This window comes from Struthio camelus, chromosome 5, assembly GCF_040807025.1.
Source record: "Struthio camelus isolate bStrCam1 chromosome 5, bStrCam1.hap1, whole genome shotgun sequence".
NCBI classification, from domain to species: domain Eukaryota; kingdom Metazoa; phylum Chordata; class Aves; order Struthioniformes; family Struthionidae; genus Struthio; species Struthio camelus.
The window spans coordinates 74745511-74889689 of NC_090946.1; the positions used below are offsets into that span (position 1 = coordinate 74745511).

Genomic DNA, 144179 nt, shown 5'->3' on the forward strand with positions numbered 1-144179 from the left:
ATGCCTTGAGAATAAGAAAGCCAATTGCTTAGTTAAGGGTACATAAACTTTGGACCAAGACAGTTTGCTCAGTTCTGGTATGTCTTTGCTTGCTATCAAAGCACCTTCAGTTTTTCGGGTTTTTTTTTTTTTTAATGTTATGGCCTAATAAGATTCTTTGGAAAAAACACAACAATGTAATCAATGGGCGAGAAAATCCTGTTTCTCCAAGGCATTCCTTATCTTGGCTGGATTATTTTTTGTAAGGCTTTAAACAAGGAAATGCATCTACTCTCTGAAGCTCACAAACAGTTACGTATTTCCTTGATGATGCAAGAGAAGATGACATCTAAAAGCAGAGGCGTTTTTGCTAGGTTACCCTTCAGCGCTCTGATCATCTCCTGATATTTCCATTAGTTCTGTTATTAGAGATACGATAAAATTGGTGTTAGAAGGTGTATCAGGTCAGAGCAAAGGTTTGCCATCCCTCCAGATCTGTTATTAAACCAGCCCTTCATCAGCAGCCTGTTTATTCAGCTTTCACTCTTGCTTTTGACTGGAGACCTGTAGGAAACCAGGGTGAAGCCTCCTAAGTTGCAATATTGCAGTAAGTTGTATATGCCCCTTTAGTCCGGCCTGACTCCGTGGGAGTTACTAAGCTAGGCTCCACTAAGATGTTTCTAATTGAATTGATTTGCAGGAGGAACGCACCTTTTTCACTAAAGCCTTTGGCTTTAGTCTCTTTTGCTGCTTGCCCTCACTTCTCCCAGTCCCCTTGCTCTGGGAGAGAGGCAGAGTGCCAGGGTCAATAGCTGCCTACATGTCCCCCTGCCCCTGCTGTCCTGCAGCTCCCTGACCCATGGAAGTACCCAGCAAGTGGAGGAAGAGCAGGGACAGTGTCCTCTGGCTCACCTCTCAGAGAGGAGGAATTTCCCTGATGGAGCAGCTAAGGAGGAGAAGAGAGAGGGAACTTTTTTTCCTTGAGTTTTAGCACACTGAGTGAAATGCCTTTTCTGGGAACAATCAGCTCAGCTGGGCAGAAAGGGGAAAAGGAGCCTTGTATTTTCCCTCAGTGTTACTGAATCTTGCCCAGCATGGGATTTTTCGCTGGTACTGACAGGAAAATTGTTTTGTGGAGCATCTTACAGCACATTCCCTTCGTTTGTACCCACGTGCCTCTTATGCCAATGTAAATCCAGAGCCTCTGCATTGACTTCAAAAGAATGACACCCTGGACTGTCAGCAGGTTTGCCAGAGAGCAGAATCCATTTTCGAAATGAATTTAAGGATGGGTGACGTCTGTGCGCGTTTAAAAGCTGCATCACAAAGGCTGGGCCAGATTATCTGCTTTTCCGCTCCGAAGGAAATGGGGAACAGCTTGATCCCTTCAGGCTGACTGAACCCCTCAGCATGAGGCTCACCACAGAGAGCGAGAAGTAGGTAACACCAGCTATTATGGCAGTCCCCAGAATAGAGTCTGTGGGGAGGGCACGTGGCCAGACCCTGCAGAGCCCTGCCTGTGCTCGGCTCAGAGTGCTGCAGCCAGTTGCTGTAGCCCAGAATAGAGCAGAAGCACTGGGGCTGCTTCAGAGCTGGCTTGGGAGGGAGAAAAGCACGCCCTTTCTGCCGTCATCGAGCCCTGCCGCAGGGAAAAAGGCGGAGAAAGGGGGTTCAGCTCTCTATGTGCTAGGCAGTAGGACCACAATGCTCAGAGTCTGGTAGAGACTAAACTGACCAAAGTCTGTGAAACAGGAGACAACAGGGTCACCTCAAATTTGGAAGCTTGCTCTGATTCATTCTTATAACGAAGCATTAATTTTACTAGATCCCAGAAGACTTCCCAGTAAGCCTGCTCTTCTTCCCCACACCAAACTGGACTCTTTACTAAGTAGCAGGGGGATACTAGCTGTGGGCTTGTGTGAGTAAAACATTTGCACATCTTACCTTCAGACTCTTCACAGGTAGGGGGTATCCCTAACAGTGGGTCATCCAGTTGTGCCATGCCTAGTTTGCCTCCTCAGGTTAACAGCACTTTGCCTTCTCTTTGGCCTTTTGTGACAATAAAAGCACTAAGGGAAATGGAGAGGTCCCAGACTTTTTGGGTTAGGACAGAGCATACCATGGGTTGTCTTAAAGGGGCTTATTAGGCTTTTCCTGTCTCTGCCCTGCCTGTGCGTTTAGCTTTTTTTAGCGTAAGGTTGCTTTATCTGTGAGACTGCCTTTATGTTCAAGCTAATTCAATGTTACTGAATTTTGCCACATTAATTTTTCTGCCTGTTCCCTTCTAATGCTGGAGTATGGGGTGACACTGATATCTGATTCTCTGCATTTACACCAATTTTTAAAACAAATAATTATGGACTTCCCCAGAAGCTGTTCCTCTCTATCACATGTAGTATCACAATGAACTGAGGCTCTGGTTATATAATCTCACTGTTTGGTAACTTTGCCAGAGAAGTTCTCTCTGGCTTGAAATGTGTGTGTACTTGGCCTAGGTCCAAAGAAGACAGTCCCAGCTCTATTGGTTCAGCTACCTTCTTCTCCTCAACTTGTACAAGCAAATTCCAGCTGGAATTTGAATACCTGCATAACTCAACAACACCTGCTGCCAGCCTGCAGCATCTTGTCCCACTGCCCTTCATGGACACCATGTTCGTACCTTGCTGCATGAGGACAAGTGTGGTCTCGCTAGTGGGTTGTTGGTAGAGGGAAGAGCAGGAACTGCCACTTCTGTGACTATGGATCCTGGAAGTAGGAGCTGATACATGATGAGAAAAAGAATTGGGGAGGGAACACAGGAATGGTTTTGGGAAGTTGTCCTTCTCTTTCTGTCAGTTGGATGAGAATCTTTCACTGTTGTTACTTGAACTGCTCCTGTAACTGAAAGTAGAATCAGCAATGGCATTTGTTTCTTAAGAAATGTAAGCTAATGGGCCTTTTTAAGTCATCAGCAGCTCAGTTTTATTATAGCTAGGCATGGTGGGCACGAACTGACTTTCTGACTGTGCAAGATGGTTCCAGGGTTTATTAGTCTGGATATCAAGGAGCGAAACATGGCTGTGGCTAGAAGTTTTTCTTTTTTTCATTCCAGTTTAAATGAGTTAAGGCTGCGGCAACATCATTTTCATTTAATCCTAGTTATTAGTCTCTGAGGTTTTCTTTAATTAAAGCCAGATCCTGATGCTGTTACTTCTGTTGAATCAACCTGAAGTCAGAGGGACAACCCGGGGAGTAGAGTAGAGGATGACACAGCTTGAATCTGGCCCTTAGATTATGAATTCCTTGGAGGCTGAGAGTCTCATATCATTTGCCTGTGAAGTGCCGTGGTGCTGTATAAACAAATAAATACAATTTTTCATTTTCCCTTTTAATTTTTTATTGTCTTGCAGACTTGAACAAAGCGGCATTTTCCTGTGTTGTAAGAGCAATAGTATCCTAGACTCTCTAGGAGTTATAAAGACAATATTATGTACCTGATTTAGATAATTAACAAAGGAGAAGCCATGTTGTGCACGCAGTGTTTGCTTCCCACTGGCTTCTTACATGCTGTGCCCATCAAAAGAGAACAGCAAACATATGTAGAGAAATGAAAGAAGCCTCTTTGACTGTGTGGACTTTCTAATAAGTGGCACTTTGCATTTTGTAGATCAAGGTCTGGAAATAACACTGGCAGTAATTATGCACATGTGGCATGTCACCTTGATGCACTGGTTTGGAATTGAAGGGGAGAACAAATTTACATAACTAATCTCTGACAAACAAGATAAAGTGATTGCTATTAGCAAGTTAACTTTTCTCTACAATTACCACCCTGTGCTATCTGAGATACCCCACCTCATATCTCTACAAAGAACAAGGGGGAGCCTGCTGTGCTTCAGATATCACCACAATACCTTTTTCATGGCAAATTATTGAATATCCTGTTAATTTACTCTTCATCCTTGGCTATGAAACTAAGAATCATCCCATGGGAAGAAGCAGAGAGAACAAGGCTCTTTCCCTCTGGCATGTGTGTGGGTGGAGATTATGCACAAATATGAATTTCAAAACTTGGTGGACAGTCTTAAAAACTAACTTGTTCAGAAAACAACACACGGTGACCCAAAATACAAGGTGATCACAAGATCTACATGACTTTTAAATCTGGGGTTTGGATGATTTCATTATTTTCAGGTTTCAAGGGGACACATTCTTATGCTCTCCTGTGCAGCTGCTAAGCCTGGAAACACTCTGTCTTAAGCCATGAGATTTTCCAGGTAGTACCTGGGATTCCTGCTACTGAAGTGTCGGCATTAAATACTGTGAATTTTGTCATTAAAACTAGGCATGCCTAGCAGAACTCTTTGTCAGTTGAAGGGCTCGTGTCTCTGGTAAACACACATTTCGTGATGGGAAGAAAGAGATATGAGGTGCCGTGTCTAGAAGAGGACATGAAATGTGGGACTCCTTAGGTCATGGGTGGGATTGTTGAGCTCTGTGCTGTTTTCCTGTAGATAATGACTCCCCTGCCCTCCTCCTCATGCTGCTTGGGGCACCTAACTTTTCCTATTTGCATTATGGAGGGAAATGTTTTTTTGCCTGCCAACCAGCTTCTCCACTTAAAAAGGATTCTGCTTAACTTTTGGTATGTTTACTCTCCTTGATTTGAGGGTTGGGAGCCAGAAGTGACTATTCAGCAGACTTAGAGCTGACAAAAGTTTAGTCTGAGGTCAGTGACACCCTCTTCTCAGGTTCACAGAAGGATCGATGGAGCTGTTTTCTGGAGTGAAACAACTAAAAACAGTAGAAGCCGCTGTCTAAGTCATTGGGCTTCATGGCAAGGTCTGAGAGACACATCTGCTTCAGGGGCTTTCCTAATTTGGACTCTAGGGTCTGGGACATTCTGCTCCACAAAATTTGTCTCATGTGAGGGTTAGAGGAGAAGCAGCTGTGAAGAAATGTTGGGGATAAACACAGGCAACTTCATGGAGTCTTTCTGAGTAAAGAAGTTTTTAAAATTTCCCTATTTTTGTTTATAACTCTGCTCAGAGAAATGGGATGTTCAAACCCATTCTTTAAAAATAAAGAGAATTAGGCCAAAACCATTCAATTAATTCCACCATCATTCTTTTTCCTGCTGTCTGGAACAGTCCTCAAAGAGAAGGAAGGCAAGTGAGCCCACAGACTACACCAGATAATTGTGAAAGCAAAAATAGAAAGAATAACAAGTGGGGATGTAGATAAGGTCCTGCTAACCACACAGAGCCATAGAGAGAAAGCAGAGGACATGGCTAGGGCAACACAGCTCCACTGTGCCTTCATTTAATAGCATCAAGGCCTGAGAAGCGCATTTGCCAGGCCTCCTTAGGCACCATTGCCAAGAGGGTGGCTGGTGCCTCACTAGTCTTTCCAAAAGTGGGAATTAACAAAAGCTCTGAAGGGGAAAAAACCCTGTCTTCTTCCACCTGTCCACACAAATTCTCATTCCTCAGGTTTGAAGTTACGGTAGCATTGTTTTTAATCAAGCCAAGAATGCAGTTTTATGCAAATACCACAATGGAGAAATTCCAACCGGAGAAACAGCCCTTGCCAGAAAGAGCCAAGCAGCTGGAAAGAGGAGCTGGGGAAGAAGTGCATCTACGTTCCTTCAGCTGTGATGGTCCCCAGAATCCCTGCTGTAGCATTGCTTCTTAGTCACTGCCGCCATTTCGTCTCAAGCTGCCAAAAGACATCTTTTACAAAATATGTCTATCAGGGTAGCCTTGCTCATCTTGCCTTCTTATCTACTCAGAGGTTTGTTCTCTAAGCTGGAATCATGTTGCTTGGAGTATGCAAAAAACATACCAGGGTAAAAGGCATTACTTTATGGTGAGCTAGGAAGTCTATCTTGTCCTGTATGCAGCAGTGTTGGATACTGACTGCAAGAACTTTCCCATGCTTGAGGTGACATTCTGTGCTGCATGAGAGGCAACCTGCCCAGGGAGCATGGTGGGCCTCCCTTTGAAAGGTTAGCTAGAAAAGATGTTGAGACAGTAATGGAGGGCCCAGCATACTCACATGTGATCCCACAGGATTAAAGATTTCCCTACGCTGATAGCTACTGTAGGCAAAAGGACAATTCCCACTGGTGCATTTTAAGCCCCTCAGTTTCAGCACGTGCTTCAGAGATGAGCTTCCTGTTTTAATTCACCCAGCACTGCCGAAAGGAGAGAGATGGGTGCCCAGTCTGAAACAGGCAGGGTTTGAGCAGACCACCAGGGTCACACAGGTGAGTCTGAGGTGCAGTATTACTCTTGGACCTCCTCTGGAGGTCAAAACAAAGATGTAGTCACCAGGCAATGTCTGTGCTAAGACTAATTCCAGCCAGGCAGTGCTGGAGGAAGCATCTAAGAAGCCCAGTTTGCCTGGAGATGACTGGAGCTCTGCTGGAGTGTGTGTGGAGTGATTGAGAAGGCTCCAGGGGTAGATGAGAAAGGCTGGAGGCCTCTCATGATTAGCTGTCCCTGCCTTGTGTCCTAGGACCCAGAAAGCAATCCGAGTCAGGGAATGTGTTCTAGCATTTAGAGATGGTGTCCTGACTGTCCGGTGTGGTTGAACTGGAGGCAAAGGGGATCCAGCAGTGCATATTCAGATGATGACCGTAAAGCAGGAGATACTGGGCTGGCTGAAACATCTTAACCTGGAAGAGGAGCGGAATGGTAAAGTGTTTTCTAACGCTAGGCAGTTCCCACCACATATACACACACACAGAAAGCAGAGGAAAGTTTTATTCAGTCATTTTCAGGAGTTCAGGATCAGGTTGTGTATGCTGATCACATTAAGCATTAATGAAATCGAAGGTTTTCTGAGGGCTGGACTTTTCCTGGGCTGGAGACAGTGGGTGTAAGAGTCAATGAAAATGAAGAGCTCTCATTTGGAAAGCTGTGGTCATCAGCAAATGTGTAGAGCAGGAATGCCATTTTCAGACATGGGGAAATTCTGGAGAATTAAGGAAAGATCATTAACTTTTGACGTGTCTTGTGGATCGCTGTTGTGGGAAGAAGCTCTATTTGTCTAGAGTAGTAAAGGGGTGACAGGTTTATATCACTTTCATGTCAGAAGAAATACTGTCTTCATCATATAGGGAAGAACAAGAATAGTGTCTAAGTAGAGGACATACACTGAGTGTGATTCAAGTGATTCCCTCGGGAACGACCCCACCCATCCTGGCTTCTCGCATGAGCCTCTTCTCAAAGCAGAAAAGAGGGCAGCAAGCAGAACAGAACAGAAAGTCAGTGTGGCATCTGTCTTGCGTATACGCTTATGTTTAGCTTTCTGATCTTCTGTGAGTTTTCCAGGCACAAAATGACTAAATTTCAACAAGTGCAAATCATGCCTCAGATCATGCTATACAGCAAGTTGTTTACCCACTATATTACAGGCAAGCAATTTCAATATTGACAGATTGGCTAAAGTCCAAATTTGATATGCTGCTATTAGCATATTTTTACTGTTTCTGTGCTTACAAAAGAACCAGAATGTTCCCTGGCAGTCAAGGCTAATAAGCATGCAAATCATGATCTGTGTGTGCTTATAGGCACGCTTTTTTTTTTGGTACATGAATCAGCATGCCAATTTGGCACTCCCCTTTCTGATCCGAGATAAACAGAGCTACAGGGATTAGGATGACAGATAATTTCTCCTGCAAACCATCTGGGTTTTGAAACATACAGAATTCTGTTTAATCCCCCTTACTTTGCACAGTGGATATACTAGAGGAGACACTACCTGCTGAAGGGCTAATCCAGAGATCTCTGCGCCAGAATACATGAACCCGCAAGGCTTTCTACTCTTTTAAGGTCATTGCCAAGCTTAAATCCTCAAGAGCGAAGAAATGATTTTGTATCTAATGATTTGGGGGACTGAAAAAAGATTTTTAGTACCAAGAGACCTATATGAACCAAGAGCATTTGAAATAAGACCTTAGCTCAAGCAGTGATCTTGGGTAATGTGCACATTATATAGCTCACATATTACCTCTCTTGTGTGCTCTCTTCAGTCACAACTGTCTCATTATGATATATTGCACTTCTTTAGTAACTCAGATCTCCTGAGTATCCCCTCCAGGCCTTGTATTGCTGGGCACTGCCACGTGGACCTATGTGGCTGGAGCATTGCTTTGTCCTGTAAGGGAAATGGCATCCCATTTCCTGTTCCTTCAGTGTCCCTTTTATGCTGTGGGACCACTGCTCCCCTCCTTCACAAGGATGCTGTGAGGATGGACATCTTAAAACCTGCAGAACATTTAGACATTACAGCAGCAGAGGTCACTGGAGCGCATAAACAGACAAAATTATACTGGAGGATACTACAGAAGATCAAACGGGAAACTTAAGACTCCTTTCATGTTGCAGACATTTCTTTCTCTCAGCCCGAGCCAGTCCATCATGTCTCACTATCCCTTTGTTATCTGCACTCAACTTCTCTCTACTTACAGTAATAGCTGCTGTTTAAGTCCCAGGGTATAAATCTTTTATCTCAACTAACACTCCTTCGAGAGCATCAGCAAAAGGGCTGCTAAGTATCATCTGTGCTGAATGTAAAAGGGATTTTCTCCTGTGTTTGATTATCGGTGTATTTGATCGTGAGTCAGGCCACGTAGTGGATGATTTGGGAGCTTCTTTTTGTGTGCTGTTACTGATAATTCCTTTTGTAATTCTTGTTATTGTCTTCTCACTTGGAGAGAGTGAATGTGCAGCTTGCTTTCTGTTGCCCATTCTTGCCTAGGGAAATGAAAATGAACTTACTTTGTTCTTTCCCCTGCTCTCCTCGGGTTAGATGCAAGCCTTCCTGGCCACCTTTGCAACCTCTCTGAACTCACTGGCAAAACTTACCCTACAGAACATCCTAGATGTAACATGATAATATATGAAGAAAAGCAAAAATAACCAGTGCCTGAAGTTGCCTGCACCTTAAAGGAATGCCAGCTCACATGATACATCTTTAAAAGACAGATATTTCCAGCTGCCAGGGTCTTGAATATCTGGCAGGAGCATATACCACATCAGGACCATGTGGGACCTAATAGGTGTGTTTTATTCAGTTGCTGGAAGTCTAATCTAGGATTTAGGTGTCTTGCTCTTAATTTTTTGCTTTGTGACAGATGTACTGGGGCTAATCATTTCGTGTCTCTAGGCCCCATTTTCCTTCTTTAAAATGGGTGGGTTCTCTACTTCCTCTGAGAATAGATACATTAAAAACAGCGAAGCATTCAGATGTGACTTGAGGCAAAAAGGTACCTTATACTGAAAAATATTTAAAGGGAAAAATAAAAGCTCTTGAAAAATGGGAAAGTAGAGTTCTCAGCAAAGAAATAAAAGGGAAGGTCAGTGAGATAAAATATAAAAGCAAAAGGGGGACTGAGGGAAACATAAAACATGTAAGACTGCCCACTGCTGCAGAAAAATTCTATAAGAATGAATTCCATTCATGAAACTGTGGGTTAATATTTGGATCTGTCTAATGTCTCTTCTTCAGTCACAGTACTAATAAATGGTGTTAAAACGGACTTTTTCTGCTCACCATGCTTTTAATGAACATACACAGGAAAGTTTACAGCAGACTTCTCTGAACACTTTCAAGACAAAACAGTCGTGTCTCAGCTGGTCTCAGGGTGTTAAGACTTGGTAGAAGGTAGCCAGTGGCATGGAGCCTAAATATGTTCTTGACTATGTGTCAGCCGCTCCAAAAAAGCCTGCAAAGGGCAGCGTTCAGAGCAGTCCTAAGCTGGGAGGCTTTTGCATTCATCCCTTTTTCCACCCAGCTGCCTGTACGAACATGGCTGTCTATGACTGTCCTCAGGTGCAGCCTGAGCTTTCTGGACACTGTGCTCTCCTCTGCTCACGCTTACAGGTTTGGCACACAGAAGGCAGGAGAGTCTAGTTTTGATGCCATTTTACCCGGTCGCATAGACAGTTCCTTGGCTGTAAGTCCTGTGAAAACTATTCTAGTGGACTTCGGTAGGTTTTGGATCAAATTGCTAATACACTCCATAGAGGTTTGCATAGCAAGCAGCAAGGAGGAGCACATCTATGTCTGTGATTTATTATACTTTATCTTGCACAGACAATGGGCAAGTGTAGAATCTGCACTGCTGAAGGGAAGAAGAAAGAGAAGATTAGACATCCATGCTAAGATTTAAACATGGAGACGATATACTTCCTGAAGAATCCTCACGTATCAAACATTCACCACACGAGGCCTTCAGGTTTACAAGGGATCACTCAAATCCTGAGGTAAGTGCTGAGGCTAGTGATGAGAAATTGTATTCAATATTTAAGGTGTTAACCACACTGAGTAATATTTAGTCAGAGTGGAGCTTCTGTTTCTGTACAAGGTCCAACCATACTGGACGATACATGGGCTCAATATCCATAACAAAATAACCCCTGTGCAAACTAATGGCTGAATTAGAATGTCCCACTCTATTGCTTTGGTTTTACGTACTCTCTCAAATGCAAAATAACATCTGAGACTCCCGCCTAGAAAACAACAGTACAATGGGAATATTCTCATTTTTCCTGCAGGATCTTGCAGTTTCTTCCCAAGGAAGGTAGAGAATGGAGAAAAGAACATTACTTTAAATGTTATACACAGAGTGGGAGTAGAGATATCTGGGAAGATGGTCTAGATGGCTTCCTTTTAATAAAGATGCACCTGATGTAGCAGTGAAGCTAAGATAATCTTCTTTCATGAGGATGTGGTGAGGTAGCAAAGTTTTACAAGAAAATCATTCCAGATAGATCTGCCATTCACCTGCACTCCTGCTGGGAGGAACATGATAGTCCTGCTCATTCTTCAGTATCAGTGTTCACAGATTCACAAATCAGCATTCAGTATTCACAAATGCAGAAGGTTTTTCACCAGACTCTTCAAAACAGGCGTTGTTATTTTGTCTGCTCGGATAGTACCTATTTTGTTTGCTTATACAGTAACCATAGCTTGACCTGGCCTGGCTATTTAAATTAATAAATTAGGCAGGAAAGGACACAAAAATATGCTAAGGTGCATAAGGCAGGTCGCTCTTTAAACAATGACTAATCAGTTAGCCTCATAGAAAAATGGCTGACTTTGCATCGTGTGTCAGGATCTATATTCCAACTGCTAGCTTAGCCTGTAAAAATAGTAGCATTTTATGGACGACAGGACAGCCTCATATAACTGCATGAATAGCTTGTGCTAATATGAAAAAACTCAAATGTTCTAAAACTCATACCACACTCTTTTAGATCCGTTCATTATTATAGCAAAAGGGAGAGTTTTGATCATCTAAACTGACCACTGTCCTAACAGAGGCCAAAGAATCATACTCAGTCACCTCCTTTGAAACTCCATCAGTCATTTGTGTTATCCATTTGAAGCATACAATTTCGGCTTAAATATATCAAATAGAAGAAGATATATCGCACCCTAGACAAAGTATTCCAACAGTTAGCCTGGCACTTAGTTTTTGGGTCTCATTAGTAGAGTGACCTTGTCCAGTTTCCGTTTCCAACAACGGGCTCCCAACGTGCTGTTCCCAGGGGCTGTCTGACATTTCTGCAGGTAGACCTTTGTAAACTGTGATGAAGCAACCTTTTAACTTCAGACAAAAGTGATTAAACTAAATATATCTTAGGTGTCTTGGAGGAATTAAATCTCTTGTGCTGAGGGATATTTCTGAGTTTTAAGTACCCTCAGAACTCTTTTTGGAGCCTTTTTCAAATTTTCAAAATATTTTGTGAAATGTGGACAATGGGATAGATACAAATATTCCAGAAAAGGACTTGGTAGAGGCATTGACAAAACTCAAGCTATCTCTTTGCCCTCCTGTGGCGTTCTGTTGCTTACCTGTAACAGGAGTATGCTTAAACTAATGGCCACAGTTTTGCACTTGGAGTACCCCCATCTATCAATACTGCTAAACTGGTGTGAGGCAATCCACATTCCATTACATATGACCCACTGCCGACAGAGTGGGTGGAAGGCAGGCAGAGTCATTGTATTAGCTTGATGGAAGTGGGCCCTAGTTATTTGCATGTTATTATTGGGTAGTACATGTTTTTTGAACTTATTGCACAAACATATTTCACAGTCCTTTTCAGCCCGTGGTAAGGAAAAGGTTCATCTCCCTCGAGTTAAGTCTTTGTGAGGATTATCGTTCTCTCCACTGTCTTTCTTCCCTGTTTTTGGTCGTCTGTGATGTGGAGGCCCTCATGGAGATTTTTTAGGAAGTTCTGTACTCTTCATCTGGACAAACCTGACATCCTCAGCACTAAGCATTTTTATCAGCCAATCTTATAACTAGGAAATACTGATATAACTAAGCTATCATTACAATATGCCTTACATGCTGACTTTCATCATGGCAACTTTATTTAGTAGTCAGCAAAGTAGTAGCTACAATAAATAATTAGTCTCTTGCCCAAAAGAAAATGGTTAATTTTTCATAGTAGGCCTGTCACAGTATCAAAGAATGTTCCCTATCCAAGTCTTCCATTTGTAAACTCACTGTAGGACATTAGTATGCAGTGAATTCCTGATTCAGCAAAATATTCCAACACATGCTCAGCTTTGAACATGCTTCATGAAGTACTTGCTGAAGCAACACAAAAAAGTATTAATTTATCGAAGCAAAAACAGGATGAAGGAGGATGAGATGTGTGCAGAAAAACAGTGAAATCAGACAAACATAAATATGTGCCTGTTTGAATGGGAGCCAAGACTTCTAAGATTGATATGTAGATACTGGTTTGGGCACTTGCTCCAGAAGAACCACGTGATAAGAGGTGAGTACTAACAGGTCTCAGATCTCTTCTGTCACTACCTCCTAACTTTATACAAAGAAAACACGTATTAGTAGCAACATATAGTCCCCTGAGGCTACATTGCTCCTCAGGGTTGCTGCTATTGCTGGGTGGACAGCACAGGTCAAGAAAGAGAAAATGTTCCTTAGAAAAGTTACTTCCAAGTGGCTGTCGCTTTTAAAAGGTGTTGTTTTGAGCCATACTGAAAACATGCTTAGGAAAAGCTTTTAGAAAGCATTTTCACAAAGCAAAGAATCTCTGTGTAAATATGTGGCACAATTTTACATCTCAGTTAAAGCTGGAAACAACACAGAAATGTAGCATATACATTTAAATTGCAAGGAAATTATGGCTTTTGATGACATTCTTCTCTAGTTTGCCTGTAAAAGGATCTTCTTCTTCATCTGTGGTATGAACAGCTGCTACCATTTCATCTTAAGGCCTCTCAGATCTTCAAAGTCCTGGAACATATTTTGTCGTACATCCATAACGACCCACAGCTTAGACAGAAAAAACACAGCCGCCTTTAGCCTAGTGGCCATAAAATCATTCTCTAGTGATTCTAATCTCTTGTGCCCTTGTTGAATTGCACAGGCCAAACCATTTATCAGACTTACCCATGAATAAAATTATTTTATGCTCTTGTCAAGTGTCATCCAGCTCTGACAGCAGCATTCAGTTTTCTGTGCTTCTCCAAACCAAAACTACAAAACAAAATGACCATTGCCACTATATATGGGGAATTAGAGCAGTGAACTCTACAAGTGCTAAAATGGACATGTGGTGAATTAAGTGTGCCCGGTGTTTCCTTTCAGTCACCTCTGCATCCAGATATCTAGATGAAGAACTTTTCATATATTATGTATAAGGGTCAGCTGCAGAAGGCTAACTTGGCCTTTTCCTAATTACATCTGCATCTGACTGTAAAAGATTTGAAGCTATGCCATCACTGTTTCTGTTTTCTCTATTTATTTCCTCCTTCATTTTCCACTTACTATCAGAAAGAGTGTTAACTACTTAGATACCAGAGCGTCTTTACTCATTGGTTAAAAACACTGAAAATTAGTATGTACTTTAAGGCATGAGACCAGTTGGATCTGAGATAGCTAACCATTGAACTAAATGGTGTCACTTTGTTGCCTGCTGAGCAATAAAACTTCTCTACTGATACTGCTCCTTCAGAAACAGCCTCCAGTTCTAGTACCAGAACAAACCATAATCAAGGAACAGCAGAGATCCCAAATGATTTCACATTAGGTATTGTCTAATACTTCATTTGGAAGCCTATTTCCCTCTTCTTTTCCCTTGTTGAGGGATGTCAGACCTTGCAGACTTGTGCACATTCTCAACTTTAAACAAGTCTCAATTAAAGAAAATGCGTCAGGTGAAACATCTGTGTAAGCCTTCCCAAGATGAAATGGTCGCCTTGTTGATATCAGTCTCCCATTGACTTCATTGGACATAGAACCTCAGCTGCGTGTGCAAATTCCAGGTTACAAACTTATTTAAAATGATATCTCAAAAGTTCCTTTGTCTGTAAAAAAAAGTAAATGGTAGAATGATAGTGAGCCTAAGTAAAACCCAAACGCCAGTGCAAGCACACACATATGCAGCAAATCTGTGTTACCCAGCAGCTGCGGTGGATGCGTGTGGCTACGCAGCGAGTCATGGGTAACAGCCTCTCTCCATATGCCGTGTTCCACAGCCACCACAACTTATCCGCGCAGCTTTCTAAAAAAAGCACAAGAAGCACAAATGAGTGAAAATAAGCTGAGCACATCTCTCTTCAGCTGCTGTGTCATGTCTTCCTGCCTTGAAATAGTTCTGCCCTATATTTACAAAGCATTTCCCAGCTGGTGTTCTCCAAGCAACTCAAAAGCACTCATGAATTCAGGACTGCAGAACTCTTTTGGTGCAGTTAAGCATAATTACTCCTGCCACTTTCTTTTCCTGTCTCTTTTCCAACTAGAGAAACAAAGGAAACAAATTAATCACCAAGTTCTGCCACCTTTATTTGAGTTGAAGAGCTCTTTTGTCCCTGAGTAGTCATCTGGATTTCTCCCAGCTGAATACAGTACTGCTTACTTTAGGAAAGAGGAGCAGATTCAGGCGCTAAATGATTTGCCTCAGGGCTTGATAAAGGAGAAGACAGATACAAAATCTCATGGCTATCCATTTGGTAGTCTGAAACACCCAACAGGACTTTTTTGCTGGGTGTAGGCTATGCTAGGCTAGACAGCATTTTACACCATCTTTAACAAACCCACCATGTTAACTCAATCCCAGAGCAACTTTAGGCTTTTTTGGTTGTCTGACATCTCTTTTTTAAACGCACAGTGATGAAAAGAAGCTCATGTGCAGTGGCTATGCACTTAAAGGAATAGCACTGTTGAATTCTGTGTTTTATCAGCTTTTCCAAAGCAGGAACTCGCTTTCTCCCATGTCATCTCCACCTTCCTAATCAGTGCTGAAAATGGTGCAAAGGAAAGCTAGCTTTTGCCGGTGATGAACTGTTTACATCCACACGGAAGTTAATGGTAGTTTGGTGGTTTTGAGGAATTTGTCCTCCTCAAAAATATAAGCCTTTATTCGTATTTTCTCTACAATTGTCTAACCCAGAGGTAACATTTTTCTACAGTAAAAAGTTCCCCTGGAAGAGCTACACTTTTTCATAGCTTTTCATGATTATGCATTCACCTTGATCAGCTTCCCCATTCCTCCCTCAAAATGCATTACAAAATAGGGGAAAAAATGTTCCCAGATAATTTGGCAGAAGTGCATTATACTTGCTCAGTGCTGCCTAACAATTAGTGTCACTTGGCATGTTACTGTCTTTTCCTTCTACAAGCAAATTCAATAGCTGTTTCAACAAAATGGGGGTGGTTTTGGCAGCTATGTGACCCAGATACAAGCCTCAGTTTGAGTATATTTTCAGCCCTGCTAGCTTGGCTTATCTCAGGGTTGGGAATCTGAAGCTCTCTGTAAGCATCCAGCTGCGGTGGAGTTAGGCAGCTGGAGTCCTGGCTGCTTGCTTAGGGCAAAACGTTAAGGGTCAAGCTGCATAGGAAATGCCCTTGGCAACTACTCAGTGGAGGGAGGAAAGGAGAGAAGGCAGTAACAGTGGGTTAAACGGATCCTGGAAATAAGAAAGAAACTAAAGCTTTGCTACACCTGAGATGGGGAGATGCTTCTATTATGGGAGCAGAAGTCTCTGAGTAAAAGGGTTTGGGTTTGGTTTCCATCTCAGTACAGCGGGGTGCAGGAGGACAGATGTAGCATAAAGTTCCTTTCTGCTTGCTCAGTCCTGGATCAGACAGGAGCTTTTTGCAAAACCTTGGAAGGATTAAGGGAGATGCTGTTGGGGGGTTCACACCATACTGCTTTTGTCACCTTTTAGCCTGGGGAAAGGCCGCGTCCCGTCAGAAGGTGATTTAGAGCAGGGCTGGGTGCTGCTCTGAATATCTGCGCCCTGTTATGCCCACAGAGGACTCCACAGGGATAAGAGCCAGCAAGTCAAGTGCCTCTGCTGGGGCAGCGTGTTCATTTTCCTGCTTCCAGCTGCTGCTTCTGCCAAAGATGTGCCAGCGTGCTACACAGCCTGTCTTATTCTCTCTCCGGCTCGCTCATTATATTGAATTTTGTAGGCTGGCAGAAAGGTGGCTGTGCCAGCTTGTTGTCACCTAAGAAAGCTCCCTTGTCATGGGCAGTCCTTGACAGCTTCATTTGGGCAGCTTTGTTTGTTCTTTGTGCTGTATCAGCAGCACAAATGGGTGGAAACTGAACCAGCTATCCAGCCTCCAACATATGATCTGGGATAAGCCAGTTATGCTAAAATTTTCCCTGCATTTTGTGACCACTGGAGGAGGTGGAGCTGGCATGGCTCAGTACCACCTGCATGTTCCTTATTGTGCTGTGAATCATGTCCAGGAAAGCTGGGGAGTAAACCTAGCAAGCGACTACAGTGCAAATATTGACAGAATGGCTGCAGGTATTTCCAAGTCCAGGCGCCTACACCTAAGCACATCCGTAACACTGACTGGACCAAGAAGGTCTGTTGACCGTGGCTGGTGGTTCTCAAAGGCTGTTCTCACCTTCCCTCTCGGGGTCACTTTGAGCAAACTTTACCATCCTTGCAGAGACTTTATAAGGAGGATGTACACAGCTTAAGAGCACAAAGCACGTATTCAATAACTTACGCACACAATTACTACCTATGAATAAAGAGCTGCTCTAGGTTAAGCACGCATATGGTCACCACCATACGGCACTTGATGACTATTTACTGGCCAGGTTGCTGTCAGTCAAGAAGGGTCAGTCTCCATTGCTCCTTGGAACAGGCTGATTGTTGATATTGCTGAATTGCCATCTTCCAACTGCCTGGTTTTTCCCTTTGCATTTTACACCTAATGTTTTCCTCCCTGAGCTGCAAACTATCACCATTTTGACGATTTCACCTTTGTCTGCATTTTCTTATGTCACATGGCTCTAGTCTGTGCACTTTCCTACAGCTTCTCTCTCACAACTGAGCAATTTTCTCAGCAGACCAGAGCCTAGGTCATACCTTTGTCAAGCACTATGCTTCGTCAAACTAGACCTGGGGTTACAGACAGCTGAAATACTTGGTCTGAGGCCCGCTATGCATCAGCACTGACTTGTGACAACTCTTCTGGTAGAACCTGAAGCTCATGGGTTACCTTCCTGAGCTACAGCTATACTCAAGCTTCTGCAAAACTAACGTTCCTGTAAGCAACTTGAGGTGCAAGCATGCACCTGAGCAAGCCTTCTGACAAGGTGATAAATGCAGTTGTGCCTGTGGGAAGGGTGGTATCACATTGGCCGCAGCATCCCTGCTGGCCAGCATGCCAGCGGCTGATTAGGGCTGCCATAGGAGAACTCAGCATGCTGAGCCTGTTCTTTGGCTCTCTTGTATTTTTTGATTTTATCCCTTGTCATGTGGGTTGCTTCCCTCCCCTCATGTTTCTTGCAGACCCTTATAATGGACATGCTTTATCAGGATTGTGGACAGCCAGTCCTTAGTCTGGACTAGAGCCCCAAACTGTAGGGCACAGCAGACTGATGACCTTGGTTTTTGTCTACTTTTGCAGACTCATAGTGGGCTACAGCGGCACTTGTCTTTCAGCTTCCTTGGAAGTCCCAATCAGAATATTTCTTGTGTTTGTTTCTTGCCTTTTTTTGATTAATTTGCCCCAAAGAATGGCCCAAAAAAGACTTCTGTGGATATATAATCTGACTAATCTTTGAAGGATTCCAAATGTTCCCAGTAAGCCACAGCACACCGTGTAGATTTTCCTGCTGGCCGTTCTGAGCATTGGTCCTGGAAAGAAAGATCAGTCTGTGTGTAAATGTTTGTGCTCTTTTCCAAGAAAGTGCTGTAAGATGAGAGCAGTCTTTTGTGGCTAAAGCCTTGCCAGCCACCCCTCTATTTGATACAATATAGTTTACTTGCATTCAACGGTAGAAAAAGGATTTGCATTGACAGCACAGTAAACATATATCTTCTCCGGCCTGAAAGCTTCCTAGGACCACTTCTAGCTCAGTCACTCAGGATACCCAAAGAAGGGCAAAGATTACAAGACTGGGAAATGGGGCTTGACTCTGGAGTCAGAGGAGCTGGAGGTGGGACACAGGAAATGGACAGTCGCAAGGTATGTGGGAGTCTTTAGGATCTGCGGGCTGTGTAGGGGAGCTGCGCCTCTTCTTCCTCTCTCCTCTACCCACCCTCAGTCATCAGGGAAAGAGCAGAAGCTACTCCAAGATGAATAGAAAGCCTCTGGATGGGCTGCGTATGTGAAGATGAGGACTTGCGAGCAAAGTACATCTTACCAAGCACGGACCTTTGAATAGAAAAGCCCTGCCCAAGGGGTGGCTGAAATTAGGTGCGCTGCCTCTGGATGGTGTTTTGCCAGGCATATTTTATAGGGGATGGAGGGAGTCTTGGTCCAACAGCAACCTAACAGAGCCAGGCTTCAACCTGCTAAACTTTTATTGCCTTGATTAGTGCAGTGCACATGGGATGAGAAGTTAGCAGTTTCCAAAATACTTAGGTAGAAATTTACTGTGCTTATTTTCTCACTTTTTCTTGTTTAAACAAATGGGGAAAAATAAGCCATAAAATGTCCAGTTCTGCTATGCCTGTTTTACAAGCTGAAGAACTGCTTAATCCCAGAATTGGAGGATATTTCACAGAGAGCATAGTCCTGCCACTTTAAAGACAATATCAGTTATTTATGTTGTTGATATAAATAAAATTTATTTATTTAAATGCAAACGTGGAACTCTTTCCCGGTTGCAGGTTCTTATTAGATTTCCCCAACCCTGTTACACCAGTTTGCATGCGCTTCCTTTTCTCCATCTGTTTCAAGCATATGAGGATATTTATTCACTTAAAGTGAATCATGCTTAAGATGCTTAAAGTGAAGCATATCCTTAAGGGTTTTGCTGGACAAAGGCCAAAGATGTGCAGTGTTGCTCATGTCTCCTCATATACATGAGACACTCACTAATAAGCAAATAAAACAAGTTCTGTCATGTACTAATGACTTTTTTTTTTTAATTTGCCAACCTACATGTTTTCCAGTGCAGATGTTTTTGAGTGCAAACAGGGAGAAAATAGCACTAAACTGGTCAACATTTTGGTGCTTGTTTCATTTCAAAATTACAATTTGAAGATTGTTTTCCCCTTACATCTCGTGTCTGTGTGTGCCTTGGCACCTAAAATGGCACCATTTCTGGATCCCTGAAAGAAACAGTACCTTCAAGAAGTGCTGACGCATACAGCTTCACTCCAGCTACAGGAAAGCACCATTATAATTAACTCCAGGGATTCTCTTCATTCCCATTAAAATTATGATTTATTTTTTCCCTGTAACCTGAAAAGAAGGCTCCAGGACTGAATTTTTGTCCCAGCCCTTACTTTTCATTTCACATGCATTAGAAAATAAATACACTTCTTGAACTTTGATCCTCTGCCAAAACTTGTATAAGCAGCAGTTCATGAAATAATATGTTTCTGTTAATTTATGTAAAAAATTGAAAAGCATTTACACTAACTCTACAGATGGCTATGTCCTGGCTGTAGCAGCCATGTAAACACATTAATGGAGATTTGAAACTTCTGCACTGTTACAACACACAGTTATAACACCTAACAGCTATATTAGTCAAAAAACTATAGGTCTGCCACCCTGAGAAAACCTGATGGGAAAGCTATTTCTTTTATGCTACAGTTATGTTTTCCAAAGCACTTGAGAAGTTAATCAAATGCGTGAGCCTTGGCTAACCCTGAGAAAAGCTGCTGAAAATTTAAACTGCTAGTATTTTGAACCACCCTATTTTCTGAATGTGCCTCCTAGACTGTCAGCGTCAGGCACATGCTGTGCTACAAAAGACTCCTAATATCAGCTCCTGTCCCTAATTAAAAGTATCTAGAAAAGAAGCTGTGTCCATGTTGGGGGGGAGGGGATGGCTCTGCAATCAATGGGAGCCTTTTCACTGTCGACAGCAAGCTTTGGGCAAGGTCTTGGGGTATCAAGAGTTCCCCATAGCCACCGGTAGCCTATCTGAAAGCTCGCAAGGTTCCCTCAAAGGCAGTCCAGTGGAGAGGACATTGGAGCAAGACTCAGAGGATCTTTGACCCATTCAAGTGTAGATACAAGGGGCTCACAACTTAGATAGTTAAACGATATGTGACAGTCACAGCACAAGAAAAGTCCAAAGTGCATTGTGCCACATCGGTGGTCGGGGAGCAGGTCAGACAACTCCTTTGTGAAATGCCTCTTGATGGTATTTATTCCTCTTCAGCAGCAGCTCTAACAGCTTTGCTTCTAGTACTTAAGCAGAAATGTAAAAAAAAAGAAGATCAATTGAAAATGGCCATTGCAGTTCCAGTGAGCTGAAAAGGGTACACTAATGTACAGTATTTGAACATACTTCTTCCACAGCTCTAAAGCCGTTGCGCTGAGTGTAATAGTATCTTGGGAGTGTATGTGTGTGTCTTTAGCAGGCTCAGTATCTAAGCAGCTTCTCTCATGAGCAGCTGATCGGCTGCAGGCTTGAGTGTGTTTCAGTGAATGACAAAGTACAGGATTGCATAAAACATCTGCAGAGCGTCTCTGTGTAAGTTACTGATAACCTGTGTTTCAGCCCATTCCTCCTGCTGTTTGGAGCGCACGTCTGCTGTGCACACTGTAAATAAGGAGCCTACTTATGCACAGAGAACAAGGGAGCTGATGAATGGCAAAGAGACACAATTTATAGGGAAGTAACCTGAGAAACTGCTCTGGAATCTTTTCTTCCATGAATAATGTTCCTTTTAATGTGATGTTGAACATCTAAGTCTTGTGCTGAAGCACGTTACAGTAAAATTCCTCACTGTGTTACCTTGGCTATGGACTTAGCACAACAGAGGCAGTCCAGGCTACGTAATGACTTTGGATGGAATTGCAGAACTGAAATACTGCAGAGCACCTCTTTGTTGAAAATCACTATTCAGGAAAGGGCTGAAAAAGCTTCGCCTAAAGCAGAAGTCCCTGTGGGGCTTTCTGCCTTGGGATGGCTTGATCTATGCATGAACTGCCTAGATCTCACACCCTCCCAAGCTCTTTCCACTACTATTTGTTAATCTTCTCTTGTAAGACTCCTCCTAGTTTTAAGCTCCAGCTCTGGCTTCCAGTAATTGCCACTTAAGAACATGACTGGTGTTGTTTGGACAATTAATAGCCTAATAAATGAAGGAGCCTTTCATCTCTGGGTTGGAAATTCAACTCCATCCCACAGCAGTAGCCTCAGAAAGTCATTAGCATCAGGCAACTCATCAGCAGCCAGCTGAAACACTATGGGTACTTGCATGCCTGTTTTTTCTGCACAAGGCAAGGTGTCACAAGCTAACACGTCCTCCAGCCGCAGAGGAGAGGATTGATTAGGCTCAGTGCCAGCATATCACCTAGGCGGTGGGGGTGACACCGGCTTGTTCCAGCCTGGGCTGTTTCTGTCCTAAGCTTGAGACGAACCCCATGAGGCCTGCAAGCACCTGCAGGTATGACAGACTCTGTCGTGGACTTCTGCACAGCGTGGACTATACTGAAGAAGGCTGGAAGAGGTCAAAGTTTCAGCTGTCCACCCAGCACTCTTCAGAAGTAAAAAAAACATTTGCCCAGCTCACTCATATTCAGACTGAAGTCTTATTTCTTATGCAGCTTAAATTACATCCTAGCTTGAAGTACTTATTCTCTGTGGCCCAAATTAATGTCTTTGCTTTAATTAATTGTGTCAGCCTGAGTGCAGAGAGAATTCAGCACTGGTAGAAGTGGTTGATTCACAGCAGTGGAAAAGGAGACCCCCCCCCCCGACTCACATAACAGCTGCTTCAAGGACCACTGCAGAGCCAAGCACCCTTCATTCTGCCCCCAGCCAGGGCGAGAGAGCCTGCTCGTGTCACTCCCACGATCCAGTTCATATACACACTGTCAATCTGCAGAGGCTGCCAACAATGGCTTGCAATTTCGTCCTCGTACCTATAATGTGGGACATGTGGGAATGCAGTGAAAAATTCAATCATCATCTCAAAGTTGAATTCATATTGAAAATGCATTTGCATTCTACTCTCTCTGCTCTGAACAACTAACTGCAGATGCCTGTGGAAAACCCCCACCTGTATTTCACAGGGAACTGTTCCCTGCAGTACTCAGGTCTGTTCACTGCAGAGTCACAGAAAGAAAACGGAAAGGTTCTTGTAAACAGTGTTTTACTCCTGTTCATTGTGTGGGCAACCCTGCACAGATGGGAATCAAACTGGCAGACTCCCAGCTGCCCTCTGCATCCCTTTGCCTGAATTCCTGGCCCAGCAGCAGAAAAAAATGCCGGTCCCTGCTTCAATTCACAGAGCAGTATTTTAGGACAAACCTGTCATCACCAGCGCCCTGAGCTGATATTGTGGACTGTGAAGAAGATAGGGAGGTTAAGATGAGGACATTTGTTTCATTCTATTCCTGATACAAGGGCAATAACCTCCGGTCAAGGGGGAGGGCAGAGAGTTCGGCATGGTAGCATCTCCAGGCACTGCAGCTAAATCCGACAGGGCTCATGAGTCAGATGTCTTTCTAGCACGGCATCAGACAAATATCTGAACTGCAGCCTACAAAGGGTCCTTTCTTTCTATTTTAAGAGCTATGTGAACAGAGCTAGAATACTGCAGCTATTTTCCGTTGCAATATATCCCTCCATACACGTAGTGTCTGCCCTGATCATGCAACAAAATGCCAGGCTTGGAAAAATTCCTAGGATCAGAGATTTTTGGTGAGAAAGCAAGAGCAAGGAGTGAGAAGAGAACAAAAGTTGGTGGTGTGGGCAGAAAGAAAGAAAAGAGAAAGCAGGCACAAAGAGCAATGCAGAAGAAGACAGGCCCAAATTAATCACTGGAAAGGAAAGAAGATATCCTGAAGTGCAATCATCAATGGAAGGATATGTGGGAAGAAAACAAGACATGGTAGGATCGCCATTACAGCTTGTTGAGAATGCACAGGGTGACAGCCACTACTGACATTTAAAAGAGATTGGGAGCAGATGACAACAAGACTTCAGAAAAACTCATGGTGCTCTTTAGATCAACTGAATCTGTCATGGCCCAATCTAAATAGCAGAGTGCCTCTGGTCTCCAAAGAGAAAGAAGCTCCGGATTAGATCCAAAATTCTCTTTGCTGAAACCTTCACTCAACTCCCTCAGTGTTAAATGTCTCCTGGCTCCACAGGCAAACGACCTGGTCTGCAAGAAGGGAGGTCTTCTCCACCAGCAGTGCGCACCTGACTTTAGAGCTGCTTCTCTAATTCTGTTTCAGAAGCAAATTCTTTCCTCTGGCCAGGCTAAAAACCTACAGGTCTCTTCCTAACCTTTGAATTTTATGAAGTCACCTAGAAAAGTCTGGAGTCTCTAGTGATGTTTCCCAAGGCAGGGCATTTAATTCAGTACTGTTTTGAAGAAGATACCATCTGCCAAAAAATGACCTGTTTTATTTCAAAGGCAGGAAATAAAACTTACTTCAGATGTCAAATCATGGTACCTTCATTCACTGAAAACAGCATGTTTCAAGTGATTCACAATAAAGTCACAAATAACTGTTTCTCAGAATTCCCCCATAATTGACTGAATTCCATCAGAGAAAAACGGATAACGAGACGCTGCTCATCTCCTGGCCCAGGCCAGCAGCAATGCTGTGGGCTGTATCTAGCTAGTAAATCACACCTGCTCTGTCCCTCCAGGGCTGGATTTTAACTGTAACACTCATGCAGCTCTGCCACTGCCAGAGAAAGCCCGTGGGGCCTTGTTCCAAATCTTTGCAGTGTGTCTTTTGCTCCCAAGAGAGTATTTCTTGTTTATGTGTCAGAGAAAAAGGTTTTATTTCTTCCAATCAATTCACTAGCATAAACGTCCTCAGTGCAGAATTTCTAACATCGACAATACTGTACATCTTTGCCTCTCCAGGGTATTGTGCTCTTCTTTGCAATAAAATAGGTCTGTTGTGGTGGGAAAATTCCCAACCTTAACTTATACGCAGCAGCTCTCTTTTTTCTTGGGAAGCAACTGAGAAATACGCTAGTAACTGTTCCCATTCTCTGTATTTATTTTATTATTCACACGAATGTGAATCACTAATCAGCATCCATCTTAAACCACCATAAACTTCCTGACTAGCTTGCTTTGTCTTTTCCTCTAGGCAGCCAGCCCAGCTGGTTCCCATAGGTACTAGCAAAATAAATCCCTGAGAGAGATCTAACATTTGATTCTTGCAAGGAAAAGCTTCTAGTATTACAGCCCGATAAAACATCAATCAGCACCTGGCAATGTTCCTTTCTTCTGCTGTATCAGCTCCAACCCCTCCCTGAACTGCATTCCCTTCAGCTGGCAGAAACCTAATTGAAATATTGACCAGAATAAAAGCCATTTCCATGAATATGTACAGTTACCATGAGCTATGATTTTGTTAATTTATTATTATTCATACTGACAGCCTAAGCCCAGTATGAGTAAGGGATGTGATCGCAGTGTTCAAGATGGCCTGTCCCTTTTGACAGGATTTCCGTACTCACACAGTGTGTAATGAGGGGGCCAGATCAGCTAGAAGAGATCCACTGACAGTAATGGCACTGCATTGATGTTTACCTACTGAGCTTCTAGTTCCTAATATTTAAAGGGATGATGTTTACCTCTCTGTTAACTGGAGCTTTCTTTGTTTTCCTGTTTAGGTTATACTTAGAGACAATATTTGCCCTAAATTCAGAAGATGATAGTGCATAAGCCTCTTAAATGCATTAACCTGAGTTCTGGTTCTTTGACGGCAAAGGATAGCTTTAAGGGCAGAAACTAAAAAGTGGCTGGAATCATAGAGCCCACCCCATCACACACATGCTTTCTATGTGAAGGAGAAAGAATCTGACCTGGGATAGTATTTTCTGGTAGAATGAGGTGTTTTTGATATTAATTATTCATCTTCTCTGGGACTGAACAGTCTTCAAGAGAAGAGACTGACCATGGGCCAAATTAGACACTAGCTGTTTCTTTTTCACCGCCTCTCAGGTTATCCGCTGAGCAGGCCAGAATACGGTGTCCAAAAAATGACTCATACCAAGGCTAGTAGGGAAACAGAAAATTTGGAGACAGAATAACCTGCTTCTGTATCTGACAGCCAGAGGGTCTTATGTCATGCTCTGTGTGTTGTGTCAACTCCCGATGAGAAGCTACACCTTAGTGAAAGGGCATTTTTTCACATGCATCCCATGACAAAAGGTATGAATGTCAATAAATGCAAGAAATAGCAGCCCCTCAGACTTCTGGCTGGAATCTGACAAGCCACTAAGTGTCAGGCCAGGTCTCCTTCTGCCCTTGGTCAGGTGGGAAGAACAGAGCACGTTAAGATGTCAAAGCTGGATGCATCAGGCTCAGTGTCACACCTGTTGGGACAGAGGTGGAGGCTTGGCTGTGCCTGGACACGGAGTAGGAGGTGGTGCAATAAAGAGGAGAGTTACTCCAGGACTACAGTGGGTTTTATTTATCTGGCCAACACCATCAGGTGGCTGCGGACTGAACCACTCACATGATGGAACCCCTCTGTGCATGGCAGAGCATATCAAGGTGGCAATCAACAAAAAATTGGAGGTTATCATCACTAATGTGAGTCTTTGATTTAAAAACATCAGGGGAAACAAAGGAGAGGGAGGGTGTCTGTGCAGTTAACACAGAACCGGCAGGCTAGCAAATCTAGATGACCCAGAATGGCACCACCAGGTTGCTGCATTTTAGTTCAAGCCCCAAAGGACCAGAAAACCTGAAAGGTGCAGCCTAGGTGGTCTGAAGAAGGATGTTGGCATCTACTGAGAGGGGTGTGTGTGGGTGTGTGTGGGTGTGTGTGTGTGTGTGGGTGTGTGTGTGTGTGGTCTCCCAAGAGATTTAGCTTGTGACGGAGCAGGCACTCCAAACTGCCTTACCACAGTTCATCCGTCTTGGTATGATTTCCACTTTCTACCACTTTAAAGTCAGGAACAGCTGAGAAGCCTAGCCCATCTGGCTCCTGTCCTATTTTCTTTACTTACATTCCAACAATGTCCGTATTCTGAATGTTCTGAATGTTTTCTGCAGTCTTTGTTTGTCCAGAATGTGCTATTAGTTATTTTTGCTACTATCTTAATGAAATGGGTTTTGTGAATCATTTTTAACTGTGAAGGATGAGTGCAGGATGAATGCAGGAAGAAAAAAATACAAATGGAAGAATAAAAGGGCAATCATATTCTTATGAATAGGAGTTCTGATGTTTTACAAATACTCTCAGAGACATGTATAATAAGTTTTAATTCACCAAGTCCAAATAATCGCGCTTTTGCATACAAAACAGGCTAAGTTAAGGCAAGGCTGTGGGTGTAGCAGATAGAGAGCTGAAGTAGTAATCAGGAGACTTGTCTTTCCTTTGCAGGGATGCCACTAACTTGCTGCATGAGCTTGGGCATGTCTCTTATAGCCTAGAGCTGCAATTGTATTTAAGCATTGCTGGGTTAGGCCCTGCAAAGCCAAAATGACCCAGTGCTCTAGCAGAGAAGCCCTGATGATTTTAGCAGTGGTAGATCCTCACTCTCAGTGTCTTTCCCCCACCTCTGCCAGCGGGGGCCAGCGCCTCTGTAGCAGGGCTGATGGAAATACATCTGCTTAAGAAGTTCCAAACAGAGGCAATCGAGGTGCAGATACATGCCCCATCCCACAATCCCAGCTTTGGGAACAACACAGCCAGCAGCCAGGGGATGCAAGTGGCAGGAGCCAGTAGTATCTCATATGGCTGCAACTTAATTTGCGAGAGCTAATCCATTAAAACCATAAGCAGGGGACATCAAAAGTGATAGACAGAGCCAAGACTCTCTCATCAGCCTACAGGACACAGGCCCTTGAGGACCAAGGTTTGAAAGGTATTTAAGATCCTAAATAATGGAATTTAGTTACTTCCAAAATATCTTTTTCTAAGTGTCTAAAATGCTCCTGAAATTGGATGAAGCTGTAAAACGTATAAAGTTTAAGCAGCGTGTGATATTACAAGGCATAAGCACCTTTCAAAAGATGGCTGCTGTTCATCTTTGCTGTGGCTGCTCTCAGAGTGAGTAATGTATTGCCATGAGCAGAGCTGGGCACAACAGTGCCCTGATCTCATTTGTGCACTACTTTAATAGTTAGTTTCACAGTATTAGCATGAAGGTCAGGGATTACCTCTTCCCATCCCTTCTCCCATCGCTAAAGTCTTATCAATAACATTTTAAAAACAATATGCAGGTATTTGGGCGCAGGACACTGAAAAAACAGTAAATTTTTTCAAGCCATATCATAGACAAATATTTTTCTTCTCATAATTGCTGAGCCATTTGGGAAAATACTTTACTACTTACCTTCTTCTAGAATGCCGTTGTCTGATCATCTATTTAATTTACAAGTCTATTTATTGTAATCTTATAAAAGATTTTTCAACAAGCAAAGGAGCAAAATCATTAATTGTTTCAGTAATCACTTCACTAGAGGAAAAAAATGTGACACAAAGTCTTTCTCCGTTGTTGAAGTAAAAAGATGTGAAAAAGAAAGGTTGGTAGATCTTGAAGAGGTGAGTAAATCTCCAGGAGTCTAATTAGCAGAAAAATATGCCTTTCCATTGACTTCTCAGTCAGAAAAAATGCAAAAACAAGGTCAATCTATTCAAGATCACAAATGGGACAGAAGTAATTTTATACATATTCCTTGGAGCATTCTGGATTATACATGGTTCTTCAAGACTTTACCAAATTTGCATATTTTTGGCCTCAAGCAAGATGAATCCTGAGATGGTGAAAACTGTACATTTTATCCTGAAGTACAATATCTAATATTCCTTTGAAGAATTACTTAATTTTTGACTGGAAATGAAGACTGCAGGTTCAATCAGGCCATATGGATTTTGTAGCTGAAACCCAATGCTGAAAGGATATTTACATTTCTCGTCTGATTGTGGAAAATACCTAGAAAGCTGCTCTTTGATAGCAATGTAAAGTTCCATCATAAACCATGACACAGTGATAAAAACTCCTGCTCACTAAGTTTTGCTGGCATGCACAATACAACGAATACTTTATAACGCAGACAAGCTGTGCAGAATTAACATGAAGCTAAAGAAGCCTTATTTGTTAGAGGAACAGGCACAGGATTGAGGGTGCAGAACTGGCAAATTTGACTTCTCCCCCATGATTAATTGTATTATCACTTTGTGTTATTATAGCAATTTGCAAGCGCTGGCTAATTGGCCCTTGCAAAGCTACTGTTATGTGGGTAAATACTGCCTTTCCCTGGCCCTGGACCTGCTTTTGCTGTGCATGCTGCACATCTGTGCACGGCTGTTTTAACCTGGTCCAAGTTTTGGAGGCCCCTGGAAAGAGCAGCTCCCCCTCACCGTCCCTGGTTACTCATTCCCGGCTGCTCTCTCGGGTAGGTGCAAACGTCGGTGCAGCTGCATGGTGGGAGCGGCGCCAGAGGAAAACTCGCTCTCACTTTCCGTGTGCATTCCCCTGCTCACCCCGCCATCCCCCAGGCGCTCGGGCCGGCAGACAAGGCGAGGGGCCATGTTGCACCTGTCCTTGACCCCTCAAGAACACAGAGGTTTATTCCTTTTCTTCCTATCATTTGGCTCGTTTTCAAGGTCACTAAAGACCTCAAGAAAGAAAAGAGACGTCGAGCTCTTGAAGGAGCCCAGGAGAAGGCTCTCTGCAGGTATGTGTCTGTGTTTGTGTGCTTTCCTGTCTTTCTGGTCCCCGGCAATAAATGTGCTTGCTCCCAGTAGCTGGCAATATCGACCCTAGCAGACTTGGAAATGAAACGGAAATTACCCTTAGATAAATTATTCAAATATTTGTTTCTATTTAAAGGTGCTTTATGGACTTTCAGTCCAGTAAAATATCAAAGTGGCATGATAAAGCAGGTGAACATCCTTACCTGAGCTGGGAGGGAGTGAGGAAAAAGGGCTGAGTTTAATATCCTCCCTTACTTACACTTACAGGCCAGATACCAAATCCTACACTCTTTCCCGAGGCAAAATGCTATGTTTTTTTGCCTGAGTAAAAGCTGCATCATGAGGGTCTTCTAAACAATAGCAGCAGCTACTTCCTGGTAGCTTTTGATTTGGGCTTTGTTGTAAAATTGTTCAAATATTGATAAAGGTGTCAGTGTACAGCAAGATGAAAATGATGGGGCACTTAACGCTCACCTTTCAATAAGGACAGTCCTGCTGGGAGCGAAACCAACGTTTGCCCTCTTTCCTTCGCTCCCTGAAACACGGGCACATAACAGAGCAGCATCTGGGCGGCGAGCACGTGCCTCTTTGCGCACAGTGCAGGGCTTGGCTGCAGAAACAGCAGAGCTTGAAAGCTACATTGCAATTTGAACTGAGCTTCTGCATCTTAGGAGTGATCAGTCCCTTGGCCTGAGCGCTCAGCAGCCCAGCAGGGAGAAGCGCAGGGATGAGGCCCCTTCATTAACCAGAGGGCCTGCTCCTGGTAACGGAGCTTGGGCAGCGCTGGGGCTCAGCCCCCCATGGCTATGCTGGGCATTTGAAGGGGCACAAGCAGGGGACTGAGGTGGCAGTGAGTTTGCAGTGTTGTTGATCAGCGGTAGATGATGACCTTTAAGGGACAGTGGGGCTCGGAGCACGAACCAGAGGGAAAATCTGAGTTATGGTATGTGAAATTAGAGCTTTCCTCTCAATGCTTTGCGTTTAAGTAATTACTGATGACAAACTTTGCTGCCCTGAGGATAGAGATTGAGAGCTCTTCGAGCTGGCTGTGGCTGGGAAAGACAGCCCCCATCCTCTCCAGCCTCACGTAGGTGCAACACGGTGCTGTCCCAGCTGCTTTTAGCTTCCTGGCTGTGCAGTCTGGCCTGTGCCAGGGAGCGCTCTCCCAGCCCATGCCCTGCTGCAATTCAGGGCTGCAAACTGAGAGACACCCCAGGCTCAAATACCCCCCGGAACCACATTTTGGAGAGAAAAAAATGTAACTGTATGTGCTTGAGCTGTGCCATTTTCTCAGACCTAGGGAAGGGACCTCATCCTGTTTTATTTCCTACTGTAGAAATAGCCATAAACTCTTTGCCCATCAATTCTTCACAAGTGAAAAAGGACTAAGAGTGTTTTTCATGCTCAGCTATGAGGAGGAGGGCAGCCTCATCTGGTCTCTTACCATGTGAAGATCCAGCATTTTGTACACCACCCAATTTTGCTTACAGCCTGTAGATATTTGTGCAATTTTATCAACAATGTATTTAACGCCACACAGCCCAGTTTTCATAAAAGTGGCTAGCTTGGCTCTTGTTCGTTCTTTGCACAACAGCATTAGCTAAACTGCTGGTTGTTTTCTTTCGCAGCCTGTTTATTCCTTTCTCTAACTAACTCTCTGAGTAGAGTGTTTTTTTCTTTCGGAGGAATTTATATCAACATCCCACCCTCCCATAAATATTTTTGTTATCTCTGATTAAGAGCATATGTCTCAGTCTGGTACATCCAATGCTATTGCAGAGTTGTTGCTTAATTGTTCCTTTCCAGTAGAGCAGAGAATAGGATTTTAAGTGTCAGATTTGTTTCATTGCTCATGGGGCAAACTTGGTTAGCAAATCTGGATAAACAAAATTAGGTTTTTTTTGTTGTTATTCTTTTGAATGAGGCAGATTTGTGCTGCTTCTTACTGCCCAGGTCTTTTATCTCCTCGAATGTATGGTTGCTTGGATCAGTGCTGTATATCAGCTCTTCTGTATAATTAAAGCTGGGCCCTTGCTCCTTAGTCACATAAGAATCGCAGCTATTTTTATATTGCATCATGCTGGAGTTTTATGTTCTACAACCTTTCCCCATCCAAACATTTTTAAAGCTGCAGGTTGAATCTCAATATTACTACCAGAAATCAAAACTGACAAATAGCTAATAAAAATGCAGTGGATGTTAAATCTCTCCCTAGGCAGAAGAAACCACAAAATCTCAGAGGCTGTGGCAATAGGAACTCATCTTGCCAAGTTCCGAGAGCCGTCACCTGCTATCACTGAGATAGCCACGAGAGCGAGGACAGCATCTCCTGGGGCTAAGCCAGAGACCTGTCCCCGGCTAGAAGGACAAGCTTGGCAATTTCTATTCAATTTTGCACTCTGGGCCACCCTCTGACAACTTGAAAAAATCCCCAATATCCAAACACCAAATTTCTGGCAGAAGGGGTAAGAGGCCAACCCTAGATATGAGACTGCAGTTTTTGCTCCCTGCTTTCGTTGTTTCCCCTTTTCTCTTGCCGCAAAACTGGGTCATAATTGAGAGCACCTCCTAAATCCTTATATAGCTGATGGAGGTGGGCATTTGACAGCAGTCAAGCCATGGCCATAACAGTTACCCAAAGCTGTGTGCACTCCCGTAAGACAGTAGTGTGTCCAAATAGAGACAACAATCAGGAGCAGAACTATATTCTTGATAGTTGGAGGCTCTAAGACATTGGTAGCTAGGGCTGCATGCTCTCTGCAACTAGAGGGTTAAAGGATGCAAGGGAGGAGGGATGAGTGATAATAAAACACCAGCTTCTTTTCTGCACATGGTGAGAAACAGTAGCTGAGCCGTTTCTTTTGAGTTTGCATGTTACGTTTGTTCCTTTCAAAAAGGACGGAGAGGGGCTAGTGAGGTTTCCGGAAGGAGGGAACAGGTTACTGCTTTGCCAGGGAGGACCTCACCAAGGGGATGAGGATGCTGGGGTGAGAGTCCGGAGACAGGAGGTAGGGAGGGAGAGGGAGAGGGAGGTGCAGAAAGGGAATGAGCAAATTTCTACTGCAAGCTCAGGTGAGAGATATGGGATGGGCAGCAAGTTGCCAGCTGGGCCTTGGAGCAAGGGAAAGCCTTTCTCAGGGGCCAGAAGGGATTTGGCTGAAAGCAAGCCTGGAAGCAAAGATGTGATGGGCAGAGAGAGAGATTGGGCTATAAATTCTCCTTATTTCTGTTTTGCTTTACCAAGTCTGTTTGCACTTTCTCTATTTCAGAAGTCAAGCATTAGTTTATGTTCAGTAAAACCTGGCTTTCCTGAGCTCAAAAGCCTTATGTCCTCCTGAGACCCCACAGAAGAGAAGGTCTGGGCATGTTCACCTTGGGACCTTGTCCAGTCTGGGATCCTGTCACACGCACAGGCCTTAATCACCCCAGACTTTGTTTTGGGGAGAGCAAGGCCTTGACTTTGCAATTACTGTTCCTGCAGAGCCTAAGCCAAACCTCCTAGGTATCTGCCTGCTGCCCTGCACAGGGGCAAATCTCCCTGCATGCTGGAGACTGCAGTCATAATGGGAGCTTTGCTTGTGGGAGGACTCAGGAGCAAACCTTAACCAATCAGTAAAGGTGCAAAGGAAAGAAAGCCACAGCCGTGGTGGCCCTGGGGTACAAAGACTTCAGCTGAAAGGGTGAAAACAGCTCAGGGCGAGGCTGGGAGTCTGGATGTCCCTTAGCAGGGAAAAAGGTGAGGATGTCTGGGAAACTGGAAGCTGGCAATAAGGTAGGGAGGAAGATGAGGAAGGGCTTCCTGTTCCCTGGAGCGGCTCCAGTATGAAGCCACCTTCTCTCTCCTGGGGCTGACAGGAAGGTGACTGGTAGCTGAAATAAAATCGGAGGAAGCTGCTATTTCAGGACACCTGAGGAAATGGGGAAAATACCCTGCCTGCTGTCTGTGTGGCAAGAGTGAGAGCACAACAGAGGGAAGGAATATGGCTATTGCCTGGGTGATTTATCCCTAATGTACCACTGAGCAGTTAGATTATCTGTCCCAGTGCCAAGAAAAAGAAATAATTTACATACTCCTGCCTTAGCTGCAAACATAATGAATCTACCTGTTATTCTTGCAGGGGACACCTCATTAAAGAAGACAGGGGAGAGAGGAAGCAGCACCAAAAACGTACAGCAGAAACTTGCAAATAACATTGAGTTCATTACGTGGCTGTGGACAGCCCTGCTACTTTGTGCAGGCTCATTAAGCTGTTGCCTATTTGCTTCTTCCCAAACTCTTTTTGAATGCCTCCCCCCGCCCCCAGCCCACAATCATCCCAAGCTCTCTAAGGAAATCAGTGAGCTCCACTTGATTACAGCCTGATGCTCGTTAAATCCACTCTGCTCCAGCCACACCCTGTGGGAAGAGGTCATGTGAAAGAAAAAGCAATCCAAGACGCTGCAAATGAGTTTAGAGTTGTCTGTCAGCTTGACTTTGATAGGTTTGTATTTTCTTTTCTCTTCTGTTCAAAAGCTTTTCTGGATTCTGCCAGTTATGCCCCATAGTAACAGCATTTTACCATTAATGACGATCATAAACAAAAGGCTTTGTATCAGGCTCTTCCCTAAAGCCTAAATCCCCCAAAACCTCAGATTAAGGCTTGCAGGGTTTGGCCCTAGCAAGAAAACAACTGCAGCTAAAACTCTGTCTATAGACTGCTATCACTATAAAGGGTAATTTCTGTGTTTCTTTTTCTTTTCCCTGCAAACACTCATAACTCAGCAGTGGTAGCTTATTTTTCATAGATCTTGCCTAAGTAGGGTGTCAAGCTTATTTTGTTACATTTTTGAAGACCAGGAAGACCAGAATGTGTAAATAAAAGAAGGGAAAAAAATTGATATATTTTTAGGCCGTTTCGCCTTTGGGGTTTTAAATAACTACTAGAGCAGTATCTGAAATTTTCTGCTGAGTACATCTTGTACATTATTTTAACCCCTAGGAATTCTCATTCCAGTCAGTCTTGTCAGGCAGGGACACATAGGAAAAATTTCTGGTCTGCTATATATATTTCAGCAAACCTGCATGAGAAACAGAGATAAGAAGGGAAGTCCAACCATAAATTAGTGGCTACTATAAACATTTTTTTTCTCCTGGTTCTCATCAGCAAATTGTGAAATTTTGCTAGCTCATTTAATACATTAAAAAGACCTTGTAAAACTTTTAAGTAGCTGAGATACTGTGATAACACTAAAAAACCTTACACAATAGTAGACAGAAAAATGGATAAGAGCTTTTAATATGGAATCATACAAAGCCAATGGACTGTATGCAAAAGGCATTTCAATATAAAGGCACTTCATCTAGCACTGGGTTGTTTGGCCCTCCAGCCATTGGCACTGATGACAGCTCTGGCAAAATCTAGGCTTTTGGGGAGTCTGCAACTTTCGCTATGGACTTCAGCTGAGCCAGGATTTAGCTGCTAAAATGCTGAGGCTAATGGGAATCAGAGGGGAGCAGCAAAAGCGGTAAGGTGTCAGGGCAGGTTAAACAAGCCAGAAGGAGCAGTTGAAGGCACCTGTCTCTAAGTACCTGAACAGTTCAGGATGGTGGATGCAGAGGGACTGTTCTGGGTGGTGCAGAGCAGACTGACCAGTGAGAGGAGATGAGGGTCCACAACATCTAATGGACCAGCAGACAGCCCTTCCTGGCTGTGACACAGCATCCCCCAGGGGCAAGGAGCCAACTTCATCTCCTGCTCTTTTAACAGACAAATGTTGGTGAATGTCATGTGAAGCAGCCTTACAGGGAGAGCATGGTGAGACATCTTCACAGGGATTTCTGTGTCCCGATTTTAATGCTGATTCCTTGAGTATACAAGACATACTAGATCTGCTCTCTTTCCAAGTGCAGTGCCTCAGAGTTTAGGCCATTTTAGGCAATTCCGTCCAAACCCTGATGGTATCCTATTCCCCTGCTAACACCCAGCATCAGCAGTGAACTTATCTTGCATGCTTATTCCTCAATTGTGGCTGATCTCACTCCTTTCATAGGACATTGCAATGACCTCTGTATCAGTACTGAGACTACACATATGCTTAAATGCTTTGCTAGAAGGGCTGTCATTATTTTATCAGAGTGAGATACGTATGAAGCTTTGAAAAGGCCAGAATTTCTCATTGCAGAGCCAGGCTCAGATCAGCTTTACTTATCTCATATTCTCTTTTATATAGAATTACCAGCTTATTCTGTTCTGAGCTCTGTGAACTTGCCACAAATAAGCCCGTGAACTTGCTTAGCCACGGCAGGAAAATAAGGCCTTTGGGTTAAGAGACAGAAGTGGCAAGTTCACAGAAGGCTGTGGTCATCAGATTCATGTAGTCAATCAAAAGCTGGACTTGGAAAGGCTTATGGGAATGATACTTTGATAAAAATGGGGGAGGGAGTAGGAGTGCAAGAGGAGAGGAAAGAATTGATTTATGATGAAGCCAATGCAGCTGATCTGAAAGAGATAATTATTCTTCTATAACTGGCCAGGGAATGGGGGATCCATTATGCGGATGAACGAAGACAGCAGAAGCAATTTGTCAGCCTGACTTGTTTGAGTGAGTAACTTCAATTCCTCCTTGTCTTCTTCTAAGTGATTTTTCTTTCATTGTCACACAGGAATGTGTTTTACATTTCAAACTCTTCTGATGATTGCCTGGGTGAGGGGAAAGGGAAAGGAGGACTTTTGCACTAATAGCAGCCATGGTTTTTTGCAGCACTGCCCACTGGCACTACTAAAATTACACATACACTATGTCAGCAGTTCCCAATTTCAGGGGATTTTGGACTTTGCTGGAAAAGATTCCTTCCAAGGATTCAAAAGACACAGCCTGAGAGCAGAGTATTTTCTCTCTCTTCTTGTGGATGTTATTTATTCTTATTTTTTGAATTGAAGTGAACAAAAGTTGTTTCTAAAGCTTTCATTTTAGAAAACAAAAGCTATACTGTATGTATGTGTTGAGTATTACTCTCATGCATTCCGGAATGGCTGGGTTTTTTTTGAAGTTTGTTTATGGGGACAGTTCATACGTATGCTATAGTGCTAAGTTCTTCCATTTTCTTTTAAGAAGTTAGTTCCACCTCCAGAGTCAGGAACTGATGCCAGAATTGGGGTGGAGGTGGAACACAGGAAGAAGTTCTCCTAGCTGTGAACCTAAACAGCTCTGTACCCCTGCTGCTAGCCCTGGCAACTAAGCCCCAAGGCGTCTTTTTTAAAACAAGCAAACAAACAAAAACAAGAACTTCAATGTGACTAAGGGTCCTGAAAACACTCCTTCAGGGAAGATCTTGACAGAACTCCTCAGCATGGTCTCTCATGCATGTCAAAGGCTCATGAGGATTGAAAAGCTTGGCAGTTTTTTCTTCAGGGCCCTGGAGCTGGTTGGCATTTGCTGGTCACGCCTAGGACAACCTGGGCTTCACCCAAACTACAGGGACTGTGACTACTGCCTTCCTGTAGTAGCCTAGTGGTTAGAGCACTTTGTAGGTGAGGGACTCTCCATTTAACTCCTGTTTTCCCGCAAGCAGGTACAGACCAAAATCTGGCTCACAAGTATACTTCAGCTGCAAGGTTGGAGGTTCACCCAGCTGCTCGCTGCCACTTTCTCAATGACACAGTTTCCTTCTCGCAAGCCTGCGTCTCTAGAGGATGGATGTTCCCCACATGACTAGGGGTCCTGCTGGGAAGGTGGAAAAGATGGCCTTGAACTGCCTCAGGCAAAGGGCAGAATTGTTTCTGGTTCTCCTATTTTGAGTTGAATTCTTGAAGACTATTATATAAAAGTCTAGACAGTGATACAGAACAAAAGCACCTTTTCCAGTTATGTTTTAGAAGAAAAGAGGGAACTCTGTCCAGCTTTTTTGAATGGAAGAAACTTCAGGAGATCTTTCTGGAGCCCAAGTGACCTCCTAGTAGCTCTGAACAAGGGGAAAGGGATTTAGGATTTGTTTGCCTCGCTATTTCCTTATTGTTCAAGGTAACTCCCTGCTTGGCATCTTGGGTGCTTTGAGTCTTACTCTTAGAGGCCTCACCATCCCCAGGGATGCACAGGGAACTGAGAAAGCAGCCCAGGGCTCTGCAATCTGGTGTGGACACTAAGCACGTAGAAGATAGTCACTGCAATGCTTAACTTTGCACTGCTTCAGTCTTGTATTGACTATGGGATTAGTGAGAACTTTAAGAACATCTGAAGTAATGGCTGCTTTTGAAGAAATCTCCCCTCTGATGTGATCCCAGCTTTAAGCAAGGAGAGTTCCTGTCCTGCTCCAGAGACTGCACATGGCCAGACTGCAAAGCCAGATTCAAATGAACTCAGAGAGGAACCGTAAGTACTTTCTTCCCATCATTCTTAATGCCTGCTCCTTGTTATATGCTTACATTAAATTTTGGCTTTAGTGGTTACTCAGAGTGTAATTATTCTGTACTCACATCAGTCTTGACGAGGAAACTCAAAATTGGGTGTCCTTATGGTTTCCTTATGAGGCTTTAGCCAATCTCATGAGCGCTGCCTTCTGACCCCAGACACCCTCAGCAGTTCCTTCAGAGGGCTCCTTCTCACTTAGATTTCATAGGGTCACTGCCTCGGAGCCACAGCCCTCTGGAGAGAAACAGGCACTTTTAGGGAGAATCATCTGACCTGCTTTGGGCATCTACCTTATGATTAAATAAATTGCATCCTCAAAATGCCTTTTTCTCTCCATTGGCTATAAAAGGCCCCAGGTGACAAGCTCGGATGCATCCAGATGAACTAGACATACCTCATGTAGCTTCCCTGAGACTGCCATTTTTCCCGCAGTAGTTTGGAGACTAGAATGATTCAGCAGAAGCGATACAAGAATCTGTCACTTTCTTTTTTCTAGGTACTGCACCCACAAGGCAGAGCAGAGAAAAGGCTTAAGGGTATATATGGTTTACTTGCTCCTCAGGCTGCCATTTAGGTAAGTCACATTGTTTTGTATCTTTTGTCTAGATGAGCTCATAAGTGCAAATACTTGCAACTTCGAATGTGTCCGTTAATTATTGAATAGGAAAGGGTAACAGAACATTTCTATCAGAGACTAGAAACTATAAAAGACACTATAAGTGATGCTAGTAAAAAACAAGCTGTTATTAGAGGAAGAGGGAGGGAGACGCAGAACCCCTTCATTTATTCCTCTGAGACACAATTAAAACCTTGAATGAAGATTTTTGGAGAGGACCACGTTACCCCCTCTGTTTCATGTACCACACTGAAAATGCATTATGAATTTGAAATAGAAGTCTTTCATCCCAGCTTCGCTACTTGATTTAAAGTTTAAGAATAATGAACCCTCAGGACCCTGTTCTCCTTTCACAACAGTACAAACTAGAAACATCTCAACTGATGTCAAAAGGGTTACTGTGGTGCAAAGCCTAATGTGAGGGGAAGAAAGTCAGATCGTCACAGCAAAATAGGGTATATATATGCTGATTCAGGCTCCATCATAGTTCAGAGTGAGACTAGCCATCTTGGGATTATCTGGTAACGTTCAGAGTTGTTGCTACTTGCCCAGAGGGAATGCCCTCTCTTTCAGAGAGCTAATTCATTTTTCATGTCAGTTTGGACTTGGCCATTTTTTTCCCCTAGAAACTCAGACATGCAGTGGAAACAAGCTCTTTGAGGCGACTCATGATTTATAAAGAATAAGCAGCTCTCTCAAGTTAGAATATGAAATAAGATACTTGGAAATTAAAAGCCAGCTTTATATGACAGATTTTTTTCATTCCTCTCTCTTAAATGTAAAAGAGAAAAATGTAGGCCCAAAGCTTGTAAAGATTCAGAAAGCTAATGAGAAGCAGAAAGTGCCTTTCTTCACTTGAAAGACTTCCTCTTTGTCAACTTAAATGCACTTTTATTTAATCTGTTTAACCAGATCAGCACCCAGGGCAGCTTACCAATGGAAAAAACAGCTAGGAAACTTAGGTCTAGAAACCCTAAGACCATTTTTTTTCTCCCTTTGTTTGATAAGGTCAACCCATCCAACACTTGGCCTAAAATAATTATCATTATATTTCTAAACAGTCAAGGGCTGGAGAGTATAAAATTCCCTGGATGGAGATGAAGCTTTCTGTTCACTGTAGGAGTTAATTTTTTATTATTAGGGAAGTTAATGTGATATTGATTTTATGTGGGGAAAAAAATATACTGCTGCATTGCAATAGCCGCAAAGGATGAAAAGGGTTGACAAAAGGAGATCAATTTTTTTTATTCATTTTGAGGAAATTCTCAACATCTCTCTAATTGCCCAACACAAAAAGCTTTTTCTGTGATTTTAAACATTTTGCATGATTCTTGCAGCTACAAGTCTCTTTCTTTCCATTTCTGAACACATACGTAAGAGAAGAGTAATGTTATTCCTTGCTATGGAGTGTTACAGTTAGGTAGCAGCTGTGATGATATCAGCCAATATGTTGCTTTTAATGATCTCACTCATACATTATGAATGAGGAATTTGAAAGGCAGGAAAACATAGCGTGCATAATCTTTAACTGTTCAGCTGCTAAAGAGCTTTCTACATGAAAGTTACAAATCCCTTCGACTTTCTCGCTTGCAAGAACAACTTGGCATCATGCTTGTCTTTAGATCAATGTCGAAAGGAGTTGTGGTCAAACCGCAAGCCATGTTAGTAGGTTTTCATAAGTTCAGAGAAAGTCTGCCCTTTAGATTCAATCTGAACTTGTTTAGATTCAATCAATTTATTTCACCAATAAAGTTAACCCATTAATTTCAAAACAGTGATTTTTCTAACAGATCTCAGTGTGACAGGAAGCGTGCCATGAGTTTTTATACATGTGTGAACCAAATGATGATTCTTAGGAGTGCATTTTCTAGTTCAAAGCCTCTTTTTGAGATGGCACCAGAAAAGATCTTGCTGAGAGCTCCTCTTCTCTCATTTCACAGCCTTTCTATCAGCTACTAGGTCTTCATTAATCACCAGTGGATTAACCACAGCAGGGATGTTGAAACATCCCGCCTGACTACCAACACCCCACCTCCATTAACAGGGAGCATGAGGTGGACACTGGATGGGGCACAGGCAGCCAGACCTGGAGACAGCCTGGCAGGGTCCATGTGGCCAAGGAGTGCGCTGCAAGGCGCTGGTAACACTGCGGGGGCTCATCACCATGCTCTCTGCTCACCCAGGGGCATATGACATATATATTTTTTCCTCTTATACCAAAAAGCCTAATATTTTAGCCCTGATACTCTGGAGACAGGAGGCTGCAAACTTCTCTAATGCTACAGGAAATCACTGCAACTTACGCCCTTTACTTCCTGCCTTATCTCTCATGGACGTGGAGAACAGATTACTGCTTTCTGCCTTACAACAACCTTCCACTGTTGTAGTTCACAAAATATATTGAAATATATTCCCTTTCCTTCATAGATGCTTGCAACACTCTCCTTACTCAATGAATGATTTGGAAATTTTTGTTTGTTTTCGTTTCTTAATAAGGGCATGTGTATGTTCACTGATTTGGGGGCTGACTGGGCCAGAGAACAGGGGACACAGAACTTGTTCCCACGCAGCTCTTGCAACGTTCAGCCAAGGACAGTGGAGGTGAACACAACAGAGGACAGAGAGAGAGAGAGAGAGAGAGAGGCTCTACTGAGGGAAGGAGATGCTTAGAAGATACTTCTGCAGTCTTAGATTTTAAATTTTCTATGTGTGAATTCACCTAAAATCAAAGCAGGAATCACAGGGAGAAACAGTGGAGCTAGTGCTTTACAGGAAGTGAAACTAGATCATAATTTCTCTTACTAATTTTAGAAATCCATGAATCTGAATGCATTTCTGGATTATATTGATATGTAAATATTTTAATATGGATGTTATACTGGGAGAGAAGTATTCACTCCCCTATTAAAAGGAGGGGAAAAAAAGAATGTTTACATCTGCTGCAGGAGACAATTCCTGTATGTAGGAGAGGCAAAAAGGAGAATCTCAGAAATGTTGATTTTATCCCTTATAGGCAGATATGCTGAGCTGCTCCTGTCTTCACAGCATGGCACATACGCAAGAAGAAAAAGAGAAAAATAATGCAATCACCTCACTGCAGGGTTTCCTTGTTCTTAGCACAAGGATTACTGAAGACAGGATGGGAAACACAATGTTCAAAGAAGAAGGAGGACAGAAAAGCAGCCCACTATTACTCCTGGGCACTGCACACACCTGCGAAGCATTCTCACGTATGTCAGTGTGAGAACCTAAAATAATTTACAGTATGGCTGTCTGCTTGCAGATGGCTGAGGAGACTGCTTCATCACTGAGTTGTGCCAGCTGCTCCAAGGCAGCCACCAGTTCCACTTCCATTTTCTCTCTGGCTTTATCCCCACGGAGAATATCTTGCTTCAGGCCACAGTCTCCTGTTCCACCAGCCATTTGTACAGATTCAGGCAGTGAGCTTGCAGGAATGTCGTTGCTGGCCCTTTACTCCTTTGGGCACCTTCAGCAATCTGCTGCTGCCAAACTTCACCAAGGCTGGACGAGAGTTAGAGCTTTTGCCCCTCTGTGGCCTTAGGTGCCCATCTGCCATGGGAGCTGTGCCTGTGTGAATGTGCGGTGCAATAGCAGCGGGTGTGCAGGGTCCCTGTCTGCTACCCCAGTCTCCTGCAGCCAATATCAGGTGGCTATGGTAGCCACAAGCTCATTCCTAGGAGGCCCCGATGTCATGCTGGCTGGTTTATGGGGAGCCTGAGCTGGGATATGGGGCACCTGAACTGGAGTTTTCCTTAGAAGAGCAGTTCAATGCTGTGCTGGGAGCTATGCAGTAGTGGAGCCAAGCCCGTCTAACTGCATGGACAGTCTCTATAACCATGAGGAAATTTCTTTATCTGAGCCTCTGTCAGTCTTTTGCTGCGGCTGGAATAATCCGAGCTGGATTCCTACACAGGGAATATCTGGCATTCAGAGTTGCTTTTGAGGTCGTCTCTGAAAGTCAGAGCATGTGAATTTAGGTCTATGCCTTAAAGAAATCCACTCTTGGCCATGGTACCCGCTCCATCCTCCTTAAGACTCCTTTTAGACAAGTTGCCTTCCAGTCAGTGGCTGTGATCCAAGACTAGACGTGACAAACTGTGACTGTCCTTCTTCCTATTTTTCTTCACTCTTCCTCCCTATTTTTCTTAATTCCTTCTGCCTCCCACTTGACAGTTTGAGTGATAAAATAATGTATTTGTTTATAAATTCATTTGCTCACACTTTGTTTTCCTCTTCTCCACTTCTGTATGTTTTATGTCTCTGCAACCTCCATGACTAAGCCCAACTTTAATTAACATGTTTCTTCTGCTAAACCTGACTTTTGGCATCTTAACATGCATTTTTTTGCTCCCTTTGCAATAAATTATTCTTGTTAGACCCCTTCAAAGAGAGGCAGTTGCCTACTTTTAGGCACCATGCTAATATTTACGTATCAGGAATACCGCAGTGTTTAATTCTCCTTGAGGGGAAAAAAGCATTTTAAGATCTTTAAAGATAAGACTAGTAAAGAAAACTTTGTAAACTGCTACATACCATCCCATGTACTGTCCCCCACGAGGCTATGCAGTGCAGGTCTCTTCACCCTGCTATGCAGACTCTCTGTAATATAATGACATAACAACTTGATCAAGAGGAGAAAAAAAGTGTCTGCTGAAGTTTTCTCATTGCCAATAGATATTTATGAGCCCTTTTGATGGCTACAGCACATTACAATTCATCTAACAGCACTCTCTCTGCCATTTACTTATGGCATTATCTTACATTAGCTTCTCCTTCACAGAGAAAATAAAATATTTTCTCAGGGCTGACAGAAGAGGATTCATGTTCTGTTCTTTCAGTAATTTGGAAAATGAAAATACACTGCTCATAAGTTTTTGGGGTTTTTTGTTTTTTTTTTGTTTTTTTTACCAGATCTATATTTTATCCTTTCATGTCAGAAGCGAGACAGATTAATGGCTTCTGGAATTTATTTCCAACACTGATTTTGTTTCCAAAGTTTGGAGAGTGACGAGACGGATATGCAGTCCTCTCTCCACTGGGAAAAGGAAGCGGCATCTGTTCCTGCTTTGTCCTCAGAGCTGCCAGAAAGGGTGTCTGGATCAACCATCCATCCTCTGCCAGTGCTTGTAGTCAGCTGGTAAAAAGGCCAGAGAGCCCTTTTCTGCTGGTGTAAATGAGAATTGGCCTGGAAGTGCTCTAATATGTGGTAAGAGCCAATAATTCCCTCAGTTTGCCGAAAGAACAAAAGGGTTTTAAATCATCTTTACCCTGCATGTCCTTGGATCTTGTGCTAAGCAAAGCTCAGCTGGACTTAAAGACTTAGCTTATTGCTCTGGCTATTATTCTAATTTCTGTTGTGCTGTCCATCCTGATGTAGAAATGCACAGCAGGTACGTACAGCTTGTTATTGTCTAACCTAAACAGTGTTGATATTCTAATCTTCTCACGTGGCCATACTTCCTTACAAGTCAACTGCTGCTCCTGCCTAGTCCTACTGTGAACCAGAAGATCTGGGCAGCAGTTACTCAGTCATCCTATGAACGTTTTGATGTTTTTGCCCACTGGTCCGCAGGAATCTGGATGGCATTTTACATGGCTTTCTGGACATTGCTAGTCTAGAATGGCGATGTTCCAGTTGCAGAGAGGACAAGGCAGTTATAAGCCAAAGAGACCCAGAGATATTGAGGATGCAGGGCATAGTAGCTTTCCCAGAGCCCACAGCCAGTTGAGACCTGAGCACTAGACTGTGCAGAGGGGTGAAGGCAGGGATCAAGCCCTGCTGTTGGCTGTGTCGGAGATGCCTTTTCACCCTTGGCTCCCTGCTGACTGCAGTCTGCCGCTGAAGCCAAATCAGATCAGCATGGTGTTTGCTTTAATGTGATTTTCTGTGTGAAATGAAACGGGAAGAATAACAGATCTGAACTCCAGAAGGAACCATTTACACTGACTTTCTGACATAACAGATGTCAAAGCCTCTCTCCTCCCACAACAATTTCTGTATCTATCCATACTCTGTAGATGAACCTGAGCATATTTTTTAATCCAAAATTGATTTAAACTTTTCAGGTGATGATGAAATCGCAACCTCCTGAACTAAATTGTTCTAATTTATTATGGCTAAGAATTTATGCCTTATCCTTTACCTCAACTTATTTGTCTTCAGCTTCCAGCTGCAAACTCTTATTATGCAATTGTCAACAAGACTAAGGTTTTCTCTCCCTGCAATACACAGGGTAGCATTAGTAAGTCCAGTGTTAGACACCTGCAGTGTACATCTATACCTGCATTAGTCATTGGTGATCCCTGTAGGGTCAGTGGACAGAAATGGAGTCAGGTATGGTTCCAGCATAAGAGACATCTCCCTTAAAGCTGATGTCTGACATAGATTAGATGAACCACTGTCTTGGAAATGACTTTCAGACTAGAAGACCAGCTCAGCTATAGACATCTCAATTTAAGGTAGGTGAGCCTTCACAGACTAGCATCTAGTCACCTCTTAATCTAATGAAGCTATTGGGAACTAGTTACTGCTCATCCTACTGAAAAAAAAAGAAAGAAAAGAAATTGATTGAAGTGCTAGGCTTCAAGCCTACTTTGCAGGAAGATTCACAGAATCACAGAATCGTTTAGGTTGGAAGGGACCTCTGGAGATCATCTAGTCCAACCTCCCTGCTCAAGCAGGGACCTCTAGAGCATATTGCCCAGCATCACATCCAGACGGGTTTATGAATATCTCCAGGGAAGGAGACTCCACTACCTCTCTGGGCAACCTGTTCCAATGCTCTGTCACCCTCACAGTCAAGAAGTTTTTTCTCAGGTTTAGGTGGAACTTCCTGTGGTTCAGTTTCTGCCCGTTGCCTCTTGTCCTGTTGCTGGGCACCACAGAGAAGAGACTGGCCTCATCCTCTTGACACTCCCCCTTCAGATACTTGTACACGTTGATGAGATCGCCTCCCAGTCTTCTCTTCTCAAGGCTGAACAGGCCCAGCTCTTGCAGTCTTTCTTCAGAGGAGAGGGGCTCCAGTCCCCTCATCCTCTTTGTAGCCCTCCGCTGGCCTCTCTCCAGTAGTGCCATGTCACTCTTGTGCTGGGGAGCCCAGAACTGGGCACAGTACTCCAGGTGAGGCCTCCCCAGGGCTGAGTAGAGGGGCAGGATCACCTCCCTCGACCTGCTGGCAACACTCTGCCTAATGCACCCCAGGAGACCATTGGCCTTCTTGGCCACAAGGGCACACTGCTGGCTCATGGTCAACTTGTTGTCCACCAGCACTCCCAGGTCCTTCTCTGCAGAGCTGCTTTCCAGCAGGTCAACCCCCAGCCTGTACTGGTGCCCGGGGTTCTTCCTCCCCAGGTGCAGGACCCTGCACTTGCCTTTGTTGAACTCCATGGGGTTCCTGTCTGCCCACCTCTCCAGCCTGGCCAGGTCCCTCTGAAAGGCAGCACAGCCTTCTGGTGTGTCAGCCCCTCCCCCCCAGTTTAGTACCATCAGCAAACTTGCTGAGGGTGCACTCTGTCCCTTCCTCCAGGTCATTGATGAATATATTGAACAAGACTGGAGCCAGGACTGACCCCTGGGGGACACCACTAGCCACAGGCCTCCATCTTGACTCTGCACCACTGACCACAACCCTCTGAGCTCTGCCATCTATAGCCAGTTCTCAATCCACCTCACCGTCCACTCATCTAGCTCACACTTCCTGAGCTTACCTAGGAGGATGTGATGGGAGACAGTGTCAAAAGCCTGGCTGAAGTCCAGGTAGACAACATCCACTGCTCTCCCCTCATCTGCCCAGCCAGTCATCCCATCAGAGAAGGCTATCAGATTGGTCAAGCATGATTTCCCTTTGGTGAATCCATGCTGACTACTCCTGCTCACCTTCTTGTCCTCCAGATGCTTAGTGATGACCTCCAGGAGGAGCTGTTCCATCACCTTTCCCGGGATGGAGGTGAGGCTGACAGGCCTGTAGTTTCCTGGCTCCTCCTTCTTGCCCTTTTGGAAGACTGGGGTGACATTGGCTTTCTTCCAGTCCTCAGGCACCTCTCCTGATCTCCAGGACCTTTCCAAGATGATGGAGAGTGGCCTAGCGATAACATCCGCCAGCTCCCTCAGCACTCGGGGGTGCATCCCATCGGGGTCCATGGATTTATGGATGTCAAGTGTGGACAAAAGATCTCTAACCTGATTCTCCTCCACCAAGGGAGAGTCTTCCTTTCTCCAGCCTTCCTCTCTTGTCCCCAGGGTCTGGAATTCCTGAGGACTGGCCTTAGCAGTGAAGACTGAAACAAAGGCAGCATTCAATAACTCTGCCTTCTCTGTATCCTTCGTCACCAGGGCACCCGCCCCATTCAGCAGCGGGCCCACGTTTTCCCTCGGCTTCCTTTTGCTATTGATGTATTTGAAGAAGGCCTTCTTGTTGTCCTTGACATCCCTTGCCAGATTTAATTCCAACTGGGCCTTAGCCTTCCTTGTCGCATCCCTGCACACTCTGACAATGTCCCTGTATTCCTCCCAAGTGGCCTGTCCCCTTTTCCACATTCTGTACACTTCCTTCTTCTGCTGGAGTTTGGTCAGGAGTTCCTTGCTCATCCATGCAGGTCTCCTGCCCGCTTTGCTGGACTTCTTCCTCAGAGGGATGCACCGATCTTGAGCCTGGAGGAGGTGATGCTTGAATATTAACCAGCTTTCTTGGACCCCTCTTCCTTCTAGGGCCCTGCCCCATGAGATTCCCCTAAGTAGGTCCCTGAAGAGGCCACAGTTAGCTCTCCTGAAGTCCAGTGTTGCAATCCTACTCATTGCCCTGCTCCCTCCTCATAGGTTCCTGAACTCCACCCTGATCTCATGGTCACTGCAGCCAAGGCTGCCCCCAACCTTCACCTCTCCAACTAGACCTTCTTTGTTTGTTAGTACAAGGTCTAGCATTGCACCTCTCCTCGTTGACGTCTTCACCACCTGAGTCAAGAAATTATCATCAATCCTCTACCGGAACCTCTTTGACTGTTTGTGCCTAGCTGTGCTGCCTTCTCAGCAGATGTCAGGGTGGTTGAAGTCTCTCATGAGAACCAGGGCCTGTGATCGTGAGGCTACTTCCAGCTGTCTGTAGAAGGCCTCATCGACGACTTCCTCCTGGTCAGGTGGCCTGTAGTAAACCCCCACAACAGTGTCACCCATGTTACCCTGCCCTTTAATCCTTACCCATAGGCTCTCAACTTGCTCTTCATCCACCCCGAGGCAGAGCTCCATACATTCTAGCTGCTCCCTCACATAAAGAGCAACTCCACCACCTTGCCTTCCTGGCCTGTCTTTCCTAAAAAGCACATAGCCATCCATGACAGCATTCCAGTCATGTGAACTATCCCACCATGTTTCTGTCACTGCAATGAGATCATGGCCCTGCGACCGCACACAGATCTCTAACTCTTCCTGCTTATTCCCCATGTTGCGTGCATTGGTATACAGGCATTTTAGAGAGCCAGTCAAGCACGCAGGCTTCCCAGGAGAGGTGCAAGAGGATCCTCCATAGCCATGTTCCATGCTGTCTCCCCTGGCTGTATGCACCCGCTGGAGGCATCCTGACTTGAGCGGTGTTTTACTGACTCCCCTGCCACTATACCACACCCCTTCCCCCATCTTTCCTAGTTTAAAAGCCCTCCTTACCAGGCTGGCCAATCTGTTGGCAAAGACGCACGTGCCCCGCTTGGTAAGGTGGATCCCATCGCTCCCCATCAGCTGTTGATCTTCAAACAGGGTCCCATGGTCCTAGAAACCAAAGCCCTGTTGCCAACACCAGCGGCGCAGCCAGTTGTTAACTTGGAAAACTCGTCTACTCCTCCTCCTGTCCTTTCCCCTCACAGGCAAGATTGAGGAGAAAACGACCTGGGCTCCCAGACCCTTCACCACCATTCCCAGAGCTCTGAAGTCCTGTTTGATGGTTTCCGGTTTGCCTTTTGTGTCGTTAGCACCCACATGGAAGAGCAGCAGAGGGTAGTAGTCTGATGCATGGACTAGCCTTGGCAGTCTTTCCATGACATTCAACCCTATTCTTCGCTCTGTATTTGCAAATGGTGGTTGTTGCCTGGAAATTACTTTCATCTCACTGCAGAGAGTCAGCACCGTGTCTGTTTGTCACTTCATACCAATTTCAGCTCTCAGGGTTTATGCATGTGCAAATTATACCTGTTTCCAGGCTTTCAGGGTTTCAGGGTTACCTGGCATTTATCTTCCTTCCCCTTGAGTAGATTACGCGAAAGTGACAGTGTTGATTTTTAAAACTGAAGAAACAATTAGGCTAGTATTTCCTTTCTTTCATCTGATCTTATTTAGAAATTATTTCTGCCTCAGCCGTGGAAGAGAATAGACTATCGGGGTTATAGCCAAAGAGAGTTCAAAGTCTGCTTTTTAACTGTATGGAAAAATGGGTTAAAGTCAATAAGATTCAACTTTAATTGATTTCCTATAGGGAAGAGTCTGCCCTATAATATCTGAAAGCCATTAGTCAATGTCTCTTCGAAGTATTAAATTTATTATGAAAACCCTGAAAATATTCTATTTTAGCTTGGAAGCTTATGTGCTTACTGGATTATAGCTGTGTATTAAATATAACACTCACCATCTAATGGGTCACAGCAGCATTTTCACGCCGCTATCATTATTCTGAATCTCATCTTGGTCCCGCACACTCACAAAAAATGATGCCTATAAAATACCTATCTGGCATTATGCCCACTTAATTATCATCTCAGGGATTATTATAATGGCAACACGGGGCTCTCCTTTGAGAGTACAAGGCATGTATAATAGTATCTCTTTATCCTGTAATGTTTAGAACCTTCCTTTGGATGCACCAGGTGTCTGGCAAAAGGTTCTGGGTTTTGGGGTATTTGTTAGCGGGTTTTTTTGTGCTTGTCCACATTTGTGCCTGGTCATGGGATTTTGCATCCCTGCATTATATTTGTATTTGCTGTGTCTCATGCAACAACTCTTTTGATAGCTCTTCTGCAGCATGTAGTTGGTTTCTAAGGAGAAAAACAGTGTCACCATGCCCAGACCTTAACAGGTGAAGACAATGCTCAGATCGCCACCCCCCACTTCCATGCTGCGAAGCTGCTGCAAACCAAAAGGCCAGCAAAAGTGTTACTTGGTTAATGATGTCCCTTACTTATGTTTTGTCATTGCACAAAGCAAGTAGCATCTGAGTTTGTGACTGCAGGCTACATCTAATGATTAAACTCCCTGAGTGTGCAGTTCATCCTGACAGCCCTATTGGTTGGGTTTTTTATGGGGCTTTGTCAACCTACTATACCAGATAACTGCTGTAATTTCTACCTGGTGTTTGTGCACCACTGCTGACCTGAGATCCTCATAGTTGGCATGTATGAGGGCATGTGTCAGAGGGTGGCATGGAGCCTGAAGGAGAGGGCAGGCTGAGTGGCAATGAAGGAACCTGAAAGAGGAAGAGTCTGATACTTGAGAGAGGGAGAGAGCAGAGGCAGCACATTGATGAGACCTGAGTCTACAGAAGAAGAAAGGGTAAGGAGTCAAGATAGCTTCCTCTCAGGGTGCATAATTCTGGGTGTCAACACCGCGGGGCCTTGGACAGTTGCAGGCCCTGGGTGCACACGTTGGCTGCATCCTGACTCTGTGACAAAGCCTGGGTGGGAAAAATCCTCCATTGTCCCATGGCAGAAAACCTGGAAAAATGATCTAATAACAACAGGGATCACATTATCTTCAGTCAGAATGCGTCCAGAAAGTAGAGAAGAAACTTTTGTAGCAAATAATGATACTATACTTAAAAAGCTCCTGCAGGGTAAATCTGAGAATATTTGTTCTGCTGCTGATTAAACATGCCCAGTTCCATTAACAGAGAAAATAATTTATTCCCAAGAAATAAAACTACTGAATGATGAAATATTAATTTAGATCATGGGCCCTGTGTTAAATAGATTGCCTTTATGTTTATGAACTAGAAGCAATGGGGTTCTCTGTTTACCCTTGTAAAACTTCATTCGCAATGTTCTGAACTGTTAAACTTAGAAACTTGACAATTATAATTTAAAAACCTGGGAATTAGTTTTTCATTCCTTGTCTCACCTTAATAAATCAGAGATTTGTCTCCTATCTAATTTATTTTTTTGGGAGTGGGGAGGTGAGTGGAGTTATACGAAGTGTTCATAGCTATGCAAGAGGAACCAGTCTAAACATGGAATGAGTGGGGCACACTGAGGCGTACCACCAGGGAATAAATTTACTGTCTTTCTAATAACTTTGCAATTTTTGCCCAGTGGAACGTTTGAGCTGGGACGAGCTGGGAAAGGCATCTGCCAAAGCATTAGAAATAGGGCATTTCCCAGGTGAGTGTAAACTCCTGAGCGCAATTCACTCCTCCTAGCCTCAGTGAGAGTGCAGCTTGCTCAGTGCCTGGGGGGACTGAGCCTGCCTAAGAGTGCATTGCAGCATTGCAAGAAGCTAGGGCTGTAAAGAACATGATGGAATGGAGTTTGGGCAGTTAAATGCAAAGATATTAGCTCTGGAGCTGCAAGACCCAGGCTGCAGAAGGCTGGAAGCTTGCACTGTACCCAGAGACACTCACTCTCTGCTTGCTCTGTCCTTAGGCTTTCCTAAGCATCCGCTGTTGCCGCCAGTGCAAACAGGATACTGGGCTGAATGAGCCCTTGGCATAAGCAGAAGAATTCCTCTAATGCCCAAGCATATTCTGGGAGACTTTTGCTGGTACCCCAGTCTTGGTACGCAAAGAGCTTTTTTGCCTCATGAATCTGAATATTGCTCACCTCTAGGTTTGCACTTTATTTGCAGGAGTATTTTCTGCTAAAGTTTTCGAACTAAGGTGGAATTGCAGGTAGCCCGATGCTATTCCAGTAACTGGAAAGGCAGAGTAGCTACATTAAGGACATAAGTTACACTGACTGGAATTGCCTAAAGATGAGGCTGAAAATTTGAATCCTCAGGGTCAGATGTAGAAAAATAAATCTCAGTGAAAGGATGCCCCCTTTCACTGGTGACCTGGAGAGCCAAGCTGCTTGGTACTGAAAAATTGTTCACAGCTATTTCTCCCGTCCCAAAGGCCTGTTCGGATTGGTTTCGCTCGTGTACCTTGTATTTGTTCTTAACGAACAGAGTACAGAAATGGCTGTTCTTCAGGAATAAAATCTGCCCACAGAGGGCCCAGAAAGCTTACACATTCCTTTACGATCCACTCCATCCTGTCTTGAGATCAGAAGTACCATGTAAGGAGTGTATAAGTTCCTGGGGAAGGGCAGGGGAGGGATGAGTAGAAATTTCATCCAAATAAGATGAGTTTGCTGTTCATTACCTGCTCTTTAAAAGGTTGCAGTTGCCCAGTCAGGACATAAGCAGCAGCACTTCCCAATTTAAAATCAAACCTCTTCCCCCAAGAGGTGTCTTTAACAATAACATCTTAGTGAAATGTGCTTACAAGACCTTAAAATGCAGAAAAAATGTGCACAAGTTCTAAAGTTTGGAGTGCTCACTCCTTTTCTCAGTTTGCTGTTTGAACTAAGACATGTTTTAGAGGTTATTTCAGATCAAGCACAGTGATAAGTTTCATTTTCGGAAACTTAAATTTTTAAGTTTTAAATTTTTAAAATTAAATCTAAGCAAATTTTGAACTGAATTATCACTTCAAATTGTAAAAGTCAACATGTTTCATTTTAAGCATATCAAAACAAACCATTATATGATTTCCCCCCAAAGTTCTCTTCTTTGGGGCAAGGGGACTGGTTCTTATACGGTAAAATGATTTTTCATATTGCAAACCAATGTACAAATTATTGGAGTGATACAAGAGATATTTTTAGCAATGCAGTATTTGCCTGAAAATTTTTCCCCACTGCTTAAATGAAGACTTTTTTAATAGTGAGTGGAAGATAGGGCACTTGTCTACAGCCTATACAGTTTTTGCATACAGATGCAGCCAGAGGCTGATTAGGCAAATAGCTAATTTTAATTTATGCTTCAGTTTCTTAGGGAAGAGCAATATAGACTTTTGAAGAAAACCATATAATAAACTTAACAGGTTTCACCCTCTTATATCAAGTATTTTAAAAATTGGTTTGCTGACTTCAGCAATTTTTTACCCTTCTTTGCTAACTGAACTAGGATATTTCCAGTAACTATTCAGATTGTGTAAAGGACATCTAAACATCATTAAGGATTTATGATTTTAGTGTGTGTAAAGGCTCTGCTGGGTAATAATGGAGAAGTCTGAGAGTGATACAATCTAGACCTCCCAACAGAAGTGAGGAGCGATGGAGATGAGGTCTTTAGTGGTGCTCAGCAAATGACAGACCCCATCGCTGGATAGGTATTTTTGACTCAAAAATGCAGAACTGTGAAAATGTAGATGCAAGTCCAGAAAGAAAAGAGGATCTCAGTGGGGCAGGGGGAACTGTAAATCTCTTCCATGAGAAAAATTAGTTTTCTCCATCCTCGGACGCCTTGGCAAGAAGGAATATAGAAATATAATGCAAGAAAATAATGTATTGATTTTGCCATTATATGTTCTGTTGTTCCAGGAAAGGTTAGTCATGTTGCCCAAAAGACAAACATGCTATCATGTTCTTATCTATTCCTGAAAGTAATGAAAGTACATTTAAAATATATTACCTTAAGCCACAACAGAGCATAGGAGAGGCTAACTATTAACTTAGCGTGCAGCATGACCAAAAACAGGTGTCAGTGCTTATTGGAGGGCCAGGCTTTGAGTGCTTATTTGTTAATGTGCCAAAGGCATCATCAGCCCCCTCACTTGTCACCTACCTCTGTTTTTCTTCATGCAAATAAGATTCCTTCATTTCTCAAACTCCTTGGAGCTGTAGTAGCAGTTATTGTGGACTGAAGTAGAGACATGCATAGAAGCCAGAGGAATTTCGCAATGCATCCTGCCATGGTGAATCAATGTTGCATGGCAATCTGTGCCCTCCATTCAATTACTTTTTGCTGAGCCCTATGTTTGGCTGGTGTCACCATCTACTAGGCATCTACTCTAGCCTAGTCAAATAAAGTCCTTATTTGTATCTCATGGAAAGAGACAAGCACTTGTAGAAGGCAATTCATCTGAGTTTAGATGCTGGTTTTAGGATCAGCTGATTCACTCTCCAGCATTATCTCTTCGTTGAAGTCTCAGCAGCAAGCATAGAACAAACACCCAATTTTTTAATGGCTCAAGGCAGGAGAGGTGAATCCCACATTTAGTTTGAGATTAAGATACCTAAACGTAGGTGTGTGTGTATGAACTACCTCCCTACCCTGCCATTACAGTCAAGTCAGCAGTGGTCAGTGCAGACCAGAGAGCTGGCCAGCTCAGCACTCACTGTGTCTACTTTGGGGTGGGTAGAATCCTTCTCCAGGCTTCACTGACTGTAAACACAACTGTTTCAAGGAAAAACTGTTCATACATTTCAAACCAAAATCAGGATCAGAATGGTTTATTGGTTTATTAATGATGCGTAATTAACCATCAATCAATGAATTATACATTCAGGATCAATATTAGCAATACGACAGATAAACCACAAGAGGAAACACTTACAGAATGTTAATATATAACTACAAATTTCTAAACACCCTTCTATAATTGATCCCCAAAGTGGTAATTACACACCCCCACCCCTACTGAGTTATATGCACTCCTCAGGCCACATGGGTTACAGAACCCTTGCAAATGTGGGTTCCCCTTCTTTCTTTCAAAAGTCCCTTTGTAGCACCCCACTAACTACTGAGTCTAGCTGATGGTCATTGTCCTCTTTAACATGACCAGTAGTGGGCAAGGAGCCTCTCAGGCAGTTCTGGGTGCCCCATTCCCACATGGTGTTTACTTGCGCATTCCTACCCTAGCGGCTGCTGTTATCCAGGCCATTTCACCAAGGGTGGACCATGCAAGGTCCCCAGAGACAAACTCTCCCTTGCCTGCAGTAGAAATAGAAATATGTAGCTCACGTGAAGATACCTACTTTCATACATGTGCCTTTAGAGACTTTTGTCTTGAGGTGAATCCCACCCTTAGGCCAGGACACTTAGGTGTCTCGTACCAGTTCACACGCCCTGGGGTATCCAAGACATGCTGGGAAGATTGCTGGGTATGACATGGGACCTACATGAGATCCACACCATTCTGGAAGAGCAGCCGGAAGCCAGATAGGATATCCTAAAACAACTCGAAAGACTTTGAACACCTACATCTAGGCAACTGAATCTAACCCTAAGTATCTATCCAAGCCATTTATCCTGTTCTCTTCATAGCTGCATCAGCAACTTCATCTAAACCTACTATGATCAACAGACCAGAATCCTAGAGGCTAAACTCCATGATCCCATGAAAATTCCAGAATTCATGCCTTATCCCTTGTGCCCTACAGGCTCTCAGATTACTTCCCTTGCAGATATTTATTGGCTTTTTTCCTTTTAGCTAGGGTTCCTTCTTCAATGAAATAAAACAATAACTCTATAGGCTCCATGCTGCCTGCTGTGCTTAACACTTTCTCAGTTCCTTCATCACCTTTACCACTAAGTAAAATTTTCCTAAAAGCTGAGGAGGGAGGGATGGAGAGAGGGAATACATATCCACGACTGCAGGATGCCTTTGAGTGCTGAGACATGCACTTTCTGCAAAACTGTCAGTATGTGAATTGATTTAGATTTCGAGGAGGTCTATGCTGGCTAGCAATTAACCATTTCCAGGAATTACTGGCTGACCCCTGCAGTGTAATGCATGTGGAAGATATTTGTGTTGCCAAGTTTGCTGTTTCATTTGGCATTTTGGGTCAGGAGTACTTACTAGCTAGAAGGAGTCAAAGGCTGGCCCCAGTACAATCAGTTTTACCATCACCTTCCCCTTTCGCTTGCGGCCTCTGTGAGGGAAATCAGGGTATGGGAAGGGGGAGTTACCAGGCTCTGCCTGGGTAGGAAGATGCAGTGCTCCAAAGTGCTCCTGCATGGGGCATTTCCACCTTGCCTCCCAGGGCTCTTGCATCAGAGACGTCTGCATGGAGTTGTGAGAAGGTAGCACGCCCTAACCTCTCCAAACCAAAACCCAGTGTGTCCTGATAGCCCCTTGCTGAGATGAGTATTTTGTAAGAGCATCGCGGTTGTGTGTTTACTCTTCCTATCCAAGGAACTTATCCTCTGCCTCCATCCCGTCAGCTCTCATTCCTCTGTCGCCTCAGAGACACCCATTTCTTCCAATTTTTTTCATCTATAATTCTTTAGGAATATTTACTCAATTATTTGGGGATTAGTGGCTGTCACTCCCAGCGGGAAAGTGCTCCCTGCAGCTCCCTACAGATATGGCTGGCAGAGGGACATTGCAGGTTTCTCAGCAGCAGATAGGAGGAGGTAAAATTTCCTGTCTAAACTGAGATGATCCAAAAATAAGAATTTGGACACGTTTGAGTCAGATACTGAATATGTGAAATGGCCAGATTAGGCTCTTTTTCCTGTCCTTTTTTAGGCTTTTTTTTTTTTTTTCTATAAGAATCCTATTCAAAAATCTTTTGAATCTTCTGAATTAAAAAAAAATGATTTTTTAGTGACATGGGAGTTTTGATGGAACTGTTTCCATTTTCATTACTTCCAAAAAAAGAGCTAAAGCAAACCTTTTAGATTTGTGAAAAGAAATTTAAATATACAACAAAAGCACAAATTTTCAATGACATTTTTCTTTACTTTCATGTAAAACGGATAAGTATATATATACATGAATATATATGGATGTGTAGATTTACGTCTTCCCAAAGCTGCTCTGACAAAGAAATACAGAAGAAGTGTTCAGAAACATTGGAGCAGGTTTTCCTTTTTCAAAGGTAAAATGAGACAGCGCTCATGGGGACAGCTGATGGCTGTCCTTCTCTTTCAAGGTCCCAACCTGGAGAGGAAGGATGGTTGTGAAGTTACTACATTAATATATAAGCTCCCCATGGAGCATATGTTGTTGCTTACTCCTGGAGTTCCACAGGAACTGAGGTATTCTGGCATGCCCTGGTAGTGAGTGGGTGTATTTTAGGAAGAAGTAAACCCATAAGGCAGCTCAAGGGCTGCAACAACTCATCCTTCAGTGCCTTGACACCCAGTGTCCTTCCATCCTCAAGGCAGGTGCCTTCCGCTGGGGCTGCGCAGAGGTGGGCACCATCCTGGGAACTGGTTGAGAGGGGAGTCACCAGAGCTCCCTAATCTGAAACAGTGAGGATGGGGCAGCACCCAAGCCTGGGGCTTACAGGGTGTTAGCAACTTGTGCACTAGCAGCTGTGGAACTGAGGATGTACCATGAACTGGCCTGGCTGGAGCTGCTTGTATTTCCTGGAGCTGCTTGTATCCTTCCTTCCCTTCCTCCCTCCCCCAAAACCATCTCCAGTGTACAGCCTTGCCTTTCTACTGCACAGCTTGGACTTTCAGCCACCATTGCCCCAGCTAAGCAACTGCAATATCCTTTTCTGTGCTCTTTATAAATTAAACCTAGTCTCTCAACTAGACACTCTGAATGCTGCTGCAAAACATGATTTTCCTGGCCCTCCACTTTGAGCTGGCTCTCTGTTCACCTCCCTCCACAGACTCCATCTTCCCTATTCCTGTAAACTTTTAAAGTTTTCTTGGTTTTATCTACTGCCTCTCATGCATTATTAAAATCAGCTGCTAACTGATTAGTCTCCTTTGCTCACTTGTTGCATCTTCAGTTGAGTATTTTTGTGTTTTTTTTTTTTTTTGCAGTTACCTCCTAATTCTGGGTTAACATCTGCAGAGCCACTGCACCCTCCCCCTCCAAAGTCCATCTTTTCTGAATGCCCACGGATGTTATAGACTCACAAATATTAAGCCTATGGGCAACCACCAAATCCTGTTATCTGCTCTCCATTAGTATCTCAGGGCATTATATTTCATCTGTTTAATCCACCCCTCTAGAGACTCACAGTTTCTCTCCAAGAGCATATTTATGTACTGCTATCAAGACACCCCCCCCCCCCGCCATGCTTCTTTCTAATAATCTAAATGGATCCAGTTTTTTACGACTCTGAGACAAAAGCATTTTCAGCAACCTCTCCATCGCTTCAGAGCTTTCTTCCACACCCTCCTCAAATTTTTGGCAGCTGTATCCTCAAAAGTGCATGCCACATTCCAGCATTGTACATTGCACCGCATCCTGCATTTCAGCACACTACGCAGAGAAAAACCACTTCCCTGCTCCTTCTCACTGCTCTCCTGGTTTTGCAGTCAAAGATTGAATTAGCCCTTATAGCCCTGGCATCTTCTGAAGTACAGGATGTGATTCCACTCATAACAGAGCTGCTTCCTCATTATGAATCCCAAATCCTTTCCAGAATGAATGCTTTAAAGCATAGAGATCCTACATGCTCTAGGTTTAATCTGCTTTCTACATTCCCAGATTTTGCACCTGTTTGTGTTAAAACTCAGTTTATTAGAGAAGGGTCAGGTTAACAAGCAAAGCAGATTGCTCTGATGGTTGGCCGGTCCTCTAATTTATCCCTTTAACAATCTATGTGATTCAAACATTCTTGGCATTTTTGTTATACTTAAATTTTGATCAGTGATCAGCCCGATGGATGTGGATTGTCTTGGAATGGAAGTACTTCATCAAGCTTGTATGATACAGGCACATCTTCCTGCTCCTCCTGCTAGCAGAACAGAATTGCTTATGGGACATTCATGCCAGTTCTGGATTATTATTACCCATCTCCAACCTCCTTCTGATTATTGGTCTATCTCAGTTCTTGGCTTTCTCTTCTTCCTAACACTTCTTCTTTAAAAACTCTTCACATTGTTCTTAGGGATGAATTTTTCTCTAGTGCCTTTATCTCCATTTATAATTTTGCATACCTCATTAACTTCTCATTTATATTGATCGCTAGCTGCTTTCCTCTTCTTCCATTTATTATGTAGTGCTATTTTATTTCTAATTGCTGCTTCCTTCCATTGCTGAATCAGGCTGGCCTTTTGCCAAAGTTTTCAACCTGACATCAGTTAGTCTGCTGATATGCTGAGACTATTAGCCACCATCCTGACCAATATTGTCTCCTTGTTTCCTACTTCCTCCTATTTCTTCTAGTCAGTCTGTCTGTCTCCAGCTACTGTCTCTTGCTTCCTATTTAGATGAAAAGTTCTTTAATCAGAGACTTTTGTCTTGCATGGTGTCTGCCAAGGCTTGACCTATGACAAGAACTCAATAACTCTAAGCTGTAGGTGGATGTTAAATGGAGGAAAAGCTGTAACCATTCCGGAAGGTACCGCACATCAGCTGTGTGTGAATGACCATGCGAGTGTGCCTAAGCAGCAGAGAAGAAGAGTAGCTGAAACCACTGCTAAAGCTGCTTTAAATAAACCTTTCACTTTGCACTGGAATGGATTAGGGGTGCTTACAGGCTCAGTTGTCTTGTGTCAGTCAAGCAGGGTGATAAAGAACATTTTCATGGACCTCAATTCATACAACTTTTTCAACTATTTTGTGAGCAAATGATTGCCTACGCAAAACACTGCTCCAACTAATAATAAAATTTGAATCAGGACGCAGGATACTGCTCTCTTTGACCCAAGCTTTCTTTGCTTGCTCTTCACAGGGAAGAAGTGGGAGAAAGGAGGTAAGAACTCCCTCACATTCAAACACATTGTGTTTCAAACACAACATGGTCGTGTTTGAAACCACCCCGGTGACGCAAATACCTGTTTCTCTTTCCCCAAATTACACACAGCAGCATGTCATGATCAGCGGCTTTGACTAATGTGATTATTAAATACTCAAAAGTTGTACTTGTGTTTGTCAAAACAGATGAAAATTATGCTTTTATTAGTCTCCAAGCAAGTGGTGTGGGTCTCATAATACATCAGTTAGTTACTACTTATTATTCAATGGGTGAGAATGGAAGGAAAGAAGAAAAAGAGAGGGTTTATGTGCGTGTAATGCTATTTTCAATTAGTTTGCTTGTGGTTCTCAGCATTAAATTGGATAAGTGAGAGATGGTGGATAGGACCCATCTGCCAGGAAATTGCTAGCATGTGGCCATCTGTTGCTATCCTGCATTTGATCAGAGGTACGGAGTGTGTGTTGATTAATTCATTCAAGTCCCTCTGAGGTGCACAGCCTGCCTAAGAATATAGATCCTAACAAATAAAAACTCAATCAATGAAAAGCAACTCATGCAAATATTGAATAATGCTGCTATTGCTTAGAACAAACATGAGGGACTCTTCCTCCCTTTCTCCCAACTCTCCCCTTGTCAGCACAGCTAAAATCTCATCTGAAAGAAGAACAGCTTACCTACCAGGAAGGAAATATTCCCACACGTATTGTATATCTTTGATGTCAAAGATCTAGCTAGGTGCCATGGAGTGGACGCATACCAACTTCTTGGCGGCTGTAAACTCGGTAATAGCAGGACATCTTTGCCAAGGCCCAGTCCATCAGCTCGTCCGAGCTGACCCAGGTTCCTGCTCTTCTCTCTTCATCGGGAGCCTGAAGGCTTCAAAAGGCATCTACTGGTTGAAAGCATACCCAGCAGACCAGGGGTAGTCCCAGAGACACAACTGAGGCTGGCTAAGAGACTGGACACCTACCTGATGGTCATCTGCATGGCAAGCTGTTGCAGAGTGTGCATATGCTGCCCCGAGCTTACACGAAGTATCAGCACTTGTTAAATGTCTTATCCCCAGACTTTCTAAAGGGAAAGGCCTATGTTTGGATGCCTTTTGAAATTTTAAAAGTAATGTATAGTAAAGATAATTTAAAAAAATGAAAAGGATAAAATGTTTCAGGTGCCTAAAGTCCATTTCCTCCTCAAGATTAAAATAGAGAAATTCTTTCTTTTAATCTTTTTCAGAATGGTTACAATTTTCAAAAACATATGAAAATTTTCCCTTCAGCCCTAATCCTCATCATATTCTCTGTAAATCATCTCCTTTGTTTCACCTCTGTTCTCACCTCCCAGAGCCTTCCCCAGTTCACGAGGACCTTTTCTGCACTTAGCAACGAGAGAAGTGGATAGCCAGTACGCCCTGACCCTGGTTCACAGCCCTTCTAGGGGCTCACACAGCTTGGGATTGCAACAGGGTGGACGAGGGTGAGTTTCAAGATGCCAAGTTGTAGGCAGAGGGAGAGGGTTAGCACTGGAGACGGATGCATTTGCAATGGCTAGCAGGCTCACTGGAATTAGTAGCAACTATTTTAACTACTTATGGTTCAGGCGTCAGATAAAAATATTAGCAGGGATTCAAATGCTAAGCATCGTTCCTCCATTCTCCAATAGCTTATCACGGCACAACATCCACTTACAAGATGATCAAGGCCAGAGTTCTAAATTCTTGGAGGGAGCAGCTAAAGCATTAACTATATCACAACATTTATTCTCTGGAATGCAGAGAATAAATATTTCCTCATACCAAATAACTATTTTAAATCATCTTTCTTATTTTGTGTTTGTTTTGTTAGCACATCACAGCTTGCTTCTCCGGGCTCATCATTGCTTTTATAGCCTTGATGAGACTTATGATTGTTTTAATACGCCAGATCCTTGGGTAAACCCAGTGGTACTATCTCAGGCTTTCATTAGGGATGTTGTAACTAAAAATAGCAGGCATGCTCAGAAGACATAGTGATCAAGTGCTTCCCTCTCTGCACTGAATAATCTTCTTGTTACTTTTTTTTTCTAACACACTTTAAATGTTTTTTATACCGGATTTTACACTAAAAGAAAGTTCCTAGCCTTTGTTCTTCCTTTTGTCATGCTTAAAATTAGGAGCAAGCAGAACTGCTGAGCAGCACTAACAGCTGAATTAAGAATGCCGTCTCCTACAAAGCAAAATCACGGATTAAGTTGCTTCCAGGGAGAGCGATTTACTATTCAGCCTACACATAAAAATGAGAATGAATAGTGTCCCTTAGCAACCCTGACAAAACTCTTGATTTATAGCAAGAAATAAACAGTTAAGTTTTATTAGCTACAATCATATAAATCCTCAAATCAGAGGTAATTCAAAGCTGGTAAATTCCAGAATGCTGTATTTTAGCCCTGCCTTCAGCCTGAAGATTCAGTATATCTTGTCTTCATGAAATTAGCTTTGTCAAAAATTGTAACATGTGACTCTGTCATTGAAGAAAGGGAGAAATCCACCCAAGGTGACAGCAGTCCTCTTCAGCAATCTGGCTCCTGGAAGTTGCTGGGACCTTCCCCTCTCTCCTGCTCTCCCCAGGCACTTGCAGGAGTTACACTGTTACAGAGGTGAAAATACCCAGTCAGAGCCATTTATGAGGGGGATTTCAGGAACGTGCCTGAAAGAGACGGCGACTCAGGGGTCTCACCCACGCCTCGGTTGCTATATCATGGCTCTGATCTAGGTCTTGAGAATATTTGGAGGTTTAGGGACGAAATACACAGCTTAGTCCCGATGCAGCTCAAATTCCAGCATGGGAGAACTGGGAAAAAAAAATCACACGTAGAAAATCACTGCACATCTGAGTCTCTGACCCTTTCTCCTGCAGATAGATTTTTGCCCCCAGGATATTCTCACCTGACATGCTTAACAGTAGAAAGAAATGATATTAATAGAAATTACTATTGTTACACATTTGCTTTCGCTTTCTCAGTGGTTATTATTCAGCTAGACATTTCAAAGGTGAGTAGCTGTCACTACAGAAGGTACTGTGAGAGTTAGTGAGAATATCCCTGTGAAACTATTGTGCTTATCTGTGATCACTGCCAAATTGTTTTCTATCAACACCTGCAGTACAAAATATTATATGGATAAAATGGAATTAATTAATTGAGTTTATTATTTTTGGTATTAAACAGGAAATCCTCCTGAGTGGAATCTGGAAGAAAAATATCAAGATTTAATTGCTTTCTGCATTTTTGCGTGGATACACACACACACACACACACACACACACACATACGCACACATATCCACAGAAACAGTTTGTCACAGATTTCCTTCACGCTTTCAGGGTTCAAATGCTCTTCCCATTCTCCTCCCACTTCTGGAAACCTTAGCTGGTGGCCTGTGGTCTTCACACACATCCCTGCATAGCAAGCTCTCAGACTAGTGTCACAGGGAACTGAACGAATGCCCTGTTACCTTTTAAATACCCAAGAGCAGGGCTTTGTGCCACTAAGCCAAAAGATTATTTATAGGTATTACTAAACCAGGAGGAATGGTTTGTTTGTATGTGTAGCAGTTACCGTGAAATCTCTCGTTAACAAAATATAGGCTAAGTTAAAAGCAAATGTAATAAGTAGTTAAAAATATCCAAAGTAGATAACATTTCTGCAAAGCGTTTAGAATCTTGGACCAGAAATAAGAGATTTTACACAGCTCCAGTCGTTGCTCTCACCCCGCTTATGTCCAGCCAACAAGCCCTTTGCTCCTTCCACGCTCTCTTGCCTGCTGCCAGACCGAGGAACTCCATATAGCCCTGACGTGTCCAGACGTACTGATTTTCATATTACCCCTGTACCCAATTAACATATGAAATGCTCACGAGTAACAAAATATTTTCTGTACCCATGACCCACGCAGTTTTATGAGCGTTTAGCAGGGACCAGCTCATGTCTATAATATAGGACTGTTTGCTTTCAGTACGGACTTACGCAGTTCCCTGAATGCCTGCTTATTACAGGATGTGAGAATGATGGGACACACAGACATCTGTGTTAACCTCACTGTGTTCCCTGTCTGAGTCTTGCCCTAATTAAATTTGGGAGCCTGGTAATTTCTCCATGGACCACTTTGCTACACAGACACCAAGTTCTCTGCTGAGATAATGAAACTGTTACAATCTGTAGGATATGTTTTCCTGGGCTGCAGAGTTTATACTTGGGGTTAAAGAAAGAGCAGAAAAAGTCAGAGTTTTTATCATTTTTCATTCTACGTGGTAGCTCATATTATTTCAGCTCCCTGGGAATTCCCCCCGCACCATTGGCAGCGTGGTGAATCACAGTGTTCTGCTACATAGCTGATGCTTGAACAGCTGAAGTTCACTTTAATTTGTAACAAACTGTACTGTGGAGCCCTTTAGAAGTCAACGTGATATATTTGTTATCAGTAGCCAGTGCTTTTGTTTTCTCAGTAAGCAGAACGAGAAGCCAGCAGACCTGCTGTGCTGAGATGGAGCTGGAGAATAGCAAGGCTCAGCCCCCGTCCGCGCAGCCCGGCGCGCAGAGCAGGCCAGCGCTGCTCTCAGCGTTCAGCTGGCGTTTGCCGGGAAGCGCTGAGGGATGCCTTATCTTTATTTATCGAGGCCTCCACAACGAATTGGATCACTCCTTAACAAGGTCGCCATAATCACACTGTAATCAGGCTGCCCTTTTCCTTCCCAGCCCTGTAATTAGTGTTTGCCCTTGCAACTGGAAGATTAACCGCATGACCTATTATTCACCTCTCTTCACCTATTATTGTCTCTTTAGTGTTCTTTTTTAATGCAGAAACTGTTGAAATAGGGGCTGTTTTAATTATATTGTATTAACATGGGAGAGGTTCTCAAACACGTAGGGAATGTGCTGATTATAGATTAAATAGTAACGATAAATATCAGAAAGTGTAAATGCTGTGTAATTACAGAGAAACTGCAGTGTAACAACACACGGTACTCACTACACGCTCATTACAATTTAAAGCGGCTCCAGTATACAAATTGTTGTACATACGTAGCTATACTCTCTGTCCTATAGAGTCCCATTTCAGGGCAGTTCAAGCCTGTATGATACTGACAGTCAAGTGCCAGATTTGGGACCTATGTAATGATATCCTGGGTGATTTTCAGCTCTCCGTGGGTGGGTCCCTCCATTGGGAGCCTTCACACATTGCCTCAGTGCTTGTTTTCATCTTCACCAAGGCATGGAGCCACCCAGGGGGCCACCTGGTCTGGCTGAAGGGAAGATGCAAGAGTAACGAAGTAGAAGAGGAAGGGCGGTGCTATCAGCAATAACATCACAGTTATTACAATCTGTTATTGGCTCTGAACCATGCTATCAAATCACAGCCTCCTGATATTACTTATCCTCTGAATCTCCTTGCACAGACCTGAATAACCATTGCAAACAGAACACTAGCAACCTACCAACCACATCACTATTTTGGGACTAAAGGCTCAGATCCTGCAGTTCTTTAGCACAGCTCTGAGTAGTCCCTTGCTTTCAGGGACTGCTAGTACAGTAATAAAGAGAAGTGCCTGTATAAATGCTTGTGAGACTGGAGTCCATCTCAAAAAATAATTGATGATAGAAACTCCATTCAAGTAAAATTGATCTGTTCACAGGAAATTTACTTGCAGGTAAAACAAGCAAAGTGAGTTGAGTAAACGATGCTCTGAATTATTCATCCGGTTTTGGATCATTGAGAACATGCTCTCATATCCTTCAGTAACCCACCAAAATGTCTGTTACCCTCTTTTAATGTTAAGGCCATGCCCCAAATCACTGCAGGTATGTCTGTGTGCACGTGTATGTCTCTCCTGGTCCTGTGCCATGTTCATCAAATCTTGCAATGCCTGGTCATCAGATCAGAACAGTGCTCATCTCAGAAACACTCTCAGTTTTACTGAAATGGCTAGAAAAGAACAGCTTGGACATGGAGTTTGGTGACCACACTAGCTGCTGGGCAAGTGGAGCATGAAGCTGGCAGCGGCATCGAATAGCTTATTATTAGCAGCCTGTGTTGGTTCTTCAACACAACTTCTACATTTACAAATTAAAGAAGTATTTTCTGTTCTTGGATTAACAGTAATCTGAGGCTGTATTTCCCCTCCTCATTCATGGCACCCCAAATAAATAGACTGTAGGTGGGACACTAGTCGCCTAGTCTATGGTTATGCCTGAACCGGTGGATGGAGAGCTCGTCCTAGCCCTGAGGTCAGTGAGGAAACCCTGTTGGGTCCTACCTTGCCTGTGTGCACTCCACCCAGTCTGGCAATCATGTGCCCACCAGCATCAGCTTGAATGCAGACCCTGATAACCCTGGGAGCAAACACATCTGACTGCTACTCTGCATTAGTGCAGAAAGCTAGGAAGGGAGTACAATTTCACCCTATAAAATTAATCAGGCACTACAGAGCTACTGGAGTTTCTTATTCTGCCTCTAAATCAGCAGTGGATAAAAAGTGACTCATGTATATGTCAGGTCCCATTCGCCTGTGTCTCTGTTTGCTGATCAGTCTTGAGCCTGTCTAGGACTCAGTTCAAACCCTACTGAAGTCAGGGAGAGCCTTTCCTTTTGGATGAGGGCCCAAGACCACAGGTGTTCAGTCTCATCCTCCATTAATTCCCTATGAGAGGCAGAGGCACAGACAGCAGAGCCACTTTGCATGTGGCAGGATCGTCTGCTGAAGCCATGGCCCTGGTGAAGCCAAAGGCCACACGACCGCTGATAGCGATGAGGCTGGGATGTTACCACCCTCGTGGAGCCCAGGAGGGACGCTACAAAGGAACAGACACAGGGAAGCCGCAGCCCCCATCAGTATGTCGCATGCAGCTCTTTCCCACAGAGCGTGGTCCCGATCTCCAGCGCCATAATTCAACAGCCATTGGCATCCACCAGCTTCTAGGGCTGCCACTCGCTTTGGATTTCAACACTGAAGGCTTCGTTCTGGGGGTGTTGTACCAGACACATCAGCTGAGGTTGGATTTGGAAGATATCCCACCCCAAAAAAGCAAAATGAAAAATGACAGTGACCTACTCAGTTGGATGCCATCTTTTCATTGCTGTTAGCACAAAGAAGTAATAATTTTAAGTGGCATTTAATCTAACAGCTTTATAGCAAGTAAAAAAACCCTAAATGACTTTGCATTTGTCATCAAAATTATCCCTATAAACCGATCTCATAAATCCAGGCCTCTAAAAAAAAGTACCTATAACACTTTATGTTTTATCTCTATTACAATTTGCTGTAATCACTAGAGAAAAATTTTAAAGCTGTCTAAAACTCCCAAACAAGTGCAAAGGAGCATTTTTATGATTTATGGTGTAATCTCCTTTCTTCAGCTTTTTGTGTTATCAAAAGCGATAGTTTAATCACACATCTATCTATGCCAGGAAATAAAGGAAAGACATGTGATATATAGAGAGAATTTAATCGCAGCAGCTATTCTGTGTGGTCTGGCGATGGAAAGAAAATCATCCGTGTTTGCAGTTAATTCCAATTCACTTACCATAGGATGCTTTTTAAAATATTTCATTTTTCTACTTAATTTGTCTTTGGTGAGTTTGAACCGCACTAAGTAATTCTCATTTTTCATCTGCACATAAATGTTCTGATTGCTGTCGTTTTCTGATCTGCAATGTCAAGAAAATACCTTCTACGGGGACTGAACACTGTTGTTGGGATCTCTTTGCAGGTACAGTTTTGCTGTCTAGTAAAATTCTGATGGTACCTTCCCAAATGTCCTGAAGGAGAAGCTGGGAGAACCATGCTGCCTTTTCATATGGAGAAAAGCTGTAAAGTCAGATTTCTTCTGTATCCGAAATGATGTGCTTTATGAATTTCCTTTATGTTGCTGGAGGAATAAAATGTCTGAGATTTGCAAGTCAACACTAAAATGATTTACCTGGGAATTTCTCAAGCCTGGCCGAGTAACCAAAAAAGATGTGATCAGGTGTTTAGCAGGCAAAGAGCTGAGGCTAGAAATACCAGTCTGGAGGCTGAATTAAATTAAGAATCATTAACATCCAAGTTTCTTTTGATATGGAGGAGAGAACCCACAATTAAATGAGAGATGAGGAAACCATATAGCTATACTCTTTGTGAAGGGCCAAAAAATGAACAGAACGTTTCATAGGGGTTCCATTAACCCTCTCTAAGGGGCAAGACCTCCTAGGAGATACAGTTTGGGGGCCTGAATCATGACTGTTTCCCTATCAGCTGCAGTGCTATGATTTTCCGTACTGCACATATCCGGGAGGACAGTAAATGGCACCTGGTGCTGGTGGGAGGGAGGGCAGTCTTCCTTTTTGCACAGGTTAACGGGTCTACCAGCTAATAACGGTGCTCCTAAATTATGCCTGTGAGAAGATCTAAGGGTAAAATAAGAGCCTGCCTTTTGGAGAAACAGGCCCCCATAGCAAGAATGAGATTCCTTCCACCATCCTTGGTTGCCTGGCATCCCTCTGCAGATAGTGGAGGCAGAGCAGCTACTCCAGGGGATGATCCATCACACCTTAAAACAGAGGGAGAAGGGACCAAGTGGCCTCCGGAGCTGCCTGTCCCTCTCCATTCATCAAAAAAATCCAGCTGGTCAGGAGACAGAAAATGACAGTTTGGGAACAGCCATTTAAGAGAAACCTATTCCACAGCTCTTAATACAGCAAGATGTCTTGCTTTTTAAAGTCATCCATGCACCAGCTTGACTGTAAGTAAAGCATTATGATTGCAGCAATTACTAGAGCTCTGCTGGTAGTAGGATACCGTAATTTTTTGCAGGCTTGTGGTTGGGGCTGTGGAAAATTAGTAACCTTCTTAAAGTCGTACAGCGAGCTATTCAGATGGAAGGATGCGTTAGGCTGTAACTTCATTCATTCCTGGCAGAACACAAAGAAAGGGAAAGTGGAGCTCTGTATCTGTAAGAATATTTACAGGAAACTTCTCCATGAAATAAAGAACAAAGCGTGGCCCTTTGCCACTGGACATTTCATTGTCGCTGCACTCAGTCTCTTTAAAGATAGGCCATCCTTAAAGTATAATGACAAAATTATCTTCACACACGTCCCTGCATACTTTTGACACCGTGCATTTCCAGGGCTGTCCCTTGGCAACCGTACGTCCCGGCCCAGAGCCCTTTCTCTGCTGAACATCCAAGCAAACTGTTATTCTTGCTCCCTTGCTCACCTCCACCACTTGGATTCCCTTCAGATTCACGGCATGAAACGTCCCTCTTACCTGCCAGTGAGAGCAAGCCATGAGCTGTACCCACTTCAAATAGCAAGAGAAAGCCACCTACTTTGGTCTTGGAGGATCAGAAGTGCTAATCTGAATGTGTTATTACTGCTTGCCATACTTTGAGGTGATTTTTATAAAGTTGTTGTGCTTATTCACCAGCCACGTGCTCACATCTTTTGCATGCAGTGGTTTACTTCTTCTGCTTAATGGGAGCTGATGCTTCACACAGAGAAAGGCCTTTTTTGTGAGTCATGCAGAGTATTCAAGACACAATTTGCCTGTAAGAAATCCTGGAGTTAATGTGACCTGACAACAGAAAGTTTGGTTCTTCATAACTAGTTCTGAAATATTTACCAACATGAAAGCTACAATTTATGACTAATGCAGCTGCAATACAGCTTTTGGAAGGAAAAGAGAAATCATTGATTTATGCAGAAAACTGAAATTCATGTATTATCAAAAGTACGATCTTTCTTTACTGGAAAAAGTTTGGTGGTGCACACAGCACTATCCAGACCTAAGGCGTTATTTCAATGACAAAAAAAGGGAGTTACACAAGCAGGCTGTAAATTCCCTGCAGAACTTTGTGTGGGAGTTGGGGCTGCGTGCGCACATGTGCGTGCGAGAAAGAGAAAGGGAGAGAGAGAGCGAGAGAGAGAAGGAAACTTGCTGCATTATGCATAATGTGCATATATGGAGGCAGAATACAAGCCAGCATTTTCTCTCTTGGGGGCCCAGAGTTAGGCCCTTAATTTCATATTGAGGTACTTATGTAGACGTGCTCTAAATGTGCAGAGCTGCCCACTACTTCAATTATGGTCATATTAAAAGCACAGTGATCACTTGCATTGCTTAGTACACTTATGGCTGTGACTGGCTTAGCATAATAGGAGCTCGTGTTGTAGTCTTTCACCCCAAGCTCAACTAAACCCTTTTTTCTGACTCTTCCTTTGCACTGTTACCAGAAAACTTGAGGTCTAGTAAAAACAAGTAAACAAACAAACAATCTTCTCCCCCCCAATTTAAAAGAAACTTTTGATTGACTTTGCACTAGGAGAAATTTTATAAGAGCATCAGTTCTCTCAATATTTCAAGCCTAGCTCCTTAACCATAGGGAGCAGAGAGGCCTGTGCTCAGTCACCACCTTCTCTTAATAAAAGAGCTAGTCCTGAGAAGTGCTGAACACAACCAGGTAGAGTGACAGAGAGGAAGCCTGCTTAACCATCCTTTGCCATTCACCTCTCCTTGCTATCAAAACCTGGAACAGTGAGAGGAAACCTGTGGAGAAATGAGACTCTGTTTTGATACCTGAAAAGCGCTCCTGGTGACTTCTGAGAAGGCTGAGTTCAGTACTCTACAAGATTAATGGGCTCCTACATCTACAGTGGTGGTGGGGTTTGCAAGAGTGCTCATGTGCTCCCCAAGGAGGCAGTGGGGTTTCCAGAGGTGACAGCACTTGGTGGGATCTGGCTTTGAAGGTGGGAGTGCAGAAATCCTGAGAGCTAGGCTTCTTTCACTGGAAAGCCCAGCTGCTGATTCGGAAACCAAACTTTGGAGCCTGGGGACTGCAGTCATTAGCCAAGCTCCCTGCTCCAAGAGCAGTCCTTCCACTGGGCAGTTCACGCTTCCACATGTCCCACAGCCAGCAGCTAGGGCTCCAGCTCTCCTATGTTGCTCAGACATGCTAATCACTTCCAAATCCTCATGCCAAGTTGCATTCAATTGTACAAGGGACTTGACTTTTATGAAAATTGTCATAATTATATCCATAAGCTCTGAACTGAAAAAAAAAAAAAAAGCCCCATCCAAAACTTTCAGCCTAACAGACAGCTTCTCCTGAAATGACAGATCTTCTGTGCGCCATGTATCTAACACCCGAGTTGTATCTTTATACATCTCTGTCATGTCCTGTCAGGCTCAGAAGACCCAGAGTCTGATAGTTTCAGGGTTATCATGTTGCCACCCCTCGTCTCTGAGGCTGTCTCTAACACAGGGCCACAATGATTTTATTTCTTTACTTCTGTAGCATGCTCAAAAACATTTGCTCTTTTCTTTCTTGCTATGTCTGGCAGGAGAGAACTAGCTTCAAGAAGAGTACTTAAAGTGTGTGCTTAAGACCAATCTGTATGTGGTGTCCTGAAAGATGATTTTCTTGATCTAGGTCATCTTCATCAAGGCTACTCTTAAACAGCCCAGTGTTTTGGAGGAGTGGGACACTTAAATGTTTATTCCTCTTCCTAACTGTTTCTCCAGGCCGCATTGTGATGGCGCAGTGTCTTGCACCGTGGAATTGAGAGCTTGGACGTACTGAACAAGGGAATGTCCCTCCTGAGGGAGGGGTGTTCCTGCACTGCTCTGCTGCTTGGGGTTTCCTCAGCCCTGGGGTTATGGCCTTCCCCAGGGGAGGCGACTGCCCAGCTTGTCCTTTTTGCCAGAATGTGGACACATGTGGATCTCTGTGCTGTCCAGGAGGTTTATTCATCAGTGCCTCCAGAAAAGACTATCAATGCTACATCTATTCCAGCTATTTATAGTGCTCTATTCCTGCTGTTTTTGGAGAGGCAAAAACCAAATGGAGCCAGAGATGAGTTTTCATATTTCTCAGAAATGTACACTTGCTATCATAGCCTTGCTTCATGTATACCAAGCAGCCCTGGCTCCTAGCCTGCATATCTTTTATTCTGGTTCATCTACTTCGGAGCCACCCCAAAATACTGTGCCTAGTATCTACTTGTATGGGTCTATACACAGGTGAAGGAGTTAAGCAGTGCAACACTTCAATTCTACTCTCCTGTACAAAGGAAAAAGTGAGGCAATGATTGTGAAGTAAATCTACAACAGACCTCAGACTGGAGGGTCATCCTCAACCTACCCTTTTACAATTACCCTGCTAGTCCACCCCTTACAGGTCTCTTTAGCGATGCTGAATATTTCATGATATCAACAAACAAAAATCTTCCATAGCACATTTTCTGCCTTTATTGCTTGTTTGTCATATCTTGCAGATATTCTCTTCTGTATCTTCTTCATAGAGATTGCTTTCGAAAAGGTGTCGGATGTTTCTTCCCCCTTAAAAGTCACCCCAAATGCAATCAAACCACAGCTCCAGACCACTGGCAGTTCTCAATTATTTCTCTAACTGAATAACACAGCGGTGGAAAGGAAGATGGAGTACTACTTTTTTTTTTTTTTAAGAACTAGTGTCAAAACAATTCTATCAGCCCATGGCACTAAATACTTTAATTATTATTTCTTAATTTCAAGAGACAAAACTTCAATTGTAATAACATAAACATCCATCAGAGAAGGCATCTTTGGTTATGTGTACCAGCTTTCCTGACAAAACTCAGAGTTTAACGTGTTTAACAGGACTATATTTTAAAAATATCATCTGAGGGAAATGAGCCTCAGTGAAGAGAGAGAGGAACAATTAGTAACTTCCCTGTTGCTGAAGGGCCAGTATGGAAATTAGGGACTCTTTCTGGCATGATAGCCCTTGCTGTTTATGGGATTATATCGACTGATTAGCCAGTATGATTCTTATAAGATTCTCTCAAATTCTGCCTCTAAAGCCACCATTTTATTCACTTGAAAATAATTATGGAAGCAGGCAGCGCTGATACAGATTGGCTGTTTGCTGACTAACTGAACAAAGTGTTATAAATGACAACACAAAGGCAAAGCTAATTTTGTACTGGAAGAGTTTCTAAGATCTGCACACACAGGAACAGACATTTTTATAAGATTATTTTTATTTTCTCCCCAAAAATTCTGTACACAGTCCTTGACCATTTTGTTACAAAATTAGTTTTGGGCAAAAATATCCCAGGAGGTTGAAGACAGACTCAGCTGCTACTGTGCTTCAAATTCTCCTTTTTTGCTTCTATTGCAATACAAATACTTTGGCAAAAGTCATCCTTGATTTTGCTAGGGATCACTGGCCAAGCTTTGTTTTAGTTATCAGTAATGCTGCTCTCTACAAGCAAGCCTTGAGTCTAGGTGCTGGCCTGCGTTATCCATAGCCAGCTACAATTTTGTATTCCCAGTCTGAAATATGCTAAGGGAGCACATGTCAAAAAGGTCTAAGCACTTCTCTCTAAGTGAGGCCCCTCTAGGAATGTTAGAAGAGACCCAGGATTGACAAGATCAGAGTTCAGTTATTCTTCATTCAAATGACGTTATCATACTTTTCTACTTCACAAAGACATTTTCAGTAACTGTTATTAATTGTTTGTAAAACATGCCTCCACAACACTGATGGGGATGTTTCAGATTGCTATCACATCTTTGGAAACGAATATCGTTCTTGCCAGTGCCATACTGAGTGGGGAGTTGAACAATTTTTCAATCCTCTTGATAAATTTCCAAGCAAAAAAATCAGTTATCATCAGTTACAGGCACATATATGAGACCAAAGCATTTCAATCTTTGCAGGAATTTGTAGTTAATATGCTCAGGCTGATTAAATGCAGGAAAGAAGGCCCAGACTAAACTCTCTGCAGCCAGGAAAGGGAATTGGAGGGATGTGAAGGATGGGAGTTTGCAATAATATGAGCAAAATTTTAATCAAAATCCTGTCTGAGTAGAAACCTACAATAACTTACATAGTCCTCTAACACAACACTATTTTAATACTGGAGAAGATATCCAGACCAATGCTGCAAACCATACTGTTGCTGTAGCCAGGTCCTGAGGCAAGGGGTGAACCAGGGCTCCAATCTGCTCAGCTGATAGTGCTCTCGCCTATCTCCTCCTCTTGGCCCATGGGCCCTGTTTTGGTTATGCTTCCCATACATGATAGTTTTGGACCTTCTCACGACTGGACAATGCCTCACTGTTGCAAGCGAAGCCTTAACAGTCGTTGTCTCTGTACAGGATATAGGGTTCATAGAGCACACCAGCAAGCTGCCGAGACTCACCTGCGATGTGATGAAGGGGACGTGAGAAGGATCCAGGAACGGAGCCCCAGTTTGAACATGCTGTGTCATGAGAGCTATCCACATCTTATCAGCAAGGTATCATCTTTGCAAGCAAGTGAATGAAACTCCCCGGCACAGCTATTTGGAATCAGCTGTGGGGCAGTTCTGGTGACAGCCTAGATGTTTGGCACCAAGGCAGTAGCAGTAATAGCTCTGCAAGGGGAACAAAAGGCTTTTACCAGTATGAAGGTGCTAGGGGGAACCCATGCACAAAACGTCCGTAGTCTGATTAGGCATGGGAGGGACCAGGCCACGAAAACCAAGGGTGGTTGTCCTCACTGAATAGATGGGATAGAGGCACTGGCATTTTGTCCACATTGCACCATCTGAGGCATCTGCTCCCCTGAGTCCAACTGAACTGAGCTGCATTGCAGCTCCATGTAGCCCGTGGCCCTGAGTTTCCTCCTGGCACCAGCCAGGGTGAAGAAATGAAGGGTGCTGAGCTTGGCCCAGCTGTGGCAGGGAGCCGGAGTGCAGCTGGGCAGGCCCGCTGGGAAGTGCTCCTGAATCTTGCAGTTCAGACCCGACTGGAGAGAGCTGATAGCTGCCTGCAGTCGGTGCAAGTTCTAGGGACCAAACACAGCTCTTCATTTCCATTAAGACAAGATATCTTTCTGGAAAATAAGCTGTAGATATAGCTGAAGCTATAGCCTTGCTGAAGAGGGACAGGGGAGTTTCTTTGGTCTCTGCCATGCAGGAAGTTAGATGGGGTGATTAGAAAGATGACTTCAAGCATTAAACATCTGCAAAGCTCTGGCGTCTCAGGAAAATGGCTGAACCCCGGGACCTTGCTCCCTCTCTGGAAGCTAGGGAGCTAAGTGTGTGTTGATCATTTGTGGCTGTAAAAATCCTTTCGTTGCTGAAAGCTGGAAGCCTTTCCTCTCTCACAGTTTCATTAGAGTTTAAAAATCAAACCACTAGCTGTAAAGGTGGCTGGTGAGAACTGCAAATTTGCGAGCTTCCCATTTACCCCCCTCTTTGGGCCTCTGTTACATAAGGTTAGGATAAGTCTTTTTTTTCTAACAGTGACACGATTTTTAGCCCCTGCAGGCTGCTGTTTCAGAATAGGCATATTTCATGTAGGTCCTCATGCAACCTTTCCCATCACAATCACAACTCAGGATCAGCTTCCTAGGAGGAAACTGGGCAATGACTTAGATATATCACATATAGCTGTAACCCTGTTGTTTTTTTTTTTTTTTGGTTAAGGGAGATGGACAAGTGAAACAAATGGAGGAGTCTCCAGGATACTACAGGCTTAGGATACTACATGCTTCCCTGCTCCGGGCTAAGTTTTGCACCCACTGACGTGCATGGCAACTCCTGACTGAATCCAGTGGGAAGAGAAGCACTTTTCCAGTGTCTACAATGATCAATGAGGAACCGATGCACAGCACCAGCAGCTCCTGTAGCGGAAAGCAGAGCAGATGCTGGTGAAGTGGGTTGCCTTGCACATAGCTATCTAACGAATCTCCTGCTACATGGGCTTGTGCAAGGTCGTTCATCACCGCAGCAGATGCTGAGTGCTCTCAGCAGCATGGAAAAGAAATTAAAGTAGGTAAAAAAGACTTTTTTTTTCAGTTGGAGGATAAGTAATAGATGAAAATGTTTAAAGTATTAGCATGTTGCTGCAGCTCAGACACACAGGTGTGTCCCTGCAGTTTAATGCGTTACAGTGCTGTCACCTGAGCTGTGGTAACTGAGTGTGTTTGTGGACAGTTGACAAAAGAAAAGCATGGTCCCAAGGCTAATTACTCTGGCTGATCTGCAGTAGCTTGTTCCCTTATCCATGTGTCAGACTCTTGGCTGAGCTTGAGAGCTGACTGGGAAGTGTTTAAAGTGTTCAAGCGCGGAGCAGCCACCACAGCCATGCAACAGCATGACGTGGCTGGACAGAGTATTGCCAAATTGCCTGTCTCCACCAGCCTCAGTCAGGAGTTTGGCCTTGGAGAGATGGAGCTGTTTCCCAGGGCTAGTTCAGTTTGGATTTTTTTAAGCTGGTTACAGTGTAGATACTGTTTCTCTGGCTTATTAATATTAAAATTTCTTTTCAGTGTTGAGGCATTGCAGAGGGTACCTGTATATTGAAGAGGACTGCAATATGCCCAATGCCGTACAGAAAAAAAAAAGGGAGCAAGAAGCAATCCCTGTGTGCTATAGCTAATTGTTATTCATTGTCCTTGAAATCTTAGCTGCCTCACTTATTTTCCTTATAAGCAAACAGAGTTTTATGTTCGGTCAACAACTGCGGAGATGAAGGTCAGGTCAGAAAAACTAATGGAGACAAACCAATTGCCAGACACGCTCTCCAGCCAAGACACACTTGCTTGCTGAATGGCAAGTCCTTGGTGTCACCTCAGCAGGCTTTCTGGCTTTCCAAAAGGGGCTGCTGCCCATACCCTTGACTCCAGAGACAGGGGTGCTGAGGGAACCGCCAGTGGGGAAGGCAGATCTTCCCATGTGGACTCACTCTGATGTTCTCCAGCTTCTTGTCTTACTGGGATAGAGCAGAGCAAGGCCCCTCCTTGAAAAATCACACATAGTTTTCTCTCTTTTTGCTTTTTTTTAAATTATAGATCTTAAAATACGAGCAGCTCCATGCAGGTAACTGGAGCTGCTAGGAAGAAAAGGGCAACACTTGGGTGACATATTTCTCTGACGGAACCACTTGTGTTAGTGGAGCAGTCAGAGGCCTCCTTGCACCAGGCGCTGTACAGGCACACACCAAGGGGAGACCTTCCCCAGCAAATGAGGCATATCCATCGTACCTATTTCCCTATGACAAAAGGGATAAGTGCCACAGAGGGAGCCTGAACTCCATTACCTAGAGCCGCAGTCTATTACCCTTGCTAGAAAAATCTTTCTCCCCCTCCAAAGAAAAATGTCCTGTTCACATGCTACATGGTGGTTCCTGACCTCAAGGCTAAACTCCCTCCGTTTGAGAGGCCGTCTAGATAAAAGATTTGCTAACAAAACCATGAACTTCCCTCACCCAGCGCTTCATATCTGCATGCATTTTTTACGTGTGTGCGTGGCTACATGCGTAAAAGCCCACGAGACACCAGATAGCCAAAGTTTTCAAATGCAGATCACCTCTGTAAATCCGTTTCTTGCAGACCAGGAGCATGAGGAGGCCTCTGACTCCTAGTGACACACTTGCTTGCGCTAATTCTAACCCACTGCTGTAACAGCCCAGAGCTGAGCATGGGTTAATTGCTGACACATTTCCCCAGCTTTCTGGGTACATCGTCACCACACTCCCGCCTGCCACAGTCCCACTGATTGGTGTATTTGAGTTCACGCACTTCATTCGAGCTTGGATGTATTCACATGAATAGCAGTCACAGCACTAACTGCCTGGCAGATCTTTCCTTTGTCAGCTGAGCACTAACCGGCAAAATTTTCCAAAATAAATAATATTTATACATAGTATGTGCAACTATGAAGAAAGCAAGCTGTCTGGTGAATGCAGGTTTTGAAGTTTACCTGGGAGCAGAGTCATGACTCAGAAGGCACATACAAACCTTGCAAAATTTTCTGTCCCATAAGCACATCAAAGTGGTGCAAGAATGAAAAAAGTCGTGCATGTTTTTTTCTCTCCGCCTCTCTCTTTGGGACTAAGCCTATAAAATAATAATGTGCCTTTCTAGTATTACCATTTGTCTTTGATTTTCTGTATAGAATTGCATAACAGCAACAGTCCTATTAGCATTCAGCGCTCAGTTTTTGCTTCATGTTTTCTGCCTTACTCCTTTTGCTTAATAAAAGCATGAATTTTGCATTTGTTAGACGACTGACGGCGCAGGAGACTAGGCTGTCCTCTGTTTAGCCATTAACAAGCAAAACAAGGAGATGGCATATGAAGTATTCCCTTCACAATATGCCAGCGCTATCCATACATTTGGAAGCAGGGAAATTCAAAACACATGAGCCTAGTGATCCCGGCAAGAAGCTAAAAGAGCAACAGGGACTGAAAGCTGCCACTAGCAGTGTGCAGTTAGTTAGTGCGTGTTCACATTTGCAAGTCCTGTGATGCGAATAGAAGACGGCTGTGTGCAAGGGCTGCTTTTCTAGCCTGTGTTTGCTCAGAGCCCTGTGTAACCGAGCTGTACCTGGAGTCGCAGCGTATCCCTACGGTTAAAGTAAATCATAATATTTCCTTACCTGCTTCTCCGATCATCTCTTTCCTGTTCCCCGAGGGCAGAAAAGCCCACGGGGGTCTGGAAGGTCCCCACGCAGAGGAAAGCATGGGCATCCTCAGCGAGCACGGAAGGGGGAGCTGCTGCAATGCCTTGCTCTTCTCCCATTTCATGAGTCTGCAGGCAAAGCGGGTAAAGCAGGGCAGATGGAGCCAGAGGAGTAAAATATAGTTTAGCCCTTGCTTTCCCTCCCTGTCCCTGGCCCACAGGGGTGTGGAGTCCACCTCCGGTGGGCTGGCTGCACCCCAGGCTGCAGCTAAGGGCTGCACGTGGCTGATGATCAATAAATGCAGTATGCGGTTAGTGCTAGCTATGGGGATCTCAGGCTGGGCGCTGAAATCACGCACAGCGACAGCCCTAGCAGTGCACAGATGGTGCAGAAGAGTCAAAGATTGCGAGCTGTCAGCCTTGAAAACCTCTGCTAATACCTTCTCCCTTCAAACGCTGACTGAGACACCTCAGTCAGGAAGGAGAGGCATAACGTTTCCCCGAAGATGAATCTGCACTGGGTTTTGATCCCACTGCTGCAGGTCTAGTTCTCCGGGCCAGCAGCTGCAGCTGAAATCAGCCTTGGCTTCACTTAATCTAGTCAACCTACTACAGAGCTTCACAGCCAGGCCAGAAATTATGCTCCCGAGAGCTTGAAAATGTAGTAAGGATTTGTAATTCCTCCTCCTCCTTTGCGTTACTAGAGAATAAAATGTTTTTTATTTCTCGAGCTGAGAGAGGAACTAGGCAGATTCTCTGAGATTTTCGAGGGAATGATGAAGTTTATTGGAATATCTGATCCAACCACTAGATGCCCCTGTTTTCTGAGCAGCGTTTCAGAAGGAGGCGTGCACCGGAGTGGTGAGGGCAGGACATGAAGTTGGGAATGAAACTGTAGAAATCCTGATTGCTCTACCCTCTTCTTTCCTAATAGCCTTCTAATTAAGTGGGGCTGTCATTGCACATGTTGTAGCAATTAGGAGAGACGACGCTGCTCAGAAGTGGGAACGGTTTTGACTGCAATGTTGTCCGAGCGGCAGCCAGCAGAACTGGCTCCTTTGCCTGCCTTTTCTGCCCTAGTTTCAGGAATGAATCTATCTGCACCAGAAAAGTCACTCTCTGGGCAAAGTCATTAGCCCCAGCAGAAAGATTTCCCTAATACTGAAGTGTTTCCTTGCAAATGTTTTGTGCAGGTCTAGAAAGGAGACTGATACCTTTCAAATGAGAATCTGGCACTCGGTCAGCACGAGGGAGCTTTCACGGTCACTGGAGTAGCTGTGCCTCTAAAAAGATGAGTACTTGCATGCTATCTTTCCAGCCCTGGAAAAGATAGTCAGGAATGATCACTGTCGGTACAGAAGATCACATACAACATTTGCTTCTTCTGAACTGATCCCCCCTCCCCACATTTATCCTGGCCTAAAAAATGATTTATTTGAGGGTCTCTTAATTTAGAGAAAGCAAATGTTATTGTTCTGGTGGAGTCAGTTCCCTGGCCAGGTTTGGTGGAACTTGCACCAGCACTTTTTAATCTTACCAAAGCCCACACTAGGCCCTAAGTTAACTGTGCACGGTAAATATTACAGTCAGATTCCCAGCCCAGAAATCTTGTAAGATACAGAGCAGCTATTACTGATATGATGCAAAAAAGACCTTGCTTGTACCTAAGTACTCAGTCTCTCAAGGGAAATGACAGAACTCTCATTGCCTGAGTTTTCTTCTTAATGAGCCGAATAAAGTGCCGGGAAACATTTGGAAAGGAACAAAAGTGGGCTCTCAAGAAAAGAACACCTATAAAGGTCTTCTACTGCCTTACTCTCCCTGATTTCAGGAGCAACGTGCCTAATTAGGCTAGTGAGCAGGGGTTCAGAGCTCTGAGTGATCTAGTAAGATGTGATTTTTTTCAGTTGACACTGCTGGAGGAACAGCTCAGAGGAAGAGGCACTAAATATTTCTAGTGACCTTGTACCGCAAAAAATACTAAGATCTGAAATACCTTTACAGATGCTTATAAACTAATAGTTACTGCACTCGTCAGCCACTGCTGTTAAAAGGATCCCTTCTCTTCTCTTCAGAAACTCTGGATCGAGATGAAAAGCTCTAGATGCCACTCCTTTCAGCATCCCCCTGCTAGTAACTGTGTTTTATTTTGTACGATCCTCGGGTTTTCAGCTATGATACATGAGAGGTTAGTAACCATCATTAAGATCATCAAGGTACCACCATAACAGTGTCTGAGGCAGGTTATGGGGATGAGTAACACAGCATGTGACACAGGCAGCCGTAAGTCTGATCATCTGCCCTTAGCCTTACACTGTGTAGGCCAGCCATTTCTATAGAAGCCACACGTTGCTTGCCATTTTTCTGAACTAAAAATAAGCTCAAATGTACAATGAAGCCTGGATTAGCTGATATCTCTCTTCTCTCAGTGATTTCCTTGAGTTTTCCCTCGAGCCTGTGCTGTTCTGTAGGATTATGGCATTCCAGAGTCATTGGCATAATGATAATACGACTAAGAAAAATGGAGACTCCCCTCTCTAAGCTAATCCATGCCAAGAGAATACTGAATGCAGTAGATAAAGGAGTCACTAACACGGAGCTACACTTTGCTTCTAAGAACTGCCTCCCAGAGGCTGTAGCCATTTTGCAACCTCTTTAATTTTCATAGAAAATGCCTCCTGTGCCCATAATTAAGAGTTTAATATGCTACAGGGTCCTGTTCATCAGAATAACTTATTTTGCAAGAGAACAGACTGGAAGACGCTACTTGGTAGGTCTTTTGAATATCTTTCAGCCAGTCCATTAGATGGGGCTGTGATACTGGGGATTTTAATCACTGATATTTATTATTCATTTATTTTAATAAAGAAGCTGCATATTTCTTCTGTTTCACAGATAGCAAGATCTGGTGAGGGATTTCACATCACTGACCAGTTTGCTTCTCTCCACCACTGACTAATACCTTCACAAGTTTGTGGGGTGAACACCAGACTTTGAGCTTTCTCTTCTCCCAGCAGCTGCCAGAAGGTCTGAGGATTCAAGGCAGAGACACCTGTAAACGCAGCAAGCATCAGAAGACATATGGAAGCAGTCTTTTGACTCCTGTGATTATTAGTTGCACATTCCCAGCTGGAATACAGTTTGTGAGATATGTGCCATTCTTCAGTAGGAAAAAGAGATCTGTGCAATCATTCGAACAAGTATGTACAGAGGCCCTGGAAGTGGAACACGGCATCGATGCACTCTGCAATTAAGAGGGCACATGTGAGTTTGTGGCAATAAGTCAGATTGCTTTAGTATCTCATTGATGTGACACAAAGGGCAAAAGTAAAGTATCTGCAAACTACTTTATCCCAACCAAGAGCGATTGCTGTAAGCATGCCGATTGTCCAGAGGTTTAAGTGAGTTATCACATATGCCTATGACGTATAGGTAACGTAGCCAGGTATGCAGGTATGTATGTTTGTGAATATATGCTGAAATATGAAGATGGTTTCAGTGACAAATACTGTACATAAGCCACACTGTCTCATCATTCGCTTCCTTGCTGTTCCACTTCAGTTCCAGGAGGCAAACTGATTTCCAGCTGACTTCTCTGCAGCCTCCCCTGTTTGCATATGCTGGACTATATGTCCTTGTTTAGTTTCTTTTCTCTCCACTATGTGGAGGATATAGGGAAATTGAAAGCTAGTCAGATGTACACCAAGGTGGATGGAGAGGGAATACCACGGGTACTATAGCCATTGGGAATCAGTACAAAGAAAAGCTTTTAGGATGCTAGTTTCACACGGTTTGGGCCAATTGCTAGTAAAAACGTTAGCAGCCTTAAGCTTTGCCTATTGGATTTATTACCTGTTTTGACCTTTCATTGACAGCTGGGGAGCAGTGCAAAAGAAAAAACCTGCAGTCCACTAGGTCTGTTTTTTTTTTCTTTTCTTTGATTTTGAGAGAGACCTCAAACACCTAGCCTATTTTGTTTACTGCCTGACTACAAACATCTCTCATCGTGAGGGAAGACCCTGATGATGCTAGCTTGGAAGAGTGAGGAGGAAGAGATGAGCACACTCCGCACTCGGCTCCTTGGCTCGTCCCCTGAAAGGCATGCACAGGCCATCAGCCCACATTGCAGCTGCTCTCATGCACAGCACATCTGGATCCTGTCCTGACCCTTCATAGTGTGGAGACAGCACATGGAGGTCTGTTGTCCTTATTCTAGAGAAGGAAATTACTGCTGATCTTATTTGCAGGAGCTGAGGTGGGTGCCTGTCCATATTGGCTCTGAAGGGTGACCCCAAGGCAAAACTACACTTCGCTGCTATGTGAACCTCAAGCTCTGCCTTAGCAGATGCATTTTTAAACTAGTAATTTTCCATACTACCTCACATGGCAGACAAGGCTTATTGGAGGGTGTAAAATACAGAGTGCCTAACATGCACAAAATCTGTAATTATACATATCTCAGCACAGACCTTCCCTTCATTCTCTTTCATTTTGCTAGTCTGAGGCACTCAGAGGGTAGAGAACAGCTGCTTATGCTTCAGGTCAGTTAAATGTTGCATCACAATGAAAGAGTTCTTTTGGCTGTTGTAAAATATATCAGTTAAACCTGAGAAATGACTGGTTTCTCCAGTTCTGTACTTTCAGGGTGCTTGCTATAAAAGGAGTGTTGCTGGAGGAAATACCTTCAGTTTCAGTGATCCTAACAAACTCATAATTGTCACATTCACCATTGAGACTCATAGTTTGGGCTCTTTCACTTTAGGAAGGGGTATCACTGGAAAGGCTTTCCTATATGCTTACTTCTTTATTTTTATTTTTATTGGCTACACCCAGGGTCCAGGACAAGATTTAATTTTCCAGTTTGAAAATAAAGAGGAAATCAAGTGTTGCAAAGTTAGCACGTTGCACAGCATGAACTGCCATGTATTGTGAAGAATGCAAGTATGTTGTTGAGGCTACGCTCCCTAGCAGATCATTCCTGGCTGTCCAGAACTGTCCCAAATACAGGAATCTATTAATCCAGCTGCTCTCTAATCACATGTATTTGTTTTCATTCCTGGTCCTAATTATTTCCTGAATTACATTGTTATACAAACTCAGCTACAGGTGATTTTTAACATGTTGTTTGCAGAGAAAACACAACATCCTTAATAACAGTAAAGTAGGGCTGTGAGGAGTCATTGGTTGGCACCATGGGATCCTAACGGTTTGTTTCCTTGGGCTGTCAGATAAAGGCTTGTAATCCTTTGATGTACAGTGACAAGAGGATTCTGTGTCAACCTGTGCTGCCAGTAACCACCCACACCCTGTGACATCCAAGCTAAGCTGCACATTTGCATAGATTGGCATTGTTTCAGGCATAAATCATCCAATAACATACCTCTCCATTTGAAAAAGATGTGGTGACCAACCCTCCCATGCAGGATCTAGCTGCCTACAGAATCAAGCAGCCTAAAGCATTTGACAAGAGGCATATGCAACGGAGAGAATACTGAAATGCCTGCATCATTCCTGCAAGGCTAGTTTCTAACGCCTTGCCTGATGTCAAGGACATGGAAGAGGAGAAATACATGCATTATGTTGGAACTTCAAAAGCACGTAGGAAGGTCACGTCCACCAAGAAAGCCAAACCTGCTGGAGGGTTTCTTCTGGTAATATTCCAGTTTAGGGGAAAAAAGAGACTTCTTGAATTTTTTCTTCATATAATAACATTTATTCTCTGTACACAATCTGCCTTGCCAGTATTAACTCTGTTAATAAGCCATCTCTTGATTCAAATCTATCAAATCAATCCATAGATGTATCCAGAACTGTTAGGCTCCCATCTGAGCCAGGTTTTGCTGAAAGTGTCCTCTCTTCTCTCCAGGAAGAGTTCTTGGCCGTTACATGTTTGTCCAAGATCTCCAGGCATCTTATGGGTGGGCAGAGTGGTAGCTCCCATACACACTGCCTGTGTATGTATCAAATGTACCACGCATGATTAATGATCCTGATGCTTCTGGAAAAATTTGAATCTGCTATGCATTTGATGTGCAGCTGATCTGGGTATGGAGGGAATGTCTGATGCAGCCTCGAAGTATTAGAATCACCATGGTATATACAGCTGGGCTTGGGAAATCCGTGAGAAATATAGTACCTATAGAAAATGTCTTGCCATGCATTCAGGCTTCATAGCACAGGGGCTGTTAACTTTTGATATGTATGACAAGGTTCAAGTATCCCAAATTACAATTATATAAAAAGATAGTTAAACTAGATTATTGGCTGAAAGGAACAAAAGGTGCTGGAGGTGAGGGATAGTGATACATTTTATTATATTTTGTCCCCTCCACCTGTGACTTTATAAGGAATCTAACACGCGGTATTTGAGATTTCCTAGAGGTGGGATCAGTCTTTAAGAGTGGAGGTACCATGGTTTTAAAGATACTAAAGCCAAAGTAATGTGAAAAAGAAAATGAAGTAACAACTTCCAGAGAGAAGAGAAAGACTAATGAATAAAATAGGAGGAGGATCCAATAGAAGGTGGAGGGAAAACGAATAAAACCAAAACAAGCCCATCAGCCTTCCTCTCTCCAAACACGCACACTCCCACTTACATGCACAGAACTCCACAGAGGCTGATTTAACTCAAGGAATTTACATTGCTCTCAGCGGTTCTTTTGTGTCTTCTGATTTTAGGGACCAATTCACCACTAATGAGGAAACCAGTTAAGTACCTGATTATCTTCCATCATGTGTCTAAGTCCTTTTGACTTCAACAAGTTAAAGTCGCTGGTCAAAAGTCAATGTAAGCATAGACTTATCCATTTACATGTGCTCAGTGTGCTTCGGGGTAGAGATTATGGACATAATAGGAATGTGAAACTGGTCATCAGCTCCAGACCCTCCCAGCTGCAGGAACTATGGAGCAGATGTTAAGACCAGAGAGATCTTGAGAACATCTGTTCTGTATACTCCTCCTCCCCCCCCAACAAGCTGCCAAATACTTCTTAAGACTCTCTAATGTAGTCTGGGCCTTTAATTTGCTTGTGGAGCATTGAAAACAACTTTGAGTTCATTAATGTACTGAACTGTGTAGCAGGCTTGATCCTTGCTCAGGAGGGACACAAGTTGTTACCATACAAACTCTGGCAAAAGGAAACAGTGGCCCCTCCTCTTGTCTTATTATCTGCACTGAATCCCTGAGCTATTATGCTCTTTATAATTTCTGCATCTATGTTAATACATCAGGGAGAGAAGGATTCTTTTTTTTATTGTACCTTTAATAAGAATTTTTACATTTTTTTTTACTTTTAGTTATAACAGATTTTTTTTTTTTTTTACTGTGCATGGTTTATGGTTACATTTTATGGCAAAGTCCATTAAAATTGTAAATGATTGTTTGAGTTTTTAAGTTTCACTAGCGTATTGAACTTGCTCATTCAATGAGGAATTGTTAAAAGCTGGCTGTAAATACTCTGAAAGAAGAAAGAACAGGGGCTGGATGCAGTGACATTAACTGTCTTGGGGTGTGACCACAGCAGGGAGAAAAGAAGGTGTATAGCTTAAACCAGGTTTTAGAGAGCCAGAAGAGAGCTGATAGATATCCACCGGCCAAGCCAAGACTGGGTCCTTAATCCTATCCAGAACTGTTATAAACACAGGGACATCAAAGGGGGCTGAGCAGAGCAGAGGTATGATATATCTAGGAAAGTCTTCAAGGCTCAGTCCAGTGCCCATCAAAACCAGGAGTCTTATTGTCCTCTCCAGGCCAGAAATAATACCTTAAAAAGAAAATGAGAAGGTTATATATCACAGAGAAGAAAATAGAAATTGGATTTAAAAAAAGAGCTCTCTCACTCCTTGGATTCGTGCTTGTGGGTCAGTTTGGCAAGCTGTTCCAATTAGAATCAAATTCATACAGAAAGAGACATTTTGTCTTAGCTCTCCTCCCCGTTGTACATTTTTGACAAAATGGTATTTCTTACCAAACAAGAACAAGTAAATCTGGAGATTGGCAAGTTTCACTGCTGGAGAAACTAGTAGAGGGAGATGGAATAATAACCTAACTAGTTTTTAGAGGAACTTGATAAAATAGATAATAAAATGGATTATTTGATGTGATCATCCTCCATAACCCAGGAAGTTAGGTACAGCACTGTGTTTCCAGCATGGTCGCCAAAGTGAGCTGGAGGCTCTGAACTCCAGGGCTTAGATACAGTGCCACTAAGAAATGCATCAGTCACAGCTAGTTCAGTGAATATGCATGATGCTGCTGGGAGAGCAAGGGAACTGTAGGTATCGCTCTTAACTCCAATGGCATCTCTATAGTATACTCTAACAGAGTATACTCTCAACAGTATCACTCTTAATAAACCGTTAAGCCTGTCCCAGATTCTCCTTGAAAATCATTCTGAGCCGCCTTCTCTTGCTCTTCAGCCTCTGCTCCTGATGCACCCAGTATTACCTAGCTCTACCCTTTAAAAGCCTCCTTCACTGTGCGGCTCTGCACAGCTTTTCTTATTATCATCCCCAAATCGGGTACACGTTATCGATGAGTCAGTAGGGCCAGCAGGCTGGGTAGCACAAATAAATATATCCCACAGGTGAATAACCAACCCGTTCAAACAAAACCGTGACCAACTACTCCAACCCTAAAGATGTTTTTTACCACCTGGGGAAGGAACTGAATTTGAGTATTTATTGCTGTGACTATGCTCCTCATCTCTCCATTACAGAGACTGAGCGCTCTCTATAACTTATATTTTAAGTGTTCATATGGTTTCTCGCACTTCTGGGTGGAAAACAAGCTGGAGACATTAAAATATTTTGGTGAGAACCTGTAGAAATTTCACTCAAGGCTTGCCTTTGCCAAACAATGCCAGGAAAGGATACTATTGTGACAGCTGAGGAAAATTGGACATCCTCCTTTCTATAATGTTAAAAATGACTACAGACCTGTGCTTACAGGAAACAGATATGGACATCCAAGCTAAGCAAGACAAAGCTACCCTTAAGCAATGGCATAAAAGTTCAATGAGATAATCACATTAGCATTACCGAGCTAGCCATGCATGTGCAGCACAATACAGCTTCTATTTCCTATTTGTCTATATTATGAACCTAAAGTATTCTTTTTTTTTGGTCATGTGTTGACATAAAACTGTTAGATAGAGAAATGGCTGGCTTTCTGTCAAGAGTCTCGTATTTTATTTAGTGTAAGCTTGAATGGCAAGCAGAATTAGTCAGGTTCCCAACTTCACTTCATCTAAGGTTGTTCACCCTAACAGTCCTTTAACAGTGCTGTGAAAGGGAGTCTGATGTCCTTTTCATTGGCCTTGATATACATGTTCAACCTGGGATGCTCAAAAGATCCTAAGAGAATTGAGCACTCAACTCTTGTGCAATTTCAGTGGGATTTTAAGATTTAACCTATTTTAAAGCCTCTCTGAAAAGCCTGGATCCAAGCCATGATGGGCACTGGACCAAAGTCTGCTCTAATCTGACAGTACTCTTCAGGCTTGTGTTGGTGCTTCTGGAACCTGCAGAAAACAAGACGCAAGTCTTCAGCGCTACTGGAAGGCAGGCACTGGTGAATACCAGTTTGTAACAGAATGTCAGGCCGATCTGAAACACCATTCATACTTTAGCAATTTTTGGTGTTTTTGTCTGTGTGTGCAAACGATGACCAGCTGAAGACTGGAAATCCAAAATTTTCTTTGTGCAACATTGCAGTCTGAAGGACTGATGGAAAAGCCACGGAAACATTTGCATTGCTTTCAAGGGCTTTGAAGCAGGCAACAGGAGATTCTGTTGCCATCGCTCCACCAAGCAGTAACCACTGTGGTTTCCAAGTCAGCTCCCCACTGGCAGAAGGAGGGGGAGAAACATGGTGTGTCCTTCATGGAACAGTTTCCCTGATGCTGGGTGCACTAGCTCTTGAACACAGGTGGTCACAAACTGCATGGAGGCAGTCTCCATTTTATGCAGTTTCAGGTAGCAGCTTTGCCTCAAGAGTTCAGCTTGGTTGGACGCCAAGAGCAAACACCCATGCCACTCATCACACCTGCCTCAAAAGGAAGCTGTAATGAAAACAGGCTTTCAACTAAACCTGTGCATTCACTTGGAAATAATGAAAACAAGCACAAAGCAGATGACAAGCCTTCTCAGACTGTGTGTCACTACTCCCTTTAGTCATGCTGTCACCACTGTCCCCTAGAGCACAGTCCATTTGACCACAGCTGTCTGCCACAAGATGTTGTGGCCCCGTGTAGAACAGAGCACTAAAGGCTAGGCCCCACTGAAACAAATTACCCTGAAAATGAAATTAAACATGGAATTATTTTACAAATATTTTCCGATAGCTAAAATTGCTGTGGGAGGCCGTTTTTCCTCCTGCACCTTACAGAACCCCTGCTCTCCTCTCCTACAGCAACTCTCCTGGAAAGCAAGGAAGAAACTCCCTGCTTCATGGTCTTCATGGAGCACCAGCCAGTCTCCATTGTCTTCACACCACAGGAGCAGGTGTGGTCTTCTGCACAGGTTTTCCACGTGAGCTCCTATCTCACTAACTCCCCTGGAAACAGGCTGCAAAATTACTGCCTGACTTTAATATGAATTCCTGCAGCTGCGACCCTCTGCACGTGCCCTCAGCCCAGTCATCGCTGTTCTCCCTTTATCTCTTCCTAGTTTGCAAGAAAAGAGGGGAAGGAAAAGAGACGATTTCTATGGAGCCCTCTGAGTTACTTAATGGTTTTATTGATCATGTTGCTAGGAAAGAAACACTCCTAAGGAACAGTGCTCTGGGTCCCTGAAGTTTCATACCTCTTTTCATACAAGTTTGATAGCCTTGCACGGGGAGTGTGACAATCCTGGAAGGATGGACTACTCCAATAGTATGTTTTAATGAAAACATAAAATTATTAATTTTTTTTAGAGTGCATTTCACAAGCTCAGCTTACATACTGCAGCCCAGCAAATCAATGATTCAAAAGTTTGCCTTGTGTTGACTGCCCAGCTCCCGTGCGCTTCTTAAAAAATACGGTTAGATCCTCACATGACTTGGTTGACAAGGTCTGTGCTGAACTAGTGCTTAAAGAGATTACTTAGTCTACTGCTCTTATCTTTGTCATTCACTGGGTGCACCTGTTCCTTACTCCTTTTTGCCTGCTATGTCTGCAGAATGAAGCTGTCTGAAATACAGCCTTACAACTGCATGGCGTTTGCAATAGCAACATAAGAATGAAAGAAGCAAGTTTTCCTGCTCTGTCTCTGCAGTTCATCATCTTCCATCAGTGCAAGCCCACCAAATCTGAAGTTTAAAATTACTTCAGATAACTTCTTCCTACTGCACAAACCCAAACTATTAAGGCAAACTAGCAATTATTCTTCCACACTAACATCAACATAAAGCAGATTAGAATTAAATGCACAAGAGTGTAGTTCTTCTATGATTATGTACCCTTAATCTTCAGAAGATGGTTAATTACATTTTAAGCAGCATAAGAGCCCTAACATATTTGTATGTTAATAAAAATTCTCACCAGGGGTTTAAATCGAACATGTATTCACAGGTATAACTAATGGCATTTTTCAGCAATGCTGTGAAAAAATATGCCTGTAAGTTAGTAGCTTCACAGAGGAAACTGCTGGGAGTTTTTAATTTACTCCCTAACTATTCTCCTAATCATTCTCTTATCATGCTGGGATGGCTAAATGCATACAGATTATAATGATGGTGTGCACCCACCATAGCAGTGTCAGCAATGACATTTGTCAGTGTTTGAAGTCAGGCTGGTGGAATCGGAGCTCAGCAGCAGAGGGAACGAGAAGAGGAAGAGGGTGATACTGCAGCCCTGAAGTCTCAGAGGAACTGTGTGCTCAGTTAAAGTTTACTCCAGTTCGGAAAGGGATTAGACTCTACCAAACACAGGTCCAAAACACAGGTCTGTGACTCCAAGCTTTTAGGGCTATTTGCTAGCTGTGTCCAATGGATGCTCGGAGAGGCAGAAGGTCCAAAGGGACATCTTTCCTAGGAAATCACCATTAATGAAGACAGCACCTGTCTTTTAGCTCTGCTTTCAACCTCCAGGAAGCTGGAACACTGGAATTTGAAGTGGAAACTGTATTCTTTATCCAGATCTGCTCTTTGGTAACTTTAGCTCGACAGTCCAGGATTTTGGCTAGGCCTACCTAGCCTACTTTGGGGTCAAAACCCTCTTTGCTTCCAACCCAAGGCAGCTCCAGGCAAAGCAGAAGGTACTGGTTTTGAGTGGTACCACTTCTGGTAAAAGAGCTAGCACACTAAACTGTAAGGCACATGTCTGTGCATCCTGGGTTCCCCCACCACCCATGCTACCAGGGAGAGAAAGGGACTAATTTTATTCACTGAATGGCACCAGAACAGAGCAAAGTCAGGGCAATGAGTATCTTGGGGAAAGAGAAGAGTAGGAGCTACTGATGTTTCCCGCAAATGCTGAAGTCGGTGACCACAGGCTTTATCCTTCCCTTGAATATGTTTATTCTGTTTGTTGGCTGACATCATGCCAGTTTCCTCTGCAGGAGCTACCTGAGTTTCAGAGAAAAGAAGTTTTACAACTGAATTTTATTTTTCTCTATTATTTGGTCATTTTTTCCCACAGTGTATTTTCTTCACATCTACCTCCTAATGCAGATATTGTCATTCCGAAATATCCCCAGGGCATAAAAGATAATTTGGAAAAAGAGGAAAGAACTGAACTTTTGAAATATGTTGCCTAATTATTAGTATTCCTCACTCTGAGCCTTATTTGTGGCAAGGATGACTCATTGCCCTTGAACACCCACTGCCTATCTATTTCCTCTAATGTTGCTTTCCTTTTTGATTTTCCAGATACAGATAGCTGCCTGCTTATCTATTCCTGCCCTTAAAATGATGCATAACTACTGCATTTTGTGGATGGAAACATTATGGCCACTGAAATGTCACCACAGCCCCATTTACTCATCTGCTGTTATTTGCTTTCCAGCACACAATATTCAGTACACAGGCATACACAATGCCTAAGTCAGCACCACATTCGTCAGGTTGATATCAGGGCACACAATGCACATTGCCACTAATCAACTGGAACAGTCCTGGCCGGAGAATTTACCGACCCTCCAGTCTCCCTTGAGGCTCTGTACCAATTTTCCCCGGCTGAAACTTGGCAGCTCTGAAAAGGAGCTGAGACGTGGCTACCTGCCAAGGAGGAGGAGTTTCCAAGCCAAGAAGAAGTAGAGGCCCATCATTAGCGTGACCTTCCTTTCTGATGAATACCACGGGAAACTGGTTTCTTCCAAAGCCTACCAGTGCCGCCATTGCGCTCACCGTTCCCTGGGAGGTGTGCATAGTGCTCCATGAGGAACCAGGCTGAGTCATGACTTTGAAGTCCTTTCACTGGGGAGGCATTTTGTGGATACCAACCCTTCAGAATAAGAAAAAGTATCCTGAAAAGCATCCTGACGTCCTGCTACTCAACTGAGTCATGTGAAGCAAATGCCCAGCTGTCCAAACTCATGTCCCAGTGAAATCAAGTGTAACCCGCAGGGATAGTTTACACTTCTTCAGTCCGGGGCTTGAAACCAGAAGGCACCTGTGTATTACCATTTCCTTTGTGCTAGGCCCTCCCTGCAGAAATTGTCCCTATGCAGGAAAGTTTCCACTTCAGTGATGAAAATCATCAGGTGGCCACTGGAGAGACTGCAGCAACAGCAAGACCCCTTACAGTAATGAGGACTATGACAATATTCAGCCAGCTAACGTGACTACCTTGACTGGCAACCAACACTAATGAGGATCATTAAACTTAACCTATGTGGGAATGTTCTGGTCTAATGTAAGGCTGCTTGATCCATCACAGAATCACAGAATCGTTTAGGTTGGAAGGGACCTCTGGAGATCATCTAGTCCAACCTCCCTGCTCAAGCAGGGACCTCTAGAGCATATTGCCCAGCATCACATCCAGACGGGTTTATGAATATCTCCAGGGAAGGAGACTCCACTACCTCTCTGGGCAACCTGTTCCAATGCTCTGTCACCCTCACAGTCAAGAAGTTTTTTCTCAGGTTTAGGTGGAACTTCCTGTGGTTCAGTTTCTGCCCGTTGCCTCTTGTCCTGTTGCTGGGCACCACGGAGAAGAGACTGGCCTCATCCTCTTGACACTCCCCCTTCATCCATATGACTTTTGCCAGGATTCTGTAACTATGACCTGTTTTCTCCCCTCTGGTCCCTCTGCTTAACAACTTTTCAACTTGTTAAAATGCACAGTGTATGACCACTAGACAGCAGTGATGCCCTGCACCCATATGATCCTGCTAGCCCCAGCTATTATGCAGAAATAGGGATCTTAGTGCCAGCCATCAGAGCAAAGGACCAGTAGCAGGTTTCAGAGATGGGTCCTGCAGATGGCAAGATCTGATTAACACAGATCAATTCAGAGCCTTGTAGGACAGCAAAAAAGCCTGATGTGCTGCCCTGTCTCAACCTCTATAAAAAAACATCATGGCTGTAGATCTAGAGCTCTCTCTCATTCTCCGCTTCCTCGGGAGGTTCACCAAAACTCAGATTGGGCATCCATCGAGGCCAAGGGACTGGTCACAGGCAGGCAGGGAACTGTACCCGTAAGGCTGTAGTTCTGGAGGTTGGGAGATTGTCACTACATTCCTGCCTCACTCGTATTACTTCCCCCACATTTACCCTTAGTCACTTTGTGACAAAATACTGGGTTAGACAGAGCTTTGTGGAAAGTTCTGATGTGCTTAATGCCACAGAGTTCTGGGAGAGACGAGAGTGAAAACTCCATTATTAGAGGGTGATGGAAGATGAATTTCTTTGCATGATGAAGCTCTTCTGCCTCACATTTCTGTCTTCTTATTGACTCAACTTCTTTTCAGTCAGCATTCATGATATGTCAAAACTTCTGGCTTTACACTTCTATCAAGATGTTCCTCAGACCAGAGCAGAAAAATGCCGTGTAATGCTGAAGCAGAGCAAAACAGCACGTGCAAAGGTGCAGGGATGATAGCAAACGAACAGCGCCATTCGGAGAGCACTAGAGGTGGTAAGCAGCTAGCTGGGAGGTGAAGGAGTCTGGAATGAAATCCTCAGCCAGCGCAAGATTGGGGCATGGCCCAGCTGCTTCCCTAGAGCCAAGTAGCTGGTTCTCTTTTGTTCCACATGGTTCTGAATTTTTTACCTTTTTCTTTTGATGCCCTTTCGGACAAGCAGCTTTTTCACATGGAAATTCACAATTGCACCGGCCTCGTGTCTGCCACATAAAACAAAGCCAGTCCCTCTCGACATCTGGAGGCAGCTGGCTGCAGAGATCAGTTCCAGCTTCAAACAGTGCTTATGTTTGTTGGGCTTGTCCTCCAACCTCAGTTCACACAATTGTTTTTGACACAATCAGAATCCCACCAGGACAGTAAGTGTGTGAGTTTTACTAGTGCAAGAATAAAGAATGGCTTTGCCAGGTCAGATCAAAGGCTTACCTTCCACCCCATCTTACCTCCAGCAGGATCCAGAGCAGATGGACACAGAGGAAAGAGGATACATGGCAAGCAGGTGGCCATACTTCCTCACAGCACTTTTCAGCATCTAGTATTTGAGGTCAAATACTTCACAGATGAGATATATGTTCTTTTCTTGCAGTAGAAGGGAAGGCATGGGAGGTCACTGATCCAAGAAGTGAGAGTGCAAATTTCTGGGACTATGTGCGTTCAGAAACACCGTTCAGAAAACTTCTGTCTTAAATCAGTAGCTACTGCCCCAGAGTCAGGTCAGAGCCACGTTGGGCACATTACTATCTATGATGAAAGATGAAAGAGCAGGTTTTCATCCTTTCAGCCAAGAATCAAAAGGGTGGAAATATTCACAAACATAGAAGGGATTTTCACACTGTCACATAACATGCCAACCTGCCTACTGCCCCCATTGCTTCAGTGCTCCAAGCTCTTATTCATGCTGGTGGGCAGTGGGGGAGGCTGAAGGCACCAACAGGAAACCTGATTCAGCTTTTCCTCAGCACAGCGTGGGTGCTTTCAACGACCGCTGAGATAACAGGCAGGCAGGAACATGGCTGGAAAGAGCATAGGCCACGGACTGAGAGTGCTTCAGCTGGCTCTTGCACCTGATCGTCAACTCGTTTTTTAGGAACTGAATCTGTATCTCCTGATGACAGATCACTTACCTTTGGGAGCATCCCTGTAATGAGTCTTTGTGCATATGTGTAGAGGACTGGGAAAAAAATGGTGTAAATATAAGATTTTTTGCAGAACCTTGCAAATTGGATATTAATTTTACTAATCTTAAGGTTGGATTCTGGACTGCAGGTGGTCACCATGGCATGCCACCTATTTGTCCACATTAGTTTCAAGAAGATATGATGGGGGGATTTTCAGTTATGCAAAAACTTTATCTGAGTGTAAGTTGTGATCCTCTGCTCACACAAGGAAAAGATTTGCTTGAGACACCTATGGGGCAGGAGGTTTTACATTTCCTGTTTGAATACCCCCACCCCAATCTAGCAATAACCCCCTACTCTTGGGGGTTATTACATCCTCACATTCCATTTATGACCCTTTGACTGAGATGAAGCCAAAAGCTATTACCTGGAAATTCTTCCTATGAAATTACAGAGAATCAGGAAATATGGGTTCACATCCAGACTTGGCCAGATATTTGTCATGACCTCTGAGCAGGTCACTTAATCTTACATCAGTACCTCAAGTGATGAGTACCTCATTGGTATTGTAGTAATCTTTAATAAAAGCTTCAAATACAGATTATAGGAATAAACTGCTGCAGAAACAGAATAATTCATCTGGATGATCCTTTCGTTCCAGGAACCCATGTTTATTATTGCCATTTTCACATCTGTTCATCACTTGGAACAAATTTCTTTTCTTCCTGAGTGTCCCTTCATAAGATCAAGAATCTATTTTCCCCTGCCATGCTCCCCGACATGATTATTTTTAAATCTAAATACATGAGCAATTTGTATTTCTAAAGGTTATGACATACTGTATAAATAAAATCAGGCTAGTAGGAAAGAACTAAGTCTATTTCATTCAGTACATCTCTTTTCACCTTACAACCCTCCTGCTGGAGTGCGGGTGAGGAGTTTGAAGCTTACTGACAACAGGAAGGCCAAGGTCACAGACCTGAGTAGTGACACTCGATGTTCATTATGAGACTTCTTATGGGAGCCTAAATTTCAGAAGTTTTATTCAATATTATCTGAAAATGAGGTCCCATAAGGCATTTCCTATGAGCATTCCAAAATCACAAATCACTTTCTGCAAGTCTTGACTTCTGTGCTTACACTGGAGATATAGCACCATGTGAGAAAGGAATAGAGAAACAGTTCAACAGTTCCATTATCCCCTTTTTTTTCTGTCTTTGAGTTTCCCTCTGTTATATATGAAGCAGCTCCATTCTCCTTACAGACTCCTTCCCAAGATCTTGCAAAAGTAGAAGAACTTTTAAAATTGGAGGTGGTTCTCCAGAGTAGTAGTTCAGCAACAATTCAGCCTACAGAAGTTCCCAAGTCTGTAATGTATTGATTTAGCTAACAGGTTGTACTCACTAGATAACAGTTTCCTATCTTATTACCCTGTATTTTCATTATACCCAACCTGTCTGGTAGAAGAAATATCAATCTTTGGCAGCTTACAATTGCTAACGGTAGGTGTTAAGCATCTCTAAAGTCGCCTTTACCTAATTTTGTAGTCTCTCAAAGTTTCCTGATTTGAAGGGTTGGCAGAGTGTTAGAAAGATTTACTTTTCTTCCCAAGAAAAACAAAGCAAAGAAAATATTTTGATCGTCACTTGTGTCTCCAAAATAGAGACATACAGTTCTGCATTTTTAGTGTTTGAACAAAATCCTCAGCTGCACTTCCCATCCAGCCTGCAGAAAGAATTCATGAGCTTTTTATCACGTCATCTCTCCCTCTTCATAGCAATAAATGCAGACGATGTGTGGTTGCCTGGAAGAAGGAATAACAAAAAGCATCAATGCACTTTATGATGCTTGGCATGGAAGACAGGCTAGATCTTACTATGTTTTTAAGATGGACTTGATTGCTGACACTTGTGGCTGAGAAACCACTCTCAAAGTCAGAGCTGCTAAAATTGGACCTGTAAAGAGGAATGTGTGAGGAGAGTGGGAATAATGCAAAGCAAATGTTGGTTACATTTGAATTTGTGAAACAACTTTGTTTCAGCAATAATCACTAGCATTTTGTTCCAGCTTTTGGAGAATATTGAGTGATTAGACAGATAAAAGGCTTGTAGACAGTGCCTGTCTAAATTGCGAAGGAAAAAAATATATAGGTATTGAATTCAAAATTCACATACGTGCCACGTTACCGACATGCACATCAAAAACGCTCTTTCTGAGATGCTTGTCCCATGATAGAGACAGGAACCAGAAAAAAATCCTCATGACTCAGCTGACCAGTCACACCAAAACAAATGCTGAATGCTTGCAGTCTGTTTAGAGAGAATAACATTTAAACACATTTTTAACCAAGAGAAGGAAACATGCCCTTGGTTGCTTAGTCAGTTGCCACAAACTAGTAACTTAGTTCATTTTATCTACTTGGATGTGGCTTATCTGATGAAGGAGTTAATGACACAATATTGGGCTTGTGTTTAGGGACCACTTGTTCCATATGGTTAATGTAAGCATTAATAAGGAGCTCTGCTCAGGCCAGGAAAAATGCAGGGCCCATAAGTCCCACGAGAAAGAAAATTTACAAGTTTTCCATCAAGCTGATGGAGAAGTGGTTGCTTATCTGGTTTTGGATGAAATCAATAGTTATTTCTTCTTTATTATGGGCAATAGCACTATTGCACAAGAAATAGGCCATACCAGCCTAATACCATCTTCCTGATGGACCTACCTACCTGGGTTGGCCCAGTCTGTCTGAAGAAAATCCTACATATTCTGCTACCTTTAGACAGACGACATTGCTGGAGCTGAGGCTTTGCACTCATGAAGGGTCTGGCTCTACTGTTGCTAACATCTTACACTGAGAGAAGACTCACTGTTTTTCCTGTTATTGCTATAGCGTACATGACTAAGGAAGCTGGAAATGGACCTGCACAGAGGCCCTGTGTTCATATGTAGTCACTGTCTTCTCACCAGAGCCAAAATTTCTTGATAGCACCTCCTCTGGCCTCTGGCTGTACTCCTCCCCCTTTCCCCCCCCCCCCCCCGACTAGCAACCACATGAAGTTCTTTAACATCTCTAGTGTGCCAAAAGAAAGGAAATAGATTTCTTTGCCGTATCCTCCATTTCTTGAGCTGTGTGAAGACTGAGTGACCATTCTGCTCCTTCTACCATTATTTCAAGCCCGAGGACCACATGAGTCTAGACACATTAACACTTCTGATGTAGAACTTACAGACTATATCAATTAATTGGCAGGTTTCAGTTTACATAACCCAGGAGGTAAGAGATATCTTCTCCTAGGCTGTAGCACTGACAAGCTTGAAGAGCTGGCAGAGACTTCTCCCCCAGGAGACTGGCTAGTGTGTGTTATCCCTGTCCCTCTTTGCAGGACTGAGCCTCAATTTCTCATCTCACTTCTTTCTGAGATACCCTATTTTTATGGAATCAGTAGGATCTTAGTGGGGATTTTGATGTAGCACATACTTTTTCTAAAAATAAAGATATTATCTCAAAGCAGGGTCAAACAGATGCCCTCTGCAAGCCAGAGCAAATGCTCAGCCCTTACACAATACACTTGTTCCCTCACCATCATCTCAGTCCTAAACCAGCCACTGGGAGCCTCTACATCTGCTTCCTTTCCTTCTGAAGCAACCAAAGAGGAAAAGGATCCACAACTTGATCACCTTTCCATCCAGCAGCACAGGAATACCAGCTCTGGCTGACAGCTGGTGTGAGCCAGAAGCTCCCACTGCAAACATAACAGCTTTCGTTAGGAAGAAAACTAGGTGTCTTGCACCAAGAAAAGCCCTCAGCCTTGAGCTGGCTAAACTGGCCTGATATTATGAGATAGGCTCTGTAATGTGATTCCAGATCTTCTCTCCCATCCCTTTACCTAGCCATCTTGTTTAACTAAAAATCTTGCAGGCCAGTATATTCCCAGGTACGAGTAAAGAAGTCTGAACTGTGCTTTATCTTTTTCTGCTGACAAACGCCCCAGTATGAATTTTCCAACCAGTTATTCCAAGCTGTGGTGGCATTAATCAAACTAATGATATCTGGTTACCTGGAGGAAAATCAATATTATATGGCAAAAAATAGAAACCTACAATTAACAGTGTACTGGTTCCTCTGCCCAGTTTGGACATAATATAAATGACTTCTCTTTTCTGGGGGGGGGAGGGTGGGGGTCAACTCTCTGGAGGGGAACGTGGTATAATAAGGATTATTGGAACCCTGCAGCTGTTCAAGGATAAGATAGCTTAGCTGTTGGCTTTACTACGTTACGCACGCACACTTACTATGGCCACGGATGCCAGTGACAGCCTGGAGCCTCTGTTCTGCCCAAATACTTCATATAAAATGTTTGTACTGAAGTAACAACTCCTAGAATAAAGCCCTGAAGAAAAAAGATTGCAAATCTAAATGAAACTACAATGACCTGTGATTTGGGGGACACCGAATCAGCTATATCAGGAGAGTGAACATCCATCACCTCAGTCTGTTCAGTTCCTTTAGAAAAGAAAAAGAAAGCATGGCCCTTTTCTCCAAACAATGCTATGGTCAGGAACTAATTTATCTTAAATCTATCTGCAGTACTCACTGGTGGGTTTTATGATCATGGCTCTTCAACCGCCTGAGAGCAATAAGAATAATTCAGTGACAAAAACCTCTTTTCACGTCCATTAGGGCTCTGTGCTCTGAGCCCAATGCTGAAGTGTTGTTTGATACGAGAAGCGATTTCCCAGTCCTTGCCCAGCTTTTCCAGCAAGGGCACTGTTCACCAGCCAGGGAAGTAAGAAAGTCACTAAAACCTTGCAGCTGAGAGCAAGATTCTGGGTAAATGGACCGTGAATATCTCAGCTGTTCTTAATCAGACATTTTGATCCGGGTTGCAGAATAAGGGAAGCTCATGGTGGAATTATGAGCTCTGCAGTGACTTCAGTGACAAACATGGCGGGGGGCAGGCACAAACCAGACTCCTGTCCCTTTCTTAGTATCTAATTTTACTGGTACCTCAGAAACAAGAGGGTAGCACGAGGTCCTTCTTCTCTGCATTGATGTCTTTCATATAGGTTTGTCTGCTCCAGGGTCCCTGTCCAGACTCTCCCACTCAAAGGGACACCTTTCTATTCAAGTTAACCGGACCCACCTGGTGCTGTGATTTGGGAGAGCTCATGCTAACTCAACGTGAAGGTGGTTGTTGGGACTCGGTGTGGGAGGCTCTGCATGCTCAGAGCAAGTGGAAAAACCCACCCCACAGCAGCACATGTTCGGTGTCAGAAAAAACCTTTACCTTTCCCCTTAGAGCTAGGAAAAGCCTTTGGTGAGAAGCAGGTGGCAGCTGGAGGAAGCACCTCCATGAACACATGAATTAGAGGAGTCAAGCAGGCCACATCCAGACCCATACCATGGCATGCCATGGGGAGACGTGGGAAGGCAGGGGAGAAGGGACCACCTGCAGACTTCATTAGGAGGCAGCTCTGTTTCCCCATCTGACATCCTCTGTCTCCCCAGTCATGTGGTTAGCATTTATCTCTTTTTGATGTGGAAATGTTGCTTTAAAAGTCGTCAGCAGGGCCAAATATAGCAGCTGTGACATCATTGCCAGCATGCTTCTCCCACCTGCAACTTGACAACTTTTGACAAAGTGGGAAATCCTGAGGGGACTCGAGTGGCTTTGGCAGGTTTATTTTTCTCAGGCATGCAAATAGTTTCAATATACAGCAGGAGAAGGTATCAGGGAAGAGGAAGCAGGAAAAAGAGCTGGAAAATGGTAAGTTAATTAGAAGGAGATAGGATCAATTACTGCAACATTTAAGCATGCTCTGGCTCCTCTGGGACATTTTACTATCAGCTTTGGGCCAAATGCCCAACAGACAGGAACTAGCGTAGCTCTCTCTGAGACCATGGAGCCACATGAAACTCCCCCTGCTGAGGACCTGGCTTGCCTGCGTTATGCAGCCCTGTTGGTCTCTCAGCACACCACTTCCGAAGCATAACCTGAGCACTTACAGACAACCTCGAACTTCTTAAGATAGATTTATTGTTTGCTATAAGATTCTTTGGTTTTACTGAAATCTCCATTAGAACTTGACATAGAAAGGCCATGAGATAAAAAACCCAAACAGAAACAAGGACAAAGCTTTCCTGCTGCCGAGTCCAAATCCACACTAATGGAATCTAAGCAGATAAATAAGAGACAGAGAAGGGCGCATGACTCAGGATATAGCTGCACTGCAGTCAGAAGCTGTGATTGAAGCACAAATATTCCCAATAGCTGCCTTCTGGCTATGCCAAAATGCAATGAAGGTGCATTAATGACCCCTGAGTACCTCCAGGACCACAGGTAGCTACCTCACTTTGCAATCCAGGCTATCCTCTCCCTGTTACTTAGTCCCTGACCTAAAACCGATATGGAGAGGTTTACACACACTGTAACCTTTCTGCCGTGTGCAGGAGCCTCAGGTGACTATGACTAACTTCAGATGATATAAGCCTCAGAAGGAGGTCCCACAATCTTGCTTTTGCAGTTAGGCTTTCCGTCCTGCCCCATTGAGAGCACTCAGCTGGATTAGTTTTGAAAGATATGTTTTAGTTTGGTTAGTTGCAAATGATTGCAGCCAAACCAGCTCCCTAGTCCACCCACCTGCCCCATTACACACTAGTACTGGCATAAAGTAAGGCAAGTCTTGGGACAGGAGGGAACAAGGAACCTACTCCTTTCTACACCAGTGTGGACTGGCAAATGGCAGATAGAAAATTTGCAGCCAAAGACACCTGGAGATGGGAACCTAGTAGATCCAGATACACTTCTAACCAAGCGCTGAACTTCTTGTATGATCTTGTGCATCTATTCCCACTTCTCTTACACTGTGAAGGTTTCTAGTGTGATATAGTGAAAAGGATGACCAGAGCAACTAAAGGAAGAGAAGAAAGAAAGTGAAAAGTGAAAATAAAGCCCGGGGGAAAGAACTCCTAATGCAAACAGTGGCCTGGCAAACCCAAGCTAAAAGTCCATTTTAAGGTGATTTGGAACAAAAAGTCTTATTTTGAAACTTTGACCTGAAATAAAAATGTTTATTTTTAGAGATCTTTTCAAAACAATAAAGATAACATCCCCCACCATTTATATCAGCTTTCTTAGAAAAAAATAGCACTGAGTGAGGGATTTTCAACATGTCTCCGTGCTTGCAAGAGTAAGTTGGGACTGTGTTTTAGAAGCCAGTAATACCAGTGCTCCCTGCTTGATGCTGACTGTGCCAACACAGCCAAGGTCGTCCAAGCTCTACTTTCCCCATCTCCCAGCTCTGGAACCATATCTTCCCATAGCCACAGTATGTGCCTTCTCACAGCTTTTTCCTCCTCAATGGGGCAGGAGAGGAAAGAAGCAATTACAGCTATCTCTTGGTAGACATCCATGAAACAGCCCAGAGCCTTTAGCAAGCGAGGGAAGCTACAGGCTGCTCAGGACATACTTTGAGTCTCCTTTAAGCTCTTGGTTCTCTGCACCAGAGCACAGTCTCTTTGATTCAAAGTTTCCCTCACCCTGTCAGCCACAAAATCATTCTGTAGGGATGGCAGAATTGCAGATGATCTCATGGACATTTTTAAACTCTGTATTTGCACTTTTAAATAGCCTAAGGAGCATTTCCTCCTCTTCATTTTCTACCTCTGAGCTTCAGCTGCTTGAATGAGAGGTAAAACTGCAAACATTCACAATCCAGCTGTGAGCAACTCTCTCTGCCCGTTTGTTGTCACTGTCAGCTAAGGAGACGGATGTTGTGTGGCATCCTTGGCCATTAGCAAGACCTTGCCAAGGAGATTTCTCATGGAGAAACAACAAATTCAGCTGTCACTTTCCCCCAGCATCTGCAGTGAGAGCTCTGGTTTAGAAGGGATGTTTTAGACTAGAGGTACCCAGCCAACTGGCCAGCAGCTGTCCCTGGGGCTTGAAGGCATAAAATGAAAAGGGAGGTACCAGAGGTCCCTGCACTGTCTCTGATTTGGGAATTCTTTCAGCAGATGATCTCCTGTGCAAGGAAAGGGTCTTCCCTTCACCATGAACCAGTAACACCCTTCAATCAAAAGTGCACATTTTGAAAATTCACACAGTGTCTCTGGTGGGTGAAACTCAGTTGTGTCCTCAGCCATCCTAAGGGGTAAAATATACATCAAAGATATATTACACTACCCCAGGAAAAAGGAAGAAAATGGAGCTGCCCTGATAGACATTGTAATAAGTGTGCCTGGCATGCATAATTGCACTGCGGAGACAGTCCTTGAGTTCCTCTTTGCCTTTTGCTGCTTATCATTAACTTGAAGGAGAAATGCTCTAAGTGGTGCAGGGAGTCAGGGACAGTTACTGCAACAGTCATCAGCTCCAAATCAATAATGGATACCATCCAGAGATCCTTCAGGATAAGAGGCATTTCACTTTCAGAAGACCAATCCTTGAAGTGAAGAAGCTGGAATTGTTAAAAACACAATGAAATAGCTGAGTAGGGTAAAAGTGTTAAGGAAGGAGTGTTCATCAAAAAGTTATGTGCCGTTTGATTAAAAAAACCAGCCAGCTTCTTAGCTGTTTTAAATCATCATAGGCCACTGAGACTGTTGAGTCAAACTTGCACATTAACATCAGGCCTATGCAAAACATTTGCAGCCAAAAAAGGTCTACTCTACTCCAAGTTCAAGGCCCACTTCAGCAAGTGAATCTTCAGTGATACCACAGTAGACAGCCCCAGTGCTTACCCACAAGAACACGCACACAAACACATACACCCTTGACACCCGAAAACATTCTAAGAAAGAACCTTTTCCCCTTTCACTAAGGTATTTTTGAGCCGCAGCAGGTCCTGACCTTGGGTCTGCACCTTGGGGCTGCGTAGAGTGAAGCTGGCACAGGGGCAGAGCTGACCGGCCGGGAAGGGTGAACAGCCAGGACTTACTGTGCCAGTTTAAGCTGTGCTGCTCCTCAAAGGGAGAGCCCAGCTTGCCATCTCGCACCATACAGTCCCTAGCAATGTCACCAGTAATTCCTTCTAAAAACTCAGCAATCTGTAGTTAAGTTATACCATAGCTGTTATATGCACATATAGGCTTGAGTTAAGCTGTCAGCTGAATTCAGTCATGTGCCAGTTAATTGCAAAGTGTGGAATATAGACACACACGCACACATCAGGACAACTGATTCAGAAGTCATTGATTACCCTTTGTATTTAGCTCTGATGATGATGTCGAAGTTTTGTATTATGTCACTAGGAATTACCGCACGCTCGCTCTCAACACCACCATGGCATGAACAGACCTTCTGTAAAATGGGATAATACTGTCTCCTTTGAATAAGAGAAAAACTTGACCACACTTAGCATGCCTGGATCATCTGCTCCTGCTCTCAGAACCTATGGAGAAATTACTGTATACAAACACTTCCAATAACTGCTTTTGTAGATTCAGTAAACAGAGTGGTTAAAAATTATACCCTGGGTGAGTATCCAACCGTGTAACCTTTTAAAGGTGGAAATAAGTTCTGAATTGTCTCAGTAAAAACAGCTTTTAACTAACAGGATGGAGTCTAATGAGAGATCAATGTCTATTGTGGGAGAATTATCCCCCTCTCCAGGAAGCTGAAAGAGACATTTGCCACAATGGGGAGTGCTGAGATGTGAAAAAGCGTCCAGGATAAAGAAACAGACTTGATTTTAGGTTAGCAGAGCCATGAGAGCAAAGCACGGTCACACTGTGCTCCAAGAGGATTCTGCCTCCAAGACCAAACCTACTTAGCATTTTGGTTTTAACATTCAGCCATCCTCCAGGATCTTTAATTAAATGCACAGCACATACTGGCGTACAAGCTAATAAAACACAATGAAACCCAAATAAAAATCACTTTTTCAATATCCTCCCTTGGCAAGCCAGAGCAAGAGTGGTCAGGTCCCTGTGAGATGTGCCCTGAAGGTAAAGAGCCCCTGAATATGGCAGAGCAGCCACGAGGAGAAGAGAAGGAGAACTCCAGAGCTGAGGACGTTATAACCCCGCTGCAGCACTACAAGCTCCAGATATGTAAAGCTAGATGTTAGTTTGCAAAAAAGGCTGCCTTTTCTAATCCTATTCATTAAAGCAAGACAGGCGGGATTTGGGAGGCCAGAGTCTAATCACAGAGGCTTTATAAATGAAAGAATTAAAGCTTTGTGAGTGGAAAGTGTATAAGCGCACCATGTCTTGTATCAACATTTGGAAAGGATTCTGTGAAGAATCAGTTGCCAACTAGGAAGGCAGCTGTAAATTACAACCAATGGCCAAACTGCAGAACTGATCTAATGCGATGAAAAGATGCTATTGACTTTACTGGACATTGAGTGAGGTCACCAACTCCCCTGATGAGTTATTCTGGAAAACTCTTCAGATTATGAAGTAGTTTCATCTTCCTGCGTGTCTAGAAAGGAATAAGCAACACCTTTGTCACATTCGGCTAGCCAGCCGAAGAACAGGAAAGATACCTGTGGAATAAACATCCTGAAATGAACTCACTGCTGCTGGGAGGATCAAGGCATTGCCTGTTCTCACGTATGCAGAGGGTGGATGATAGAGAAACATGTGCTCCTCTTCAAGCCTTCTTAGATATGTTAATATTCAGAGAAGCAGACACCAACACTTTGCCAATGGGCTGGGAATAAATTCTGAACATGGTGATCCATTCAGTGCACATTGCAGCAATATAAAGGCAAAAGATTAAAATTACTCTACAACATTAGGCCTGCCTTCTTCAAAACTGGCTTCTTTGCACCATCTCGGCTTATAGACTCATCAGGGCAGCAAGGTTAATTGTCTTAATAATCAGTTTCAATGGACTCAGGAAGCTTGATTCCACTTTAAACAGAAAAACATGTTTTATAAATAAGAGTGGAACAAGGAGATGGACTCCATGGCTTCTTAAAGTGTCTTCCAAATCTGTCTTCAGAGATTAGTGATCTCTCTTTGGCCAGCCAGACTGTCAGCTTTGCAACATTTAGTCATTTGGCCTCATACTTTCAAAAATACTCATGGGTTCAGGGGATCAGAGCATATGAAACTTGCTGCCTTCAGACGTGCTACGGAGGAAGCAGAGCCTGATCCAAGGTGTAATCAAGGCAATGGGGTTTAACCAACTGCAATGGGATTATGAGCTGAATCTTCTCTCCTCACTTGGTTTGCAGGATGCCATTAGCTCTCTAGTAATGGGGAAAAGGCTTTGTCTATGATATTCCTTTTGAGGAAGCTGCAGTGGGAGGGTGCTGTGGCTGTTAAGAGTGGAAAGGCTTATTGGCAGCTAATGCTCTCCTTGTGGGGTCATCTTTGTATTCTGATTATCTGGCTAAGTGCTTACATGACTCTCAGCACAGTAGTAGCCCAGGCATTTCTAACTGGGTGAGTGATAAAGGAATCCATCACCATTACCTGTATTACGTGTTCATTTCCCTAAGTAGTTCTGCTCTATGAAGTGTTGATAATGCTGCACTCACTTCCCTAACACATTTATTTCCCACTCCCTGCATTGAGTGTATATTCAATTATGTTGGAAGAAAATCTCATTCTGATACTGGAAACCTCCCTATGCACAGGTCCTCTACTGCTGACCTTTTTCAAAGTCACAGAGACAGTCTGTGTCCTTTAGGGATTTCTCCTCATCTGGAATTAATATTTTTCTTTGCAGGACAGTCACATCTCTGTGCAACTCATCACATATTTCCTGAAAAAGACAGTCTTTCCAGGCTTGGAGCCCCATCCTCAGTTTGGGGCACTCTCCGTCTTTGTAGTTATACACACATGAGAATTTTTTGATCTCAGAGCTGGCCCTGCTTTGAGAAGAAGTTGGACAATAGACCTCCTGAGGTCTCTTCCAACATGAATTGTTGTCTAATTCTGTGATTCCACGATTTACCTGGAAAAGGCTAACTGTTACATGGTCCTAAACGGGAAACAATCTTGATCTTAACTCCCATATCCTGTGTCACGGTACTCTCCATAGATCCCTTTTGCTCCTTACGAGGACCCTGTTGAGAGCTAGCTCTGATATGGTGCGAACCAACAACAGCCTGCAAACCACTCTGATTCATGAGTAAGGGCGTGTGCTCAAATGAATAAGATTGGCGATGAAGTAGAATTAGTAAACTCAGCTAGAGCACAGCACTGTATCGCTTTCCTGACCTGCGCTGCCTTTCTGCACAGCACGAGATGTGTGCCACCTCCCCCAGAGCAAATCTGAGGCTCTTTAGGACGGTGTCACACGCAAGGTGCGGATGTGCCCCAAGCACCAGGTGATGGCTGAGAGCGCGGTGCCTAATGACTGGGCAAGATGCTGGGCCAAGGTGATTTCCCCAAGACAATAGTGGGGAATCGGGAATTGGCTGCAGACCCCCGGGAATAAGGCCCTGGTCACACTGCTCCTGAGCGACCCTGAAGGACAAGAAACAGTCTGGGTGCTCAAGTACAAGCCGAGGCTGGAATAGCCCGTGGTTTCTGTGACAAATAGAAGCGCCTTGCACCTTCCCTCCTGCCTCTGTGCATTCACACACATGCTATTTATAGCACCATTTCTTTCCTAGCCCTATGCACAAAACAGAAACATCAGATTTTAATGCTGTCCATAGGAGGCTTAGCATCCTATTTTGGAATTACTCCTACGTTACCATCTTATACTGAAACCTTTGGCAACTGATTTGACATGGCTAAGCTTCCTATGTCCTGACAAGGTCCTGCCTGGGACTCCAGGAAGAATCTACACTGTTAGTTTGCCCACCCACACGGTGGACTGGAGTCACCTTGTTCCCCCAGAGTCACCTCATACCTTCTTTGCATGAGGTACAGGTAACTGTTTTCAGCTGAGTTCCTGAGGGGCTTCCCATACAAATCACTGTGGAGACATTATTTTGGCACCACAAAATTTTATACTTTTCACCTGGAGGTTTCTCTGTAAGATTTAATCCAGAAACTACAGAGTAATACAGAAGATCAAAATCTGATATTCCTCGCAGAATGAGAAAACAGAAAGAAAAATGCAATAAAATCATAATTTAGCCTCCTGTAAACAACTTTGTAGATAAATACAATGAGAGATGTGTCCTGCATGTGAATGTTGTCAGGCAGACCTTTATAGATCTTAAGCCTATATTGATCTGTACATCCATAAAAGCTCTTATTAGTCAGGCGTAAGAGAACAGGCTCAGTATGCATGACCACACATGCCAATGTCAATGTAGCTATAAAGCTGTACCCTCAGAAAAATAAATTGTAAGTCAGATTTTAGTTCAAAAGAATGGAAATCTGTGACATTAAGAATTAAAAAATCAAAGTCTTCTGACCCAGATTAACTTTCTTTGCTCAGTCATCCCTACGTAACATACTCTAAATCAACTCCTGGAGATGTCCTTTTGCATGTTTTTCATGATTAATTGAATTAGCAATTGATTTGTATAATATGACTCACTTAGAAACAAAGACACACCAAAGTGATAACATGCACACAATTCAGGTAACAACAAATCGCAAGTCCTACAGTTAATCTCACCCCAACCCTCCTGAGCAATGCAGATTTGCTATTTATCATCCAGAGCATAGACTGTCAGGGAAAGATAAGAGTGCCTGAGCATGCTCTGGGGGTGTGCATATTAAACAAATATGCACACACATGCACTATAAACACACAAAAACATTTAGGCATTGCAATGTTAATTCTTTTTATAGCTGACTTACAGATGCTCTGCAGATTAGCAGTGTTCACAGCCATGATTTAGGCCCAGTAGTTCCAGTACAGACCTCGAAGAAAAGGCTAAAAATGGGTTCCCTTGAAGAAGGAATGGGATACAGGAAGGTTTCTAAATTATTTAAGGTTAGGCGTGGGTGCTTTAGTGATTCCTGCCCTAGTGTTAGGGTAGGGTATCGTATATTCTGGACTTAGGTTACATTTTGGGCCCTACTAGCTACACTTAGGGTCAAGACCCATAGTTTTCTGTTAGGACAGACCTGGAATAGAGGATGAGATGGGCTAGAGACCATGTTGGGGCATAGGGGGTCCCACGGAGTCAGATCAGCTTGGGTCAAGGCTGGGACAAACAGAGGGGGATGAAGCAGAGTGAGGAGTGAGAGGAGTCCACACACCTCCTGTGCTTGTAGTTGATGATAAATCTGCAGAGCTCCCAGACCAGCGTCGGGGGCTGTACTGCCCTTGCTCTTCAGGCCATGAATATGGATTTGGCTTATAGGGTAAAGCTGAAAATTTGATTGTTCCCTGAACTAAGATTTACGTATCCCTGAATCAGAGGCTGGGACTAGTTTTTAACACAAATGACTGAGCTTTGCTGATTACCCAAAAGCCCAGCACCACTTACGTGGCTGGGTGACTTATAGCAGGGTGCATGGTGGAGTTACTCCCTTTCCGCATCAATGGCAGCCCATAATACTGAACTGTGTGATCCAGTTGATGTCCCTGTGCCTTGGGGGTTGCAATTTACCTGGAAGCCACATAACACCATGATTTTAACCCACCGCGGTAAGGCTGCCCCAGTTTTTATTTGCACCCCCAGCTGGGTCCCAAGAAACAGTGCATTACCATGCATTATGTGATGGTGCATTGTTTTCTTCTCTCAGCCGTGGTTAGGAAACCTGCTGCAGAGGCAGGCTTGTACAAACGTGGTGTTTTGCAGAGGGCCGGCATGGTCGGGGCCAGGAGGTGGGTGCAGAGAGGGAGCAGGGTCTGTCAGTCAGAGCAGGGGAGCCAGACTCAGTGATCTGCAGGGACGTGGTCAAAAGTGGATGAATCCAGTTTGTAGCTCCCAGACCAGATGTTCAGCAGCGCACAGCAGGCCACTTTAGCCAAAACTTCCAGCAGGCCCTGCACACTCACAGCCCCCTTCCTAGGATGACCCTGGTCTTCCTGTCTACATGAACACTTACAAGGTGCTAAAAGCTTTTGCAGGAGCCCAGGAGCTGCTGGAAAGGAGGGTGGTTAACAGCAGTGGGAAGAGATGACCTTTTCTCACCCCAATTATTTTGATATTTAAACGGGGATCCAGAAATAAGAGTTCATCATTTCCTTTGCTGGAGATCACTGTGCAGTGAGAAATGGGCAATACTGTGAATTATTATAAACTGGCACCGGATTGAGACTCCTCTTTTCTTTCCCTTTTTCTTTTTCTTTGCCAAGGAGCATCCCCATTCGTGCAGTGAAGCGGCAGCTTTTCATGAGAAAATAACATTTTTATGCCTGTCAAAATTTCCTTTCATTTATGCCAAGAAGTCACGACTGATGCCATGTCTCCTTTTCTCCAGGGTATGAATCTCTCTCGCAGCACCAGTTAGGTGGAGGAGAGAGTGAACTTCATCTTTCCTGTCAGCTTGGCTAGACGCAACTGGGAAGGGGAGTGTACAATAAGGATCACATTTTCTTCTCCCACCGTAGTTTAACCCTGCAAAATCTGACACACAATAACGCTTGAATGGGTATTGTTTAATCCCAGGCAAAGCTGCGGCCATTTCCAGGGGACCTGGGAGTGGTTTCCCCTTACCTCCCAGTGAAGGAAAGCAGTTCTGACTTGTTAAAAATAGTATTCCTGTGTGTAAGAAGAAGGGGGCTTATTCCTACTTGCCCATGAAATGTTTTCAAACCCTCTGAAAAACTACCCCTCCCCCAATTTCTGCAGCCGATTCACTGAAGCAGGAATTCAGTTTTTAGGAGGTTCATGGGCAGGCAGCGCTACACTGACGTAAAGACCTCGGGATTTGGCTCGCTGGTCATTAATCTGCATAAACATGCAGCAGCTATGTGGTCATTACCATAGCAATTCCCCCCTTTCATGATTTCTCTGCTATACGTACACACGCCAGGGAAAGAGAATCATTTTGTTCTCTCCAACTGCATGATTACATTAAAGCGGCGTCCCTGCTGGCCCCCGATCCTGCTCTGAATAGAGCTGCTCAGGAAAGTTGTGTAGTGCCTTGTTTTGTTAGAAAATGCTGATTCGTGGAAAAGAAAACTGGTTTTGTGGGAAATGGTCAGTTTTGATGCATTTATCAACTTTATTATTCTCCTTTTTCTCTTTAAAGAGAGTGGGCTTGAAACTGAATTAGCCTGGCGCTTTTCCTGCTTAGAAAATTAATTACATTGGTGACAGTAAAGTTATTTTGAAACTGAAGATGCTTTGAATCAAAACGAAATATTTCTGAGATTTCAACCGACTTTTTTGGATTTTTGTTTCTCAGACGTGTTTTGCATTTGATGGTTTTACTCTCTTCAGGTCTAGAATCTTTTTAAATCTAAAAAAATATTTGCAGGGTGGGAATATCATCTCCTTCTCAGCAAGACCCCTCGGTGGATGTTTCAGTCCACATGACAAATGTTACAAAGCACATCACTGTTCTCATCTGCTCCTAGGGACCGGGTCCTGGCTCCTTTCTCTCTTTGTAAGACAAGTCATCTACACTGAGAAGCACATTTTACTCTTTATGTTCAGGAGAAAAAAAATAGGTTTGATTAATCTCTCAGCATTATTTTTATTTATTTTTGGTCTATTGAACAAGGAGTGGAGCTTAAATCCACTGCTGTGATCTGGTGCCAGCTACCATTAGCAGTACGGCGGAAGCTGTGGTAAAGTTCACCAGTCACCGGGAAGACACCATAGCTGCTGTTATTATTTTGGCAGGTATGGTCTGGGTAGAAAGAATAACCCAGATTTAGGATTAACCTCCTCAAAAGAAGTAGTAAAATGACATCTGTGCATCTTCAGGCTAAGGATTAACAGAATATCAGTAGCTGACACATCCTAACTCTGGGCCAAATTCATTTCCCAGGTACCAGGTGTGATTGAATCAATAGCAGCAATACACCACTTCAGATCTGAATATGCCTGACTTTGGGATAATAAACGTGAATTTCCCCAGTAGCAACAGCATGGAATGAGGACAAAAGAGATCAAAAGAACCAGTAATGAACATTGGGATTTCAGTTAAAGTTCAAGGCCACTTGAAGCTTCTCCGCATTTCTCAAAATGAGAAATGCTTCAATGTGTCTAGCAAAGCATTTTCTTGTGGTTTCCCACATGCACGCACACACGCACACCCTCTCAGCCAGGGAGCGCTCGCTATGGGAGAGTCCGTGCTGGCAAAACTTCCAAACAAAAAATACTCCAGTTCACATCTTTGCTACAGGCTACACAAACAGCAGGTGAAAGCATCGCTACACTACAAAGATCTCTGTACCAGCTGGCAAACACATTGCAAACAGATTAACTCTTTAGGGCTCGTCAATGATGTTATTTTCTTCTTTTTTTTTTAATGCTTTTAGGGGTAGTCTGAGGTAAAGGCTGAGAAACATAGCATCAGCTGGGTGTTTTGAGCTGCACAATATATTCAAACAGAATGAAGAGTGTATATGCAGTTATAGCCTAACTCAGAACTCTCCTCAGGAAACACCAAGCGATCTTCATCCGGACACAGGTGGCTAGCATAACTGCCTTGCTAACTTGTGCCCGTATGGCTTTACTGGAGCAACTGGTTCCAGCCCTTACGGGACGTTGATTTTTGGCCAGACACAGTAAGGAGCAGTTGACCCAGTGACCAAGTAGGCTTCGTCTGAGCCCTCTGTTGCATTACAGAAATGTCCTGCCCCATCCTAACTTGGCCCAAATTTGCATAGTTTAGGAGCCTTACCCGGATCACAGTGAAAGGCAGCTGGACTATGGGCCAGGTGAGGAGACAAGGTCTATTCTTCTCGTAGGACTGTGAGAAGAAGGAAAGAGGAGCATGATCAGGGAAGATGCTGAGAAATTCACCCATCCTGCTAAGAAACCTGCCCACTGTTTTGATCTTCTGGCTGGTCCACAGTTTCTGGGATTGTCTTTGTTTTAAATTAACCTTTGGTGATAGCAGTGAGACCACAGTAATTATGAAGGGATAAGCTATGCTTAGTTTTGCTGGCAGCTCTCCTTCCCTTTTGTGCCCACTCTGCCTTACAAGCCAACTTCACACAAATCGCTTGATGTAGAAGTTGATTTAATGCGCCAAATATTATCTGAATAGCCCTCCTCCTTTCAAAGTTTAGGCTCAGGTTTTGAAATCGGTTTTCAACTGTTTGAAAGTAGGCTTTCGTCTGCTTAAACCCTGGGCTGTTAACAGAGTCAGCAACGACAGCAACTAAACAACAGCAGCTAAAAAATTGTAATGGGAATCTGAAAGCGGCTTGGCTGTTAGAGTCAAGAGTGAAGGTTATATTTAATTTGGCTGCTTACCATCAAGCCAAGCCTTTGGAGAATACTATAAAGGTATCTTTTTCTTCCTCTTCTTCTTTTTTTTTTTTTTTTTTTGGAAAGGTTGTCTCCCAGGCATCACGTGTGGGGAGATTAACGCGCTTTCAACGCAAGCGTCCTGGGGTGCGTGTCAGGACAGGGCAGGTCTATGGTGGCACTCAGAGCTCATTAAAGCCCAACAATGTCTCCCCAATTCATACCGACACTAGAAACAGTGGCTGATAGGGAAATTCAGGAACAGCAGCTGCTCTTTTCACAGCGGTACAATAACTATCTCTTTAATGGGAAGGGGTGTGGGGGAGGGATGCAGCCCAAATAACAGCACCTGCCTTCTTATGCCACACCGCCACGCTGAAAATCACAACAGCTAATCCTCCTTGCCTGTCACGTTAATTGTTACGAAGCTCCTTTTGATATCCAACTATCTGTCCTTTGACTAAAATAAATCAGGCCTTAAGCACCGCATTTATCTCACTATGATACAGGAACAGAGGTGAGCACTGTGGGGAGATTTATACAATGGGAGCAATATACAGCGCACCGGGGTGATATTTATGGGCTCAGGATCTTTTCATCAGAAAAAGCAGTCTGTTGACATTGCTCACTACAAAAGAAAAGTTCAAATGCTGTAGATTGCACTCGAGCCCTAACACCCCATTTGACATAAGCAGGAGGTAAATAACACAAGGGAGTGTGGAAAATGCCTGGCCAGCTTTCGCACGCAGAACTGTTTTCAGCTGATTCAGCAAGGTATTTAAGACGTGTACACAAATACGAGGCCCATTAGCTTCATTTAGACTGTTTGTACATTTGATGCTGGTGACGTATTTAAAGACATTTGCTGAAGCTGGTTCCCATGACTGAAAATGCTCTTCCACAGACGGCGCTGTGCACACAGCGTGCAGGAAGGGCCCAGCATTCACAGCCTTCCTGAGAGATGCTGGCACAGCGGTGACCTGCAAGGGACAAAGAAAGGCAAATGCCAAAAGGGCTGAAGCCACTCTGTCCCCCTGCCATTCCCACTCATTAGCCCTGACCACTGCAGCAAACCCTTAGTCCAATGTCGAGCTTCTATGAGAAGATGCTCAGAGGAAGGCACATGGAAAAGCCTTGCAGGTCTGTGCTTTCCGTCAGCATCTGGCCAGTATGATCTGGCATTGATGGCTATATGGCTCATCTGGGTATTCAGGTAGCCAGGACTCTGTTTCAAAGTCACATAGGTACACATGCATTATGAACACGGGGCATGCTCCTGCAACTCAAATCCAGACCCACCATTGTAATACAAACACCATCCACTGGCATTTTCCTGTCTTCCAGACTTTCTGGTGTAGGGAGGCTGAAGGGTGGGAGATAGGGGGAATGTATCTAGGATTTAACTTGTCCTGGTGGCGTGTTTATCACACAGAACATCACCTTTATTTAAGAATGTCTAAAAACTCTTTTGGGGACCTCAGCAGAAGGGCTGAACTGACCTTGCACAGAGATTTGGGTCTTTGTTGTTCATCCTTTCGACCAGTGCTCAGATTGTCCTACTGGTGTCTTCTATCCCCCACACAATTCCCTCAATAGAGGCCCTGGGCTAAGTGCTCCAGCAGGTTGGCAAGGATGTCACTGAAAAAAGAACCTGGACTGACATGGGCAAACAATGGGATTATTTGCTGCAAACCCTTTTTGCCTGCAGGGACAGCAGGCACAAACCTGCCTGGATTCCACTAAGCATCAGTGAACATTATTAAAAACCTTTCTATAGTCTTTGTTGGGGGAAAAAAATGTAGATACCCTAAAGTGATAGCGTCACCTACAATCCCAGAAAATCCTGTTAATTTTTCACACCTCCTAAGAAACACCTGTCCTCTATTTTTACTGCTCGTGTTACTAATGGAAACCAAGCAGTTTTACTTTGTGCAAATGTGCCACTCTGGTGTGGTGTTGCCATGAAAAAGTCTGCACATGAGAGAAAAAAAATAAAAGCAACTCCCTTTCAGGATACGTGGGTGTCACTGGGAGAAAGGGCCTGGGGTGTTTTGATGGGGAAAGTCATAGAGTAACACAGAAGTGTTTTACACCATCTCCTCTACCGGGGTCTTTCAGTGTGGAGCTGTCTCTCCTTCATCTCAGATAAGTCCTTATGAGCTTCAGCAGGCCCCTCCATGAACTACCCAGATGTGTGACCAGTGGGGAGCCCCTACCGTCTCCAGAGAGGTGGCCATATTCCCCATCTCCTGTGCCACTCTACAGAGCAACACAAAGGGCATGTTTGTGACCAGGAAGAAGCAAGGCTTGCATCTACCCACATGCTTCAGGCAGGCTCCTAGGCATGAGAGTCCCTTTCCCCTCTTTGCTGATGCAAAGAGTTGTCCTAAAGAATCAGGCCAAGCGCTCTGTAAAATGCTGCACACACCCCATCCTACCTCTGTGAGCTCTTCCACATCCCCCTGGCCAAGAAGAAGCCTATCTCATGGCAAAGCTGGAAAAAGTTACCCCACCTGCCTCAGTTTACAAGGCACCCTAGAAACTACTGGATTAGATGGGGAATCCAAACTGTGGGGAATTCACTGAAAAAAAAGCAGTTCACTATGTTGCAGGCAGTCCCAGAGCAAAGCAGTAAACAAGGCAGCTATGTTTTGGGATGATCTCACCCCATTTAAAGTCAAGGCCTTGTTTCTGCTTCCTGAGGTAGTTGCGTATATCTTAATGGAGTGAATGCAGTTGCCTTTTTGGGGCAAAGGGGGTTGTGCTGCGCCTGTGCTTGTCGGCTCCTGCTCTTTTCCAGAGCACACAGTCAGCAGGGCTGCACCAGGGTCTTCTCAGTCTGGTTTCCTCCAGGAAAGAGACCGAGGCTGGCAGTCAGCCGAAGGCTTTCTCACACATCTGCCAGCCAATCAAGCATCACTTCCTCCAGGCTCAAGATCAGTGCATCCCTCTGAGGAAGAAGTCCAGCAAAGCGGGCAGGAGACCTGCATGGATGAGCAAGGAACTCCTGGCAAAACTCCAACAGAAGAAGGAAGTGTACAGAATGTGGAAAAGGGGACAGGCCACTTGGGAGGAATACAGGGACATTGTCAGAGTGTGCAGGGATGCGACAAGGAAGGCTAAGGCCCAGTTGGAATTAAATCTGGCAAGGGATGTCAAGGACAACAAGAAGGGGTTCTTCAAATACATCAATAGCAAAAGGAAGCCGAGGGAAAACGTGGGCCCGCTGCTGAATGGGGCGGGTGCCCTGGTGACGAAGGATACAGAGAAGGCAGAGTTACTGAATGCTGCCTTTGTTTCAGTCTTCACTGCTAAGGCCAGTCCTCAGGAATTCCAGACCTTGGAGACAAGAGAGGAAGGCTGGAGAAAGGAAGACTCTCCCTTGGTGGAGGAGAATCAGGTTAGAGATCTTTTGTCCACACTTGACATCCATAAATCCATGGACCCCGATGGGATGCACCCCCGAGTGCTGAGGGAGCTGGCGGATGTTATCGCTAGGCCACTCTCCATCATCTTGGAAAGGTCCTGGAGAACAGGAGAGGTGCCTGAGGACTGGAAGAAAGCCAATGTCACGCCAGTCTTCAAAAAGGGCAAGAAGGAGGAGCCAGGAAACTACAGGCCTGTCAGCCTCACCTCCATCCCGGGAAAGGTGATGGAACAGCTCCTCCTGGAGGTCATCACTAAGCATCTGGAGGACAAGAAGGTGATCAGGAGTAGTCAGCATGCATTCACCAAAGGGAAATCATGCTTGACCAATCTGATAGCCTTCTCTGATGGGATGACTGGCTGGGTAGATGAGGGCAGAGCAGTGGATGTTGTCTACCTGGACTTCAGTCAGGCTTTTGACACTGTCTCCCATCACATCCACCTAGGTAAGCTCAGGAAGTGTGGGCTAGATGAGTGGACAGTGAGGTGGCTTGAGAACTGGCTGGCTGGCTGAGCTCAGAGGGTTGTGGTGAATGGCGCAGAGTCAAGTTGGAGGCCTGTGGCTAGTGGTGACCCCCAGGGGTCAGTCCTGGCTCCAGTCTTGTTCAATATATTCATCAATGACCTGGAGGAAGGGACAGAGTGCACCCTCAGCAAGTGAGGGTGCACTCCCCCCCCAAACTGGGGGGAGAGGCTAACACACCAGAAGGCTGTGCTGCCATTCAGAGGGACCTGGACAGGCTGGAGAGGTGGGCGGAGAGGAACCTCATGAAGTTCAACAAAGGCAAGTGCAAGGTCCTGCACCTAGGCAGGAAGAACCCCGGGCACCAGTACAGGCTGGGGATTGACCTGCTGGAAAGCAGCGCTGCCGAGAAGGACCTGGGAGTGCTGGTGGGCAACAAGTTGACCATGAGCCAGCAGTGTGCCCTTGTGGCCAAGAAGGCCAATGGTCTCCTGGGGTGCATTAGGCAGAGTGTTGCCAGCAGGTCGAGGGAGGTGATCCTGCCCCTCTACTCAGCCCTGGGGAGGCCTCACCTGGAGTACTGTGCCCAGTTCTGGGCTCCCCAGTACAAGAGAGACATGGCACTCCTGGAGAGAGTCCAGCAGAGGGCTACAAAGATGATTAGAGGGCTGGAGCACCTCTCCTATGAAGAAAGACTGCAAGAGCTGGGCCTGTTGAGCCTGGAGAAGAGAAGATTGAGAGGCGATCTCATCAACGTGTACAAGTATCTGAAGGGGGAGTGTCAAGAGGATGAGGCCAGCCTCTTCTCCGTGGTGCCCAGCAACAGGACAAGAGGCAACGGGCAGAAACTGAACCACAGGAAGTTCCACCTAAACCTGAGAAAAAACTTCTTCACTGTGAGGGTGACAGAGCACTGGACCAGGTTGCCCAGAGAGGTAGTGGAGTCTCCTTCCCTGGAGATATTCATAAACCCGTCTGGATGTGATGCTGGGCAATATGCTCTAGGTGACCCTGCTTGAGCAGGGAGGTTGGACTAGATGATCTCCAGAGGTCCCTTCCAACCTAAACCATTCTGTGATTCTGTGATTCTGTAATCCTCTCTTCCCAATAAATGCAGAAGCCCATTGATTCTTTTTAATCAGGGCTCCTAGAAAGGCAGAGGTCTCAGTGATATTACATGCCGTTTCTCACGAAAACAAGCATCCCCTGAAGGAGAGAGAACCTGTTAGCACTGCCACCGAAGGAGAGGCTGAGCCATGAGCTTAATTAGACACTAGGGAATCTGTGGAGACAAACAAGTCCCAATAGCTGGAAAAGCTTCAATCATGGCTTGCACCTTATTAAACACCAGAGAGTCCACACAGGAGGCAGACACGCATAAGGACGCAAGATGCAGTTACTCCCTGCTCAAGTAACTGCTTGTTGCACAGTCCAGCCCGGATACCTCCAGTCATATAAAGTTAAGGTTTTGCATTAAAAAATATATACTTTTTTACTTCATCCTCTACTGAAATGTCAATCGTTGCAATGTGCCATTAAACCTGTGTGAGCTCATCCATCAGTGAGTCATATGTGTGGCAAAAGGTGATATACGCTTTTGTATAGGCGTATAGGTGCTATGGTGCCACCAACACGGTGCATCATTTGTTACTGCAAACAGAGATAACAGAGGGGTACTGCGTCTATCTCAAGAAGTCTTTGATCTGCCCTTTGTTGGAGGTAGGGAAATAATTCTGTGGAGGCATCACTGCCCTGATGTTATACCTTTCATAGGCATTGGGGTGAGATGAAGTTTTAGCTTGATCCAGTGCAGCCCGTCGTATGTTCTTGAATGCTGCTGAAGTGTCTTCAAAACAGGGCTGCAACATAAATAATGGAGCATACCCCATTCCCAGCTCTGCTTTTCACCTCTGTGGAGTACATTAAAATTCTGGAGAAAGTTGTGCTTTATGTTTGCTTTTAATTGGCTTTTTTATGATTACAGCCTGCGTGAGGTTGGGGGATTGCTGTTTTTGCTTTTCTGACTTAACACCATTTTACAGTGAAGGACATGGGTTTTTTGTGAAAAGTGCTGTTTACAAGTGGTAAGACTGTGTTCACAGGCTGCTGGGAATTTGAATTTGAATTTCCTAATGACATTCTTTCTGGCTCTGAAACTTTCTGGCTCTATTGCATACATTTTGTTGTTGTTTCTGTTGAAATTTCCAATTAACAGTTTCACTAAGTGAAAAGAAAGCTGTGAAACTGGTAAAGTACCTGAGGCCTGGGTCACTGTGCTGTACGTCTGTCTGTCTGTGCCTGTTGGCATTCTCCTAGGACAGAACTGCTTGCTTAATTTGCTTTTACTCCTTCCTTTTTGAAGTCATCTTCCTGATCTCTCGTTAGTTCACTTTTAGTGACACAAGCAGGTCTAATCTCTCATCAATATGTAGAAATTCACCCCCTTTCCCACTCATCCCCTGGCAGCACTTGCAGGAGCTGTACCTGCAGCCCACACACGTGTCTCCCCTCGCTGCTAACAGGAGAGCAGGCTGCCTTGCCTTGCATGTGTCTGTAAAGGTTTAATCACTGTTTACAAACATGTTAGATTTGCCCGATGGTCCCTGCTTTGCTTTTCATGTTTTGTGTGTGGCAAATAGCGCTGATCTGTGCCTTGATCTGTAGTCAGCAAAATCACTCACTTGCATTTTCTACATCAAAGCAGGGAGGGGGGGGAAGCCATCTGGCAAATTAGCTTTAATAAAAAATGAAAGGGGTCTCTTTGCACAATAGAGAATTAGGGGATGAAACTGTGGGGTTGTTGGGACAAATGGCTTTAAAGGGTTTTGACAGCTCACAGGCATCCTGGCTTATGTTGCAATATAAACATCACAAAACCAAAGCTCCATTAGAGGCAGTGGCAATATGTCAACTGATTGCAATGAGGCCATGATTCCTTCCCCATATAAATGCCTCTTAATCAGCTGAATCCTGAGTGTTTATTCAATAAGGTGCATTGTGGATTGTTCCTTCCTTTGACTGTCCCTGTAAAGGTGCTTGAACATTTCTAATATTCATTAGTTATCCAAGTTGTTTCACGACTTGGGAACTTTCTGTGGCACATGTGGGCTATTTAAGGTGCATAAACGTTGCGCCTTATTTGATACTTCTTGTTTGATTCCTCTTTAGAGGGCTGCAGTCTTCCCAGGGAAGAAGGAGGGTATTGTCTTGAAGGCAGCAGGACCTAAAGAGACCATAATCCTTTTCTAGTCAGTGGTTAGCGTTAGCTGTGTTCAGTTCACAACAGTGATTTCTCATACCTACGTCTTAGGGGAAAGTAAACAGCTACGTGCTTGTTTCTCGCTCCGGTTCTGGCTGAAAGGAGATTGCATTTGAGACAGCATAGATGAGGGTGACTTGCAGGCAGTGAGATTTTATTTTTAAAGTGGATACACTTTTTAAAATTTTAAAATGCAAGCAGCTGGCATCATCTCAGATTTCATTTGGAAACTATCTGCTCCAATTTGCTCTACAAAGAAAAGAGATTAGGCTTCTATTTTTTGTTTGATTCTGATCAGATCTCTCCCTCTCTTTCTCTCACACACACGTCCAGGCAAAGATGCACACACGTACACACCTGCCCACATTAGCCAGCCTGTAATTTCAAATCTATTTGAAGCTCCGGGTGTGCTAAAGAATCAACATGTAATCATTATTTGGTGAATAAATAGAAGATTGGCTGGAAAAGACATTCACTGATGGGGAAATGGCCGCAGGTGCCCTGCCACAGGGAAACCACACCTGAAAACAGCTGATGGACAGTTGTAGCAGATCTTGTTGGAGGTAAAGTTCCAGTTCAGTTTTCTGCTTAGCTACTCGTGCACTGGAAAGTAACTGAAGATATGTTCCTCTGCAGAATTTCTCTGTTTTTCAGTTACATCCAGAAATCCCAACACTTGAGTCCCTACTGTGCTACAGCTCACGGTAGAAACAGAGGAAAAGACTGTTCTTGTCCCAGAGATCACCTCATACATATAGATAGGATTGAAGCTGGACAAGAAAAATGGACACTAAGAATTTGGCAAGAGGAAGACAGAGAAGCAAAACAAAGCTATTTTACTTCAGATTGACTGAGTGTTATCAGGCAACTTTAAAAGCCTATTCAGAATTAGTCCTGGGGTAAAAACAACTAGGAATGAATATTAATAAATCCACTTTTTCCTACATATTCCTAACATGTTCCTAACATGCGTCTTTGCCAGAAGCTGTAGATATTTTTCCTCCTTGCAGACAATGGCAAGCCAGAGAAAGCACCACTGACTGGGCATGGTTGTGGTGGTACCTGGTGTGGGTTCACAGCAGTGGTGGCCAGAAGGAACCTCTGGAGGTCTGTAGTCCAGCCTCCTACTTGAAGCACGACTATTGCCATCACTTGGTCAGGTCAGCCATGGCTTTGCCTGGCTGGGCTGTGAAAACCTCCAAGGACGGGGGCTGCAGCTTCTCCCTGAGCTGCCTGCTCCATCCCTGCAACGCTCTCCTGGTGAAGGATTTTCTCTTTCTGTCCAATCTGGACATCTCAAGCCATAGTCTGAGGCCATTTTCCCACATTATACCAAGAACAGCTTGGTTCCATTGTCTCTGTAACTGCCCTTGAAGTGGTTGTTGACGGCTATTAAATTGGTTCTTAGCCTCCCCTTTGCCAGAGTAAACAAGCCCAGCTGCCTCAGTGTCTCCTTATGGGAACTCCAGGCCTCTGATCATCTTGGTCTTCTCCACAACAGCCTCTCTAGTTTTTCCACACCCTTCCTGAACAGCGTGGCTCAAAACTGGAAAAAATAATGCAGGTGTTCTCTCGCCCATGCAAAGTAGAGAAGGATAATAACTTCTGCTAACCCAGTGGCCATGCTCTGCCTAAAGTAGTTCAGTACGCAGTTTGCCTGATTTGAGATGACAGCATATGGTTGGTCACATTTGACTTAGCATCCACTATGACCCTCAGTCCTTTTTAAGAGAGCTGTTAGGCAGGAGGTTGCTTCCCAGCCTGTACCCATGAACAGGATTATTCCAGCCATTGTGAACTCCTTGGCTTTCTTTTTTATTAAAGAAAGCTGTCCTATGTGTACATATATATATATGTATGTGTGTATATATATATTTTTATATATCTATATTTATATACACACACACACATAGGGGAATACAGCTATATGGGGAGTGGAAAATTGCTAGGATCTAGGAAGTAAAATCTGAGGGGATACCTGAAAGAAAAAGCTGCTGTGGCAACAGCTATTGTGCCACTTAAATGGTCCTTATGAGTAAGAGGACACACAGTAATTAAATGATCCGAAGCCCAAGCCTGCACCTACAAAAGACCTGAGCTGTAAAAGTATTAGCATTTCCAATACAGAAAAACCTGTAACGTCCCAATGGCTGCAAATAGGTTTGTGTCAACATCCTTTCCCTTTACTCTGCCTCGCGCAAGAGCAGACTTGACTCTTTTGCTCAGCCACATTTTAAACACCAGCACAGTCAACAAGCTCTCAGGCTCCCCAAGGCAGCTCACTTGGTTTTTTGCCCAAAACCACAGCTGGGCTACTTCCAGCGTTTCCAGCAGAGGAGAACAATGAAAGGCTGCCAGGGCACTGCAGATCAAACAGCAGATGAAGCTCCTCCTCCCAACTTCTTCAGGGCTGGGTGCGACTATTTACTTGCAGAGCCCGGCAAGAGGGTGTTTGAGGGGCTGTAAAACACGGAAGTCTTCTGGGCTTCCCCCAAGCACCATGAAGTTTGGTGACCTGAACTCACAGTGTTATTTTGGACTTTTGTCTCAGCAGTCCGTTTCCAAAGTCACATCACACCTGTGGGCATGTAATGCAGAAGCTGTAAGGAGGAAGTGTGCCAGAAGAACACAAGCCCTCACTCCCATTGCTTCACTGCTGAGGCGCATCTCCTTTGGGTTGTTGCTTCTCACATTAACAGTTTGCAGCCAAGGTGGTGCCCAGTTCTAGCTGTGCCTCACTTTTAAGCAGTGGGCAGGTCAAACATATGCTCAGGCAGCTGAGCAGTGTTACAATGACTTTTTTTTAGCTATGCTGCAAACTTTGTTAAGTTTCCAGCTGTCTCCCTGCCCCAATAGTATTGCCACTGCTGTTTACCAGTGCTTCCACAAAGGGAAGGGGTTGACATTGTTTCATGCTGCTTGTCTGGCTCAATTTTACACTAATATTTGCTAAACAGAGTCAGACCCTATGCAAGGAAACAGAATATGGCACTAATAGCCCTCTCATTACCAAAAGTCAGTGTGATAACACTGAAGGAGGAAAAAAGAGGCAAGAAGCACAAAGCAAGCACAGAGCTCTTTCCCTTACAGAATCACAGAATCACAGAATGGTTTAGGTTGGAAGGGACCTCTGGAGATCATCTAGTCCAACCTCCCTGCTCAAGCAGGGTCACCTAGAGCATATTGCCCAGGATCACATCCAGACGGATTTTGAATATCTCCAGGGAAGGAGACTCCACTACCTCTCTGGGCAACCTGTTCCAATGCTCTGTCACTCTCAGTAAGTGAGGGTGATCACTTACAATATTGCTTGGGTTTCAAGACCTTTCCAGTTTATGTTCTCTTGAAGTATCCCTACCCAACAGCTTTTCAACAGCAGAAAGATCTACAGAAATGATTTACTTCAACAACACCATTTCTAGAAATGCTGAATATGAGGCGGGGGCAGGGGGAAGGATGAAGCACAAATAGAGCTCCCTTATGGTAGACCCATCAATGAAGCAGCCACCGGCAACATCGGAGCTTGGCAAACCTCCCACCGTTTAACTGCTTTTCCTTTTAACTTTGCTCTAGACTTCCCAGCTCTGGAGGGCCAGAATAAAACCTTCAGGCTGCAGGAGTGCTGCTTCGAAGGGGGATGAAAGGAGCAAAAGCTGCAGAAGAGCATTGAGGAAATACCAAGCGGAAACAGGGTGGACACGGATGCAAAAGCCATTGTGGCAAGAAACAACGAAAGCTGGAGAAGGCAAAGGGGTGATAGTCGGAGATGCTGATGCCGTGAGGAGCCCCACACCACTGTATAATAGTCATGAAAGAGTGTGCTCAGTAAGCTGTAAAACACACATGAACGTCTGCATTCTCTTAATGTAAATGGCTCGTGACTGTTGGCATTCATGGCCAGAAAGGAGGGTGAGAGGAGCTGCACACGGAGTGGCTTCTGCAAAAAGATTGATTGCATGAAACTGTTAAATTATGCCTACATTATATGACCTGCTGCTGATCCATTAGAAACTTGACCAGTGAAGGAAGCAGTCCTCAGCCAGACCCTCCAGCTGTGAGTGGTCCTGAACACCACCTTGCTGAGAGAGTAGTCTTAGTGTGATTATCCCATACTTCAGCTTGCCCAAATAAAATTGTTAAAAGTCTTGGGCTTTCAAAAGATTCTTGCCAACTTCCCCGGAGCTGTTCCCCTAGCCCTCCTCTCTCCACACACGCACGGTCCACTGCCTCTTTGTGTGCAGCCATCATGCGGCTGCCATCTCCCAGAGAAGCCCCCTCCTGCCCAGCCGCAGGCGGCTGTGAGGCAGGCACGCAGGGACCCAGCGGCTAGCCAGCAGCAGGACGTGTGCTCTGCCCAGCCAGTTTGGGATTCGCCTCACCTGCTGCGGAGCTAGTCAGCCTTGGCACCCCTCGTAGTTGGCGGAGAGAGAGGGGTGCCAGTACAGCATGGTTCGTCTCACTCCAGAGAAGATGTCAGGAGCATATCAGCCGAATCGCACCACGGACGTGCCTGGTTTTCATGCATGGGGAAGGAACCTGACAGCTCACCCGGGTGAGGGGCTTGTGTCTAGGCAAGTCAGCCCAGCTCCGACGCTCCCACCTCACAGGCAGCCCAGGTCTCTGTCTATGCAAAAAGCAATACTCGTGGCAGCAGTTCCCACCAGCCCATGCTTGCTTCTGCCACTGGTGGCCACTTCCCTCGGGAGACAGGGGAAGTCTTCCCATGGGGGCCGAGATTGCTGTCAAGGCATGGGACTTGGCCAACAGCTAAAACACGTGAGACCTGGGTTGGGCAAATGTACACAGTGACACCCCAACCCTGCAAGTGGCACCTAGGGAGACCATGGCTCCTATGGCAGAGACCCCCCCTGCACCTTGCAAGAGGGCTCATGGGGTATGGTGTGGCAGGGCAGTGGCCACCGGCCCAACACTGATGAAGTCATCCTGCCATGAAGCCATCTCGGAATTTTATCACCGCTGAGATCATGTTCGGTCAGCAGCCTGCTAATGCTGTCAGAGGGACATCATCTTCATGGGGAAATGCTTCCCAGCATGGCAAAATCCAACGTGTTAAGATTTTTTTTTTTTCCAAAAAACAGTGAAGAAACAGACCTCTCCACACTGCTAGCTGAACTGTGAGCCCAAGGCTGCGCTGCCTGCCCCTGACCTCACCAGGCAGATCTGCAAAGGCTGCATGGCCCACAGCAGTGACGCTGGCCTGGGAAGCCACTGCAGGGCTGTGACGCTACATATCGAGCATTTACCCCCAACAGGCTAGGGATTTACCAGGCCACACAGCAGGATTTCAGCAGAATTTCAGAGCGAGACTGTCAGGAAAGGCTGTGCTTAGTGTGGACTGATTTAAAGCCCAGATGAACACTCCAGGTCTTCAAATGAGGCAACTTTTCCTAATTATCACTGGACCATTTGCAAGTCCTCAAACCAAGATTACGCTGAAGCTAATTGAATCAGACTCATCTGTGGAAGCCAGTCGCCGCTACTGTCCAGCTGAAAATGCTCTCCTGCGTGTGCAGACAGCGCTGTCTGCTTGCAAGATGTGTCTGGCTCCAGGAGCAGAGGTGTCCTCTCTCAGCAGTTTCAAGTTTTGGCCACTTTGGATTAGAGTGAGAGGCCTGAAAGTACATTTTCTCCATTCCTCCTGGAGATGGCTGTGGATACCATGGCTTTCCACAGTGATCATTACAGATCTCTTGTATCTGCAGCTCTTCTCCCAAACTCCCTGCCTTGCCCAGGAGTGGATGGCAGAGTCCCTTACCCCAGGGCTCACCGACACTCACCACCTCGATGTTGCCCGGCTGCAGGTGAGCCTTCAGCTCAGCAGAGCTTCCTGACCTTATTAATGGTTTTAATGACTTCTGCTAAAAAGACTTGCACAACCTAAAAACAAACAAGTAAACTATCTGTTGAAAAACAAACAAGTAAACTACCTATTGAAGAACATAAACATTTTTTAAATCATTGACGCCACTAGCTCTTTATTTTTGTCTCCTTGTGTTTAAGCACCAATTGAACACATGCAGCAAAAATCAGCTCACCAGGCTTGGTTTCTGGCAGCGTTTATAACTGCCAGTTAATTGTACCGAATGATACAGCTAGCTGATTTATTTGATATTCAAATAAAAAACAGAACATAAGACAATCATCATGAAAATGTCTTTAGTGCGTCACAGGAGTGTGAGAGGGATTAATTTATTAATATTTAATCAGTGATTTGAAAAGGTGAAGTGTCTAAAAATGAAAAGCGTTATGAGAACTTTGTTAATGATGAAAGATGCAGGAGATATTTTATTTATGCAGTTTGACTGTATAACAGCCAGAACAATGAGGCTCCAAACAAACACGAAGAGACAGTCCCTGCAATAGAGAGTTTGTCTCAGGAGGCAAATTCTAGGTCCATTAAATTAACAGCTTTTCTCTCCGAGAGCTATCTTCTGTGCATTAAGCAGGTTTAAGCATGACCAGGTCAGTGGCAGCATGTTGCTGGTGGTGGGGTCAGATCCCCACAGCAGAGCAGCGCAGTGATAGCTCTTTGCTTTGTGCTGCACCACGAAAGGTCTCCCCTTCCCCCGTGCTCCGGCTGGGTGAGGCTGACATTTTGCCCATACCCCCAGCCTTGGACCTATCACAATTCCTACTGCTTTCTGCTGATTCAGAGGTAACTCAGGTGGAGGCACTGGTGTGAGCACCTATGAACAAACATTTGCTGCTCAGAGATAAGCGCTTGCATGGAGAAACTTACGCAATGACTTGGGTCAGGACCTCCACAAGGCTTTTGCTGCCAGGCATGGCTTTGAGCTGGTTTGTGTACTGTAGGCTGAAAATCTCTGCTTTGCATGCCTTGATATGAAACATACATATACATATATATAAATAAAAATAGATTTGCGTGCACCTCATGTAGCACAAACATTTGAACATAAATCAAATTGCCCTCAGGCAATATGCTTAGCAAATGCACACCCATCTGAGGTGTGAGCAAGAAATAACTTTCAAAGCTATCAAAGATTCCTATTTACTTGGTTTGGGAGGCCAAATGAAGGCCAAACCTTCCCTTTAACTATCTTGCACTGTCTTTGCTTTGATACAATCTCTGCTATTCTCATATCATCTTTTGCACATGCAAATACCTTCCCTACCTTGGTCTCTTTCAATTTCCAGCTGATTCCTCTATGGGAAAGTATTGGACAAGGCTTGTTAAATTTTCTTCCTTCTCTAAACTCTCCTGACTGATTTTCACAGGGAAAAAGCAAAAGGCTACACTGGGAAATAACAATTTTCTCCAGAAACAATGGGCTTCTTGAGAAAAGAAACCAGAGCACAGGTAAACAGTTGCAATCACCACATTCAGGTTGTCACTGGATTCATTGCCCTGTCTCCTGGAGACCTACAGGTAGCCTACAGATCTCCTTTTGCTGATATACTGATGATGAGGGTGGAGCGACCACCATCCACATCAGCTCTGTGTAGTGGGCAGCTAAAACTTCAATCTTCCCTTTCCACTGGGGTAAAGTGAAGCATTCCCTAACGTGAGGTTTGACCGAAGGACAGTCCCCTCCATCTCCTTGTAGCTCATCCAGGCATGTCTTGTGCCATCTCCTGAATGTGGCTTCCTATTTCCCTGAAGAAATAGGCAGGCTGTATTTCTTCTCCCCGGGGGAAAAACACCATGATCAGTCACCAAGAGTCAGAAATCTCCATGAAATCCCACCAAAGAGGGGGACTGGGGTTTGTCTGACAGTGAACTCTATGCTGAAAGACACCCACTCTGCTTTCTGCCCTCCCACACTCACCTTCCTCACACAACCCACTGCAAAAACTCATCCTGGGCTAGGGGTCAGACGTCGCAGAGCGAAGCAGTTTATTTTTCTGGAAAGCTGAGAAGCAGCTGTTATTTAACATACATACATACATATTTAACATCATATTTAACATCATAAGAGTCAGAAGGTTATGAAATATGAGAAGAAAAGGTCTGACAAAGGGCCTTTCAGTATTAGTATCATCACTGTGACAGAACCAGCTTGCATAAGCACATACACATCACACACACACACACACACACACACACACAGTGTTTTAGTGTGGTTTCCTGAAGGAAAAATAGTCCCTACTAAGCAGCCTCCTTGAAGGAAAGGCTGTGACCTCAGCCCAGCACAGACCAAAAGAAAGAGAAAAGATGGCTTCTGGGAGGACAGGCCATGGGCTCTGCTGATCCCAGAGGTACCCTCTGCCTTTCAGGAGCAGCCTGCACTCTCGCTTGTCTGTCCTGAACAGAAGGTCATGCCACCAACGTGCAGCTCCACATTCTCAAAACATGGCAGGGTGAATCGGAAGAACTCAATCCTTCTCCATTACCCTTGAAATTCAGCTGAAAGCAGGTTTTCTCATAGTAGCAACTGTGGAGTTCAGCTTCTGGATCATGTTTTTGTCGGTTTTGGACTATAAAACTTATGTTTGTCTTATATTCATCAATGTCACATATCATCTGAAGTCCCTTTTAGCAGCTACAGGTTCATTCTCTTTCCTCTGAACTTAAATCTGAACTGTCTATTACTTGCATACTTGCTAAATGATATCGCTTAATAGGTTCCCTTTGTCTCTACCACATTTCCATAACTTGTTCTTTAATCTTCCTTTGATCCTGAATACCAGAGAGATTTATGTGTAATTTATTCTTACGTTGTTGTACTTGTTTAATCTTTCATTTTCAGTTGGATTCATTTTCAAACAAGAGTGCTTGTTATAGGTTTAGATTATTGTTGACAGTTGGGACCTACCTGCTCTTTCTGAGACAAGTTTTCATTACTGTTTTTTTATCTTTATCAGTTACTCTCAACATGTATTTGACTCAAGGACTCCAACAGATTCAGTACACTCCTTTCTGCCTTCACATGGAAACTGGGGTTTTCCCTTCCATTAGCACATGCTCAGTTAGACTTTCCTGCTCAGTTAAAAATAGATAAAAACCTCCCAGGCAAAAAATGTAGCATTCCTTTTTCCATCACAAGCAGACACTTTTCTGGTGATCTGTAACATCACCTCCATGCCTTTTCCTTTCCCTTTGATCATTGAATAAAGCTCTCTTTTCTCCATTTTTCCTCCAAATGGAGCAGGTTATCAACCAAGTTGGTGCTTTAGGAGCTTCCTTTTAGGTTTAACAGAGGATAAAGGGTCTCTGAAGCCATCCATTGCAGAGGTACCCAAATTAAAGTTTCCAGCTGTCTTCACTGTTGAAAGGATTAACAAAGGAACTGATTTGTTCCCTAGGACGGTCGTTTCCATCTGTCCATCTGATCCTTCAAAACAGAAGACGGAAGAGCAAGCAGCTGGCCTGCCCTTGTGTGATGCTCGCCAGATAGCTCACTGAGGACGTCGCAGAAGGTGATCCACGAGTGAGCAGTTTCCCAGAGTCTATTTTGGATCAAAGGAAGAAGGTTGCCTTTGGGAAGAAGCTGTCATAACTGAAGCATAGAGTAAAACTCCCCAGCTGAGATGAAGACAGCCCACGCCTTTCCAAACTATATCACTTCATAAAGTGCCTTAGGTTCACTTTGAAATCTAAGATATCTGAGATCAGTCTAGATTTCGCCATCAAAATAAGAAGAAGAAAAAAAGAACCTTCTCCAAAACAACCAAACCATACAGCTTGAGCACAAAGAATTAATTTGTGACTGTTATGTGGTCCAAGCCCTGCTGAACAGTTTGAAGGCTCCATAAGGATGGCCTTACACCGGGAATAATCCTGCAAGAGTCATCATGGTGCCTTTCTCAGGCCACACACTTGCTCTTGGTAAACTGAGGCAGGGAAGCTCCTGAGCAGCAAGTTTTTGGGAGCCACAGACAGCCCCTTTCTTGGACACACTTCACAGAGAGCGCCTCTCCCTGACACAGCCCTCTAAACCACAAGTGAGGAACGAGCATTGCCAGTTCTCTTGGCTGCTCTGTGTTGCATGTATGACGCAAAGCTGCTATAAATATAGCCTAGCAAGCTGGTGCTCTCTAGCAGCTTCAGGGGCCTGGTGAATCTGCTTTTAACAGCCCTGTCTATGTTGGAAATCTGAAATATTTTTTTTTGCAAAAACAAAGGAAATTCTAGGGGAAAAGAAAATTGCCAAAGGGGAGCTAAGATGGAGGGAATGTATTAGTAATGTACGAACAAAAACAAGTGGTACAAACAAAGAAAATTCTCAGTGTAATTCCCCGCCATGGAATGTGGATTTATTGTAAAGAACCAGAAAGTGAGGCAACTAAAAAAAATTAACACTGCATTGTAATGGCGCCATGAAGAAGAAATATGGGAGAAAAAAGCCCGTCTAATGTCTCGTTGGAAGAGATTTAATCTCATCTCAGACCACAGATGCTAAAATGATTTCATCATAATTGTATTGTTGTGGGATGACTGCTCAGTGTAATCTTGGCTCTGAATTTCTCAGTTTTATATTGTTTGATTATGAGGGGAGGGAGGTTTAGCATTAATTTTTCCATTCCTTTGGAGAGGTGTAAGTAGGTAACAGAAAAAGGGATGTATAATGGTGATACTTGCAACTTTTGTAGAGTTAGAGACATTTTAAAAAGCAATTTGGTATCAGACTTGATGTTTTGCAGCCTTTTGTTCCTCTATTTTGTTTGCAAAAGTTGAGGAAAAGAAAAAAAATCTTCCATTTCAGATCTGCACTCCACTGCCAGCTTAGCAGCTGCTGCAAAGGCTTCTGGGGCATTCTTGGAGGACTGGAGTGGGCCAAAGGCTGGCACAGCTCTTGTCCGAACTGAATATAGGGCTTCATAGTCTGTTCACAGGGTAGATACGGTCTCCCATTCCAGCTCTTACAATGCAAATATCTATTAAAAAAACCCACAGCACTCTAGGCCATTGCACCTCCAACAGGGAGTGGGAAGTAGGGTATCACCTTCATCATCCTCCGCCTCCCTCCCTCCTCACAGCCCACGGCCTGAGTCTCTGCTGGAAAGGCAGGCAGGGGATGGGAGGGAGCAGTCACAGCCTCCCTGCGTGCCTCTGCCCCTCTCCAAGCTGCACGTGTGGGTCTGTGGCAATGGCAGGGTTGTAGGTCTCTCTTCCTCCCCCAAAACTCACTTCCATTCAATTTCACCGTAATACCTCCCCACTTCAAAAGGCAGATGTCTTTGCAGACCTCCTGCTTTCCAATGCTCAGTTTTCCGCTGGCACGCTTGGAGCCGGTGTACACCATCCAGGACAATGCCGAGGGCTGGATTTGCTATATGCGCAGCGGTGATATGGCCCAGGGCTGAGCTCTCTGCCGTGGCCCAGCCTGCGCACAGCAGCCCAGCCCAGCCTGTAAGGTCTGCATCAGCTGGGCCTAATCCAGGCAAAGTGGGCACCAGCTTAGTCTACACAGAGATGCCCAGTGCAGCTCATATCTCTCTTCACATGGAAGAGAGAATGAACCATTCTTCTTATCCAAGCTTGAGCGCTTGGATCGTAACTTATAGAAACATTATGCCAGCAGCGTAGGTGGGAAATACAAGGTGCTGAAGGCATATATAACCTGGATGTCACGTAGACCTCCATCTTTCCTGAGGCTACACTAGGTTACAATAGTCCCTGAACAGGATTAACAAGCTCCTCTCCCCGAGTCACATATCAGCACATCAGAGGGCAATCTATCTGGAGAGAGCCAACAAGCTAAAGGGCATTCAGCTGCACTCCTAGTTATCTGGGCCTGCAGAAAAGAGAAGCACAGGGAGGCTAAACAAAATGAGACCCTTGGGAGTGTAATTAAGTTGTTCTGTCAGCAGCAAAAACAATTAAACCTGAATTCCTACAGATTTGCTTCTAAAGTCTTGTGCATGCCTTCCCCACAAAACCAAGAGATGTCATCCTTCAGCACCTTCAACACAGCACCATCCTTCCTGAGGGGCTCTGCTGACCACCTCATGATTTTGCCTGCCTTCCTTCCACCAGGTCATTGATTCAGCTCTCTCCTCAATGCAGCCACCTATTTTTACAAAACTTGCAGGAACTTGGTAGCTTGAAAACCTTTAGCCCTCTGTCAGATTTAGTTGACATTGGCCAATAGGTCGAGAAGTTATTGGGAGAGGAAGGGGACACAGCCAGACAGACTACAATTGCACAAGCTTCATTGTCTTTAGGAATAAGGCCCATAACTAAAATATCAAAAAGAAAAAGCAACTATTTCCCTGGGACATTCAGCCTATATAACTTGGACAGCAGCCAGGTGGCCTTCATAACACCAAGAATGAAGGAAAGGGAAGGAGCCTAGCTCCGGCACAGAGAAGTGGGAGAGATTCACACTTTCTTACGGAGACTTTGCACTGCCCTTTATCCTTTCTTGCTAGTAATGCCCTGTAACCAGCAGCAGTTTGGAGCATTACGCAATAAACACTCAAAATGGTGACAGAAGGAGAACAGCTTGATCAGAGCCTGCTGCTGCCACTAATCTGCCTGCTGAAACTTCTGTTGTTGCTATTTTGGCTGCTGCTGCTTCCATATTGTCTTTTGCAGTGTGTTAAAGAAAGCTAGGCTATTGATCCTAAACTCAGATGTATTAAATTCAAGCAAAGACCGAGCAGGAAGATGCCAGCACAACATTCAACTGGAAAAAAAGGGTCTGTGGCCAAATATCCTACTCTGGTTGTTATTATCGTTCAGGATAGACTAGATCTGCAGTGTCATAATTTAGCATAAATCATGCATAACTAAAGCAAAGAAGACATGCAAAGGATACAGGGCACTGATTCACTGTGCAGCCCCCAAGGAGCACTGCATAGAGCAAAGCCCTTGCTGCTTTCTTCCAGAGACAGTGGAGATCATTCCTAATGCTGGGCTTGTGTAGGGGCACCTGTGCTAATATAGAAGCAATTTTGTAGCAAAAAGTCAGGCTCTGGTCTGCCTTTCAAATGCACAAAGCATTCCAGGAGCATGTATTTCAGAATGGCCTTGAATTAGCAAGATTATTGAAGCCAGTCACACATGAAGATACCAGAGCTGGCTTTCCTCTACACTGTTTTTTCTGTTCCATTGAGCATATTTTCCTGCAAAAGATCTGCCTCTCCCTCTCTCTCTCTCCAGATTTCCTTCACAAAACCTACGACATGAGGAACATACACATTTGCTCTAACACTACAGTCATCTGTTGTTCCTTGCAACGCCACTATATGCATAGGACCATTGTGCAAAGACATGGGATATTACATGAGTGTCGGGAGCGTACACTGCACAGTACAAGGGAACTCTGCATGCCTCAGAGGTCCTTCAAAAGTGGCAAACACACAGACCAGGCACAAACACACCAGCTGAACAACAAGGTGCTTTTCTAGGGGGATAGGTGAGTAAGCATTAGCAGATGAGCCTTGCTGAAAAGCACCTTTTAAGGAGGAATATGAATAAAAAGAACTGTTGCCCAGCAAGTCAGGAGAGTAAAGGCAACTAGACTTTAAAGCAGCTTAATGCTTAAACCATCTAGCACAGACTCAGTGTTACTTCAGGGCCGCTGCTGGGAGTTAGCTGGTGCTTGAATGCTAAATATTTGCTCTCTCCATTAGGAGCTCTTTCCTTTTGTATGTGTTAACCTCTGTGTTAGGCCACCACAAGCCCCGAAGGGCTCAGCAGGGACAAGTTCCTCCCTCTCGTCCTCCACCTGTGGAGGATGCACAGCAGCAGGGAGACGGGGTGTCCTGCCAAACAGGGAAGAGAGCAGAGATGCATGGGCAGGGCCTTGGCCAGCCTTTGGCTTGATGCAAAGGACAGACAGCTTGGACCCGATGAAGCAAAGAGGAGCCACCAAGAAGCTTTGAAAAGGGGAGGGAGAAAAGCGGAGGGGAAGGGGAAGGAGAATATTTTGCATAATGGGTGTCTAGATGTGTAAGAACGAGGGTAGACATCCAAGGGTTTATTGACAGTTAAATATTCTCCTCAGTTAATTAGTTTCATAGCCACTGTTAACAATATATCAAACAAGCTGAAAACCTCACCAGTAATGCTAGGAAATGCAGCAAAAAGGTTATGACTGAGCACTCTCTTTTATCGAAAAGCCCCTGTGCTGTCAGCGCCTGCGTGCTAAATCTCAGTCATGCATCAACTGAGCAGCACAGATACGATCCAGAGGACCTGTTTTGCATTATTCGGAAAGCATGGTAACATTTTAGGCATGGGAAGAAAATACAGCTTGGATAGTAGGATTCCCATCTAGATGCTCACAGAATTTCTTTCCAGGGCATGCCTCCTTCTCTTTTGGTTCCTTTCAGGCTGATCCTCATCCCTTATAAGTGAAGGGAATGTCTGCCACCTATCCCAGCTGTGTGACCTTGAAAACTACACGGTCTGATCTTCAAATTACAGCTAAGGCCCTTCAAAAGAGTGAGACATCTGAAAAGATCTGAACAGTGTGTCCTGAACAACTCACTCTCACAAGACTCCCAAAACAGTGCCATCCCAAATCTTTAGTGACTTTTCAAAATCTTGGCTTGGGCATGCTAGAATATCATGGGTGGTTCTGTCAGCACTTTGCCATTTAAAAAAATAGAGTAGCTAGAGGGCTGTAAAAATGTATTTCAGGAATAGCTTGCAGACACCCACCTTAGTCCTAAGTAAGACTGATTAAGTCCTGCCAGCAGTCCAGTGGTGGGAGAAGGCATTTCTGACTGGGCTAATTTGTGCTGCTTCTCAGAGCTTAACCAGGATGGGAATCAGCGCTCTGCATTCCCGAGGGTGACCCTGATGGCATCAGTCAGCTTTGGAGGAGGCCTTCTGTTGCCAAGAGGGATGGAGTCAGACGCTCCTTCTTCCAAAGAAGCATCAGGAAAGTTACTGCAGAGAAAATGAAAGGTGGAGGATAAATCTCCAAGATTATGTATAACTAGAACTTCTGTAAGTGATTAGAATATTTCACTCAGGACAAGTAGCAGAGAATTGTTCTGTAAACATTGTTTTCCTTTCTTAACTACCTTCCTGACTGCCAATTCAAGGACACCTGCAGTGGGGAAATGCATGGCAGTGGCACGCCATATGCCAATCGTCGTTCGTTACTGTTGCACATCAGCTCCACAATTAAGCAAGCCTCGGGTTTTTTTCAGCAGTAGCTCTGCTTGCTTCTTTTGCAGCCCCAGAGCACATCTTGGGTTTAATCACCGTTGTTTGCCTCCGGATCTGTAAGGGAACTGGCCACCGCAAGAGATGAGCAACAGCTATTGAGACCCAACAGATTATCCGCTGTGATTGCTGTGATTTGTGGCAGCCAGCTTTGCCTGGCACTTTCAATTCTTCCACCTGTCCATTTTTGGCCTGACGGCTGCTGTTACCCACATGCATTGTGGCGGTCGGCGCTGATTCGGGACGGGAGCGCCACCTCCCTCCTGGCAGCTCCAGTGATGCTCCAGCCCTGGGAAGGAATTCACTGTTTCACACATTTATCACTCATGGGATAAGAACGGCTCGAAGCCACGTGACAAGCAATTATTTGTCATCCTTTTGATGCTAGGACTCAGAAAAGTTTTTTTTGTTTGTTTGTTTTCCTCCTCTCCTCCTGTGCCTACACAAGGGGAGGGAAGGGCCAGCAGTGAACTCCCTGCCCGAAACCGTCCTCTCTCAAGTCAGCAAAGGGATCTCAGGGTGGCGAAATGGGCTGGATGCTACCGGGAAAGTGCTGGGGTACGGTTCAGCCTTTGGTCCGGCAGCTCCCGCAACACCTCTGACACAGAGCAATGGAGGGGCCGGGCCGCTGCTAATTATCACTCCGTCATTAGCCAAGGCGGCTCCCCCTGCCACGGGATTAGGGAAGCATTATCTCTCAGCCCATAAATCTTGAGGACAAAAAGCCTAATTCTACCAGGCGCTGCATATAAAAATTAATTCTGATCTCCCCCCTACCCTTTTTTGGCATCTCCCTGTGGCCCTGGCTCAGAGGCCGACGGTGCTCCCAGACGGCACCAGGAAGGGGTGTCCAGAGGGGGGATGTGGCACTGCTGGGAGCCGGACGGGACATACCCCTGGTGCGGAGCGAGGCCGTTGGCAAGAAACACCGTCCCAGGCAGAGCCCAGGACCCGCAGCTGCCCCCAGGCACAGCGTGGAGATGGTCAGACCCGTGGCGTCATTGACAGGTCTTTGCTAATTAGCTGGTGAGCGTTTTGTAACGGCTTGGGAACGCTCTCCTGCTGGATGGAAATGACACCAAGGCTCCGAAAGGAGGGATTACCGGCCATGAGCTCAAAGGAGCCTGAAAGGGAGTTGCAAGCCTTAACACCACAGTGAGGGGCTCCTGCTTGCCAAGGAGAGATTTCCTTCAGGCCAGGCTTTTAGCAAGAGCTGGGAGCTGCGTGTAAGGGTGGAACTAAATGGTATGCCGCACCATCGCGCGGCAGGGCCTCAGCTGTCTTATCCGTCCCTGCAGCTTGTTAGCCCCCGGCAGGCATTAGGGAAGTGGAGATGTATGTGCTTTCTCCCTATTCCTCCTTGGAGGAGTAGGAGGCCTGAGCACAGCCTGTTCAGGCTAGCTTTTAACCAAGATGGAGCAGCAGACCCATAGGGTTTTCCTATCAAATGACTCTATTCTCCACCCAGTCAAGCCTCTCCATCCAATCATGCTGCCATCTTGGGCGAGGTGGGACGCAGAGACATCGGGGCATTACCACTCCTATGATAACTACTTCATTAATAACGCCACAGTCCATGCACACTGCGTTTTTTACAGTGTTGTGGAAGGCACTTCCATCCAATGGTTAAATAGATACCAAAAGAGGTGCATGGCCCTTCCCCTTGCCCGTGGGCAACCACGTGGGATTTCACCCTTCTTTTCCCACCCGGACACATCTCTGCAATGCAGAAAGCTGCCTGGCTCCCAGCTACTGCACTCGCTCCTGTGATGACCTGGTGGCCTCTGGCCTGGCCTGTAGAGCTGTAACCGCAGCCCTGCCTGTGCTGTGCACATTGCTTGCTCACAGGAAATTCGCAGCTCTACTGCATCCGGCTGGTTCCAGGACCATTGTTTCCCTTTCCTGCACCCTTGCAAAGACCTGTGGCAAGCTTTCCCGAGCCGCTGGAAGTCACGCGCATGCTTTTCCGCACGGTGACACCCTCACATTAGCACACACAGTCCTCCCTGAGAGGCGCTGGGGCTGTCAATCTTTTCACACCTGCTAAGTGGTAGAGTGCTTCTCCCAATTTACTTATCCATCATTTTTATTGAGAAATCTGCTCTAGTCCCACACAGTTATATGAGTTAATGGAATGTTGATTAGAGGATTCTGCGCAAATGAAGTGTGATTCCAGGCACGCTGGTGTAAAGCAGCTATTATGTGATGCCATTTCCCGCGCTGTTGCTGAGAGCAGAATTTGTTCCTTTTCCTGTGAGTTTCTAACCATGTGCATACTCTTTTGCTTGTTTTTATTTTATATTTTATATTTATATTTATATTAATTTTTAAAGCCATCTGGACATTTCTGGGTGCCTTCGTACGGAGAATGCTGTGCCAGTCTGCAAACACTAGAGATCCTCTTTTCCTGATTAACTCTTCTGATGCCAGCTGTATCCCCACTACGCCGTGGGCAATCACTGCTGCTGACCCCCCCGCCCCGAGAATGCAGGCAGCAAGCAGTCTCCCCAGTCAGCAGCAGCACTGAGGAACAGAAACAGAGCCTTTTAAAGGAAGACAAGGGGAAATGTCTTGAAAAAAAGAAGAAAAGTTTCCCAGGGAATCCTCTTGTGGTTCGAGACGAAGCCTGTGAGAGGTCATTGCATCCAATCTTTTGCAATTGTAGAAATCAGGGACTATCTACATGGCACTGTGAAGACAGACATGAGCTTGATTTGCCCAGGCTCTGATGTGCTGGGTGCTGAGGTTGAGCTAATGAGCCCTGCGGGGCAGCAGGTAACATAGCTTGGGCACGGTGCCCGGTCAAGGCAGTGACATCACCTCTGGCTGGCAGGGGGAGCAGAGCCCATTGCTGCTTTCAACATACAGTGTAAATCTGCACAGCCACAAAGCCTCCACACACCCCAAGTCCCCAGGCACTCCAGCACCTTAAAATGTGTTTGCGAGCTTTCACAAACCATCTCCTTTAAAAAAGGCTTCTGCGAGTTAAAGCACATTCATCCTCTGAGATTTGGAAAGAGCCTGCTTTTCCTCTACAAAATGATCAGCATCGTTCTGGTCTGGGGGTAGTTCAGGGAGGAGTAAGAAGGACCAAGAAAAGAGTTCGGGGTTTTTAAACAGCAGCGTGTAGGCTGCAGTAAAACACCAGTGATGTCCCTGAGGTTGGTGGATGCCCCAGTTTAACCTAAGGGAGGGGATCTGCGGAGTCAAAGGGAAGGCCAAAGCAAGGAACGTCTTAGCTAATTTACTAGACATTTTAAACACGCGTATTGAAAGGCACTGAGGGACGTTCCTATCTCATCAGGCCTCGTGTTAATGGAAACTGGATAAATACTTGCTCATTGAGGAGGGAATAGAATATCACCCCTGATGTCCTTAATCACATACAACAGGCAGAATATCTACAGCAAGACACCTGGCAAATACGTGTAGTGCACAATAAACATCAACTTTCACATCTTCACTTGGTTTACACTGTCCCTCTCACCTGTTTGAAGCAGGGTAGGGATTTGCTTCGGAGCTGGTAGCAGAAACCACTCTTGCAGTGTGCCAGGCTGGCCAGACCCAGGAGCAGACGAGCAACAGCACCCAGGCCGGTTATCACATTGCCCTGTATGCTAAAGCAGGAGAAATTCAAGGTGGTTCAAGATCCTTTTAATCTTCGGAGAACAGCCAAGAATTCGAAAGAGAGTTTTTCCCAGGCACAAGCCACTACAAACTGTGTCAAATCTGTCTCGAACCAAGAGCTGCTGCTCCTCGCGTCTTTGACATCCAAGTGGCTTGTTTAGCACGTGTATATCACAAAGCTCCAGGAACTGAACTCTCTCTAAATGACAATTGATTAAACATTCAAGCTATATAAAGTACTGAAGTATTGTAAATACATTTTAAAAGGGAAAAAAGTCTTTGAAATTCACTTTAAGCTTTCTTTTAAATTATTTATCACAGAATCTCAGTCCCATTAAAGTCAGGCTTAATGGGCTTGTTTATATATTACAGAAACCATTCTGCTTTTAATTGCTTGCTGAAAGGCTCTTACACCCATCTTTCTCGGCTTTGCAGCAGTACTTAACCGGAAGGCGGGAGCCTCGCTAGGCAGGCTGCGGGCAAAGCCCATCCGTGCCTGGATAACAAGACACTGAGCATGGATGTGACTCTCCCATGGGGGTCAGCTTCTCCCTGGTGATGCCCTTGCTGGTGAAGTCACCCCAGCTCTCCTTCCATGGCTGGGCACTACATAAGGAGATCAAGTAGTCCAGATGATATTCCTACCCATTTTGCCACAGACCCATTACCTCCCCAGTGTCTTGCACCTGTGGGCATTCTCGTGGTGCAGAATTACTCTAACCATGGCTTTCCCTCCCCAAGATCCCTCCATCTTCTCTCTCTTGTCCGCTGGAAAAGGCAACGCTGTTCCTATGAGTGCTTGGCACAATGGGAGACCCACAGCTCTTTGGAGTTGGAGGTCCCCTCAGCCCCACAGCACCCAGTTCGGTGGCCTGGATGACAGCGGCATGCTTCTAACACATAACCAGCTGCATTGGGATTGCAGAGCCAGGCTGGCCTGGGCTGCAGGGCACAACCAAACAAGATGCATCATTACACCAGGAAATGCAGTACAGTCTTATCTTGACCACTAACCCCTTGAAAACTGGGAAGGGAATGTGCTGCTTTTATTTGTACACATGGGTAAGGCTCTAGAATAGCATAACGCTTAATAATAGCTGTGTGGGCTGGGGACGTTACTTCTGGGAGCTCTAAGCAAAGAAAGAAAGAAAGAAGGAAAGAAAGAAAGAAAACAGAAGGCAAGAAAGAAAGGAAGAAAGAAGGAAAGAAAGAAGATGAAATGAAACTAAATGAAACCATCCAAGGTTTCTTTTTTCTGGCACTTGGGCATGACTAGCTTTTATCATCCGCTCCTTGTGTTAGGATCTCAGAGCATTTTGGGACTGTGTCTGCAACTGGCAACAGATTCACAGCTCCAGTGTTAGTCCAGGCATGTTATTGCCCGTATTCCCCGCAAGACCGTATGCAAGACAGAGTATTTCAAAGTGCTAAATCAGTAAGAGTGCCATGGTTGGGAAAGCAGAAACACCTGGAGCAGAAATCCTCTCTCCTCTGACTGCCATCACCAGGTAAGATACTTTCTCCACATTAGGATTATGAGTGAACACTTGGACTTCTACGCAGGGCTGTGTGGTCATTTCAGACACTGGTGTTCAGACCATCTTGCCCATGTAGACTGGAAGCACTGAGGGAAAGAGGGAGAGCTTCTCTCTACACATATGTATCACACACAACAAGTGGGAGAACGATCTTTGTCCATCACTGATATTCCAATAATCAGCCAAGGCAAAGGCTGTGTGAGAAAATACCCACCATCTCTGGCATTTCCTATTTTAAACCCTACTCCATCCCCAAGAATTAGTTTGAAGATGGAGAAGCAAGTTCTCTGAATTCATTTCAGAGAAGTGGTTCTAATTTCTTCAGAAGTTTGCTCTTCAGGTACCTTACGCTTGAAAAAAAAGAACAGTTGATGTCATAATAACTTCTGGATTTTGTGCTGAAATTACATTTTTGGCGCCGTTAAATCCCACTGTGTGCTATGGAGGATATAATGTAATACCCATCAGAGGCAAGCAGCAATGAGGTTTACTGGCACTAAAATCAATAGGCACTGAATAAAATGGCTCCAAATGATTTAGGATCATGCACACATCTTCTTTTTGTAAGCTCAAAACCATTTGGAGAGGCATTAATTCATTAAAGGCCTCTTGAAGAATGTCATCATACTATGCAGTCTGGGCCTGTGCACATCAAGAGCATCATAGATTGTGGCTTTTATTAAGGAGGCTGGAGAACATAATTCTTCCTGGAGTATAACAGGCTTTAAAATACAGTGCACTTTGAGATCAAAACAATGTTTATAGCAATGTAGTTACTAAATATTTTAACATGTGCAATATAAAACATAGTGCATCCTGGAATATGGGTTTATGCTACTGAAGTAGCCCCTAGAATTGCCAGATCCATTACAAGCCACCATGTAGTGTATTTTATCTATTTTCAGTTCCTCCATGTTTTTTCATTATTATTATTGGCTGCATGGTATTATCATTTATATTTATGTTGGGGCATCAAACCAAAGCTCAATGCCTTTCCTCTTGAGGATGTTGCAGACATGCAAACTAGCATCTCTCTCCTCCTTTTCTGAATACTGCTGAATACTGGCATCTATACTTTCACAGCAATGATGGGATGGAAGCCCTTCCTGGGAGGTACAATATAATTCCATGAAAAGCTAACTAGCCTGTAAATAACTGGGGGCTTCCCAGTGCATCGGCTTACACAGCTGCCGCACATCTGCTGTGGGAGGTGAGAGTGGGAACGCCGTGTGCTGCTTCGAGCGCGGAGAGGAAACAGTCCAACACGGCCGTGTGCGCCACAGCGTGCCTTCGGGGGAGATGGGGCAGCGGTGGCCGGGAGGTGGGAGGCCAGCCCATCCACCTTAGATGCGTACGAGGGATCCCAGCTCCGCATGGGCCTCTTTGAAGCGCAGATTGAATTTCACACATAGGAACGGATGGCCCTGTCTTGCTCCCCCGCCTGCCAAACCACAACAGAGGAACGGACCATTAATTTAAATACTTAAAATCAGACCCTTCTTTTACAACAGATGTGTTCCTCCCAGAATTTCATAATTAACTGCAGTCAGCTGAGAGCTGTAGAGCTTTAGAAGTTAACAGCATTACTAACACCAGGAGGAGGACTGGATTCCCTGGTCTCAGTGAGCTACGCTCCTGACGGGACAACTCTGATTTCACACCCTCTTGGAAACCTTCCAGTCTGTGCCAATTAATGGACTAGCCTAGGAAGAGCAAGGATCTGTATCCAGTTGCTTATGGCTGCAATTCAGAAATCACAAGACACTGAACTACATCCACCATGTCCCCTCTCCCCAGCCCTGAAAAGTGAAAATGAGAGGAATAAATACAGTGGTGCTGTGTGGTCAGAGAAATCTGACAGCGAGGGTAACTCTCTATGGCCAGCCTAAATTGATTTCCAGGCTGACTTTTTCCACTTTTTTTTTTATGGAGAGTGCTATTTTCTTTCTAGAAGACTGGAAAATTTAGCACAGGGACAATAAAATGGTCTAGATTTCACCAGGAAGGGAGGTTAAAATTGAAATATGTTGTTTTGTCCTCATCAAATATGTTTGACAGAGCCTTTTCATGAACATTTTGACAGGATCTAGGATGGATTTTCCTGTTGTTATTAGATGGGAGCCCTAAGTAAAAATGGACCTTTTGGCTCAATTCCATTTTGCAAAAAGCATTTGCAAGGATCAGGTTTTACTCCTCCACAGACCAAAAAATAATTAGAAGACCTCTGAAGCTGTCCCATAAAGAATTACTGCTTTCCAGACAGACTTATGAATGACTGAGAATGTGCATACAAGGGGTATAATGACATTTAAGACAAAAAATGAATATATCTGATTTTAATGCCAGCATCTGTTGTTAGAGATGTTGCAGGATTTCAGTAAGGACACCTCCTTGGATAAATGCCTCCTTTGCTCCTTATTTTCCTTCAACAAAGCAAGACTAGAGCACTCCCTGTAACAAGGCCATAACCACAGAAGTGCTCTGATAAGACAAACCAAGCAAATTAGCGCTTTCCATACCATTAAAGAAGTGCATGGGCCAGGACCATCTTTGGGCCTTGCTGATGCGCCCACCAGTGCTGGGCTACCCCAGTGCTACATATCCTCACACTTGCCCTCATGCATTTTTTTTTATTTGCAAGAGCAAAATGCATGCACAGGGACTAAAATTAGTCCAATTTTCACCTTCTCCAGCCTCCTCATAAGCAGCCTGACTGCAGCACCCAGGTCCAGCTGCTCTGCGTGGAGTGAAGAGTCTGTATAAAAGCACAAAGAACATAAAATAGGGAAGAGAAATCAAGGCTGAACCATCCCGCAGGTGGAAGAGTGGTGGTGAGGAGAAAGGCTAGTTATCTTTGTGCGAAATTCCTGGGCATCTTCCAGCAATTGAAATTCAAAGAAAACTACATTATTTGAGAAAGCTTTGAAAATATTCATTGAAAGTTGCAAAAAAAACACAGCTTATAATCCAGGGTTTTTTCCCCATTAAATGCAAAACTGAAATGCAAAACAAGTTTCTACCTGTCCTGATTTTTCCACCATTTTACCTGTTAGCAGCAAAACAGCATCCTCCATGGAATAAGCTCCGAGACATTCACAACCATAGAAGAGTTGAAACTTCAGGATTTATTTCATAAATATTAATATTTACATACTTAATAGATTCCTTCTCTCCTTTATGGAGTGTATGTTCAAGTCTCTGAAAACAGAAACATTCTGGGACAGGAAATCACTTCTGCTTCCTTTTCATATCAGTTTAATATTGGATTGCACTGGATTTTGGATAAGTCTGAAAGCTCCCAGCTCCCACCAAGTGCAGCTGGAGTCATAGCATCTTTTAAAAAAATTAAAAACCACCCCATAGGGTGGGTGCATGGTGAGATGGGCAGAGAAGTGCGCAAAATAACTTCTGGCAAAGTGCTCCCCTTCAAGATGTTGAACATGAAAGGGTTCCCTATGTAAGTGCCTGTTGCTCTCAATACACCTCCCTTCCATGTGTTGTGCATCAAAGAGGCTGAGATTTAAGCATTTTGGAAGTGCTGTATAGAAGGTGTTCTGATTACAGCTACCTCCCATTTTGGGGTAGCTAAATACTTAATAATTGCTGACAATAGTGACAGCCCTTTGTGTCGCGCATCAAAAGCCAGGGGTCTTACCTGGCTGGGAGTAGGAAAATTTTGTTGTTATGCCACTGCAGCAAACCCTGATGGGAGAAGTAGGATGATTTGACAAATCAGATGCAACCAGGGAACCAGGAGGATGTCTTCATCTCTCTTGCAAAACATATGGCACTCTCACTTCTAGCTTCCAGAGCGCTGCCCAGGATGGTACGAAGGAAAGACCAGACACTGCAAAATCACAGGGATGCATTTGCAGCACAGACCGTTGCAGCAGTTTTTCTGCCTACATTTATCCCTGCTCCAAACTGATTCTTTAAAGCATGGTAGGGGCATCATTCTGTCCACACTTGCCCATGGTTAGTGTCTGCTCCCTCTGAGCTTTGCTAAATTTTAAGTGTGGGCTGTGATCCCAGTGAACCTAGGTGGGGGTAGTCCTGAGCAAGCTGGTACTGGGGCACGCTGCGCGAGAGCTTCACTGGAAAAGCGTCTGCAGTGGGTTTCCTTGCAGAAAAGAAAACCGTGCCATAATGTCTCCTCTCATCTCAAGGGAAATGCAAAGCAATCAAGTCATTTAAGAATATATTTCAGGCTTCTCATAGCAGGTGTTAGACACTATTCTCTGGCTGCTGACAGGAAATGTGTGTGCAATTCTCCAAGGTACCACACTAAGAATATGCTTCTTACGGCCTGGCTGCTTAAAAAATTCTGCAAAGTGTAAATGGCTCTCATAAAATCAGGTAATAAATTGTCTTATCTGTTTGTCCTGAAAGCGCTCAGCCAGCTGGGTCTTTACGGCACATCAGAGCCGTGCAGACAGCACATCACAGGGCCCTAATGAAACCGTCTGAGGAACAGAAAAATACAGGCTGGTAGCTCATCACAGGAAAACTTTCCAAAGAGAAAACTAAGTTCGAAGTCCCATCAGCGGAGAACAAATTAAAACAGGAAATCAGCATTTCTTCAGAGGCAACGTGAAAGCTTTTCCCACACCCTCCTTTCACATCGTGGTTATGAGACTGAGGAATCAGCAGAACAAAAATCAGCAAGTTGTGATATATTCTCGGGGAGGAAAAAGCCTTCCAGCCATGTAGACGCTCAACTGCTACCTACTCCTGACAGTCACCATAGGAGGAAGAAAGAAACAGCAAAAAAAGAAAACTCAGCTACAGTTAAAGAGAATTTTAAAGTTGACTTTCCCTCCTTGTTCCCAGAATAAAGGTAACTGCGTAATGAAAGCCTCTCTAAAGGAATGACAGCAGAAGTGTGTGGGAACACAGCAGAAGGGTTTTTTTTGACTTAATGTGCTCCCCAGTCCAACCTTGGGCTGAAATTTCCACCAAAAGTGAGTGCACGCTGGCGGCGGTGCCGCGAGAGCACGGCGGGTGGGAGCGGGAGGCGAAGGCGGTCGCCCCGCAGGAGCATCTGTTGGGGCCCGGCACATATGGGGGCTTTATTCCTTCTTGCAGAGGCACGAGCTTGGCCCTCACCTTCTGCCACCCTCCTTTTGTGCAAGGAGACCGTGACGGTTCCTGGGGAC

General features: G+C 44.3%; 1 long non-coding RNA gene across 1 annotated transcript; it reads right to left on the reverse strand.

Annotated features, from left to right (window-relative positions):
* Nucleotides 1-6735: 6735 nt before the first annotated feature.
* Nucleotides 6736-77237, reverse strand: LOC138067325 (uncharacterized). Its single transcript, XR_011141198.1, has 3 exons — nucleotides 77152-77237; nucleotides 42639-42704; nucleotides 6736-6936 (listed from the first exon to the last, which is right to left on the reverse strand). It is a non-coding gene; the product is annotated as an uncharacterized lncRNA (long non-coding RNA).
* Between the last annotated feature and the right edge of the window lie 66942 nt (nucleotides 77238-144179).